General features: G+C 38.9%; 1 protein-coding gene and 1 pseudogene across 1 annotated transcript; one reads left to right on the top strand and one right to left on the bottom strand.

Moving 5' to 3' along the window:
• Positions 1–46845: 46845 nt before the first annotated feature.
• On the top strand, positions 46846–128046 carry SDHAF3 (succinate dehydrogenase complex assembly factor 3). Its single transcript, XM_007982096.3, has 2 exons — positions 46846–47099; positions 119970–128046. Exons 1-2 carry the CDS (start codon positions 46926–46928, stop codon positions 120171–120173), a joined length of 378 nt encoding a protein of 125 aa, XP_007980287.1. The 5' UTR covers positions 46846–46925; the 3' UTR covers positions 120174–128046.
• On the bottom strand, positions 76821–77589 carry LOC103226512 (small ribosomal subunit protein uS3 pseudogene; annotated as a pseudogene).
• Positions 128047–144179: the final 16133 nt, after the last annotated feature.

The following is a 144179-nucleotide window of genomic DNA, read 5'->3' as shown; positions in this document are numbered from 1 at the left end:
TACATTAAAATGGGAAAACAATGTGTCTTGAATGTATTTGCATTTGTTTTTACAAAATGGGATCTTACCAGATACATTGTTCTGAAACTTTATTCTTTGGAAAATGATCATATTTTCATTATTTGGGGATAAATTTTATTTTCAGACACAAAAATAGTCATTTAGCACTAGGTCTTTTGATGGTCAAAAACAAAAAAACAAGACTACCTAATTCTAACAGAGGTTTTACACAATATTTTTTGCACTATTCACATAAATGTATAGCATCTTGAGATGTGTAGTTTAAATGCTATTCTTTTGGATTTATTCATTTTGCTACTGCTTTTCAAGGTCTGTTTAAATTTTGGTATCACAAATAATCTGGAAAATAGAATATTTACTTCAAAGTCTCCAGTGAAGCTAGAGGAATTTTGTTTCTCAGAAGATTATGAAAGGAGGGTTGATTGGGTAACAGCTGAAATGGACATAGCCACTGCTTTATCAACTCCAAGTCTTCCTTGCTCTTCTCCATCAGAGAGTCCTATGTGAACTGGCATGAGGGATTCAGCTCTCAGTTAAAGGAATAAGAAGTTAAAGGAATATGAATTCCATCATATATATACCACAGTTTTTTAATCCACTTGTTGATTGATGGGCATTTGGGTTAGTTCCATAATTTTGCAATTGTGAATTGTGCTGCTATAAACATGTATGTGCAAGTTTCTTTTTCGTATAATGACTTATTTTCCTCTGCTTAGGTACCCAGTAGTGGGATTGCTAGATCAAACGGTAGTTCTACTTTTAGTTCTTTAAGGAATCTCCACACTGTTTTCCATAGTGGTTGTACTAGTTTACATTCCCACCAGCAGTGTAGAAGTGTCCCCTGTTCACCTCATCCATGCCAACATCCATTTATTTTTTATTTTTTTTATTATGGCCAGTGTTGCAGGAGTAAGGTGATACCACATTGTGGTTTTGATTTGCATTTCCCTGATCGTAAGTGATGTTGAGCAGTTTTTCATATGTTTGTTGGCCTTTTCTGTATATTCTTTTGAGAATTGTCTATTCATGTCCTTAGCCCACTTTTTGATGGGATTTTTTTTTTCTTGCTGACTTGTTTGAGTTAGTTGTAGATTCTGGATATTAGTCCTTTGGGAGGTGTATAGATTGTGAAGATTTTCTCCCACTCTGTGGGTTGTCTGTTTATTCTGCTGACTGTTCCTTTTGCAGTGCAAAAGCTCTTTAGTTTAATTAGGTCCCAGCTATTTATCTTTGTTTTTATTGCATTTGCTTTTGGGTTCTTGGTTAGGAAATCCTTGCCTACGCCAATGTCTGAAGGGTTTTTCCAATGTTATCTTCTAGAAATTTTATAGTTTCAGGTCTTAGGTTTAAGTCCTTAATCCATCTTGAGTTGATTTTTGTATGAGGTGAGAGATGAGGATCCAGTTTCATTCTCCTACATGTGGCTAGTCAATTATCCCAGCATCATTTGTTGAAAAGGATGTCCTTTCCCCACTTTATGTTTTTGTATGCTTTGCCAAAGATCAGTTGGCTGTAAGTATTTGGGATTATTTCTGGGCTCTCTATTCTTTTCCATTCGTCTATGTGCCTATTTTTATACAAGTAGCATGCTGATTCGGTGACTGTGGCCTTATAGTATAGTTTGAAGTTGAGTAATGTGATGCCTCCAGATTTGTTCTTTTTGCTTAGTCTTGCTTTGGTTATGCAGTCCCTTTTTTTGGTACCATATGCATTTTAGAATTGTTTTTTGTAATTCTGTGAAGAATGATGATGGTATTTCGAGGGGGATTACATTGAATTTGTAGATTGCTTTTGGCAGTACGGTCATTTTCACAACATTGATTCTACTTATTCATGAGCATGAGATGTGTTTCTATTTTTTTGTATCGTCTTTGATTTCTTTCAGCAGTGTTTTGTAGTTTTCCTTGTGGAGTTATTTCAGCTCCTTGGTTAGGTATATTCCTAAGTATTTTAATTTTTTGCAGCTATTGTAAAAGGGGTTGAGTTCTTGATTTGATTCTCTGCTTGGTCACTGTCGGTGTATAGAAGAGCTACTGATTTGCGTACATTAATCTTGTATCTGGAAACTTTACTGAATTATTTTATCAGTTCTAGGAGCTTTCTGGAGGAGTCTTTAGGGTTTTCGAGGTAAACAATCATATCATCAGCAGATAGTGACAATTTGACTTCCTCTTTATCGATTTGAATGCCCTTTATTTCTTTCCCTTGTCTGATTGCTCTGGCTAGGACTTCCAGTACTATGTTGAAGAGGAGTGATGAGAGTGGGCATCTTTGTCTTGTTCCAGTTCTTAGAGAGAATGCTTTCAACTTTTCCCCACTCAGTATTATGTATGCTTTTTCTGCATCTATTGAGATGATCATGTGATTTTTGTTTTTAATTCTGTATCATATTTATTGACTTGTGTATGTTAAACCATCCCTGCATCCCTGGTATGAACCCACTTGGATTATGGTGCATTGTATTTTTGATATGTTATTGGATTCAGTTAGCTAGTATTTTGTTAAGGATTTTAGCATCTATGTTCATCAAGGATATTGGTCTGTAGTTTCCTTTTTCTTATGCCCTTTTCTGGTTGTGGTATTAGGGTGATGCTGGCTTCACAGAATGAATTCTGGAGGATTCCTTCTTTCTCTGTCTTGTGGAATAGTGTCAAAAGGATTGGTACCAATTCTTCTTTGAATGTCTGGTAGAATTCTGCTGTGAATCTGTCTGGTCCTGGACTTCTTTTGTTGGTGGTGGTAATTTTTTTTTTTTTTTTTTTTTTTTTGAGACGGAGTCTCGCTCTGTCCCCCAGGCTGGAGTGCAGTGGCATGATCTCCACTCACTGAAAGCTCTGCCGCCTCCTGGGTTAACGCCATTCTCCTGCCTCAGCCTCTCTAGAAGCTGGGACTACAGGTGCCCGCCACCACGCCTGGCTAATGTTTTTTTTTTTTTTTGTTTTTTTTTTTTTGTATTTTTCGTAGAGACGGGGTTTCACTGTGTTTGCCAGGATGGTCTTGATCTCCTGACCTCGTGATCCGCCCACCTCAGCCTCCCAAAATGTTGGGATCACAGGTGTGAGCCACCGCGCCCAGCCAGTAATTTTTTAATTACCATTTCAATCTTGCTGCTTGTTATTGGTCTATTGAGGGTATCTAATTCTTCCTGATTTAAGCTAGGAGGTTTGTATTTTTCCAGGAATTTATCCATCTCTTCTAGGTTTTCTACTTATGTGTTTAAAGGTGCTTATAGTAGTCTTGAATGATCTTCTGTATTTCAATGGCATCAGTTGTAATATCTCGTGTTTCATTTCTTAGTGAGGTTATTTGCATTTTCTTTCTTCTTGTCTTGGTTAATCTTGCTAATGGTCTACGAATTTTATTTATTTTTTCAAAGAACCAGGTTTTTGTTTCATTTATCTTTTGTATTGCTTATTGTTTCAATTTCATTTAGCTCTGCTTTGATCTTGGTTATTTCTTTTCTTCCGCTGGGTTTGGGTTTGGTTTGTTCTTGTTTCACAAATTTCTTGAGGTGTGACCTTATAATGTCAGTTTGTGCTCTTTCAGTCTTTTTTCCGTAGGCGTTTAGGGCTATGAACTTTCCTCTTAGCTCTGTCTTTGCTATATCCCAGAGATTTTGGTAGGTTGTGCCATTATTGTTGTTCAGTTCAAATAATTTTTTAATTTACATCTTGAGGCTGGCCACAGTGGCTCATGCCTGTAATCTCAGCACTTGGGGAGACCGAGGCAGGCGGATCACGAAATCAGGAGAACAAGACCATCTTAGTTAACACAGTGAAACCCCATCTCTACTAAAAATACAAAAAATTAGCTGGGCATCGTGGCGGGCACCTGTAGTCCCAGCTACTCAGGAGGCTGAGGCAGGAGAATGGCATGAACCTGGGAGGCGGAGCTTGCAGTGAGCCGAGATCACTCTACTGCACTCCAGCCTGGGCGACAGAGTGAGGCTTTGTCTCAAAAAACACAAACAAACAAAATTCCATCTTGATTTCATTTTTGACACAATGCTCCTTCGGGAGTCGATTATTTAATTTCCATGTATTTGCATTGTTTTGAAGGTTCCTTTTGGAGTTAATTTTCAGTTTTATTCCACTATGGTCTGAGAGAGTACCTGATATAATTTCAATTTTCTTAAATTTATTGCTCAATGGCCTATCATGTGGTCTATCTTGAAGAAAGTTCCATGTGCTACTGAATAGAATGTGTATTCTGAGGTTGTTAGATGAAATGTCCTGTATATGTCTGTTAAGTCCATTTGTTCCAAGGTATAGTTTAAATCCATTGTTTCTTTGTTGACTTTCTGTCTTGATGATACCTCTAGGGCTGTCAGTGGAGTACTGAAGTCCCCCACTATTATTATGTTGCTGCCTATCACATTTCTTAGATCTATTAGTAATTGTTTTATAAATTTGGGAGCTTCAGTGTTAGGTACATATATGTTTAGGATTGTGATATTTTCCTGTTGGACAGGAATATTACTATTATATAATGTCCCTCTTTGTCTCTTTTAACTGCTGTTGCTTTAAAGTTTGTTTTGTCTGATATAAGAATAGCTACCCCTGCTCACTTTTGGTGTCTATTTGCATAAAATGCCTTTTTCCACCCCCTTACTTTAAGTTTATGTGAGTCCTTATGTGTTAGGTGAGTCTCTTGAAGGCAGCAGATGGTTGGTGAGTTCTTATCCATTCTGTGGTTCTGTCTCTTTTAAGTGGAGCATTCAGGCCATATACATTCAAAGTTTGTATTGAAATGTGAGGTACCATTGCATTCATCATGCTCTTTGTTGCCTGTGTATTTTGTTTTTGTGTGTGTGTTTCAACCTGTATTTTTTTTTAACTGTATTTTTGTTTTATAGGTCCTGTGTGATTTATACTTTAAAGAGGTTCTGTTTTGATGTGTTTCCAGGATTTGTTTCAAGATTTAGAGCTCCTTTTAGCAGTTCTTGTAGTGGTGGCTTGGTAATGGCGAATTCTCTCAGCATTTGATTGTCTGAAAAAGACTGTATCTTTCTTTCATATATGATACTTAGTTTTGTTGGATACAAAATTCTTGGCTGATAATTGTTTTGTTTCAGGAGGCTGAAGATAGGGTCCTAATCCCTTCTAGCTTTGTAGGGTTTCTGCTGAGAAATCTGCTGTTAATCTGATAGGTTTTCCTTTATAGGTTACCTGGTGTTTCTGTCTCAAAGCTCTTAAGATTCTTTCCTTTGCCTTAACTTTGGACAACCTGATGACAATGTGCCTAGGCAATGGTCTTTTTGTGATGAATTTTCCAGGTTTTTTTTTTGTGCATTTTGTATTTGGATGTACAGGTCTCTAGCAAGGCTAGGGAACTTTTCCTTGATTTTTCCCCTAAATGTGTTTTCCAATCTTTCAGAATTATCTTTTTCCTCAGGAATACCAATTATTCTTAGGTTTGATCATTTAACATAATTCCAGACTTCCTGGATGCTTTGTTCATATTTTCTTATTCTGTTTTCTTTGTCTTTGTTGGATTGGGATAATTCGAAGACCTTGTCTTCGAGCTCTGAATCTTTCTTTTACTTTTTCAATTCTATTGCTGGGACTTTCCAGAGCATTTCACATTTCTAAAAGTGTGTCCAAAGTTTCCTAAATTTTCAATTGTTTTTTCTTTAAGCTACCTACTTTCTTGAATATTTCTCCCTTCATTTCTTGTATCATTTCTTAGATTTCCTTGTATTGGGCTTCGCCTTTCTATGGTGCCTCCCTGATTAACTTAATAACTAACCTCCTAAATTCTTTTTCAGGTAAATCAGGGATTTTTTTTCTCATTTTGGATCCATTGCTGGTGAACCAGTATGATTTTTGGGGGTGTTGAAGAGCCTTGTTTTGTCATATTACCAGAGTTAGGTTTTCTGGTTCCTTCTCATTTGGGTAGGCTCTGTCAGAAGGAAGGTCTAGGGCTGAAGGCTGTTGTTCAGATTCTTTTGTCCCACAGAGTGTTCCCTTGATGTGGTACTCTCAGCCTTTTCCTATGGATGTGCCTTCCTGTAAGCCGAACTGCAGTGATTGTTGTCTCTCTTCTGGATCTAGCCACCTAGTGAGTCTAACCAGCTCCTGGCTGGTACTGAGGGTTCATTGCACAGAGTCCTGTGATGTGAACCATCTATGGGTCTCTCAGCTGTGGATACCAATGCCTGTTTCGGTGTAAGTGGCAGAGGGATGCAATGGACTCCGTGAGGGTTCTTAGCTTTGGTGGTTTAATGCTCTATTTTTTTGCTGCTTGGCCTCCTACCAGGAGGTGGCACTTTCCAGAGAGCATTAGTTGTAGTAGTATGGAGAGGGACCAGTGGTGGGTGGGTGGGGAACTAGAACTCTCAAGATTATATGCCTTTGTCTTCCACTATCAGGCTTGGTAGGGAAGGACCATCAGGTGGGGACAGGGCTAGGCATGTCTGAGCTCAGACTCTCCTTGGGCAGGTCTTGCTGAGGCTGCTGTGGGGGATGGCAGTGAGATTCCCAGGTCACTGGAGTTGTGTACCTAGGAGGATTATGGCTGCCTCTGCTGAGTCATGCAGGTTGTCAGGGAAGTGGAATAAAGCTGGCAGTCACAGGCCTCACCAAGCTCCCATGCTAACTGAAGGGCTGGTCTCACTCCTGCCCCCCGCCCCCTCCCCCAACAAATACCCCCTAGTCTGTCTCCAGGCAGTGGGCAAGACGGGCTTGAAAACTTGCCCCAGGCTACTCATCTCCCCGTTGCAAAGAAAAGGGCTTGGTTCTGTCTCCACTTGTGGAGTCTGCTCACCGGATTTGTGCCCTTCCCCCGAGTTCTGGCCAGAAGGCTTCTCAACTCATTTGAATTGTTACAAAGTTCAGCTAGAGATTTTCTTCTCCCGGTGGAGTTTCACCCCCACTCCTATGGCCACCCTCCCAATGGATCCCTGTGATGCCGGGCAGGAATGGCCTGCTTGGGGACCCAGCGAGTTCCCAGGGTTTTTCTCTTGCTTCCTCTACCCCTGTATTTCTCTTGGCTCTCTAAATTGAGTCAGCTCCAACTAAAGTCAGAAACTTCTCACACAAACAGTCCTTCAGTTTCTCCAGTGGGGGTGTGTGTTTGGGAGAGGAGGGTCTCCCTTTCCCACTTCTGCAGTTGGGGCAATCATAGTATTTGGGGTGACTTCCGGGTCCTGAAGGAGCAGTCTGCTACCTTCAGAGGGTCTGTGGGTCCTCTCAGGATTGTTGGTTTGTCCTTGCAGTCAATCTGTAGCTAAAATTCACAATGTGAGCCTCCACACACTGCTCTGTCCAGAGCTGCAATCTAGTCCTGCCTCCCGTCTGCCATGATGATATAAAGTTGTAGACATTCTTAACATCAATCAGAAATGTGTTTGAGCAGCCTCCCTTTGGACTAATAGCAAGTTTAACGGCTGCTCAAATGGTGTTGGGGTGTGTGGAGGGTCCTGGAAGAAAAAAATAGAATATTCTTAGCACCATCTTCTATTTTAAAAGACTAAAGAAAGAAGTGACCAGAATTACATGCATTACAGAGTTTCTCCTTTTTTAAAATTAAAATTTTAATTTTTAGAGACAGGTCTCATTCTGTCACCCAGGCTGCCAGTCTGTGGTGCAGTGGTGCAATCATAGCTCACTGCAGCCTCAAATTCCTGAGCTCAAGTGATCCTCCCACCTTAGACTCTCAAGTACCTAGGACTACAGGCGTGGGCCATTTGACTCAGCTAAAAGGTTTTCTCCTTTTAATTATATTATTTCATAACTTTCCTTGCTGTGAAATTAAATACTATTAAGTATTATAAATTGTATGTGTGTATGTATTTATTTATTTGATTTATTTTTTTAGACAGAGCCTCGCTCTGTTGCCCAGGCTGGAGTGCAATGGTGTGATCTCAGCTCGCTGCAACCTCTGCCTCCTGGGTTCGAGCAATTCTTCTGCCTCAGCTTCTCAAGTAGCTGGGACTACAGGCATGTGCCACCATGCCCAGCTAATTTTTGTAATTTTAGGAGAGACAGTGTTTCACGATGTTGGCCAGGCTGATCTCGAACTCCTGGCCTCAAGTTATCCACCTGCCTCAGCCTCCCAAAGTGCTGGGATTACAGGTGTGAACCATTGCACCCCACCTATTATAAATAGTACTTAAATTAAAAAGGCACAAAAGGTGTATGAAGTAGAGTTCTTTGGTTGAAAGCAGCAAACACAAATCAACTTTGGCTAACTTAAACCAAAAAGGAAATTGCTAGGATATTGTTGCCAGAACCCAAAGATTCTCCGAAAGGATGGAGAGCTTAGAATAGTTCCAGGAGAGCTTCCAGGTTGGTGAACACATCCACATGCCTGAGTGGAGCTGGGGCAGCCTACCCCACCTCCATAGGCACAGAGGCTCCAGTGCTTGGGACCCTTCTGGACCTTGCCATGTGTATCACTTCATCTGACTTTTCATGTCTATCTTTTATAATATATTTTGTAATAAACCTACAGGTGAGTTGAGTGTTTCCTTGAGTTCTGTGAGCCGTCCCGGCAAATTATTGGAACCAAAGGAGGGGGTTCATGAGAACCCTGATTTGTGGCTACTACGTGACACACAGGTGACAACCTGGGACTGGCGATTGGTGTCTGAATTAGAGGGCATTCTTGTGAGACTGAGGCCTTAACCTGTGGGATCTGACAGTATCCCCAGGTAGATAGTGTCAGAATTGAATTCAGGTAGAGGACACTTGGTATCTACTGGAGAACTGCTTGGCATATGGGGAAAATTCCCCATCCATGTTGTCACAGAATTGTTCAATAGTGTGCGAGTACAGAGACATAGTGTGTGTGTTGCCACCAAACTCTATTGCAGAAAATAACTTTTCTTTAGGGGGTAAGAAGTGCTCATTTACTCGTCACACAAACACATGTGGAGCCCCTTTTGGGTGCAAGGCCTGGCAGATGATCTTTTAAATAATGGAAGCCTCAGAGGCAGGCTTTCTTACTTTCTTCACGGCTCATACTCAGAGCCTAGAACCACGCCTGGCACAGAGTTGGTGCCCAGTAAATATTTGTTGGATGAGTAAATGAATCTTTCTCACACCCTGTTTTCTCATCAAAGACACTTTGATTCCCAGGACCCTTGACTTGTATTCATGGAGAGGAATCTGACCATGCCGTGAGGAGGGACAAGTGACATGCTGAGGAATGAGCGTGACTGCTGTGCACATACCAACTCAGCACCAAAGGGAAGACTCAAATGCCTGCACTTTGCACTGCTGTGGAAAATCTGACTGGGTTTTAAATGTAAGTAGAGAAAGGATGCTATTCTGACACTTCCTGGTGCCCTGCAATATAATTCTGACATTAACCATCTGGAGTTGGTGCCCGCAGGTTAAGGGGCATGGTCCCCAGTGAGCCTGCCCCCACTTTAGAGGCCAGCCACAAGTGGAGTTCTCAGGGCACCTGCACTTTTGACAGACTGGCTCAAGATTCAGAGAGTTCCCCTGAGGCCCTCCAACAATTCGCTCAAAAGGCTAACAGAACTTAGGAAAGTGTTGTACTTATGACTGCAGTTTTATCATAAAGAATACAAATCAAGACCAGCCAGGTGTAGGGACATGTGGGGCAAAGTTTGGGAGGGAGGCTTCCACAAGCTTTGTGCCCTTTCCCATGGACATGAGGCTTGTTTTCCTTCCGACACAAAGCCACCACCTTCTAATTATTGTATGGTTCGTCATTCTGGTGACCAGCCTCCATCCTACGTCATCGCATCTTTTAGCATAAACTAAAAGAGGCTCTTGGTGTGATCCAAGAGGCTCAAAAGTAACAAAGATACTCCTATGACTTGTGAAATCCCAAGGATTTAGTGTCTCCCAAGAAGTAGGGACAAAAGCCAGTTAGATTCTTCATTACACAATAAGTGTTCTGGTTTTAGAATACAGTCTTCTTTAAAAGCTTGGGAGATGACAGAGATTCTTTGCTTGACCAAACTTTAGTCAAGCTCCTGAACCATCTGCTAGGTGCTATTGTGTACTTCCTTATAAGATTCAGTTTTAGCAAGAACTTTGCCAAGTCAGTTTAGCAAGATCTTCCCACTCTCACTATCTGATTACCCTTAGAATCTGATTGGGTTCCTCTTTTCCATCATCCCCCCAGCAAGGTCTGATCACCTTGGCTTATCTTCAACAGGAATCCTGTTGGCATCTGTGATCCCTGCTACTCCGGAGGCTGAACCCAGGAGGCTACAGTGAGATGAGATTGCGCCACTGCACTAAAGCCTGGGTGACAGACTGAGACCCTGTCTCAAAACAAAACAAAACAAAACAAAACAAAAAGAAAGAAAAAAAAAAAAAAGAAAAGAATCTTGTTACTTTGATTTAGCCAGAATCCCCCTTACCTCTGATGTTTCCTTCTAGTAATTTTCTATCCACTGGCTCCATTCTGGTTCTTGGTTATACATTCCCATTTTCCCTTGCTATATTTAGTGTTAAGCCCAATTTCTCTGCACTACTGCAAAGTCCCATTGCAGTGGGCCCTATACCTATCTTGATAGTCCTGAATAAAGTATGTTTTACCATATTTTAATAAGTATCATTGAACAATATTTCTCTTTAACACAGATACTCAGACAACTGGGCCTTCAGGAGACAAAAATGTAAAGTCTTATTTGACAAAGATCAAAGACATAGCTAGCTTGGCATGGGGAGTATTATTTTTTGTCAGCTTTTAATGTAGTGATGAATTCATTCTAAATGTAACCAACCACACTGAAAATAAAAGTTTATTTGACTTTAATTTTTAAAGAAGAATATTTCTAGAAATACAGGTAGTGGAAACCATTACCATCAGGATGAATAAACATGAAATTTTTTTTATTACTATACTTTAAGTTCTAGGGTACATGTGCACAATGTGCAGGTGTGCTACATATGTATACACGTGACATGTTGGTGTGCTACACCCAATAACTCATCATTTACATTAGGTATATCACCTAATGCTATCACTACCCCCTCCCCCCACCCCACAACAGGCCCCAGTGTGTGATGTTCCCCTTCCTGTGTCCAAGTGTTCTCATTGTTCATTTCCCACCTATGAGTGAGAACATGCAGTGTTTGGTTTTCTGTTCTTGCAATAGTTTGCTGAGAATGATGGTTTCCAGCTTCATCCATGTCCCTACAAAGGACACAAACTCATGCTTTTTTATGGCTGCATAGTATTCCATGGTGTATATGTGGATTTTCTTAATCCAGTCTGTCATTGATGGACATTTAGGTTGGTTCCAAGTCTTTGCTATTGTGAATAGTGCCGCAATAAACATACGTGTGCATGTGTCTTTATAGTAGCATGATTTATAATCCTTTGGGTATATACCCAGTAATAGGATAGCTGGGTCAAATGGTATTTCTAGTTCTAGATCCTTGAGGAATCACCACACTGTCTTCCACAATGGTTGAACTAGTTTACAGTCCCACCAACACTGTAAAAGTTTTCCTATTTCTCCACATCCTCTCCAGCACCTGTTATTTCCTGACTTTTTAATGATTGCCATTCTAAGTGGTATGAGATGGCATCTCATTGTGGTTTTGATTGGTATTTCTCTGATGGCTAGTGATGAGCATTTTTTCATGTGTCTGTTGGTTGCATAAATGTCTTCTTTTGAGAAGTGTCTGTTCATATCCTTTGCCCACTTTTTGATGGGTGGTTTTTTTCCTGTAAATTTGTTTGAGTTCTTTGTAGGTTCTAGATATTAGCCCTTTGTCAGATGAGTAGATTGCAAAAGTGTGCTCCCATTCTGTAGGTTGCCTGTTCACTCTGATGGCAGTTTATTTTGCTGTGCAGAAGCTCTCTAATTTAATTAGATCCCATTTGTCAATTTTGGCTTTTGTTGCCATTGCTTTTGGTGTTTTAGACAAGAAGTCCTTGCCCATGCCTGTGCCTGAATGGTATTGCCTAGGTTTTCTTCTAGGGTTTTTATGGTTTTAAGTCTAACATTTAAGTCTCTAATCCATCTTGAATTAATTTTTGTATAAGGTGTAAGGAAGGGATCCAGTTTCAGCTTTCTACATATGGCTAGCCAGTTTTCCCAGCACCATTTATTAAATAAGGAATCCTTTCCCCATTGCTTGTTTTTGTCAAGTTTGTCAAAGATCAGATGGTTGCAGATGTGTGGTATTATTTCTGAGGGCTCTGTTCTGTTCCATTGGTCTACATCTCTGTTTTGGTACCAGTATCGTGCTGTTTTGGTTACTGTAGCCTTGCAGTATAGTTTGAAGTCAGGTAGCGTGATGCCTCCAGCTTTGTTCTTTTGGCTGAGGACTCTCTTGGTAATGTGGGCTCTTTTTTGGTTCCATATGAACTTTAAAGTAGTTTTTTTCCAATTCTGTGAAGAAAGTCATTGGTAGCTTAAGGGGGATGGCATTGAATCTAGTAATTACCTTGGGTACTATGGTCATTTTCATGATATTGATTCTTCCTATCCATGAGCATGGCATGTTCTTCCATTTGTTTGTGTCCTCTTTTATTTCATTGAGCAATGGTTTGTAGTTCTCCTTGAAGAGATACTTCACATCCCTTGTAAGTTGGATTCCTAGGTATTTTATTCTCTTTGAAGCAATTGTGATTGGGAGTTCACTCATGATTTGGCTCTCTGTTATTGGTGTATAAGAATGTTAGTGACTTTTGCACATTGATTTTGTATCCTGAGACTTTGCTGAAGTTGCTTATCAGCTTAAGGAGATTTTGGGCTGAGACGATGGAGTTTTCCAAATATGCAATCATGTCATCTGTAAACAGGGACAATTTGAGTTCCACTTTTCCCAAATGAAATTCTTTGTTACTTGTCCCAGATTCAGATTCCAGGAAGAGACCTTCTGATTGGACTAGCCTGGATCACATGCTCATTTGATTTACATTTTCTCAAGGATATAACCAATGAGTGAAGCATGGCTCTGGAAAGAACAGTTACTGGATGCTTAGTAGGCAAAAACAATAGATATGTGCTTCTCCAAAGCATTTTCTCTTGCAAAAGTATGAAGTGCCACATAAGTGGCATTTCTATTGTACCATGCAGAGTGATTCTTCAGCTTGAGATTTTAATTAAGATTCATGAATATGAAGCTGTGACCTTCATGGCTTTTTTTTTTTAATCTATCAGATCTTAGTTCTAGATTTTAATTAACATAGAAATGCAGAGCACCCAAAGAGGCTCTTCTGTACCAAAGAATAATGTTACATAAACGAAAAAAGTCACATGCCTACCTTGAAAACCAGAAAAAGGCAAACTGTCTTCCAGAATCACATGTTAAAAACTTTAAAAAATATACAGCATAGTTTTGTTCAAATTATGTAGAGGATTAGGAGAGGGAGCTGTAAACTTTTCATGACTTCAAGTCTCTAAAGTCAACTCTCAGCAAAAAAAAAAAAAAAAGGAGGTAGAGATATGAGTTGTGAGATGGTTGCAGCAGTCTGATTATGTGATCATGCTATTTTAAATTAAGACAATGAATTAGTGACAATTAAAATGAACATAAATAGTCAAGAAATATTTTGGAAGTGGGATTTATATGATTCCACATTGTAAATAATTTTAGAGGTAAGAACCTGTCATGATTGTAATACTACTACTAAGTATTTGCTTTTAAAATCCTCTTACCTGGTAACCACAAAATGTCCTTCTGAGTAAGAGTAACATTACTATTCCAACTCTGCAAATAAAAAAAAACCTGCACATATTTGTGATTTATATAAGGTGAAAAATCAAATCCTATCCCCTTCATGATTCTCAACTTGTTTTATATTATATAGCACATGTGGCATCTCATTTTTCTGCATTTTTCTTAACTATAGGTTTTCAAGGCATTTGCATGTACTCTGCTATCTTCAAAATCAAGAAACTTGTGTTCATTCATCTGCTTAAAATCTCCCCCTTTTAAAAATGATGTCCGTTTTGGAATAGGTGACAACTGCATATATGTTTTGAATAAGAAAATGGACAGAATATCACCGAAATCAGGACCTTTTCAAAAGACTACTTGGAAATTCTATTCCTTTTATGTCTATTTTGTCATATTTTGTTCATTCTGCTAGTAGTTAAGAACAGTGATAATTTTCATCAAAAATGTTTGCTAGGGAAGAAACCAATCATGATTTCTTTTACCACTTCTACTATACAGAGACTCTACAATTGCAAAAGACAGATGGCAGAAATCATATCTGCTCCACCGAAAACATGAGGTTTCTTAGCATTTGTTTAATTAAATACGGCTGTTTCCACAGCTTCTAAACCAATGTTTTGAAGAAATAAACTCTTTAAAAAAAGTATTCATTCCATTTTATTTGCACAGTTGATGCCAAGTTTTTAACCAACTCTCTTTCCAGAGCTAAAATAATATCCAGGAGAACTCAAAAAAATTATGTGAAAAACAGATTGACTACAGAGTATTTAGAGTTGGGATTTGGGTTCAGTTCTGGGTGCTCACTGGTTCATATTTAGCACTTGCTGGTGGCATTTACAGTTCACCTGATTTCTAGCCATTGGAATGCACACCCAGAAAATTCCAATTGCTGAGGTTATGACGTTTGTTGGAGGGATTTAGTGGATTAGACTAGAGGAAATAGGATTTTGGTTTCTGGCTCTGTTAGTGACTGTCTGTGTGACTTCAGACAAGTTACTTAGCTTCTTTGTGTATCCCCATACCCCCCACACCTTCACACCTCCCCACTCCCCACAGCAATGAAAGGGGCAGTGAAAAACAGAAGGGAAGAACATAATACCAACTTACATTTCAGGGCCAACATAAGCAACAATTGATGCTTCATGATACTTGGTCTCTTTGTGATCAAAATATAAGCAGAAAGAGTGTACTAAAAAGACCAAATCACCCAGAGGTAATCTTATGTAATCACTCCTTTTGTTTACACTTTCAGAGAAGTCTTTTATTGTATACTTCTCTGCACTGTTAAGCTTCAAGTTTTCAAATTTCATTTCAATCAACTTCTCATGGTTTACATCTCTCTGAACACTATAAGCTGAAAGTATATCTCCTAAAAGAGATACTTCTCCATTTTTTAAACAAAGGTTTTTATTGTTCTACTTCAATCCAGACAAATTTTACTCAGAGGAAAAGATAATAATGGATGATGTGTCAAGGTAAGTTTTGTTTGGACATACATTAAAGATACAACTTAATGTTTTCATAAAATACTGTATACAATAGATCTCACCCAATGCTTGCTTTTAACAGATGCCTAGTTCTAAAAGGGAACATTAGTTTTTGTATGTAGGAAGCTAAGTACTTGATAATTGATCACCTGCAAGTACATTCTGTCTTTTACAAATGGTCACTTTGTGATAAGTTGTTCCACAATTCCCTTTAGCTCAGGAGCATTTATACCCAATTGAAGGTGTGGCAATACACTGAATACCATATGCTATGATGTCTAAAGTTAGAAGACTGTAGTTTTCCTGAGTCTGTTTCAGGAATTTGTATTGGGCAGTGATGTTTGTTGCTCCCAGCTCAACTAGGGCTGACTCCATCCACCAGCATAATGGGTTGCACATACGACCAAAACCTTGAAAATGAAGGTACTACTCATCCTTTACCCATGATGACTAGTCAAGAGTGTGTGTATGTTTTCCTATCCAATCCAGTGATAGTCAGTTTGGGGAGAATTTATTTTTGCCAGCATTGCTACGCTGGTAGGATGTAAGCCCAGCACTAATGTTGTAATATCCTACTAATTTTTTAAAAGGTATATACATATATACAAAGTCTACTAAAGAGATATTAAAAATGATTAGTAAATGTTTAGTCTTACTAGTAATCAAAGAAATGCAAATTAAAACAGTAAGGTATGATTTACTTTTTGAATTGGAAAATGATTGATAATTAGGTGACAAATTTAAGTGTTGGAAAGGATGCTACATGCTATGGTTTCAATATGTCCCCCAAAAGTTCATGTGTTGGAAACTTAGTTGCCATTGTGGTAGTGTTGAGAGGAGGGCCTTTGGGAGGCTATGAGGTCATGAAGACTACTCCCTTATGAATGGATTACTGTTCTTATTGTGGGAGTGATTTAGTTATTGTGGGAGTGGCTTTGTTAGAAAAGCTAGTTGTCTCTCACACTTACTTTCTTGCCTTCTGTCTTCTGCTTTTCCACCTGTGATGACCCTCACCAGATGCCAGGCATCATGCTCTTGGACTTCCCAGTCTCCAGAACCATGAGCCTAGTAAACTTTTCTTTATTGCACCAGAAAATGGACTAAGACACTGTGAAATGCTCAAGTTTGTGGACTAGAAATTTCTGTAGCATTTTTAAGAGCAATTTGAAAATACCATTTTTAAAATCAATATCATATTATTTGCCCCAAGGAGAATATAAGCTAAGGAAGTAATTCTAAACATGGGAGTTTGAAGCACAAAACCAGAAACAACTAATATCCAGAAGTAAGAAAATACTAAGCTAATTATAGTACACACATTGGGAGAAAAATTTAAGTATTAAGTGAAGAATGCAGGTTACATAATTGTAAGCACATGGTTCCTTAATGATATATAGCTTACAAGCGATTTGTTCCATAATTTGTATAGGATTTTTCTTTACAAATATATGAAGTGAAATCATGATTGTGCATGTTTAGTATCTCTTCCCCATGCTCTAGGTATTAATGCACTCTCTCAGCCAATGACACCTAGTGGGGTGTTCAAGGAGGACTAGGGCTCTGCTATCCCAAATTGAGAGTATTGTGCAGTAGATACTGTTTATTCTTTTTATTTTTTAGTTTTTGAGATGGAGTCTCACTCTTCGGCCCAGGCTGGAGTACAGTGGCACAATGTCAGCTCACTGCAAGCTCTGCCTTCTGGGTTCAAGTGATTCTCCTGACTCAGCCTCCTGAGGAGTTGGGATTACAGGTGCATGCCATCACACCTGGTAATTTTTTGTATTTTTGGTAGAGACAGGGTTTCACCCTGTTGGCCAGGCTGGTCTTGAACTCCTGACCTCAAGCGATCCACCCGTCTCAGCTCCCCAAAGTGCTGGGATTACAGACGTGAGCCACCATGCCCAGCAATACTGTTTATTCTTTTAGGGGCTCTCTTTCTCCCATTTAGTTTATATTTAGTGAATAGTTTTTATTCAAAATGACTGACAAAAATGGTGCAAGTGATAGTGGAACAATTGTTTCCAAGAATCCGATATTAAAATTCAGGTTTTCTGGAAACTTGAGGAGTCTTCAGAGAAATGGTGAGGTGACAAATAAAAAAAAAAAAGGGTAGGAGATTAGGAATTGTTGGAAATCCTTAAACTTTTTGCAACTATATAAACATAATTTCAAATAAATGTTTTAAAGACAGAATTCCTCTTACTGTTTGTGGAGCTGACTACATAATTTGTAAAGCCTAGTGCAAAATAAAAATGGGGAGCCCTTGTCAAAAATCAGGGAGGAAAGCAGCATTAAAGGTAGGTGTATTAGTCCATTTTCACACCGCTATAAAGACATATCTGAGACTGAGTAGTTTATAAAGGAAAAAGGTTTAATTGACTCACAGTTCCACCTGGCTGGGGAGGTCTCAGGAAACTTACAGTGAGGTGGAAGGCGAAGGAGAAGCCAGGCACATCTTACCATGGTGAAGTAGGAGAGAAAGAGAGTGAGGGAGGTCCTGACAAACACTTTTAAAGCATCTAATCTCATGAGTATTCACTTAGTATCATGGGAATAGCATGAGGGAAACCGCCCCCATGATCCAATCAATCCTACCAGTCCCTCCTTCAAGACATGGGAATTACAATTCAAGATGAGATTTGGGTGGGAACACAGAGCCAAACTGTATCAGTAGGTATGAAGCTTTTTTCTTTCTTCCATGGTCTCTCTCTCAACCTTTTCTTGTTGTTTTTATTTGCTATTTAATGTCATTCTAAGTAAAGAAAAATTTAGATATTAAATGTTTATTACACATTTTCCATTTATTTTTATATTGTGTAATGCCAGTTTTAAATGCAAATGTCAGAGCACAATATAAAAGTGAATAGAAAATTTCCTGCCTCTAGTGGGCCAGAAGAGACAAATATGAACCATACTTGGGAAAGGTGGAAGGAGGAGGAAGAGAAGATTCCTCCCAGGCATGGAGCAGAGGGTACTTGTGAGGTGAGTGTGAATCCTCACAGCTGCACAAGGACATGTGTGCTTGGTATTGTCAGTTACCAGGTTCTGCTCCTGCCAGCCGTGAACCCATACCACTCAGTGGTGCTAGGGTCTATGGAAATTGAGAGTGCTGCCTCAATCCATAGGAGATGGGTGATCGCCAAGCATATTTAAACCTCAGGGCTGAAATGTGCTCAGGATCTAGGTGGAATAGGGGAGACGTTGGCCCCCCCGACCTAGATGGAGCCTCTGATGGGCTGCTCAACAGATGTGTGGGCAATGGTGCTGTCAGCCCAGGGCTCAGGGGCTGCCACCATGCTCTATCCTGAGATGCCAGAATGCAGATACCTAACTCTATCCTCTTTATGTTACCCCCATGCTCTCACCAGGAGCAGAGGATGGCAGTCATTGTGGGGAGGAGGGGGGAAACGAACTGGGATGGAGGATGACAGGGAGTGGGAGAGCAGACTCCCGAGAACCTCTCCAGGGCAGGTAGAGGGAGGCAGGACCACGTGAAGCTGACCCTCCAAGGTCCTGACACATGCTCCATTGTCCCATTGGACTTCACTCACAAAATCCGTATTCAAAGATAATGTTATTAAGAATTTCAGGACAGCAACCACAGAGCATTAAACCGCAACTGTGGGGCCCTGTGTGACTGCACTGGTTTCACTGTCCATCTACGTGAAAGAGTACTTTGGCTGCTCTTGCTGCAGTCTTCCAGTTTTAGGATATGTGTTTCTAGTCTAGGTCACATTTTTCTCTCTCTTTATATTTACAGAGTTTACAGATTATGTCACCTAGCCTAGTAGTTGTTTAAAAAACATTACCCAAATAAAACCAACTGGACACCAATTAGACCCTTAACATGGACAATGACAATATGAACATTATTTGTTATCTTATAGATGGGTTCTCTTTCCCCAGCTGGTTTGTTAAAGCCTTTGAGGGCAGAGAACCTGTTTTATGTTTCTCTTTTTTTTTTTTTTTTTCTGAGACAAGGTCTGGTTCTGTCACCTAGGCTGAAATGCAGTGGCATGATCATAGCTCACTGCAACCTCTGCCTCTAAGATGCGAGAGATTCTCTCGTCTCAGCCTCCCAAGTAGCTGGGGCTACAGGCGTGTGCCACCACACCTGGCTAAATTTTTTTTTGTGTTTTTTGTAGAGACAGGTTCTCACCATGTTGCCCAGGCTGGTCTCAAACTTCTGGGCTCAAGTGATTCTCCTGCCTTGGCCTCCCAAAGCGTTGAGATTATACATGTTAGCTACTGCGCCTGGCCTTATGTATCTCTTTTTATCCCTTCAACCCCCTTGGTGCCTAACAAGTCACATGAGTCTTTCATTCGTGTTAGTGATAACACGGTATGTTAAGTTTGCTCTAAATGAGATAGCTACCTTTTTTAGAACAATAAACGCCCAGGTAGTTTTCAATAACTATTTGTGACTTTGTTAAGAAATGGTATCGAGCCACATAATCTTAAAGTTGGAAGGGAGATGGGAGATCACGACTAGCTTTGCACAACTAGTTCAAAATCACACAATATCTTATTGACAGGTCCAGGTCTAGAAACCACGTCTCCTAATTTTCAGTTCAAATGCTCTTTATAAGACACAATACTGTTTCCGCAAAAATTGTAATTAGAAATCTATTTTGAAACCTCATAAGCTCAGGGCTAGTTGTACCATATACAATACGGAGATGATTTAAGTTATATCTGAGAAAGAAGGAACACATTTTGAAAAAGAGAGTTAGACATGATTCATTAGCAACATGAGAAGGATAATGAGAAAAAGGAATGGCTTATCCACATGATGTGAATAATACTGCTGTTTGTATTTTCCTGTTAACTCTCTATTGCCTCCATGTGGGTTATTCTTTGTGGTCTGGAAATGGAAAATGTGAATTCCAAACCAGCTTCCTCCTCTATCATTCTCCACCTGGCTAACAGCTTTCCTTCACCATCCATAATGCTAATATTAAGATTAATCTGCTGTTTCTCAAAAGATACATCAGTTAATTTCCCTAATTATTCAGTGCAATTAACACATTTTTGCTGAAAAAATGTATACTATGTTAGATGATGCAGAGTATATAAAAATAATTAAACTAACAACAAAACAGTCCCATTTTCAAAGAGTCAAAGAACAAAGAAAGGGGCAGAAGGTCTATTTGCTGTTTTCTTTAATCCAGGCCACTGCCACCTCTTATTATGACTAACCAAAAGCTGAGGTGTAATAGAAGAAAACAAACCCCCTAATGGGAAAGCAGGGGACATGATATCTAGTTATTGCTTAGCTTTTAATTAGCTGTATGACCTTGGGCAGGTCATTTAATCATATTGGATCCCCCACTTTTTTCATCTCTAAAATGAGAGGTTTGGATGGGAAGTAACTTCAAAGCTCCCTTCGAAGTCTGAAATCCCAATTTATGATTACAATATATTTATTTGAACTAAACAATCATCTAATTTATTCCAGATTATGGCAAAATTAACTTATAATTAACTGATGTTCTCCTCACTTTAATTCAGAACACTGAATAAAATTAAAATTACAAATTGGAATCAAGACAAAACAAAGTTTTTATTGCTGGTGATGTTGGCAAGAAAGTAGTTAAGGTTCAAATGACTACTATATCTTCTTTTTGTTTAACTTTTGTCTAATCCATAGTTGCTGGATGGGGAAGCCCTACTGTCTCATGTCTTTATGTTATGGTTTAAGGTACAAAGTTTGCACATGCATACAGCACTCTCACACACTCAAATCCTATTTAAGTATTGAGGAAGGTAAAAGAAGGTGTTTTGATGCAAGGCTCACAATTCATGTACTTTTTGCAGCAGATGAGAGTTTCCTCTTTCAGGCTGTGGTTAGTCTTGATGTTTTCGTGGTGCATTGGGCAGGATGGTACATATGTGCATACAACTTCACCACAGATCATGCCCCTAGCTGCTGAAAACTGTACATAGGTGGTCCCGACCCTTCGGACTCAGATTTGACAGAATGCAGTATAGAAGAACTCACATTCTTATAAGTATCCTCAAAGTTTTTTAAAAAACTTTAAAAAATTTCAGCATATCTTTGCTTTCCTTTGATTCTTTTGAGGTTTAAGGGTGGTCACTGGCAGAATTACACAAATAGAGTGTTCACAGCTCAGCAATCCTTGGATCCACATTTGGAGTTCTATGTGGGTGGCACAGGAATAAATGCCAATAAGAAGCCAGGACAGATCTGTTAACAGAAGTTAATGCCTTGGGATAGAGCCCTGAAAGCTTCCATGAAAAGACCTGAAAGACTTAAAAATTATAATAGTAGAAAAAAGTCAATCTAAAAATTTCTAGTAATTTGAATACTTTTTTTTTCAAAAAATGTATCTTTTCATTTGTCCAAAAATTATTTTTGATACTTTCAATGTTAAGAATCAAGGTAGCCTTTAGAATTGAGTTTGCTTCACATTCAATTTTTAAAAATTGAAGGGAGCCTACAGAAGCCAGAAACAAAATGTCTTTGTGTTCCTACTCTAGCAGAAAAGGGGTTGTGGAAAGGGGGGAAATGAAGAAAACATCACCCAAAATATACTCTATGAAATACAACATGTTCTTCTAAATTTACCTCTAGGAGATGTTATCAGTTATCTCGATGCAATCAAAACCAATTTCACTAAATTCAACATAACTACTCAATTACATTTCCAGATTCCTAGTTAGTGCAGTATCAATGATCTTTGCCCATCTTTCTTGTTTTTCAAAAATATTGAGCTTTCTTGGCCTTACTATTAATAAATAGCCTGCTCAAGGTTTTCAAGAAAATGTATAATAATTAAACAATTCATATTGTATATAAGTAAAAGTACCTATGTATATATTTTTAAATTTTTTCAATTTTAGGTTTTAGGGTAGAAGCTATTCCAGATCCTGCTTCTGTCTGATTGGAGGCACGATAAAATCTGAATAGACAGTAAAATAATTAAATTTTAATATCCCTCTCTTACCATTGAACATTAGAAGTGACCTAGGTCTTAACTGTCCCCGCAGTTGCTTTCTACCTGGTTGTCAGACCACCCAGGCTGAGCAGCCACAGGGCCTGATTTCTCTATCAAGGTGATATTTTCCTTCAGGAGTAGCCATACTGTATAGAATTGGCATGAAATAAGGGCCTCCGACATGGCTTTCCTGGGACATAGTTATGTGTTCTTCCCTGCCTCATTGCCAGGGTGATTATTCTCAGGGAAAAGCTATTTCCAGAGGGATTATAAGAGACTTGCTGGCTGCCAAAGGAGGGATTTTGAAAAAGTCTGTGGTGCTGGAAGAAACGATACTAACCACATATGTTCCCTGAGATCTTACAGAGAGCAAAGCTCATAAAAAGAGGCCCTTTGAAGAGAATTTTTTCTCCTGTTTCTCCTATTGAAAAGTAATGGGGACTGACCCTGTGGAGTTACAGAAGAGAGATTTAGCATGCGAAGCAGCATTCCTCTGTACAATTATGGAGAGGCTAGTGCTTTCCCCTGTAATTTAACAAGTCAGGAGGTAACAGACTCACTGGAGTCTCTATTGAGTCTGCTGGAGTTGTGCTGGACGTAAATCCAGTTAATGAACTATTATAGCATCCACTTCACACTACTACAGTGTCTTACAAGACCTTCATGAAGACGGGAAAGCATGAGGAAATCAAGTCACAGGTTACATTTACGGAACACCTGCCTTGGGAGGACTGTTCCTATGACGTCCTGTTGACCCTCACAGCCTTCTTAAGAGCCATGTAGAAAACAAGGACAGATTCTCTTTACTTTGTAGATGTAGAGTCTGAAAAAAATCAAGTGAATTGTATGAAGTCATTCTTCATAATCAAGTTGGAGCAAAGAATAAAGAGTGAGACTCTTGACTCCAAACCTATGGTCTGTAGGCTAAAATTGTGAGGCAGCAAAGCCTCTGAGCAGAAATACCTTTTCCCACATGGGCCCAGGCAAAATTGGGTAGTGGCCTCTGTACTTCTGGTGACTATTCTAATTATCTAGGTTGTGTAGCAAACTACCCCAAAACTTAGGGACTTAAAACAATAACAGGTATCTTATCATCTTTAATTATTTTTATGGGACTGCAATTCAGGAAGGGCTCAGCTTGACAGTTTTAGCTCTGGCATTTCTCATCTGATTACAGTCAGACAGTGGTTTGAGGTGGAGCAGGAGGGAAGCAAGGACAGCTGGGAGCTGGCTAGGCATCTCTCTTTATATAGCTCAGGGTCTTTCCATGTGGACTCTCTGTGGGGCTTGGTTTGGGCTTCCGCACAGCAAGGTAGCCTCAGGGTAAGAGGGCTTTTCACACTGGCGTCCTAGGGCTCCCACAGGAGTGTTTCAGCAAGCAGAGGGAAGCTGTATCTGAAGTTGGGACTTAGAGAGATGCAGCTTTGGCTTCTCTAATTGGAATGCTCCTTTGTAGAACCCACTTAGGAATCCTCCCCACCACACCTGCCTTTTAAATAGACTGTTTTTAGAGCAGTTTTAGGTTCACAACAAAAGAGCAGAAAGTACAGAGATTTCCACTATACTCCTGCCAACCCCCCACCTCTCAAATTGTTTAGCAACAACAATCAACATCTGGCACCAGAGTGGCACATTTGTTACAATCAAAGAACCTACAATGATATATCATTATCACCCAAAATCCATAGTTTATATTAGGATTCAGTATTATACATTTAATAGGTTTTGACAAATGTATAATGACATGTATTCACCATTATAGCACCATACAGAGTAGTTTCACTGCCATAAAAATCCTCTGTGCTCTATTCATCTCCCTTCCCCTAACCCCTGAAAATCACTAATGTTTTTACTGTCTCCAAAGTTTTGGCTTTTCCAGAGTGTCATATAGTTGGAATCATACAGTATATAGCCTTTGCATATTGGCTTCCTTCACTTAGTAATACACATTTAAGTTTCCTCCATGTCGTTTCATGGCTTGATAGCTCATTTCTTTCTGGTGCTGAATAATATTTCATTGTCTGAATATATCAGTTTATTTACTAATTCACCTACTGAAGGATATCTTGGTTGCTTCCAAGTTTTGGCAGTAATGAATAAAGTTGATATAAACATACCACTGAGGGTTTTTGTGTGTACATAATTTTTAACACACTTGGGAGGGAGTGCAACTGCTGAATCATGTGGTAAGAGTATGTTTAACTTCATAAGACAGTTCCAAACTGTCTTCCAAAGTGGTCATACCATTTTGAATTCTCAACAGCAATAAACGAGAGTTACGAGAGTTTCTGTTGCTCCACATCTCGCCAGTGTTTGTTATCAGTATTGTAGATTTCAGCTATTCTAACGTGTATTAATTAATATACACTCAAACTATAAAAGGAGTCTGGCTAAGAATACATAGAGGGTGGAGCTGGAGAGCTGACCAGCTCCAGATTTATAAGACACATTTTTTGCTTTGAGGTATTTCGATGTGAACACTTTGTTATTGATAGTGTTGAATATGAAATACATCAACAAACACATATTTATTAAGCACCTAACATGTGAAAAGCATTGTACTGGGAGCTCTAAGAGATGAAAGAAGAATGAGATGGTCCTTGAAAGCACAAAGTCTATTTGGATAGACTCAATCTTGAAAAGTTGAGCAATTAGATCATTAAAAAATGATTTAATGTTTACTTACCTATTATGTACTCTGCAATACAAGAGGGGCTTATGGCTCATTGAAGACCTATCTAAGCTCTGTATTAGATTGGCTGTCTAATGGCAAAGACAGCAAAATCAAGGTGCCAGTACTGAATGGTAAGAAGCTAGAGAGGGAAGACACTCTTAAGAGTGTGCAGACTACACCCCACTCAATTCAAACCATCTGCCTCTGTACACCTATTCATGGCCCAATGAGGCCTACAGAGAGAAGTACAGTGGAGTCCAAGGATGGAGACATGCTGGGGGTTGAAGTCCTCTCAGGAAGTTTCCTGAAGAAGTGAATGTCATCTATTATTGGATAATAGATAAAAGGGAGAAAAGAAAGGATGGCTTTTCGGATTAAGAGACAAAAATGGGAAAGTGGGAGGAACTTTCCAGGACTGGCTAGTTATCCCAGTTAACTGAAGTGAAAGGCTATGCAGGAAAGAAGTGGGAGGAACAAAGCCTAGGATCAGTTTATCAAAAACCTTGAATATGCAGTCAAGGAACCTTTGAAATGTGCTGCCTATTGTGGAAAGCAATCGGATGGCTTGGCTGGAGATGTTTTTAAATAACACGCTACACCTAGACATTGAAAAAGTACCACTTAGCTACATTAGAATTTAAATGTTAGATGGATGGAACTTGTTAATTAAACAGATTTCTTCTGGAACCTGGGGCATATACAAAAGTTCCATTATGAAGATCTATATTTAACTAGCTAAGCATCTTTTACAGACTTTGATCTTTGACTGTTTGATCACTTTTTGTTTATTCTGTTTGGTGAGCCTGGTCCCACACAGCTTTCTCTGGGGCTTCCTAAATACAGTACAAGTGTCTTCAGAAGGGAGAGGGAAGTGGGTCACTGCCACCTCCCCAGGCCTGTCCCTGCCTCAGAGGAATGTGGGGCCTGCTCTATCATTACCAGTTCTTGGCACAAAGCTCTGAAAAGATGGACACAAGACTTGCACATTTGTGTTTTCATGGCTGAAGGGAGTTACCATTCGGTGACACTTTTTTTCACTAAAGATAAAAACAAAGCGATAAAAAAGCATGCTTAGTCAGAATAATTTTACTCTCAGTTCCATTAAGGAAAGATAGAGAATAAGGGGTAATTTCGAAGAAGATCAGTGTACTCTATGAGATGTACAGTGGAGCCTGCATTTCTAGTATCCTTCTGTAAGTCAATGGAGAGTATTTGGTAAAATATTTGATGAAAATATGTAATGTATGTATATTCATGCATTTGCAATGCCCGAGCACAGTGCCTGGTACATAGGAGATTCTTAATAAATTGTGCTGAATGACTGAATTAAGTAATCTATGTAAAATCATTGTAGAACAAATATCAAGAAAAATCATTAACATACTTCTGCTTGTAATACAGTATTTTTCATTTGTTTTTGTTTTAAAGCACTTAGAAATTTTGGAAGGGGTGAGGAGAAGAAAAACAAATTTTTTAAAATTAAAAACCACCTCTAATTTTACTTTTCAGAAATAATCACTGTTAACATTTAGGTGTATTTCTTCCAGTGTTTTTTCTATGCATATCTTTGTTCATATATAAATTTTAATGTATTTAAACCATTTACCTAACCTGAAGAAGAGAAGCGTAAGTCAAAATATACTACATGGATTTACTAAATTTTTTTCCTTGATGTAGTCTTAGAACATAAAAGGGATATACAAATATATACCTATATCTTATATGAGTCATCATTAGCTTAATTACACATTTGGAGCCAGCTGTATCAACATACACAGGTCATATTATGCATATGCTACTTTTTGTTCTCAGTTTTAGCAACATTCAGTTATGGCTTAATTAATATTAAACTAAAAACAAAATTTAAAAAGGCAGATGAAAAACACACATAGTTTTGAAGCCATTCAGCTTTCTAATTTAAACAGCACTCAGTAGCGTGTGCCATTTGTCAACCCTGGCTTTCTTCACTAAGGCTTTAACAAAATAAGAGAGAAACCAGAGGCCTCTATATTGCCGCATGTTGGTTACTTTGCTAGCACATGGTTTCAGCCCCTGATCTAGGAGCCTCCAGTCCAGAGATCTATGCTGAAGATAGCACTTGGGCCAGCAGCATATTTTAATACATTTGCATTGTGTAATTGGACACTATCCTTGTTTTCCATAAGCCTTGGAAAGCCATCCACATACTTGGAGAAGTGAAAGCTTTCGAGTAAAGCCCCTCCTCCCACCATCAATGTGCTAGATAAAATAATGGGCTTTGCTTAAGCATGACAGGGGATTTATAAGACGGTCATCTATTGTTTGCTTGGGATGTCTTCCCCTCCAATTTCTTCTACTTTCCTATCTAGTTGTACAGGAGGTGTGATTAGGAGGGGTGAGGGGAGGCTGGTATGCGCTCTCCCAACCCTTCACCACAAACCCAGCTGCCAGAGCTGAAGCAGCCACACAGAGAGCTAAGGAAACTTAAAAAACTTAATTAAGGGGGGAAAAAAAGCAAACAAAATAGTATTAAAGTGGATTTACTTAGTGCCTTAGCCTTGCCAGGGAAACCACAGAGTCTGCATTCATATATTTCTTATATAAGACATATCTAATTAAAACAGGAGAGGGGACAACAAGCTTTCTTCCAAGTTCATTTATATATATGTTTATGTTGTGTTTAAATTCCTTGTGGGGTAATGTAATGATGATCTAACGGCATAAAAGCAATTTGATTAGGCAACTGTAGACTTTCATTAACACTTTTAGCTTTAGGTACTTAGGATTCAGTTGCCCTGTCATACCCTATATAAAAGCTATCTACCCTGGCTGGGCAGGCCCCAAACCTGAAGACCACGCTTCCAAGGTGAGACTGATTGGCCTTCACCCTTGTAGTATCCTTCTCCTACCTTAGCTCTTTAACTCAAAGAATATACTGGAGGCCAGGCGCGGTGGCTCATGTGTGTAATCCTAGCACTTTGGGAGGCCAAGGCTGGCAGATCACTTAAGGCTAGGAGTTCAAGACCAGCCTGGCCAAAGTGGTGAAACCCTGCTTCTACAAAAAATAAAAAAATTAGCCCGGTGTGTAGGCACAAGCTTGTAATGCCAGCTACTTGGAGGCTGAGGCATGAGAATCGCTTTTGGGAGGCAGAGGTTCTAGTGAGCCGAGATGGTGCCACTACACTCCAGCCTGGCGACAGAGCGAGACTCTGTCTCAAAAACAAACAAACAAACAAACAACAAGGATATACTGAAGCTTTGTTTTAGCTCCTTTGCTTAATGATTTTATTTTATTGTATTTGTTTTCTATATATTTTTTGAGATGGAGTCTTGCTCTGTCTCCCAGGCTGGAGTGCAGTGGTGCGATCTTGGCTCACTGCAATCTTTGCCTCCTGGTTTCCAGCGATTCTTCCACCTCAGCCTCCCGAGTAGCTGGGATTATAGACACGTGCCACCATGCCCTGCTAAATTTTTAAAGTATTTTTAGTAGAGACGGGATTTCACCATGTTGGCTAGGCTGATCTCGAACTCCTGACCTCAAGTGATCCACCCGCCTCGACCTCCCAAAGTGCTGGGATTACAGTTGTGAGCCATCACACCTGGCCTGTTTAATGATTTTAAATTGCACGTCAGTTTAGAGAAATTATAATTGTTTACAAGTCACCTAAAGTATCTACATTACACAAACTGTAATAAAAAGAATTGGGGGAAGCAAAATGTCACTCTGTTAGCTTATAAAACAGACTGTTTTAGGATTGTGCTTCTCAAAGTGTGGTCGATGGTTCAGCGGCATCGGCATCACCTGAGAGCTTGTTAGAGATGTAAGATCTCAGCTCCCTCACTGAACCAACTGAATCTGCATCTGCATTTAAAGGAGATACTCAGATGACTGGTGAGCACATTACAGTTTGAGAAGCACCAATTCAGGGTGAAGGCATTCTAGGAAAATCCTTCTTTTCTCAGGCCCATCTTCTTGAGACATTAGGTAGCTTCTCCAGTAGGAGTACTATGGAAAACATTCTGTGTGCTCAAGAACCCCTTAGGAATATTGGCAGCCCTTTTTGATCTGATGGGCTCATTAGGAGCCTGATAAAGAAATTAAAAATGAAGAATAGGCCGGGCGCGGTGGCTCACGCCTGTAATCCCAACACTTTGGGAGTCCAAGTCGGGCGGATCACGAGGTCAGGAGATTGAGATCATCCTGGCTAACACGGTGAAACCCCGTCTCTACTAAAAATACAAAAAATAAGCGGGGCGTGGTGGCGGGCGCCTGTAGTCCCAGTCCCAGCCACTCGGGAGGTTGAGGCAGGAGAATGGCGTGAACCCGGGAGGCGGAGCTTGCAGTGAGCCGAGATCGCGCCACTGCACTCCAGCTTGGGCGACAGAGCGAGACACCGACCCCCCCCAAAAAAAATAATAAAAAAAAATTAAAAAAAATGATAGTAGCGTATAGTAAATACATAAACCAGTAAGTCACTTATTATCATTATCAAGTATTATGCACTATACCTAACTGCATGTGCACAATGGGTTTCTTTACACGAGCATCACCACAAACAGGTGAGTAACATGTTACCCTATGATATTATGACTTGCTACTATGCCACTAGGCAATAGGAATGTTCCTAATCTTTTAGGACCACTGTTGTATATGTGGCCCATTGTTGACTCAAAGATTGTTATGCAGGGCATGATTGTATTTAAATTTGGTACCTGTGAACAAAAAATTTTCTTTAATATTTTATTCTTATATATGGCAAAATAGATTCTCTATAGACTGTTTATTCCGCTACAGTTATTGAAAAGGCTATAATTCCGCCATACATCCATAAAGGAAGAATACATCTGTGTTCTTTGTGTGTGTGTGTTTTTGTTAGTATAGATGGCATTTGACATAACTTTGAAATGTATATTTCATGACTGGATGCATATGTTGTGACATTGTTACATTTTAAAATAATCTCATCGATTAAGAACATTATTATACTATCCGAAAGGCCATTTGGAGTTCAAGTAAATAAGATAATTAAAATGAATGAAATAATTTTGCGATTTGCTCTAAGCATAATTCTAAGATCTGTGTAACATTTGCTAATATGTTTGTAAAGAAATACTGTAGCCATTAATTGTCAAAGTCTTATTTTATTGGGGAGGAACAAGTGTTTGTTTGTTTAAACACTCTTAGCTCAGCCTTGAAAATATTTAAGGGCCGGGCAAGGTGGCTCACATCTGTAATCCCAGCACTTTGGGAGGCCAAGGAGGGCAGATCACTTGAGGCCATGAGTTCAAGACCAGCCTGGTCAACATGGTGAAACCTCCTCTCTATTAAAAATACAAAAAATTAGCTGGGCATGGTGGCGCACACTTGTAATCCCAGCTACTCCAGAGCTGAGTTGGGAGGATTGCTTGAGCCCAGAGATGGAGGTTGCAGTGAGCAGAGATCACGCCATTGCACTCCAGCCTGGATGACAAAGTGAGAGACTATTAAAAAAAAAAAAAATTTAGACCGTCATATACAGTTATATCATATCATTATTTCAGTTAATTTAAGTTGTATATATCTAACAATGTCATGTTCTAAAGTGAAAATTAGGTTTAAAAAACGTATTTTTTAAAAATAGTGGATAAAGTTTCTACTGACTACCAATTTACATAATCATGATCATCATCATCACCATTGTTAACTCGAATCATCACTTTTTATGTGCTAGTCACTGACTATTCTCAATGTTTTGTTTTGTTTTTGTGATAGGGTCTCACTCCATTTGCCCAGGCTGGGGTGCAGTGCCACAATCTCAGTTCACTGCAGCCTCAATCTCTCCAGCTCAGGTGATCCTCCCACCGTAGGTTCCTGAGTAGCTGGGGTTACAGGCATGACCCACCAGGCCTGGCCAATTAAAAAATTTTTTTTGTAGAAATAGTGCCTTGCCATGTTGCCCAGGCTGGTCTCGAACTCCCAGGCTCAAGAGATCTTTCTGCCTTGACCTCCCAAAGTGCTGGGGTTACAGACATGAGCCACTATGCCTGGGCTTCTAAATGCTTTTTACATATTACACAGCTAAATTACACAGACGCTTTTTTTTTTCTTCTTCTTCTTTTTTTTTTTGACAATCTCGCTCTGTCGCCCAGGCTGGAGTGCAGTGGCGAGATCCTGGCTCACTGCAACCTCCGCCTCCTGGGTTCAAGTGATTCTCCTGCCTCAGCCTTCTGAGTAACTTGGGTTACAGGCGCCCACCACTAAGCCTGGTTAATTTTTGTGTTTTTAGTAGAGATGGGGTTTTACCATGTTGGCCAGGCTGGTCTCAAACTCCTGACCTCAGGTGATCCTTCCGTCTCTGCTTCCCAAAGTGCTGGGATTACAGGCATGAGCCACCATGCCCAGTAACTACCTAACAACATTTTCATTTTAAGAGGAAGAAACTGAAGTCCAGAGAGGTTAAACAACTAGCCCAAGGCATAGACTTCAAAAGTGGCAGAGCTGGAATCTAGCTGAATATGACTTAGTCACCCTAAATTTGTAATAATGAAGGATAGATACTGTATTCTTATGTAGACAAAACAGACTTCAAAGCAACAACAGTTTAAAAAGACAAAGAGGAACATTACATAATGATAAAAGGATTAGTCCAGCAGGAAAATATCACAATCCTAAATATATATGCACCTAACATGGGAGCTCCCAAATTTATAATACAAGTATTACTAGACATAAGAAATGAAATAGATGGCAACAAAATAATAGTGGGGAACTTCAGTACTATACTGACAGCACTAGACAGGTCATCAAGACAGAAAGTCAACAAAGAAACAATGAACTTAAACCCTAGAACAAATGGACTTAACAGATATTTACAGAACATTCTACCCAAGAACTGCGGAATATACATTCTTTTTATCAGCATATGGAACATTCTCCAAAACAGACCATATCATGGGCCACAAAACAAGTCTCAATAAATTTAAGAAAATTGAAATTATATCAAATAGCCTCTCAGACCACAGTGGAATAATACTGGAAATTAACTCCAAAAGAAATCCTCAAAACTATACAAATACAAGGAAATTAAATAATTGCTCCTGAATGATTTTTGGATCAATAATGAAATCAAGATGGAAATTTTAAAATTCTTTGAGCTGAATGATAATAGTTACACAACTTATCAAAACCTCTGGGACACAGCAAAAACAGTGCTAAGAGGAAAGTTCACAGCATTAAATCCTTACATCAAACAGCCTGAAAGAGCACAAATTGACAACCTAAGGTCACACCTCAAGGAACCACAGAAAGAAGAACCCAAACCCAGCAGAAGAAAAGAAATAACCAAGATCAGAACAGAACTAAATGAAATTGAAACAAAAATAAAATGCAAAAGATAAATGAAACAAAAAGCTGGTTCTTTGAAAAGATAAATAAAATTGATAAGCCAGTAGCGACAGTAACCAAGAAAAGAAGAGAGAAGATCCAAAGAAGCTCAATTAGAAATGAAATGTAAAATATTACAGCTGATACCACAGAAATACAAAAGATCATTCAAGGCTACTATGAACACCTTTATGCACACAAACTAGAAATTCTAAAGGAGATGGATAAATTCCTGGGAATACACAACCCTCCTAGATTAAATCCGGGACATATAGAAACTCAGAATAGACGAGTAACAATTAGTGATATTGATACAGTAATAAAAAAAATACCAATCAAAAAAAGTCCAGGACCAGTTGGATTCACAGCTAAATTCTATCAGGCATTCAAAGAAGAGTTGGTACCTATCTTACTGAAACTATTTCACAAGATAAACAGGAATTCCTCCCTAAATCATTCTATGAAGTCAGTATCACCCTAATACCAAAGCCAGAAAATGACATAAGAAAAAAAGAAAACTACAGACCAATATCCCTGATGAACACAGATGCAAAAATCCTCAACAAAAATACTAGCTAATCAAATCCAATAGCATATCAAAAAGATAATACATCATGATCAAGTGGGTTTCATAACAGGGATGCAGGGATGGTTTAACATACACATGTCAATAAATGTGATACACCACACAAACAAAAACAAAAATCACATGTTCATCTCAATAGATGCAGAAAAAGCATTTGACAAAATTTAGCATCCCTTTATGATGAAAACCCTCAGCAAAACTGGCATAGAAGAGACATACCTTAAGGTAATAAAAGTCATCTATGACAAACCCACAGCCAACATTATACTGAATGGGGAAAAGTTGAAAGCATTCCTCCTGAGAACTGGAACAAGACAAGGATGCCCACCTTTACCACTGCTATTCAACATAGTGCTGGAAGTCTTAGAGCAATCAGACAAGAGAAAGAAATAAAAAGCATCCAAATCGGTAAAAAGGAACTCAAACTGCCACTGTTCGCCAATTATATGATTGTATACCTAGAAAACCCTAAAAACTCATCCAGAAAGCTCCTAGATCTGATAAACGAATTCAGTAAAGTTTCAGGATACAAAATCAATGTACACAAATCAGTAGCACTGCTATACACCAACAATGACTAAGCTGAGAATCAAATCAAGAACTCAACCCCTTTTACAACAGGTGAAAAAAAAAAAGAAATATTTAGGAACATATCTAACCAGGGAGATGAAAGCTCTCTAAAAGGAAAACTATAAAACACTGCTGAAAGAAATCATAGATGACACAAACAAATAGAAACACATCCCATGCTCATAGATGGGTAGAATCAATATTGTGAAAATGATCATACTGCCAAAAGCAATCTACAAATTCAATGCAATTCCCATCAGAATACCATCATTCCTCACCGAACTAGAAAAAACAATCCTAAAATTCATATGGAACCCCCAAAAAAGCCTGCATAGCCTAGCCAAAGCAAGACTAAGCAAGAACAAATCTGGAGGCATCACATTACCCAACTCCAGACTATACTACAAGTTTATAGTTAGCAAAAGCGCAAGGTACTAGTATAAAAATAGGCACATAGACCAATGCAACATAACACATAACCCAGAAACAAAGTCAAATACTTATAGACAACTGACCTTTTTTTTTTTTTTTGAGACGCAGTCTCGCTCTGTCATCCAGGCTGGAGTGCAGTGGCGCGATCTTGGCTCACTGCAAGCTCCGCCTCCCAGGTTCACGCCATTTTCCTGCCTCAGCTTCCTGAGTAGCTGGGACTACAGGTGCCCGCCGCCACACCCGGCTAATTTTTTGTATTTTTAGTAGAGACCGAGTTTCACCATGTTAGCCAGGATGATCTCCATCCCTGACCTCCTGATCTGCCCACCTTGGCCTCCCAAAGTTCTGGGATTACAGGCGTGAGCCACTACGCCCGGCTGACAACTGACCTTTAACAAAGCAAACAAAAACATAAAGTGGGGAAAGGACCCTGTATTCAACAAATGATATTGGGGTAATTGGCCAGCCACATGAAGAAGAAGGAAGCTGGATCTTCATCTCTCACCTTATACAAAAATCAGCTCAAAATGGATCAAAGACTTAAATCTAAGACCTGAAACCATAAAAATTCTAGAAGATAACCTCAGAAAAACTCTTCTAGATATCGACTTAGGCAAAGACTTCATGACCAAGAACCCAAAAGCAAATGCAACAAAAAGAAATAGATGGGACCTAATTAAACTAAAAGAAATAATCAGCAGACAACCCACAGAGTGGGAGAGTATCTTTGCCAGCTATGTATCTGATGAAAGACTCATACCCAGAATCTACAAGGAATTCAAAAAAATCAGCAAGAAAGAAACAAATAACCCCATCAAAAAGTGGGCAAAGGACGTGAATGGACAATTCTCAAAAGAAGATATACAAATGGCCAACAAACATGAAAAAATGCTCAACATCACTAATGATCAGGGAAATGCGGATCGAAACTGCAATGCAAAACCACCTTACTTCTGCAAGAATGGCCATAATTTTTTTAAAAATAAAAACAAATAAAAGATTTTGGCATGGATGTAGTAAAAAGGGAGCACTTTTACACTGCTGTTGGGAATATAAACTAGTACAACCACAATGGAAAACAGTATGGAGAGTCCTTAAAGAACTAAAAGTAGAACTACCACTTGATCCAGCAATCCTACTACTGAGTATCTACCCAGAGGAACAGAAGTCATCATCCAAAAAAGACACTTGCTCGTGCATGTTTATAGCAGCACAATCTGCAATTGCAAAAACATAGAACCAGCCTAAATGCCCTTCAATCAATGAGTGGATAAACTGTGGTGTATATATATACTCACACACACACACTGTGGTTTTTTTTTAATATATATACATATATATATATAAATTGTATCAGTTTTCTCCAAAAACTTTTCCCTCTCCATGCATCTGTGACATGTTTCCTTCTCTTGATATATGTCATTGTCAAGGAATCCTTGTTTTGACACTTCTTTTGTAAATCAGTTGCTTTTTCTCCTTGCCATTGCCCACCTGCTTAGACTCTGTATCTCTCAGTTAAAGGACTGCAACAGTCTTCTAATTGCATTTCCTTTCTTTAGCTTTTTTTCTACCTCCAATTAATAGGACATAACATATATAGTATTCCATGGAATACTACTCACCCATAAAAAGGAACAAAATAATGGCATTCACAGCAACCTGGATAGAGTTGGTGATCATTACCTAAGTGAAGTAACTCAGGAATGGAAAACCAAACATCTTATGCTTTTACTTATAAGTGAGAGCTAAGGTATGAGGATACAAAGGCATAAGAATGATATAATAGACTTTGGGTACTCGAGTGGAGGGGTGGAAGGAGGGTGAGAGTTAAAAGACTGCACATTGCATACAGTGTACACTGCTCAGGTGATGGGTGCACCAAATCTCAGAAATCACCACTAAAGATCTTTTCCGTGCAGCCAAACACCATTTGTTCCCCCAAAACTATTGAAATAAACAACAACAAAACAGAATAGATACTGTAAATTCATTCTAATTTGAGGAGGACAGACAGAAGGGAGATAACGTCCCTTGTCAATTTTTTTGCATTTGTTTATATATTTACTGACTTTTGCTTTCTGTAGGTTAAATGACAATGGCATTATGAAGTTGACATATTTGTCTGAATTATTAAATTTTTCTTCAATTTTAAGAGTGCTATGTACCATGAAAGTACAGTGCTATGAAAAAGTGAGTTAGTAATAGTGTGGCTGCCAGTGTTGCCTTTGATTACAATGTGACTTTATATCCTGGGGGCACAGGTTGTACTCTGAGGACAATGGGAAAGCTTTGGAAGATGGTGGGCTGTGGAAGACACCTGAGTGAAGCCATGTTTTAAAAAGATCAATTTGAATATGTTATGTCCTATTAATTGGAGGTAGAAAAAAACTAAAGAAAGGAAATGCAATTAGGAGATTGTTGAAATCCTTTAACTGAGAGATACAGAGTCTAGGCAGGTGGGGCAATGGCAAGGAGAAAAAGCAACTGATTTACAAAAGTAGCATCAAAACAAGGATTCCTCAACAATGACATGTATCAAGAGAAGGAAAGATGTCACAGATGCGTGGAGAGAGAAAAGTCTTTGGAGAAAACAGATGAGTTTAGCTTGGAACAGAGACTCTGAAAGGATGACAGGAAACCCAACTTGGACTTATCCCGTGGTTATATAGAGAGCAAGACTCTAAATGTAGAGAGGTCAGAGGTGTGTGTATGAGGCTTGGAACGGCTTTTTGGGAAGCTTTGCTGGCGGTTTTCCAGATAAGGGTCCAGTGAGGCCTTTGTAGTAGTTAGAATGGGCTTGGCCAGACGGGGGCAGCAGAGCACCAGTAATTGCTGGGGACCGCTGGCCAGGACAAGAGCGCTGACAGGGAGTCATGTTTGGATTGAGCCTTCGGATGTGTTCACATTTGGGGGCTGGAAGAACTACAGCCAGTTAAGGAGACAGAGGGAGTGGGGTCCTGAAGGTGGGATCACCTGGGCAGCACAAATGTGTGGAAGGCAAAGATGCAAAGGCTTCTAGGAAGTCAGGAGGGGGTAGGAGTGTGAACAGAAGCAAATGACTAGTGACTTTGAAGAAAGCGATTTCAGAGGAATAGTGAGGCCAACACCAGGTTAAAAGGGATCAAATGGGCTGGGTGCGGTGGCTCAATGCCTGTAATCCCAACACTTTGGGAGGCTGAGGCGGGTGGATCACTTGAGGTCAGGAGTTCGGGACCAGCCTGGCCAATATGGTGAAACTCCGTCTTTACTAAAAATACAAAAAGTAGCCTGCAATCCCAGCTACTTGGGAGGCTGAGGCAGGAGAATCACTTGAACCTGGGGTGGCAGAAGTTGCAGTGAGCCGATATCACACAACTGCGTTCCAGCCTGGGCGACAAAGGCCAGACTCTGTCTCAAAAAAAAAAAGGAGGTGGGGGATTAAGTGAGGAATGGGTATGGAGATGGAGAAAGTGGGAATAGGAATGTATATTTTCAAGTCAGTCAGTGAAAAAAAGCAGAGTAACAGGATGATCTTTTAAAGGGGAGGCAGAATAGATGAAGAGCTTTTCTTTTAACCTGAAGTATTCTCGTGAGTGTTGATGAGCTCAATGAAATAATATCGTGAAGAAAATAACTGAAAATGCCTGTGAGAGAAAGAACAAGGGAATGGTTATGAAGACACTCTTCAGAAGAGCTGGGATATAATCAAGAGTTCTGGTGGAAGGTTTGGGTTGAAGGAGAGTAGGAAGGAAGAAGATATAGATAATGGAGATCTCATGCATCTTTATTAAGATTGCCAACATTGTATAGTCAGCCCTTCATATCCGTGCGTTCTGCATCATGGATTTAACCAACTCAGGATCGAAAATATTCAGAAAAACAATTGCATCTGTACTGACATATACAGACTTTTCTTTGTCATTATTCCCTAGACAATGTAGTACAACAACTATTTGCATAGCATTTATATTGTATTAGGTATTTTGAGTAATCTAGAGATTATTTAAGGTATACGGGAGGATGTGTATAGGTTATATGCAAATAACTATGCCATTTTATATCACAGACTTGAGCATTTGCAGATTTTGGTACCTGGGGAGTATAGGAGAAGCACTGGAACCAATTTCCCATGTATATCAAGAGATGATTGTATAAGTAAGCTGTATTCCAAATGTTCATTAGTTATCTGGAAAAGTTAAATCATTTTCCCAGAGAAACATATGGTATTGCGGATGTGGCATGTGGAAAGATTCTGGGGTGTGCTCTTCAGACCGTGACATTATAATCACCTCCCCCTACTTTATAAATGCAGATATAACTCAAAGTTATGTTTTTGCTGTTTTCACTTTGCTTTCTCCTCCTCAGAGAGAAGTTTCACTTTTATGGATTAAAATATTGTTAACTACATAACAATATTTTCCCCCATTGTTGCAAGGACTCTTTAGTACAGAAAAGGCTGAACATTTAATAATTAGTTTTTAACACAGTGCCTTAATATCTTGTGTACTTTCCCAGAACTCAAATGTCTCCAAGATGGGAATTCAGATCACTGGTTCTGAATCCTGGCTCCACATTAGAATCACCTTGCCTGGAGCTTCTAAGCAATATCAATGTCTAAGCCCACCCTTGGAGGTTTGAATTGAGGTCTCATTCAAGCAGTTGAGAATGAGGCCTAAGAACCAGTATTTTTTTAATCTGTTTCACAGGTGAATGTAATATACAGCAGATGTTGAGAGCCACTGACTTAGACCATTAAAGGAACTGCACTGACACTATTAGGTAAATTTTCAATGCATCATTTAGGGTAGGCTGTCCCATTCAAACTCAGTGTGATTAAAATAAAATGTATTTCCACAGCAGTTTTCTCTCCAGACTTTCTGTCTTCACTTGTACATCCACAAAGGAAAACATGAAGACCTCTTAGATTCAGCCTTTTTTCCATTTCCTCCTATCAGGTCAGTCCTTAAATCCAATGTCCTTCATAGAAGTCTCATGCCCATGCTCCCAGGGCTCTGCCTGCCTCTAGGTTATGAACTCCTGGCAATCTCTTGCTGTCTTCTTTGGCTCAAGTGCAGACAGCTGAGTTAATCATGTTCTTCAAGCATGTTGTCATCATGGATTCATGCAAGGCCCTTTGTTTAAATGAAGGTATTTATTCATTCAATAGACTATTTTGCACATGGCTGCCAGATTGTTTTTAAAAGACTGCTTTCATCAATTCTCTTGGCTCACATCTCCCAATAACTCCTCATTTCCTACTCTGTAAATGGTGAACTACTTTGTGTGCCTTTTAAGGTTCTGTATAATTGGTATTGAAACTCCAGGGATTCAGTCTAGGTCCTGCTGCTCACCACACAGGAAGCCAATCACTGAGAGAGTATTGCCAGGGAAGAAGGCTTTATTCAGGTGCTATAGCTGAGGAGATCAGAGATCAGTCTCAAATCCATCTCCCTGACCAACTAAAATTGAAAGTTTATATATTAGGAAAGAAAAGTAACTACGTGTGGGAAAACAGGACTTAGGGAGGGGTAAGGAAGAGGAATTGGTCAACAGGAAGCAGGTGGTCAGTTAGGCAATAATAATGGCTGAGGGATCTGGCATCTCATTGTCCAAATGCACTGATTTAGTAAGTTTCAGTTCCTTGATACTATGTGGAAGGCCTGATGTTTAGTTTCCTGAGAAAATAACTCAGATAAGAAAAATGTAACTTTCTTAAGTCTTAAGAATCTCCCAGACATTTTTTTTCTTGCCATTATCCCTTAAACAATACAGGGAATAACTAAAAAAGTCTTGGGAGGGTCAATTTCCTTGTTTATTCAAAAGAAACCATAAACATCAGTTTTATGGGACAACTGGGCCAGTTTCATAATCAACACCCATTCGACTTAGGATGTCGCTTAACTTCTCTGGCCCATTTTATCACCTGTAAAATTATACATTAATATATAAAGACATGTAATTATATAATACTATATATTATACATGTATAATTCTTTTTAGATCCAAATAAATATTCCTATTTTTTAAAGGACTATTTTCTACTCTGCCTGCAATAGGCTATTCATTATTCTAATCAGTTTGGTTTCTTCATTGTTCTAACAACACAAGCTCAGTGTTGCTTTTCATGTTGTTTTTCTCTTTTGAAAAACCCTCAGGTCTTTTCTTAACCTGTCTATACATTATCATTATTCAAGGCACAGCTTAGATTCCACTCATCTATAATGTCTTTCTAGATGAGTGCGTGAGTATATGATCACACAATTTGAAATATAATCCATTTTGTTTGTGTTGTTCTTGGTCCTTAATATCTCTTTTTAATATTTTCTAAATATTCTGTTTTTATGTTCCTTTTCTTTGTTCTAACATTTATGTAGAAGGATGCTTTAGAATTTTTGAGTGGTTGTACTTTTCTTTCATGTTAAGTTTTAATTTTTGTGGGTACATAGTAAGCATTATGATTTTCTAATGTTGTGCATTGTGGTCAGAGAATAAGATCTGTAAAATTCCTGGTTTTTAAAAAATTCATTTACATTTTTCTTTGTGATATCATCTAATTTTTGATCAGCTTTTGTCAAGATTTTTATGGAAACTCGAAAGTAATATAAATTCTTTGTTTTCAAGTTTTTAAGCCAGTAATGTAAAATATATTTTTACATGTAAAAGAGATATAACTTATTGTTCAAAACTGGGAACTACATCCATAATCTTACCAGTATTTTAGCATATTTGCTTCTAGAGTTTCTATTTTTTAAAAGTGACTAAAATCCATATGTATTATATATATTTGTATCCTGCTCTTGGTTATTAACAATAATTTGATGTGTTTTTGTCATTAAAATATCATAATTAACATCATTTTTAAAGCATATTTAATATTCTATTATATGGCTATATCATAATTTACTTAATTCCTTGGTGTTGGACATTTACATTTCATTCTTTTTTTTTTGCAACTATAAATAATATATCATTCTTCAAATGTTAAAATAATAGACTGGAAACACACCCCAACCTCCCATTCCTACTAATCTTTAGAAATGAGATAATGTATATTTTAAAAAGCGGTAACTGGATTGGAAAAGATGGGGAATTTAATATTAATAATTTAATAGTAATTGAATTCTGTTTTAAACAGTTTTTAAACAAATTATGTAAAATATCTTTTTATATGTAAAAGAGATAACGTGTTGTTCAAAATTGGGAACTACACTAGTAATCTTACGATAATAACAGTACTGTAGATTGAAACTTCAGAAACTGTGAAGATTCCCTGAGCGATGAAGAACAGATCTCATTGAAAAAGAAAGCTCAGCCCAAAAGGTGAGTACATGAGTACTGCTAGAAGCAGGTAAGAGTGATTCCCAGAATGTACCACACCTGGAAGAGATAAACACTATGAGAAGCGAGGGTCTTGGCAGCGAACAGGGTGATTAGTTAGGGTGCCACAGCAGGAGCAGCCAGGTGGCTGCCTTCAGGTGAAGGCAATAGGTATGGGAGATTGGGTCAGAGAGATGAGAATGTGCCCTTAAGTGGATGACAAGGACACACAAGAGGGTAGGAATTTCCACAAGTGTAAGACTAAGATACCCATTAAGATACTCAGACTGGCAAGGTATCCTAGTGGCACATTGTCTGTACTCCCTTACGCTTACTGAAAATTGATAGACATACAATCCTTGGTAGCCTGTCTTTCCCTTGAGAGAAGAGACACACTAATTGAGCATCTGAAATACAAAAGTAAGTACCTGGTCAGAATTGTTCATATTTGTGGAAAGCCAATACCAGGAAATACAATGAACTCAACGAATATAAGTACTTATACCTCAGAAAACAGCTAACAGAGCAAGCAGAACAGGATGAGAACAGAGGATAGTGTATCACTAACTAAGATTAGGGAAACTAAATTTGACCAATAATCTGAACCTACAATTGGAATTGACATCAATACAGGACATTGCAGAGGACAGGCAGGGAGGGAAATAAAATCATGCTAATATTCCTGTCTTATTTGGAGGAGCATATAGGAACTGATTAACCTTAGATATTGTTTGAATAATATGATATTATGGATACATGTTGAAAATGCAAGGTTGATGAGTAGAACAACAGAAATAGAATTTAAAAGTTTCCAACTGGTAGTTCAATAAAAGGCAATACAGTCGAAAAAAATCTGGAAATTGTGATTAGTAGAAAACACAAAATATGACAGCAGGGAGTAATCAAAACAGACCATGAAACACAATAATAGGCTAAATTGATCAACTGAGAGACTGCATAAAACCCAGTTATAGTAAAGAGGAGAAAAACAAAATGACATGTGATGGTTGAACATAAAAAAACACTTGAAGCAAATGCTAACAAAACAAAAGCAATTGTAACTATACTAATATCAGATAAAAAATAATTTTTTGTTTGTTTGAGATTGAGTCTCGCTCTGTCATCCAGGCTGGAGTGCAGTGGCACGATCTTGGCTCACTGCAACCTCCATCTCCCGGGTTCAAGCAATTCCCCTGCCTCACCCTCCTGAGTAGTTGGAATTACAGGTAGGTGTCACCATGCCCGGCTAATTTTTTGTATTTTTAGTAGAGATGGGGTTTCACCATGTTGGCCAGACTGGTCTGGAACTCCTGACCTTATGATCCGCCCACCTCGGACTCCCAAAGGGCTGGGATTACAGGCGTGAGCCACCATACCTGGCCAGATAAAATATAATTTATGACAAAAATACTGAAAGGAACTTGAACTATTTTATGTTATTGAAAGGTATAATAAAGTATAACAATCATATACATAAGTCTTAATGTGTCTAACAACATAGTTCCCAAAACCACAAACCAAAAACAAATACATTCATGTGGAGAAACTGACAAATCCACAGTCATACTGGGTGAATCCAAAGCTCTACTTACTGAAATGGAAAGATCGAGGAGGCAAAAAAAAAAAAAAAAGAGTAAGTATAGAAAATTTGAATAATATAATCAACTGAACCAGATAATGCAGTTTTTAGTTTATTCTTTTTGCACAGCTAAGGAAATACAGTTGACCCTTGAACAACATGAGTTTGAACTGCACGGATCCACTTACATGTGGATTAAAAAAAAATACATTGAAAAATTTTTGGAGATTTGTGACAGTTTGACAAAACTCACAAATTGCACATCCTAAAAATATTAAAAAATTAAGAAAATGTGAGGTATGTCATAAATTCATAAAATACAATGCAAATACTAGTTTACTTTTATCATTTCTTACCATAAAATATATGCAAATCTATTAGAAAAAACTAAAATTTATCAAAACTTACACATACGAACAGACAGTATATGGGGCCATTCACAGCATAGAGAAATGTAAACAAACATAAAGGTGTAGTATTAAATCATAACGGCATAAAATTAATGGTGGTTCATACTGTTATACTGTAATAATTTCATAGCCACCTCCTGTTGCTATTTTGGTGAGCTCAGGTTTGCAAGTATCTGCTTAAAACACTGTGTAATGCTAGGACCAGGTGTAGAGGCTCATGCCTGTAATCCCAGCACTTGGGGAGGCCGAGGTGGGCGGATCACGTTGTCAGGAGATCAAGACCATCCTGGATAACACGGTGAAACCCCATCTCTACTAAAAATACAAAAATTAGCTGGGTGTGGTGGCACATGCCTGTAGTCCCAGCTACTGGGGAGGCTGAGGCAGGAGAATCGCTTGAACCCGGGAGGCGAAGGTTGCAGTGAGCCGAGATCATGCCATTGGACTCCAGCCTGGGTGACAGAGGGAGTCTCCGTCTCAAAAAAACAGAAACAAAAAACAAACAAAAAAATCACTGTGTGATGCTAATAATCTCTGCGTGAACAGTTCATCTCTCCAGTAAACTGCATATCCCAGTAAAAAAGATTTGTCACAGTTCTTGCACATTTTTTATTGCATCCAGTGCAGTAGAGTAAACCTTGAATAACACCAAGGGACCCATGTGAAGTCCCACTAGCAATGCTGGAAGTACTCCCAAGAAGCAGAAAAAAGTCATGACATTAAAAGAGAAAGTTAAATCGCTTGATATATACCATAGATTGAGGTCTGCACCTCTGGTTGCCAGCCATTTCTGACATACAATTCATCTTGGAAACAGATGACATAAACTTATGGCATTAATAAATATAGTACAGTACTGTAAATGTATTTTCTCTTCCTTGTGATTTTCTTAACATTTTCTTCTCTGTAGCTTACTTTATCATAAGAACACAGTATATAATACACATATAATATGTGTTAATCAACTGTTTACAGAATTAATAAGGCTTCTGATCAACAGTGGGTGAATCCAAAGCTCTACTTACTGAAATGGAAAGATCAAGGAGGCAAAAGAGAAAGTATAGAAAATTTGAATAATATAATCAACTGAACAAGATAATGCGGTTTTTAGTTTATCCTTTTTGCACAGTAGTTATGTTTTGGGGGAGTCAGAAGTTATATGCGAATTTTTAACTGGCATCCCTAACCCTTGCATTCTTTAAGGGTCAGCTGTATATGGATTTTTTTCCATTCCCTTTTAATACAAAATTTTGCCTACTTTGTCAGATGTTTTTCTATCAACTAAGATGCTGGCTTCTGTGTTGCAGAATTCATTGATTTCTATTTTTTTAACTATTATTATTATTCTTCTTATTATTTTTGGAGACGGAGTCTTACTCTGTCGCCCGGGCTGGAGTGCAGTGGCGAGATCTTGGCTCACTGCAAGCTCTGCCTCCGGGGTTCACGCCATTCTCCTGCCTCAGCCTCTCAAGTAGCTGGGACTACAGGTGCCCGCCACCACGGCCGGCTAATTGTTTTTCTATTTTTAGTAGAGACGGGGTTTCACCGTGTTAGCCAGGATGGTCTTGATCTCATGACCTCATGATCCGCCCACCTCAGCCTCCCAAAGTGCTGGGATTACAGGTGTGAGCCACCGCGCCTGGCTATTATCATTATTTTAAAATCAGGAATGGGTGTTAAATTTGTCAAATGTTTTTCAGCTTCTGAAGCAATGGTCATTTTTTTTCCTATAGTATATCATTAATATTTTAAATTATAAAATATAACATTTTATTTGGACTTTCAGTTGATTTTCTGTTCTCAATAATCAACAATTATAAACATTTAAAAACATTCCTTTTGGTTTGATTTTTCTCTCCAGATACAAACACATTAAGTTTCTCTTTGATATTTTTTATGTAACTTGTTTCAGAAATTCAGAAAAATACTAAAGACTATTATGCTTTCTAAATTGACTTTCAGAGAATGAACTTTCCATGAATGTATTTACTTTTCTAATTCCTTGAACAGTATGTTTAAGCTTGAAATTGTGGTTTTAAGACTATCTTCTATCTTACCACTGCATTTCAATAATTAGACATATCAGATACCATATAAAAACGTTAAATAACTCCTTCCTTTTTATAGTTTTCATCGTCACACAATGATGTACCTAAAGTTGAGACTCCAAGGTGAGGTGGGAAATGAAAGACAATTTCTAGTGTTGTTTTGGGGGACTATGGGTAGTCACAATGGCTAGATCCGGTATGTACATCTCTCTAGGCCTCTAAGCATGTGAGAGCTGTTTGGGTTAAAGATGTATCTTGTCCCAGACTTTTCATTGTTCTCAATAATTTAGAACTTGAAATTTGAGTAACTATAATTTGAAAACTGAGCCACTTGTGCAACTGAATTCAACACCGTAAAAACGTTGTGTTCTTATCTCATGATGTAAGCAGTTTCCAAATCTTTTGTTATGTTTCTCCCCCTCCCCACTCCTTTCTCACTTCGGTTTGAGAGAAAAATGCTTTGGCATTATTTGCAAGCAAGACTTATTTTCAACGTTTTAGTCAAGACAAGAGTATAATACAAAGTAACAATTCAGTACACTTCATGTAGGTGCTTCTTCTTTAATTTACTTTTCCTTATTTACCAATTCTCTCCATCTCTTTTGACCTCAAAATTCTTTATCTGCTTGTCAAAAATTGTCCCTAGCCGTCTCCTTCCATTTCTAGTTGTGTGTGAGGTAGTCCACAGAAGCAGTACGCTGAATAGTGCGGTTGCCGTGTTGATCATCCCTATGGCTATAGGTGGTTATTATATTTTGTGTGCCCTGAAAGGCTTAGGCGATGTGTGACATATAGAATTTTAAGGCATTTACCCCACGTTTCTTTAAACAAAAAAATTTTAAAGCAATTATTTAAGAGTGGATACATGTTCTCTTTCACTTTACAAAACATTTTGGAGGGAATCTGAGAGAAGTCATGGTTAGAGATTAGTAAAGTTGGAAAGCACTGCAAATTACCTAACCCAGCTCATTTACATGTGAGAAAATCTGGGCACAGACCGGTTAAATCACTTGCAGAGTAACATATATAAAAAAAGAAACACATGAAGGAATAAAGGAAAGGTCTGCATGAAGTGTAGTGATCTAGATTGGTGGCCAGAAATATAACTGTGATCTTATTTACAGTTCATGACTATTTTTACCACAGGAGCAACACTGATCAGCCTGAATTGGTCAGGGAAACACGAAGTTTTGTCCTGAAAATGTAGCTCACTGTTCAGCTTGTAAAAAAATAAAGTAAAGGTTAACTGTCATTATTCTCACTGTTATTGCTTTATTCCACTTTTCAAGGGCTAACCACTTGTCTTGGCTTCTCCTTCACCCAGCATCTGCCATTTTTGAGCATTGATTATCCAATGCTTTGTGGACCCTTTCTACTCTCTTCTGGCTCAATTAATTCCTTTTTAAATTAATTCTTTGGCAGAATGTTTTCTCACATTTTCACAAGTGTTGGCTCTTGAAAGAGGTATTTATTACACATGTTCTTTGACTCCGAAGGAAACCAGAAAAAAACAAACTGGAACAAGAAATGTGGTAGGAGGAACAGAAACGAAGTTGCATGAAAAAGACAGTGGAGTGGGACTGAGAAGTGACAACTGCCCACGACTGACCTTCCTCTTTCAAGGCCTGTGTCGCCAGTACGCTGCCCAGAAGAAGCCACGACGAGGCGCAGGCGCGACTCCACGAGGGCCACGCCCCTCCTAGAGAAGGACTGACCCGTTTTTCGCCCGCATCGGAGCTTGGGTTTCCGGAAGGACCTGATTCTGGAACGGACCAAACCGGATAGAGGTCGCGCACCCTCTTTCGTCTACCTTCCGGTTCACTAATACGCAATTTCGCAGAAGGGCTGGAACGTGTTGTCCCTCTGCGCAGGCGTAGTCACCGCTTGACCCGCGGCGCTATGCCGGGGCCGCACGTTTCTCGAGTCCGGGCATTGTACAAGCGCGTCTTGCAGCTGCACCGTGTTCTGCCTCCGGACCTCAAAGCCCTGGGCGACCAGTACGTGAAAGACGAATTTAGGAGACATAAGAGCGTTGGTTCTGACGAGGCCCAGCGTTTCTTGCAGGAATGGGAGGCAAGTGACGCCCCCTTTTCTCTGCCCAAGACCTTTGGGGTCCCTCGGTGTCCCGGTTTCTCGTTCCAGTCCCCCATGCGGGGTTAAACAGAGCAGCAACCTGTTCTGTTTGAATTAAACAGCGTAATGCTGTTCGATAACACTTTCAAAGTTTCTCCCACGGGTTTCTCACCGGAGCATATCCTGTTACTTCAGCATCCCCAATTCAGTTCAACTTTTCAGCGCCTGCAGATGCCAGGTGCTGGAAGGGTGAGGGTAGGAGGTCACAAAAATGAGCAAGTCGTCGTTAAGTGCTCAAAGACCTCAGGAGCTTTTTGTTCTTTTAAGTGCCTTTGCACATAGTAAGCGCCCATTAATAAATTAATGCTTCTCTTACTAGTTTTCAAATTTAAAGGCTTATTTCCGTAATTTATGATTTCTTTAATCTCAGCTGTTTTGGTTTGGTTTAAATAATTTTCTCACTTGGCTGATATAGAAATCAGGTAACATGAAAAAGATTATAGATTACAAAAGGCAGGAGATTACAAACTGTGAAGGAGAAAAATGCTGGTGCCAGTTAAGTCAGGTGAAAGTTGTTTCCTCTGAGGTCTCAAGTCAGTGTTACATCGCCCAGCACCGTTGCGCTAAATGTTAAACAGACACATGCATTAGCAATAAGTCGTTTGACTTTTTTTTTGTTTTTTTGAGTGAAGGACAAAAGATATTCAGAGTATTTCGTGGGGCTCGGGGCCCTGCAGGACTGCCCCAAGTTTTCATTTGCAAATATAAAGAAATGAATGGAATTAGAAATTGGAATGACAGCTCAGATATTTGAAAGCATGAGTTGGAGCTGGTATGAAAGGAGAGGTGAGCGATTCTTCGGCCTAAAAAGTTGAAGGGGAGTTGACTAAAGTCTGCTTTTTTAAAAAAATCAAAAGAATGGTTAGGGTGAGCACAAAATTTGCAATGATTTCCAGAATTCTTATTTGTATAATTATTGAAGCTTTTAAGAGCGACATTTAGAACAATCGGAAAATTTAGAACTTCCTTGAAAATCATGGTCTGTTTGATGTAATTCGCTTGCCTGAAGCCAAGGAAGTTGAAGCTTTTCAGGTACAGAGCATTTTATTTTAATAAGGTAATTTGGTTTTGGAGCCTGAAGAACTGGATTCAGATTCAGTCTCTGACATTTATTAAGTGTCAATCACTTAATTTTTCTGGTCTTATTTTCTCATCTATAAAATAGTGTTTATGCATCTCAAAATTTACATATGTAAATGTATTTACAAGCACTTTTGTATTGCTAATTGTTACGAAGCTATAAGATACTGTATTAAAGTATTTTACGTCTTTTAAGGTAGGTCATTTTGTGGCCGTACAGGAAGGAGAGTAGCTCTCTGTTGGGAGGAAATAAGGTTATTTTGAGAAGTCTTAAAACGTAAACACTTGGAAGCCTTTTAGGGAAAAAGTAGGAAAGAGTAGCAACTCAGAAAAAAATTGATAATAGGTTGTAGGAGAGAAAGAGGGTATAAAAAAGAACTGCATAAATAAAAAATGCGTTAGTTGACCTAGTAGGCTTGGTAACTGGAATTGAGCTTTTTAAAACTCTTGGAATAATTTTAGACATACAGGAGAGTTAGAAAGACAGTACAGAGTTCCCTACATCCTGTTTCCCCCTATGTTAGCATCTTACATTATCAGGGTACAGTGATCAAAAGCAAGAAATTCACATTGCTACAATATACTATTAACTACAGGCTTTATTTACAGTTTGCCAGCCCTTTCACTAATGTCCTTTTTCTGTTCCAGGATCCAATGGGGATTCTACAATGCATTTAGTCATTCTTTTTCCTTAATCTCCATTCTGTGAGAGTTCCTCGTCTTCCTATCTTTCATTACCTTGATAATTTTTTGAAAAGTACTGGTCTCTTAACTTTGTGGAATGCCTCTCAATTTGAGTTTGTCTGGTGTTTTCTCATGGTTTAATTGATGTTACACATTACTGAGAATACCACAGGGGCTGAAGTGTTCTTCTCAACACTTAATGTCAGAGGTCACGTGATATTAACATGACTTCTTACTGGTGATGATAACTGTGATCACTTGGTTAAAGTAATAATCCGCCTGGTGTCTCTACTGTAAACTTACTATTTCCCTTTTGAAATTAATACATATTTGGGAGTAGGTACTCTCAGGCTTGCAGATGACTACTAATCTTAGCATTCATTGATGGATTTTGCCATTGCGTTCCAATGGTGGTTCTTTTGTTTCCCTCATTCCGTTTGAATTTATTAGTTGACATACGTCTGTAGAGAACAGTTTTCCTGTCTTCCCGGACCATTGTTGATCTACTGGAATTAATGAATTGGGGCAGCTGGGTAAAGATAAATTTAAACATAGTGATCTCTTTGGATAACGTAATTATCACAGTTGCAAGGCAGCTTAACCTAAGCCTGGGAGTTAGACGTGGTAGGTTGGATCCTACCAAGAAAGATACTTGAAGAACTGGTCTTTTTGAAAGAGTAGGGCTAGAGAAGAGCTAATGATTGGGGGGGAAAAAAACCTGGCTAGAGAAGTTTTATCACCAGAGAGTAATATATTTAAGACTTCCAAGTCTTTTTTTCCCCTACATGTTCTTCAAAACATCTAATTTATGACTGTTATACTAGATACTGCTAGATATGACATGGATTTTTATGCCTTTATTTTTCAGTTAGTGCTCATTACAAACTTGGCACCTGTTGTTTGAATATTACTTAATGGTTACGTTTACATCAAACTAAGAGTAACTATTGTGGACTTCTAACTTTATATGTTATGTACAGTCTGGTCTACACAATCCCAGTCCCTCACACACATCTAAACTTAATTGTGAACTTGAATGGATTCTGAATTTGTTTTACATCAGTGAACAATGTTGGGTAAGTTACCACTGAAGAAAAGAAAGGGATCAAGAACACTAGAGGCCCCGTATTTGGAAGAGAGTTCTCTAGTTCCTTTCATTTGTGATCCTGGAAACCTGGCAATATAGTAGTAGAGAGAATTCAGCTGGGAGAAGTTTTTGTTCAAGGACCAATTGGGGCAATGTGGAAGGAAAGTATTTTAAGTATATAAATGTAAAAGCATGTTTACAGAGTAAATAGGGAATTTATATAATTTCTCTCTATAAGAGAAAAAATAAAGTTCAGGAAGAGTTTTTGGGAATCTATTAAGGGAGAATGTACGATAACTGGTTTGTAAAATGTGCATTGTAATCTCAACTCTTAGGAGGTAACTATTAGAAGTGAAATTGAGACTCCATAGATCAGGGGTCTTACTATGGCATTTTAAAAGTTCTGACTGTGCTCATTTTTGAGGAATAGTTGATTTAAGTAAGGCTTTCTATTTTTCTCTCTGTGCCTACCACTTACTTTCTAGGAAATCAGAATAAGCATTGAAGATTAAATAGATAAAACATGTTGGTGAGAGAATATGAGACAAAGAGCATGCAAGAGTGTGCTCTCAGGAGCTACCTGAAGAGACTTCATGTGTTTAATTTTTCTTTTTCTTTCCCATTTATTTTTCTCAGTTGCCTCTTGCCTAGTTCCTGTTGTTTTTCTTAAATACTTGTTTTGTTCTGTGTCTGTTGGGGAATGTTTTTTAAGTGTTTTGTTTCTAGGAAAAGGCATAAACATTTTTCAGATAGTTTTGATCATTTGCTATTTCCAGACAATGTGCTAGGCATTTAGGACACAAAAATGAATAATAAATGTATTTTCACTTTCACAGTGTTCAAAGTTTAGTAGAAAAGGATAGACAATTGTAATATAGTATGAGTGTCTATTAAATGCTGTGGGATCAAGGAGAAATGGAGGAAGTTGAAAGCTATACAAGATGGTTAAGTCTTGAGTAGGTCAAATTTACCATGTCAAAAAGAGAACCTTCTAGAAAGAGGGAATAACATATGCAGAGGCATCGAGGTAAGAAACAGTATGACTTTTTTCCAGGAACTGCAGTGTTGTGTTTGGAATTTAGTGTTTTACAAGGAAGATGAGGAAGAAATAAAGCTAAAGAGGTGGCAGGAGACAGGATATTCTGCTAAGGGTTTTAAGTTTTTATTTTGAATCATTGAAAACTTCTTAAATGGTGGAAATGATATACATTGTATTCTAGAAAGATCATGTTGGCAGCAACATAGAGGAATAATTGAAGTAAAAACCAGATTGAAAGTAGGGAGAACTGTTAGTAGATGGATGTAGTAATCCGAGTCTCAAATAGGTATATGTCTAAACCAAGACAGAGGCCTTGAAAATGGAGGATATAGATGTATGAAAATTTTTTCTTTTTTTCTTTTAAAGTAGAGTGGAACTTGACTTGTTGACTAATACAGTATTAGTGAAGGAGAAGAAAACAGAATGGATAACTCCCGAGTTTGGAGCATGATACCAGTAACCAGAATAGTCATATAGGAGGAGCAGATTGGGAATGAGTTCAATTTGGTGTGCTTTGTGCTAAACATTCTCATGGAACAGTTAAGTGAAGATGTTCAGAGAGATGTATGTTGGTCCGATACTCAGGAGACAGATTGTGGCTGGAGATGGAGATTTGGAAGTTACTACCTGTAGTTGGTGGACCACAGATGTGGGTGGAAGTGCCCCTTTTGGTTATAGTGTTGGGGAAGTTGGTCAAAGATAAAACATTAACATTTAGGAGTTGAGAGAATGAAAGTAGTCATATAGTGCTAGAATTTTTCTTTATCTTTTTTCTTTTTTTTTTTCCCATCTGTATTTGTTCCTAGTTACTGCTACAAAGGAAGTACTTTTTTACTTTTTTAAATTTTATTTTAAGTTCTGGGATACATGTGCTGAACGTGCAGGTTTGTTACATAGGTATACATGTACGATGGTGGTTTGCTACACCTATCAACCCATCATGTAGGTTTTAAGCCATGCATGCATTTGGTATTTGTCCTAATGCTCCTACCTCCTCTTTTCCCCCACCCCCTGAAAGGCCCGGGTGTGTGATGTTCCTCTCCCTATGTCCATGTGTTCTCATTGTTCAGTTCCCACTTATGAGTAAGAACATGTGGTGTTTAGTTTTCTGTTCTTGTATTAGTTTGCTGAGGATGATGGTTTCCAGCTTCATCCATGTCCCAGCAAAGGACATAAACTCATGCTTTTTTATGGCTGCATAGTATTCCATGGTATATATGTTCCACATTTTCTCTATCCAGCCTATCATTGATGGGCATTTGGGTTGGTTCCAAGTCTTTGCTATTGTAAATAGTGCTGCAGTAAACGTACATGTGCATGTGTCTTTATAGTAGAATGATTTATAATCCTTTGAGTATATACCTGGTAGTGGAATTGCTGGGTCAAACGGTATTTCTGGTTCCAGATCCTTGAGGAATCACCACACTGTCTTCCACAATGGTTGAAGTAATTTACACTCCTACCAACAGCGTAAAAAGTGTTTATATTTCTCCACATCCTCTCCAGCATCTATTGTTTCCTGACTTTTTAATGATTGCCATTCTAATTGGCATGAGACGGTATGTCATTGTGGTTTTGATTTGCATTTCTCTAATGACCAGTGATGATGAGCTTTTTTTCATGTTTGTTGGCAGCATAAATGTCTTTTTTTTTGAGAAGTGTGTGTTCATATCCTTTGCCCACTTTTTGATGGGTTTTTTTTTTTTTCCTTGTAAATTTAAGTTCCTTTTGTAGATTCTGGATATTAGCCCTTTGTCAAATGGATATATTGCAAAAATTTTCTCCCATTCTGTAGGTTGCCTGTTCACTCTGATGATAGTTTCTTTTGCTGAGCAGAAGCTCTTTAATTTAAGTAGATCCCATTTGTCAATTTTGGTTTTTGTTGCCATTGCTTTTGGTGTTTTAATCATGAAGTCTTTGCCCATGCCTGTGTCCTGAATGGTATTGCCTAGGTTTTTTTCTAGGGTTTTTTGGTTTTAGATTTTACGTTTAAGTCTTTAATCCATCTTGAGTTGGTCTTAAGGCGTAAGGAAGGAGTCCAGTTTCTGTTTTCTGCATATGGCTAGCCAGTTTTCCCAGCACCGTTTATTAAATAGGGAATCCTTTCCACATTGCATGTTTTTGTCAGGTTTGTCAAAGATGAGATGATTGTAGATGTGTGGTGTTATTTCTGAGGCCTCTGTTTTGTTCCATTCATCTATATGTCTGTTTTGATACCAGTACCAAGCTCTTTTGGTTACTGTAGCCTTGTAGTATAGTTTGAAGTCAGGTAGCGTGATGCCTTCAGCCTTGTTATTTTTGCTTAGGATTGTTTTGGCTATGCGGGCTCTTTTTTGGTTCCATATGAAATTCAAAGTAATTTTTTTTCTAGTTATGTGAAGAAAGTCAATGGTAGCTTGATAGGAATAGCACTGAACGTATAAATTACTTTCAGCAGTATGGCCGTTTTCACAATATTGATTCTTCCCATCCATGAGCATGGAAGGTTTTTCCATTTGTTTCCTCTCTTACTTCTTTGAGCAGTGGTTTGTAGTTCTCCTTGAAGAGGTCCTTTGTGTCTCATGTAAGTTGTATTCCTAGGTATTTTATTTTCTTTGTAGCAATTGTGAATGGGAGTTCACTCCTGATTTGACTCCCTGCTTATCTATTATTGATGTATAGGAATGCTTGCAATTTTTGCACATTGATTTCATATCCTGAGACTTTGCTGAAGTTGTTTATCAGCTTAAGGAGTTTTTGGGCTGAGATGGGATTTTCTAAATATACAATCATGTCATCTGCAAATAGACAATTTGACTTCCTCTCTTCCTATTTGGATACCCTTTATTTCTTTCTCTTGTCTGATTGCTCTGGCCAGAACTTCCAATACTACATTGAATAGGAGTGGTGAGAAAGGTCATCGTTGTCTAGTACTGGTTTTCAAAGGGAATGCTTTATCATTTTGATTGTGTCTATTTGATTCTTCTCTCTTTTCTTTTTTGTTAGTCTGGTCAGCAGTCTATTTAGTTAGTCTTTTCAAAAAATCAGCTCCAATTCATTGATTTTTTTTTAAAGGGTTTTTCAGGTCTCTGTCTCCTTCAGTTCTGCTCTGATCTCAGTTATTTCTTGTCTTCTGCTAGCTTTTGAATTTGTTTGCTCTTGCTTCTCTAGTTCTTTTCATTGTGACTGTAGGGTGTTGATTTTAGGTCTTTCGCACTTTCCAATGTGGGCATTTAGTGCTATAAATTTCCCTCTAAACACTGCTTTAGCTGTGTCCCAGAGATTCCGGTACATTGTCTCCTTGTTCTCGTTGGTTTCAAAGAAACCACTTTCAGGAACCTCAGTCAATCATAGTCTTGGTCTTTTCACATAGTCCCATATTTCTTGGATTCTTTGTTCATTCCTTTTCATTCTTTTTTCTCTAATATCGTCTCCACACCTTATTTCAGTAAGTTGATCTTCAGTCTCTGATATCCTTTCTGCCTCTTTATTGATTTGGCTCTTGATACTTGTGTATGCTTCATGAAGTTTTCATGCTGTGTTTTTCATCTCCATCAGGTCATTTATATTCTTCTCTAAACTGGTTGTTTTAGTTAGCAGTTCCTGTAACCTTTTGTCAGAGTTCTTAGCTTCGTTGCATTGGGTTACAACATGCTCCTTTAGCCTAGAGGAGTTTGTTATTACCCACCTTCTGAAGCCTACTTCTGTCAGTTCATCAAAGTCATTCTCCATTCAGTTTTGTGTCCTTGCTGGAGAGGAGTTGTGATCGTTTGGAGGAGAAGAGGCATTCTGATTTTTGAAATTTTCAGCATTTTTGTGCTGGTGTTTCCTCATCTTCATGGATTTACTTTGGATAGGGTTTTGTGTGAGGGTCTTTTTTGTTGATGTTCGTGTTGCTGCCTTCTGTTTGTTTGTTTTTCTTCTAACAGGCCCCTCTTCTGCAGGTCTGCTGCAGTTTGCTGGAGGTCTACTCCAGACCCTGTTTGCCTGGGTATCACCAGCAGAGGTTGCAGAACAGCAAAGATTGCCGCCTGCTCCTTCCTCCTGAAGCTTCGTCCCAGAGGGGCACTGGCCTGATGCCAGCCAGAGCTCTCTTGTATGAGGTGTCTGTCAACCCTTGTTGGGAGGTCTCTTCCAGTCAGGAGGCATGAGGGTCAGGGACCCAGTTGAGTAGGCAGTTTGTCCCTTAGTGGAGCTCAAGCACCGTCCTGGGAAAGCCCTCCTTGTCAGCATCCACTGCTCTCTTCAGAGCTGGCAGGCAGGAATTTTTAAGTCTGCTGAAGCTATGCCCACAGGTGCTGCTTCCCCCAGGTGCTCTATCCCAGGGAGATGGGAGTTTTATATGTAAGCCCCTGACTGGGGCTGCTGCCTTTCTTTCAGAGATGCCCTGCCCAGTGAGGAAGAATCTAGAGTGGCAGTTTGGCCACAGCCGCTTTGTTGCATTATGTTGAGTTCCTCCCAGTCCTTAGTACCGTCAGGGGAAAAGAGCCTACTCAAGCCTCAGTAATGGTGGATGCCCGTCCCCCCACCAAGCTCTGTTAGCCCAGGTCAACTTCAGACTTGTGCTGGCAGCCAGAATTTCAAGCCAGTGGCCCTTAGCTTGCTGGCCTTCATGGGAGTGGTACCTACTGAGCCAGACCACTTGGTTCCCTGGCTTTAGCCCCCTTTCCAGGCGAGTGAACGGTTCTGTCTCGCCCAGGTTCCAGGCACCACTGGAGTATGGAAATAAAAAAACAAACCTGCAGCTAGCTCGGTGTCTGCCTGAATAGCCATCCAGCTTTGAGCTTGAAACCCAGGGCCTTGGTGGTGTAGGCACACCAGGGAATCTCCTAGTCTTCAGATTACAGAAACCATGGGAAAAGCATAGTATCTGGGCCAGATAGCACAGTCCCTCATGGCTTCCCTTGGCTGGGAAAGAGAGTCCCCTCACCTCTCCCCGCTCCTTGCACTTCCCGGGTGAGGCAACACCCCACCCTGCTTCTGCTTGCCCTACATGGGCTGCACCCACTGCCTAACCAGTCCCAGTGAGATGAACAGGGTACCTTAGTTGGAAATGTGGAAATCACCCGCCTTCTGTGTTGGTCTCACTTGGAGCTGCCTTCTGGAGCTGTACCTATATGGCCATCTTGCCACATCCAAGAGAATCCATTTTCTTTTTCTTCCCTTCAAGTAAAGGCAATGATCCCGGTATCACGGACTGACTGTAACTGCTCTTACTTGATTATGTTCAATTCTTTGTATTTGTGTGATAATTTAGATATCATAACATTTTCTTTCTCATTTTGTCGCATTTGTTCGACAGGAGGAAATGCTTCAGACTTCAGGTAGCCATCCCTTTGTAACTCTCATGGGATGTCTTTTTCTTATATATGATTTTGAAGTGGATCATCATTTGTATGTATGTATCACACATACAAATGTATTAAGTGGCATGTCACCTATATTTAGAGTTTTCTTAATATAATTAGGATTGGATGGATATTTGGCTAGGTTTTATAAATGTACGCTTCTCTTACCTAATTTGTGGACCTAATTTTGTTGCTTTTGAACATCTTGATTTATAGTTTTAGCTTGCAGGAGAAAAGGAATGAATTGCTTCTCTGTTTAGTGAATGGATTGTATGTTTCAGGGATATGTCTCTCAAGTATGAGTGGGTCAATTGGGTCTCAGTCAGATTGTTAATTCTGCTTTTTACTCGTTGGTGTTTTTGTGATGGTTTATTCAATGGTGATTTGTCACACATACATGTTTTCTACATCAAGTTTTTTTTCCTTTTTTTTTGAGACTGAGTCTCCCTCTGTCGCCGAGACTGGAGTGTGGTGGCACTGTGTGGGCTCACTGAAACCTCCTTCTGGGTTCAAGCAGTTCTCCTGCCTCAGCCTCCCGAGTAGCTGGGATTACAGGCATCCACCACCACACCCAACTAGTTTTTATATTTTTAGTAAAGACGAGGTTTCACGTGCTGTAACGCCCCCTTTGGGGCGCAACAATTGCTGGCATCTCCAAGTTTTCAGGCACCACTGCCTTCCCCTCATCCTGATGCTGGCACCCAAGGTGGAAACCACTGTGGTATGCCTGGTCCAGCCACAGCCTCGCACGAAGCCAGTGCCTGGAGCTGCCCACCCCACCACAGACCCACCACAGCAGCCGGCACACCTGGCTGTGCACCATGGCTAGATCCCGCACTCGCTTGCTCACATATCCCTTGCTGCTCTGTGCCTGGCTCACCCTCAGTAGACATGGGAGCCAGGCTGGCAGCGTGAGCCGAGGCAGGGGTGAGGCCTGGGCAGGGGTGCTACCTGCCAGAGAAGATTTCCGGCTGGCAACAGGACAGTGAAAAAATCCTGCATCAATATCAAACAAGTCATTTTACTTCCATAGGCCTTTCTTTCTTCATCTTTAACATGAAAGGATTTCCAAGTAAAGATGGCAGACTAGGGATATCACAAGAGCTTATTTTTTATCTCCTCTCCCTTCCAAAGCCAGACTAAACTAGTAGTAAAACAATTTTTAAAAGGAATAATCCATAATGACTAGAGAACAAGAATGGAGCCATTAGCAGCCAAGCAATTTCAACAGATTTTCTGAAGATGGAAAGCAGAAGAACAGTGTAAATAATGAAGCAAAGCAGACAGAGGAGGCCACAGTTCAGAATACAGAGAATACACCTAAAGAGATAGCCAAGCTGCCAAAACCGAGTGAACTCAAACACCAGGTTAGGTAGGAAATCAGGAGCGGAAAGCAAATACAGGCAAGATTAACCCTAAAAGTAATTTCCCAATCAACAAGCCTATCTATATGTATAGTTCTTGGTTAGTTTCTTATTGCTTTATTCATAAATGTGGACAGATAACCAAAATTCTCAAGACATTTGAAACATGAAAGAGACCAAAATAAAACAAAAAATGTCCTCAGAGGAGATACACAGAAAAGAGTACATTGCTTTTTATTATAAGCCCTTCTACACTGTTAGCCTGAAGTGCTAATTGCCTGATATTTCTATTTGAAAGATTGCTTTCAGTAGTGAGATGAGAATGGAAATTGCTAGGCTGTAACTGTTAAACTTTCTTAATAATCAGGCACATACTATTTTTTGAAAGGTTTCTTTGGGCCTTAGTTGTCTCAAGAGGGAAAATAATATTTTGCCCCTGAATTAGGGTTGGACCAAAAGTTCCTTTTTACCTCTTAAGATGTGATTATATTATGAGGTGAGTTAAACTATTGAATCAAATGGCGTGGTTGAAGTATAAAGACAAATGGAATGTTTAGGATTAATATGTGATTGGCCACATTAATATGAAAAGAACTTATTTAGCTCAATAGGAAAAAACTTAAAGCTTTACTAAAAGAAATGGGCAAAAGAGACTCTAATAGGTCATTCTGTGATTTACGTACAAAGATGTTAATTGCTGTGTTGCATATCTATAGTAAAGTGAGAATTTTAAATTACTGTAAATATCCAATGATAGAATAATGAAATTATAGCCACATGATGGATGGGTTAGTATGCAGTTATTAGAAATAGTGTTTCAGAAGAACTAATAACATGGAAAAACTGTAACATAATTACATATAAACTTTATCTTTGGATGATAAGATTAAGAATGATTGTAATTTTCTTCTGTGTACCTCAGATTTTCTTGATTCTCTGCAAATATCAGGTGTTACTTTGGTAATTATAAGAAAGTTATTAAGGATAATTTTTAAAATGCACTGGATATACTTAATATTTTTACCAGTCGTATTTCACAGAGGACTTGAGGCAGACATGCTCAGTGAGTCAGCTACTAGCACCTTATATATACATTTCCTAATTTTGCTTTTAAAATTTTGTAGGTTCAACTCAGACTTCTTCATGTTTAATAAATGCTAATGTCATATATATATATTTTGTATGATTTCTTGTTGAGTTTTCTAAATGAAATAAATGAAAATCTAAATGTGTAGATTCAAAATTTATCTAAATATTTCTTTTTTACTTAGCCATTAGAAAAAATATTTGGAATCTTTAGGACTCTAAACCGAGATCAGAAAATCATCATGATTATCTATTTGGTACCTGTCATCAGTGTCATCTATCTGGTCTAGTATTATGTCTTGTTAAGCAACATGAAGAATCTTACGTTTAATTTCTTAGAGATCATACTTAAATATTCAATGATTTTCCACTAACTTAATTTGATAAAAATTAAGTTACCATGTAGTAACTGTATTCTATTTTAATTTTTTACCTTTTTCCCCTATGTTTTGTGGAAGGTGAATGAAGGCTGTCAGTGAGGTAGGATTGAGAGGGGATATAGGTTAACTGTTGGTTTGTCTTCTGACACATCAGTCAGGGAGGGTGGAAGACAAACAGGCTCCCCTTAGCTTAGAAACCAGTAGGCTTCAGAAAGAGATTCTAGATAGGTATGTGCCACCTTGATTGTGATCATACAGGGTCTGGTAATTGATCTTGTAGTCCGGAGTTGGACTTTACCAACATAACCAGAAATGATCAGATTCTTGGCAGCAGACTCACATTACTTAAATTTATATAACATTGAAGTATAAAGAAGAAGAATGATTTATTTTTTCTGCTGCTAGGGGAGTGGGGGCTAGTGAAGAGGGCTCTCATTTCCAGGAGTTAGAATATTTGTATTTACTTCCAGGGGTAGGGGGGGATACCTTTTCAGATATGTCTCAGAATCATGTATTTTTTTAGATATTAGAAAGTGAAGAAATAGTATTTAGTGAATTTTAAGAAACATCGAGTGGGATCTAGGGTGGTACTGTAATCAAATACGTTAGTATATCTGCAGAAAAAATTTGAATATTCACAGTAAGTGGAGTAAATAAAGACTTTATGTACATTTATGTCAGGATTTGCTGCCAGATAAATTCTGAAAGAGCTTTTGTTTTTAAGAACTTCTTTGACTTCAGGGAGTTGTGGACCTCTATTAAGCTTTCTGGAAAACTGAATTAGTGTTTAGAAGGTTGCCTGGTAAACATGGAATTAAAATGACAGGGAGTAGGTAGGCATGAGAGCTTTTTTCATCAGGCCTCACTGTGTCTGCAGTAGAAAACATCCCTTTAGTGATTATTTTTGTGGGTTCTACAGCTTCATTGCCCTTTTTTCCTGAACAGTACTGAATGTATATTATAAGTTTGCCCTCAGTCCTTTATTTTTATGTTAACCACCTTCTTTCTGTTGAGGTATCATTGTTACTCTTACACATGTTAATGGATTAAACTACTTCTTGCTTGTTTTTCCTAGGCCCGAAAAATTTCAGATTCTTCTCTTTGTGTGTAAATTTAATTAGCTTAACCCCAGAGGAGGGAGAATGATATTTGCCTCACTTACAAGTTGTTGCTCTTCTTTACTCCTATGTCAGTGTAACTCAAAGCATCTCTAAAGTAAATTGTACTTTGCTTTCAGAGCTCTAAAACACTAAAATGTTTATGTTTTATTCAAAAAATTTAAAAATAGTATGATTTATTTTCCTTTAAAAGACATTTCATTGTTATAAACACACAAAAACCTAAGACCAAAACCAGAGTATTATTGTACATATCAGAGGTTAAGTAGGAACGTTTTCTGGACTTTGGTACAATGACTCTTTACTGATGAAAAGGTCTATAGTTTGTTTAAAAACTATCCCACTTAAAAACAAATCCATACACTTTTCATGCAACTGACTCCATGCCCCCTTTCCAAAGCTCAAAATGGCAGCAGATGATATAGCAAACACATACCTGCAGAAACAGCTACAGCAGCTACATGGGTGAGATGGCTGCCAGCTGCAGCCTCAGCGGGTCTGACTTCACAGCATATACCTTGAATGTGGCCCCTCCAAAAAGTAACGTGTTTATTGCCTCACACTTCCAATCATGGGCCTCAAGAGTTTGTCTATGTGATTTATTTATTTTATAAGCTATAGATATATATAACTGATAACTCTGGATTACTGGTGAATAACCAGAATGAACACCACTTGAAAAGAAAAATGCTGTGAATATCATTAAATGCTTTTATAAGGCTAAGAGAAAGATGCATAGAGTGAAAAGAACTTCTTTTGTTTTTGAGACGGAGTCTTGCTATGTTGCCCAGGCTGGAGTGCAGTGGCATGATCTCGGCTCACTGCAATCTCCACCTCCCAGGTTCATGTGATTCTCCTGCCTCAGCCCTGCAAGTAGCTGGTATTACAAGTATCTGCCACCATGCCTGGCTAATTTTTGTATTTTTAGTAGAGACAGGGTTTCACCGTGTTGGCCAGGCTGGTCTTGAATTCCTGACCTCAGATGACCCGCCTGCCTTGGCCTCTCAAAGTGCTGGGATTACAGGTGTGAGCCACCTCACCCAGCTGAGAAGACGTTCTTTAAAATGTTTGGAAATTTTTCCAAGTTTGATACAGTTTCTGGGTGCTTATAACACCCCGACTGTTTAATGTACCTAAGATTTTCAGAACACTTTTAGAAAGTGCCATGTGATCATATTCTAATTTTGTAATTAAATCTAGTAAGGTCAGAGACACATTTTCAGAGAGGTGTATTATGATGTTTTCCCTGCTCTGGAATTTACATGGAAAGAGATGCTCAGTTTTATTTCTTCTTCTTATCCTCTTGCTTAAACCTTTCTTTCTCCTGTCTGTCACCCTGTTCATCCTACTCCTCTTCCCCCACCCCCCGGAACTTTAGCTTTCTCCTTTGCACTGTCAGATTTTCCTGAAGTGGCTACATCTTTGTCATATTTCTCATTTAGCTTTACCCCCTTAATATTGTAAGGCTACTTTTTGTTATCAGTAAGGTTACTCTACATCATACCTAATTTTGGTCTTCAGTTAAGATGCCAGTGTTTGTGGATTTGTTCTTAGGATACAACTCTAAACAGAACAAGAAGCTAGCTGGCAGTGATAGTTTGTGGACATTAGGATCCTTCTTCCTGCCTCTCTTAGCTGCTCCAAAATGCTTCATTTCCAGATAATCAAATTTAGATTTCCTTTCTTAGACGTTGTCTCCGACCTGTGAGAGCACTTCTTAAAAACCTGCAACAACTAGGCCAGGTGCGGTGGCTCACACCTGTAATCTGAGCACTTTGGGAGGCGGAGGCGGGTGAATCACGAGGTCAGGAGATCAAGACCATCCTGGGTAACACATGAAACCCCGTCTCTACTAAAAATAGAAAAATTACCCAGGCGTGGTGGCGGGTGCCTGTAGTCCCAGCTACTGGGGAGGCTGAGACAGGAGAATGGCATGAACCCGGGAGGCAGAGCTTGCAGTGAGCCGAGATTGCCACTGCACTCCAGCCTGGGCGGCAGAGCGAGACTCCCTCTCAAAAACAAACAAACAAACAAACAAAAATACCTGCAACACTAATGGGGATCTCTGGATTTTTCTTTTTGTACTTATGGCCTGTACAAAGAAGGGAAAGTAATTCTTAGCCCATTGGTTTCTTGGGGTCACCTTTAGTCATATTGACTGCATTATTTGCTAGTCCCTGTATATATATGTGTGTGTGTGTGTGTGTGTGTGTATATATATATATATATATTTTTTTTTTGAGATGGAGTCTCACTCTGTGGCTCAGACTGGAGTGCAGTGGCTCAATCTTGGCTCACGGCAAGCTCCGCCTCCCGGGTTCATACCATTCTCCTGCCTCAGCCTCCCAAGTAGCTGGGACTACAGGCGCCCGCCACCCCGCCCGGCTAATTTTTTGTATTTTTAGTAGAGATGGGGTTTCACCATGTTACCCAGGATGGTCTCGATCTCCTGACCTCATGATCCGCCCGCCTTGGCCTCCCAAAGTGCTGGAATTACAGGCGTAAGCCACCTTGCCTGGCCTAGTCCCTGTGTATATTTTTAAAGAAGAATTTGGTAGATTCATGATTGTTAGGATAGATATAAATGTATTTATCAGAGGCTATCTTAAATATGCATTTCTATGCCATTTTCAGTTAATGTATTTGGTTTCACCTGCCATATTTGTCCAGCTATTGAGACAAAGACTGATAGGAGTTTCTGAAGCTTGATGCTCTTGTGACTAACTGTAATTAATACCCTTGAGTGTATTTCCGAAGAGTTGTTTATAAACTGATTTTTTTTTTAAATATAACTTTTAGGTATATTGGCAAACTTACTAATTAAAAGAGTTCTTTTGTGAATCCTTTTGAAAAGTGAATTATCAACCTGTAATTTGTTTCTTTGTGTAAACCTGTATTTGCATAAATCAAATTTGTTTTAAATAGGTTATGTCTAGAAATCTTGATGCATGTATCTGAAAAGAAAATTTATGTTTCATGTGAAGAATTCAGATTTGGTACATTCAATAAGTAAGACCTGCCATATTATTTTATTTTAGTTCCACTCTTTTTAACAAAATGCTATCAAAATATTTACAGCCTAAATTAAGGTGGTGGCAAGAGTTTGTGTAAGATTGAACTACAGTACATTTTTAAAGTGTATTTTCTTGAATAGTAACAGGTAGTGTGAAGTTTTGCAAAGTTTAAAAAGTTATTCAGTATTTTTTTCGCTTTTAAAAGCATAACTGGAATCTGACATTATTTTGCTTTAACTTAGTCTGTAGTTATAGAAATAGATGTATATTGTGCATTTAAATATAATGTTTGTTCACTTCTTACTATAGTTTAATACCCAGCAATTTATTGCTCTGCTTAATACTTGGAAGATAGTAATGATAATTCATCTTCTTAGTTTGAATGCTTGAATTAGCCATAAAAAGTGATCTAGTCCTTAATATAAAATGGTAGATTTATACTGAAAATATAAAATAGAATGTGATTCCTATTGTGTAATATTTAATTGCACCGTTTTCTTTAAATATAGGGTTTTTTGTTGTTGGTGGTGGTGGTTTGCTTTTCAGGGCTGTCTGGGAGCCTCACTACTATTTATTACATTCTTTCTTTGGGAAAGTATATACAAACTGAAGCTGAGAACATTGGGAACTTATCTACATCTCTCACATCCTCTGCATAGCCTACTAGATTTAGATTGTCAGTCAAAGGAGAACCCTTTCATGATCTAACATGGTTCTGTTAGAGCCCATGGAAATTAAATCCTTTCCCTGATAACTGAGAAGGGAGTCTGTGTAAGGTTAGGGAACTCTTGGAAATTTCCTAGGAACTAGGAGAAACACTTGTAATATAAATCAGGCCAGCTATATTTGTCCATGACTTTAACAAGTTGAGAGTCAAGGATAATGCACAGGACATTATTAAGTTCAAAACTAGAAAGGAAACAACAGGTCAGGAGCAGAGATTTCAGGATGAAGTTCAAGTCAAGGACATGGAGAAATTATTCAGAATGTAGGCCTTGAACTGTGTGAGGGTTTTCACACTATGTCGGAGAGGACTAGACAGAAGCAGCCCAACTGAGTTCAGTTGTTTACTCAATTATTCAATGTCTACTCTTTTTTAGGGATTACAGATATTAATACAGTCAGGATCTTTAAGGACTTTATGAGCCTGCCACATATCAGTATATGAGAGGGTGAGACCCATTGTGTCTTAAAGAATAATTGTTGTGAATGCTGGTCTTTTGGCAGTGTGACAGTGATTTGGAGTGTGAGTACAAGAGGGAAAGAGTATCTTTTTCTTAGCTATTGAATTTATGATTATCTATTCAATATATCTACCATGTCACTTGCCATTCTTTCATATACCCTCATTCCATTTGTTTTTTTTTTTTTTTTAAATAGATGGAGTTTTGTTTTGTTGCCCAGGCTGGAGGGCAGTGGCGCCATCTTGGCTCACCACAACCTCTGTCTCCTGGGTCCGAGCAATTCTCCTGCCTCAGCCTCCCGAGTAGCTGGGATTACAGGCAAGTGGCACCACACCCAGCTAATTTTGTGTTTTTAGTAGGTTTCACCGTGTTGGCCAGGCTAGTCTCGAACTCCTGACCTCAAGTGATCCACCTGCCTTGGCCTCCCAAAGTGCAGCATCACAGGTGTGAGCCACTGTGCCAAGCCCTACTGGCTTTTTTTTTTTTTTTTTTTTTTAAACGGAGTCTTTCTTTGTTCCCCAGGCTGGAGTGCAGTGGTGCAATCTCAGCTCACTGCAACATCCGCTTCCCAGGTTTAAGCAATTCTCCTGCCTCAGCCTCCTGAGTAGATGGGATTACAGGTGCCTGCCACCACACCCGGCTAATTTTTTATGTGTTTTTAGTAGAGATGTTGACCAGGCTGGTTTCGAACTCCTCACCTCAGGTGATCCACCTGTCTTGGCCTCCCAAAGTTCTAGGATTACAGGCATGAGCCACCACTGCCCAGCCCTCATTGGCTTTTGAAGGTCATTTTATCTTTGAGTTTATTTTAAAAATATGTATACCCATGTGAGAGATTCCATTTTAAATTTAATATGACTAACACTTTTAATAATTATCTGACACTGGTTAACATCTAGCCACTTACTCTGTGACCTTGGGTTATTCTAAGCCTTGGTTTCCTCATCAGTAAAATGGGCATAGCAGCAGTACTTACCTCTAAGGTTAAGGATTAAATAAGATAGTATATGCATAATAGTTGCCCAGTGCCTTACACATAGTAAGTGCTCAATAAATATTAGATATTTTAGCTTTAATGTTGACATGGTATTTTTTTCATGCTGCTTTGCCAGCAGGAAACCTCTGTGGCCAGCGACACCTGCATCTGATCCTCGCTTGTGCCCAGGCTCACTGCAGGAGGCGCCTACCCACTAGGCCCATTGGACCACTCCTGGCTTGCACTCTGCCCCAGATCATGTGCTTGCCACAGGATCCACACTCAGCCTGTGTCTGGACCAAGTGTTCCCCAGCCTGCCTGTGTTACGGCTCATTCAGTCCCACTGCCCTGCTGTGCCAGTGCCTCCGGGGCTGGCCCGGCCCTGCCGCTGCTTCCCAGTGCATGGGGTGGCTGCCCAGTGCCGACAGAAGGCCACAGTGTTACAGCCTTTTTCCTACCTGTGTTCGGTGGTTCCTTAGTTCTTGTCCTGTGTCCAGGAAGAATGAGGTTGCACTGACAACCAAAGGGTGAGAAGAGCAGAGAAGAGTTTTGTTGAACAACAGAACAGGTCTCAGCAGAGAGGGGACTCAAAGTGAGTGGTCCCCCACCTGAAGGTGGGTAGTACCCCACACCTGGAGATGGGCATTTCCAAAATATGGCTGAGTCTGGGGCTTTTATGGGCTCAGAATGGGGGAGTGTATGCTGATTGGTTTGTGAGTATGCAAAAAAGGCTAAAACAAAGGCACCACTCAAAGGTAGGCCTGACAGTATAAAAAAGCCAGTTAGGGAAGGGTGGGTATATGTAAAATAGGTGAAGGTAAGGATCAATCAGAGGAAAGGGCACCAGACGGAAAGAGAGGTTCTCAGTCTGGCCTGTAGATTTATCTGAGACTCATAGCTTGACTTTTAGGCTTTAAACTCTTTGGTTTGAAATTAAGGTTTCACTGTGGACCTGCCCCTATCTGCCTAGGCATTTGTCTGCCTCCTGCTGCTGTCAATGTGGGGTAGGAAGTAGGTTGACAGGAAGGAGACAAGAATTCCAGATAAGAGTGCTCTGAAAACAAATTTCGTAATTTTATTATTCTTAACTAAGTCTTTCTTCTTTCTTACCTTCTGTATGCTATTAGTTGCCAAATCCTGTTGATTCTGTTTTCCTTTACAGTATCAGAACTCTGACCTGTTATCTCCATTCCAGTGGTCAGTACCTCTGGATGTTTGCAGTTATTTCATAAATAATCTTGCCTTTAGTCTCTTTTAACTGTCACCTTATAAAGTACAACTTTGATCATTTTATTACCCTTGTCAAAACCGATCAGTGTTTTCCCATTGACCTCTCTTTAACGTGACATTCAAAACTGCAAAATCTGGCCCGAATGTATTTTTCGTACCTTTATCTAAATGTTCTTTGTCATAAATTCTGTGTTCTAGTCATTTAACTGAGCATTGCTCTCTGAAAGTGGCCTCAAGTTGTTTTGACTCTGGCTGTTCATTTGGCTGAAATGTTTTACTGTCTTTTTCTGCATGGCCAAACCCTAAAGTGTCTTTCAAAACAGCCTTCATATGGTGCTGTCAATTCTTAACTGATTAATTCTTCAAATGGAAAGAAATCTCTATGTCTTTTAATTTCTCTCAAATTGTATTTTTCTGTTTTGGTACTTTTTTTTTTTTTTTTTTTTTTTTTGAGACAGAGTCTTGCTGTGTCACCCAGGCTAGAGGGCAGTGGTGCAATCTCAGCTCACTGCCAGCTGCGCCTCCCGGGTTCACGCCATTCTCCCGCCTCAGCCTCCCGAGTAACTGAGACTACAGGCGCCTGTCACCATGCCTGGCTAAGTTTTTGTGTTTTTAGTAGAGACGTGGTTTCACCGTGTTAGCCAGGATGGTCTTGATCTCCTGCACTCGTGATCCGCCCGCCTCGGCCTCCCAAAGTGCTGGGATTAGTCTATTTTGGTACTTAATGTTATCTACATTATATTATAGTTACTTATATACACCTTTTTGCCACTAGTTGATGGTAAGTTCATTGAGGATACAAACAATGTTCTACTTTGTAAAATTACTGGGAGAGTAGTATGTTATAATAGGTGTTCAGTAAGTCTTTTTCCCGCCAAAAGAAAAATGAGTGATTATTTTTTGACAAAGACCAAATATGCTAATTACCACAGCTGGATAAAAAGTTGAACAATCAAATGTGTGAACTGTAGTCTTATTTTTTTTTTTTTATTATTTTTTTTTTTGAGAGAGAATTCTTGCACTGTTGCCTGGGCTGAAGTGCAGTGGCGCTATCTCGGTCAGTCCACCCTCTGCCTCCCAAGTTCAAGTGATTCTCCTGCCTCAGCCTCCCGAGTAGCTGGGATTATAGGCGCATATCACCACGCCTGGCTAACTTTTTGTATTTTTAGTAGAGACACTGTTTCACTATATTGGCCAGGCTGGTCTCAAGCTCCTGACCTCGTGATCCACCTACCTCGACCTCCCAAAGTGCTAGGATTACAGGCGTGAGCCACTGCGCCTGGCCCGAATTGTAGTGTTTATAAAGATTAATAATTTAAACAAAGTGTTAAATTCTGAAATTGTATTTTATAAATATATGAGAATTTAGGGCATTAGGCTTATTCCAAGCACTTAAATTCATGTCTCTATGTAGATAATACTGTCAACCCATTAGGCCTATGATCGTATGCATAGCTGGTTCAGTTTTTACTTTTTTTTTTTTTTTTCTATTTGGCTATTAATAAGCTTTTTGTCTTTATAAAACTAGTATCAAGCATCTCTAGTTTCTAATTATTCAGTACAAGTTAAAGTAGCTTAATACTCCTGTTTCTTTTCCTATTTAATGTAGTGTTTTAAGTGCCTAAAGTAGGGAAGAGAAAAGGAGAGTATTTAAGGAATTTAAGATCTTGAAGTGGAAAAGACCTAGAAGAGTCATAACTGCTGAGTCTTAGAAAGAAAATGAAATGGAGTATCTGCATGGAATTTCCTTAAGGTACAAATGAACACCACTATCTTCTCTCAGGAAGAAGGAACAACTTTTCAGGATTATTTTCTTCTAAAATTCTTTTTTTTTTTTTTTTTTTTTTGGGCAGAGTCTCCCTCTGTCGCCCAGGCTGGAGTGTAGTGGCGTGATCTTGGCTCACTGCTGCAAACTCTCCCTCCTGGGTTCAAGCGATTGTCCCACCTCAGTCTCCTGAGTAGCTGGGATTACAGGTGCACGCCACCACATCTGGCTAATTTTTGTATTTTTAGTAGAAAGGGGGTTTCACCATGTTGACCAGGCTGGTCTTGAACTCCTGACCTCAAGTGATCCACCCACCTCCGCCTCCCAAAGTGCTGGGATTACAGGCATCAGCCACTGCTCGCGGCCCCTTCTTAAATTCTTCTAAGAATATTTACTTTGTTTAAAAACTGGATTAATCTTTTCAAATATTAGAGACTGTTAGGGTAAACTAATATCCTAGTCTTATACTTTTTTTTCTTTTTCCATAAGTTATTGATATACAGGTGGTATTTGATTACATGAGTAAGTTCTTTAGTGGTGATTTGTCACATTTTGGTCCACCCATCACCCGGGCAGTATACACTGCACCATATTTGTAGTCTTTTATCCCTCACCCCCCTCCCACTCTTTCCTGCAAGTTCCCCAAAGTCCGTTGTATCATTCTTATGCCTTTGCAACCTCACAGCTTAGCTCCCACATATCAGTGAGAACATACAATATTTGGTTTTCCATTCGTGAGTTACGTCACTTGGAATGATAGTCTCCAGTCTTATCCAGGTCACTGCAAATGCTGTTAATTCATTCCTTTTTAGGGCTGAGAAGTGTTCCACTGTGTGTGCATGTGTGTGTGTGTGTGTGTATACACTATCCACTCATTGATTGATGGGCATTTGGGTTGGTTCCACGATTTTGCAATTGTGAATTGTGCTGCTATAAACATGCGTGTGCAAGTATCTTCTTCAAATAATGAAAAAGATTATCTTTTCCTCTGGGTAGGTACCCAGTAGTGGGATTGCTGGATCAAATGGTAGTTCTACTTTTAGTTCTTTAAGGAATCTCCACACTGTTTTTCATAGTGGCTGTATTGGTTTACATTCCCACTAGCAGTGTAGAAGTGTCCCCTGATCACCACATCCACGCCAACATCTATTATTTTTTTATTATTTTTTTATTATGGCCATTCCCACGGGAGCAAGACGGTATCACATTGTGGTTTTGATTTGCATTTCCTTGATCATTAGTGATGGTGAGTGTTTTTTCATATGTTCATTGGCCTTTTGTATTTCTTCTTTAGAGAATTTTCTACTTACGTTCTTTGCCCACTTTTTGATGGGATCGTTTGTTTTTTCTTACTGATTTGTTTGAGTTCATTGTGGATTCTGGTTATTAGTCCTTTGTCAGATGTACAGATTGGGAAGATTTTCTCCCACTCTGTGTGTTGTCTATTTACTCTGCTGACTGTCCTTTTCTGTCTAGTTTAATTCAGTCCCAGCTATTTATCTTTGTTCTTATTGCATTTGGTTTTGGGTTCTTGGTCATGAAATCCTTGCCGAAGCCAATGTCTAGAAAGGTTTTTCCAGTGTTATCTTCAAGAGTTTTTGTAGTTTCAGGTCTTGGGTTTAAGTCCTTGATCCATCTTGAGTTGATTTTTATATTATGTGAGAGATGAGGATCCAGTTTCATTCTCTTACATGTGGCTACCCAATTATTCTAGCACCGTTTGTTGAAAAGGTTGTCCTTTCCCCACCTTACTTTTTTGTTTGCTTTGTCAAAGATCAGTTGGCTGTAAGTATTTAGGTTTATTTCTGGGTTCCCTATTCTGTTCCGTTGGTCTGTGTGCCTATTTTTATACCAGTGTCATGCTGTTTTGGTGACTATTGTCTTATAGTTTGAAATCAGGTAGCGTGATGTCTCCAGATTTGTTCTTTTTGCTTAGTTTACTTTGGCTTTGTGGACTCTTCTTTGGTTTCATGTGGATTTTAGAATTGTTTTTTGTAATTCTGTGAAGAATGATGCTGATGTTTTGATGGGGATTGCATTGAATTTGTAGATTGCTTTTGGCAGTATGGTCATTTTCAAAATATTGATGTTACCCATCCATGTGCATGGGATGTGTTTCCATTTGTTTGTGTGATCTGTGATTTCTTTCAGCAGTGTTTTGTAGTTTTCCTTGTAGAGGTCTTTCAACTCCTTGGTTAGGTATATTCCTAAGTATTTATTTTTTTTGCAACTGTTGTAAAAGGAGTTGAGTTCTTGATTTGATTCTCTGCTTGGTTGCTATTGGTGTATTGAAGAGCTACTGATTTGTGTACATTAATCTAGTATCTGGAAACTTGGCTGAATTCCTTTGTCAGTTCTAGGAGCTTGATAAAATTAATTTTGTGTGTATATACATGTAATTTCAGAAAATTCCACATGATGGCAGAAGATACTTATGTCTGAGAAGGCGTAACCAAATGAAAACTTTACATTTAAATTTTATCTGAAGTAGTATTTGTCTTTTTACATTCTAACTAGTGCATTTCATATTTGAATTGTCTGATACAGTTTTGTTGCCACTTTAAATATTTTATATATGTTTTAACTAATTTTAAAAGGGAGTAAATATTTTTTCTACTATATACAATGTTAATCCATTTTTGAAAGCTTCATGGGTAATCACTGAATAGTGTTTAAATAATTGGTTTGGTAAAAGTCATTTTTCTTAGTAAGTTTAGGGGATATTGAAGGCATTTATTTACCAGTTATAGATGAATATATGAAACCCAACATGTGAAATTTTATTTGACTTTATTTTAGAAATTAAGGAATTGGTTCAACATACGTTCTTTTGTGTTAACTTACCTAAAATTTTGAATGACCACAAAATGGTCTCATTACCATTTTGAATCTTGCTTACTTTCCCTATCGCTGTCAAGTGTTCTCTTAAATTTTCTTTGTCTTAATTGAAGAAATTATTTCGTTCAATAACTGTTTATTAAATGCCTTCCATGTTTCAGATCCTGCTCTGTAGCCTGATGATTCGTAGTAGTTCAAAACCCCAACAGAGAGAGAATCTTTGTTTTCGGGATTTCCCAATCTTGGAAGGCAGATAGCCATCAAACACATGACTGTTTTTAAGTAAATTTTTGTGGTTCTTACTACAACAAAATATATTTATAATAAAAATTTTAAGAAAAATGCAGCTTTATAGTTTTCAGATTAATTGTGAAATTATGAATTATATCATTGTTGGACCTGGAAAAGATAATAAAAGTAGAGATTTAGAAATTTTGTGAAAACTTAAGTAGGCCTTTTTTTTTTAAAATTTATTTTATTTCCCCTACTTTCAAACACTAGATGCCAAATAATTTAGTTTAAAAAGCAAAGAGATAACATGACATTTTTTATTTTTGGCCAGTAATATTCTGGCCTTTTTAAATGTGCTGATGTTTTGTCCTGTCTATTATTAGTTCGGTTGTATAATTTGTTGTCAAAACTGGGACACTTCTGAGAGTAAAAGAAGTACTAAAATCATATACATACATTTTTGAAATGTGTATTTATTGACATAAATTATTTGTGTTGTTAGAATTATGAAAAGTTCTTTATAACTTCTCAAAATTTTTCAAAATATAAAACATTTGTATACTTCAAGGCAAAACACTTTTTATTGTGATTGTATGAATGTTACAAAAAGAACATAAAGAAAATAATTGTTCTTGAGACATATTTATGTACTTTCTATCTGTTCCTGTCTATAATACAGTGTCACTTTTTTTCTTTGAAGAATATAGATTTTGCAATTTGGTTTTAGCTAATTGTTTTTAATTGCCTGATATCTTTTTTGAAGTTACGTTTTATGATTAATCGAGAAAACTATTCTGCTATAGATACCGGGATACCAAAGAAACTCAGGGCAAATGTTGCCCAATGGAGGATATTCTCAAAACAATATTTTTTTTGCGTTTAAATTATAAATATTTAAACCCAAAGATTTTAATAGGTACCTTTTTGTTTTTTTGAGACGGAGTCTCACTCTGTCGCCCAGGCCAAAGTACAGAGGCGTGATCTGGGCTCACTGCAAACTCCACCTCCCGGGTTCACGCCATTCTCACACCTGGCTAATGTTTTATATTTTTAGCAGAAATGGGGTTTCACCGTGTTAGCCAGGATGGTCTTGATCTCGTGATCTGCCCGCCTCGGCCTCCCAAAGTGCTGGGATTACGGGCATGAGCCACCACGCCCAGCCAATAGGTACTCTTTTTGTCTCCATTTAGATTAGTTTTCTTTGACAGATATTTCTGTAAGATAAAACTTGTCAGATAAATTATCTGTATTTAGGATTATTGTAAACGTTATGCCAAATTCACATGCTTCAAAATCATAGGCCTTTTTAATTTTCTTCTATTTGGGTATGAGTATAAGTATATGCAGTTATAACTAGGAGTTCCTTCCAAAGATTGTTTTCTGAAGTTGAGATAGAGACGCAGTTATAGAATTTCAAAATTAGATCTTGTACATTATTTGTGCTCTCATAATTCATTGTTTCTTCTTTTAGTAAATTTATCTTCTAGTTATAAGCTTTGTTTTTTTTTTTTGAGACGAAGTCTTGCTCTGTCACCCAGGCTAGAGTGCAGTAGCGTGATCTTGGCTCACTGCAAGCTCCGCCTCCCAGGTTCACACCATTCTCCTGCCTCAGCCTCCCGAGTAGGTGGGACTACAGGAGCCTGCCACTGCGCCCTGCTAATTTCTTGTATTTTTAGTAGAGACCGGGTTTCACCGTGTTAGCCAGGGTGGTCTCAAACTCCTGACCCTCGTGATCCATCCAGCTCGGCCTCCCAAAGTCCTGAGATTACAGGCGTGAGCCAGCGTGCCCGGCCTAAGCTTTATTTTCAAAAATACTTTCTTAAAAGCTTAAGCTTTTTGTTTCTTTATTTGTCCAGTACTTTGATTACATAATTCCTACTGATTTGAACAAAATGCAACCAAAATCTAGGTAACTAGTTTATAAGAAATTTCAGCATCATTGTAGGATACTTAGGTTGATTTACAAGTTAGTTCTGAAAAGGCTCTAGTATTTCTAAAATCTATGTGATAGGCAGCCCAAAAGGAAAGCTTATGCTGCCATGGGGAAGTGCTTGTGCTCAATAGCAATCTTGTCACAAAAATTTTATATATTACTCTTACTGTATAAATACAGATTTTTAGCCAAGTGTCAATTTGACAGCAGATTCTGTTTTGATTATTAGAATGTCACAGTTTGGGCATGGTTATAAATTGTGTACGCACCACTAATTGCGTGTATGTTCCTCTCAAAGACTCTAATAAGAACATTGTTTCTTACCTTAGCACTCTGCTCCACCAAAATGTGTTATCACTGTAAAAAATAATCTTATCTTCAGTGGTGAACTATTTATTTATTTATTTATTTATTTATTTATTTATTTATTTATTTATTTTTATGTGTTTTGAGACAGAGTCTTGCTGTGCCTCCCAGACTGGAGTGCAGGCTCACGGCAACCTCTCTCACTCCCAGGTTCAAGCAATTCTCGTACTCAGCCTCCCAAGTAGCTGGGATTAGAGGCGCATGCCACCATGCCCAGATAATTTTTGTAGAGACGGGGTTTAACCATGTTGTCAAGCTGGTCCCAAATTCTGGACCCCAGGTGATCCACCCACCTCAGCCTCCTCAAAGTGCTGGGATTACAGATGTGAGCCACTGCTGAACTTTTTAAAAACTGAATTTACAATAACACTTATGATAACAACAGATGTTTCACCTTTAAGAATGAATTTCCAGCCGGGCACAGTGGCTTGCAACTATAATCCCAGCACTTTGGGAGGCTGAAGCCGGAGGACCACTTGAAGCCAGGAGATGGAGACCAGTCTGGGCAACAAAGCGAGAGACCTTGTCTCTACAACAATGTTTTAAAAATTAGCCAGGCATGACACCTCATGCCTGTAGGCCCAGCTGCCCAGGATGCCGAGGCTGGAGGATTGCTTGAGCCCAGGAGTTTGAGGTTGCCGCCAGCTATGATTGCCCTACTGTACTCCAGCCTGGGTGAAAGAGCATGACCCTGACTCTTAAAAAAAAAATAAATATAAACAAATAGTCACCAATAGTTTTACTTTGACTCCATGAATTTGATAAAGAATTCAGCCTGTTCCTAGATTTAATTTAACTGGTTCTTCCATTTGAAGCATCTAGTATCACTGATACAAAGCTAACAGCATTCAACGTTTTGCAAAGTAGTTCTTTTGTTAACAGTCTAACAACTATTGCTTTACTTTTTATATGTGCATAAGATAACCTAGAATGAAAATGAGTGAAATTAAGTTAGATGATTAGTGATTTGATCTAAATGAAAAAATTGTGCTTCTCAGTGTAATATGTAAATACATGTTATCTGTAGCTATACCTGTTGTCTCCATGTACAGTAATTTAAAAAGTAGATTCTGATGCACAATCAGTAGATTTGTGTCTTTTTTTTTTTTTTTTTTTTTTTTTTTTTCTGAAACAGGGTCTCACTCTGTCTCCCAGGCTACTGTGCAGTAACATGATTTTGGCTCACTGCAGCCTTGACTTCCCAGGCCAAACTAATCCTCCCACCTGCGCCTCCTGAGTAGCTGGGACTACAGGCGTGTGCCATCGCACCTGGCTATTTTTTTTCTATTTTTTTGTAGAGACAGGGGTCTCACTATGTTACCCAGGCTTTGGTCTCAAACTCCTGGGCTCAAGCGATTCTTCCACTTTGTCCACCCAAAGTGCTGGGATTACAGGTGTGAGCCAACTGTGCCTGGCTGATTGGTGTCTTTTGATTTACATTTAGTCAGTGAGATTGCAGTAGTCTCCATGTTACATGTTTATTATCAACTGGTTTTGAGAAATGAAAATTTCAGTTTTTCACTCAAGATAACACTTTTTTTTAAAAGCTTACTGGTGCCAGAAGGGTTCGTTGCAAAATAAAAAGCATTGCCAAACAATAAATAGTTGCAGATTTGTACTATATACTAAATGGCAAAACCACTGTAGTAGAAGCAAACTGTACGTGTATACCTTGGAGATATTGTGGTAAAAAGCGAATATTGCAATAAAGTGAGTCGTGTGGATTTTTTGGTTTCCCAGTGCATATAAAAGTTAGTTTACACTGTTATCTTCTAAGTGTATCATAGCATTATGTGTTAAAATGCAATATACATGCCTTAATTTAAAAATATTGCTCAAAATGCTAATGATTGTCAGCAAGTCATAATATTTTTACTGATCAAGAATCTTGCCTCAGTGTTGATGGCTGCTGAATGATGAGGGGGTTGGTTGCTGAAGTTTAGGGGTAGCTGTGGCAATTTGTTAAAATAAGAGTACAATAAAGTATGCTGCATTAATCGACACTCTCAGGAAAGATTTATCTGTAGTATGCATTGCTGTTTGATGCCTTTTTATGCACAGTAGTCATTTTTTCAAAATTGAAGTCTGTCCCGTCAAGTCCTGTTGCTGCTTTATCAATTAAGTTTATGTAATATTCTAAATCCTCTGTTGTCATTTCAACACTGTTCATGGCATCCTTGCCAGGAGTAAATTCCATTTCAAGAAATCACTTTCTTTGCTCATCCATAAGAGAGAACTCATCCATTCAGCTTTCATAATGAGATTACAGCAAGTCAGTCACATCTTCAGGTTTCATTTCTGAACTAGAGTTCTCTTACTGTTTCCACCACATCTGCAGTTACTCCACTGAATTCTCAAGCTTTTCAGTCATCCGTGAGGGTTAGAATCAACTTCTTCCAAACTCCTGTTAATGTTAATATTTTGACTTGCTCCCGTGAATCACAAAAGCTGTTAATTGCATCTAGAATGGTGAATCCTTTCCAGGAGTTATTCAATTTACTTTGTCCAGATCCATCAGAGGAATCACTGTCTATGGCAGCTATAGTCTTTCCAAATTTTTTTTTTTTTTCCTGAGACAGAGTCTCGCTCTGACACCCAGGCTGGAGTGCAGTGGCGGGATCTCGGCTCACTGCAAGCTCCACCTTCCAGGTTCAGGCCATTCTCCTGCCTCAGCCTCTGAGTAGCTGGAACTACAGGAGGCCACCACCATGCCCGGCTAATTTTTTTTTTGTATTTTTAGTGGAGATGGGGTTTCACTGTGTTAGCCATGATGGTCTTAATCTCCTGACCTCGTGATCCACCCATCTCGGCCTCCCAAAGTGCTGGGATTACAGGCGTGAGCCACCATGCCCAGCCTCAAATTGTATTTTTATTTTATTTATTTTTTTTATTTTTTGTTTTTGTACAAGATTTTATTAAAAGTCTTTACAGAGCAACATCCAGATTCCAGAATACAGCTGCCAAGGAGGCCCTGTTATGCTGTGGGGACTGACTGGGGCATGGCAGGTGGCTCTGGCTTCCCACCATTCTATTCTGAGATGGGAGTGGTGGGCAGTATCTCATCTTTGGGTTCCAGGATGCTCCCTTGGTCAGGCAGGGTCTTCTTAGGGCTAGTCTTACCAGTTGGATCCCAGGGCAGCATGATCTTCACCTTGATGCCCAGCATACCCTGCCTGAGCAACACATGGCGCACAGCAGCATCAATGTAGTAGTTAACAGGGTCTCCCCTGTGGATCATCAGGCCATGCACAAACTTCATGGATTTAGCCCTCTGTCCTCGGAGTTTCCCAGACACCACGACCTCGCAGCCTTTGGCCCCGCTCTCCATGATGAACCGCAGCACACCATAGCAGGCCCTCCGCACAGCAAGCCCTCCTAGGAGTTTGTAACGCAGAGACTCTGCCTGGGCAATGGCACACAGACCTCTAGTGGCCACCTTTTCAGCATAAAGCTCTACACTGCCCTCTGGAAAGCCAAACCTTTTCTGAACCACAGCAGTCAGTTCCGGAATCCGTGGACCCTTCTCACCAAGAACATTCTGTGTTCTGGTGGCTAAGATAATGATATCTGTCCTGGTTGGTGTAACTCACACCTCAACTCCAGAGTAGCATTCTTCAGCCAGCTCCCAAGTAAGAAACTCATTCAGTTCAGCTTTGAAGATGCCATCAGTGACAAACTTCCACTTCTTGGAAATTTGCACAGCCATCTTGCCGCTGCGCACCGCCAAAAGGAAAGCCAAAATATATTTTTAAAATGAGACTTGAAAGTCAAAATTACTTCTTGATCCATGGGGCTACATAATGGATGTTGTGTTAGTAGGCATGAAAACATTATTAATCTCCTTGTATAGCTCCATCAGAGCTCTTGGGTGACCAGGTGCATTGTCAGTGAGCAGTAATATTTTGAAAGGAATCCTTTTTTCTTTTTTTTTTTTCCGAGAAGGAGTCTCGCTCTGTCCCCTAGGCTGGAGTGCAGTGGCGCGATCTCGGCTCACTGTAAGCTCTGCCTCCTGGGTTCACACCATTCTCCTGCCTCAGCCTCCCGAGTAACTGGGACTACAGGCACCTGCCACCACACCTGGCTAATTTTTTGTATTTTTAGTAGAGACGGGATTTCACCGTGTTAGCCAGGATGGTCTCGATATCCTGACCTCGTGATCTGCCCACTGTGGCCTCCCAAAGTGGTGGGATTACAGGTGTGAGCCACCACACCCAGCCTAGGAATCTTTTTTTCTGAGCAGTAGTCTGAATAGTGGGGTTAAAATATTCAGTAGCTGTAACTACAGGCATGCACCACTGAGCCTGGCTGTCCGTTGTTTGTTTAAGACTTAATATTTTAAGATTAGTTCATGGCAAAATTAAGAGGAAAGCACAGAGATTTTCCATACACCTTCTGCCCCAACATATGCATAGCCTCTCCCATTATTAGCATCCCCCACTGGAGTAGTACATTTGTTACAATAGATGAACAAACTGTAGGGGTGACGGAAACTTTTACTGCACCCTCTGAAGTTTCTGTAGTTGAATCTGTGATAAACTGAAAGCAGACAGATTAATAGGAGAAAGGCATACAGATTTATTATGTGCATATACACAAGAGTCTCACAAAATAAAAGACTCAGGCCAGATGATTGGAATTTTTATAGTATCTGTAGCTGCAGAAAGAAATAGGGGCTTGGGACTTCTAGGGAGTGGAGGTGAGGACAGACACCTTTGGGAGGATGAGAGGAAGAAATCTAGTGAACAAAGGTTGTCTTGTTTTGTAGATTAAAATATCTTGGGAGCAGCCCTCCAAAGAATGGGTAAAGCTTCTCTGGGTGAGGTTGTTAACCTTTAGTCTCTTTTTCCTGTGGTACGGTCTTTCCACATCCATCTTTAGGCAGATTAGGGGTCCTCAGAGAAAACCAGCTTGCATCCGCTGGTTCCCTGCTGTTCCCCAGTCAGGATACCAAAGAGCCTTAATTTGGGGTATCATTTTCTGAGCCCTCACACTACATTGACACATTAAGATCACCCAGAGTTCATCATTTACATGTAGGGTTTACTCTTGTTTTCTTACTTTCTATGAGTTTAGACAAATGTGTAATGACATGTATCCATCTTTATGGTAGTATACAGTATATTTTCACTGCCCTAAAAGTTCTCTCTGCCCTGCTGGTTCATCCCCCTCACCAATCTCTCATAACCCACAACTGTGATTCCCAATGGGTTCTACTTGCCTTCTGCCAGAGGAAGCCAATTTATCAAGACAGGGGAATTTTTTATGGAGAAACTGTTTAATACACGTAGAGCCAATTAAATGGGAGACTGGAGTTTTACTATTACATCAGCCTCGCTGAAAATTTGGAAGCTAGGATTTTTAAAAGATAGTTTTGCAGGCATGGACTAGGGAATGGGGAATGCTGATTGGTTAAGTTAGGGATGAAATCATAGGGAGTTGAATCTGTCCTCTTGCATGGAGTCAGTTCCTGGGTGGGAGGTCACAAGACCAGATGTCCCAGTTTATGGGTCTGGCCAGTGGATCTGTTAGAATGCAGGGTCTGAAAAATATGTCAAACATCAGTCTTACATTTTACAGTAGTAATGTTATCCATTGGAGCAATTGAGGAGGTTAGGAAGTTTATGGCCTCTGCGTGACTTCTGAGCCATTATTTTATTTGTTTGTTTGTTTATTTATTTATTTTGAGATGAAGTCTTGCTCTGTCGCCCAGGCTGCGATGCAATGGCACAGTATCAGGTCACTGCAACCCCTGTCTCCCAGGTTCAAGCAATCCTCGTGCCTCAGCCTCCTGAGTAGCTGGGACTACAGATGTGTGCCACAATGCCCAGCAAATTTTTGTAGGCATTGTGGTTTAGTAGAGACAGGGTTTTGCCATGTTGGGCAGTCTTGAACTCCTGTCCTCAAGCGATCTGCCCACGATGGCCTCCCAAAGTGCTGGGATTACAGGCATGAACCACTGCTTCTGGCCCTGAGCCATTATTGCTAATTTTGTGGCAAATTTGTTACTTTTACAAAGGTGGTCTAGTCTCCAAGCAAGGAGACTTTTGGGGAGGGACTGTTATTGTCTTTGTTTCAAAGTTAAAGTGTAAATTCCTCCCAAAGTTAGCTAGACCTACTACACCCAGGAACGAACAAGGGCAGTTTGGGGGTTAAAGGCAAGATGGAGTTGGTTAGGTCATATCTCTTTCACTGTCATAATTTGTTATAATTTTTGCAAAGGTGGTTTCTCCACTGATCTGTGTACTCTTGCCCTAGTTTTGCCTTTTCTGGCATGTTACATGTTGGAATCATGCAGAATGTAGCCTTTTCAAATTGGCTTCTTGGTTGCTTTTATTTGGTAATATGCATTTAAGTTTCCTACAAGTCTTTTCATGGCTTGATCATTTCTTTTTAGCTCTGATTAATATTTCATTGTCTGGATGTACTACAGTTTGTCCATCTACCTACTGGAGGATATCCTGGTTGCTTCCAAGTTTTGTCAATTATGAATGAAGCTTCAGTAAACATCTGTTTGCAGGTTTTTGAGTATACATAATTTTTCAACTTCTTTGGATAAATACCAAGGAAAGCAATTGCTGGATCATATGGTAAGAGTAGGTTTAGTTTTGTAAGAAGTTGTAAAGTGTCTTCCAAAGTGGCTGTACCATTTTACATTTCCACAGCAGTGAATGAGAGTTTCTATAGCATATCCTTGCCAGCGTTTTGGTGGTTTCAGTGTTTTGGATGTTGGCTGTTTTAGTTAAGGTGTATAGTGATATCTCATTGTGTTTTAATTCTCATTTTCCTAATTGCCACGTGTGTCTGTGTGAAGAGACCACCAAAAAGGCTTTGTGTGAGCAACATGGCTGTTTATTTCACCTGGGTGCAGGCAGGCTGAGTCTGAAAAGAGAGTCAGCAAAGGGTAGTGGGATTATCATTAGTTCTTACAGGTTTTGGGATAGGTGGTGGAGTTAGGAGCAATGTTTTGTGGGCAGAGGGTGGATCTCCCAAAGTACATTCTCAAGGGTGGGGAGAATTACAAAGAACCTTCTTAAGGGTGGGGAAGATTACAAAGTACATTGATCAGTTATGGTGGGGCAGAAACAAATCACAATGGTGGATTGTCATCAATTAAGTCTATTTTCACTTCTTTTGTGAATCTTCAGTTGCTTCAGGCCATCTGGATATATACGTGCAGGTCACAGGGGATATGATGGTTTAGCTTGGGCTCAGAGGCCTGACATTCCTGTCTTCTTAATAAGAAAAGCAGGTTGGGCGTGGTGTCTCACGCCTGTAATCCCAGCACTTTGGGAGGCTGAGGCAGGCAGATCACAAGGTCAGGAGATCAAGACCATCCTGGCTAACACGATGAAACCCCATCTCTACTAAAAATACAAAAAAATTAGCCAGGCGTGGTGGCGGGTGCCTGTAGTCCCAGCTACTCGGGAGGCTGAGGCAGGAGAATGGAGTGAACCTGGGAGGCGGAGCTTGCAGTGAGCTGAAATCGCGCCACTGCACTCCAGCCTGGGTGACACAGCGAGACTCTTGTTAAAAAAAAAAAAAAAAAAAAAAAAAACAAACGAAAAAGAAAAGCAAAACAAACTAGTGGTGAAGTGTTAGAGCAGCAAAAAATTTTGGGGGTGATATGGAGAGATAATGGGCAATGTTTCTCAGGGCTGCTTCCAGTGGGATTAGGGGCAGTGTGGTAACCTACAATGGGAGAGATTCAACTGAAGAAAGATTTCGGGGTAACAGGTGATATTGTGGGGTTGTTAGAAGGAGCATTTGTCATATAGAATTATTGGTGATGGCCTGGATATGGTTTTATATGAATTGAGAAACTAAGTGAAAGACACAAGGTCTGAATAAAAGAGGGAGAAAAATAGAGATTAAAGGACTAAGAATTAGGAGTACCCAGGACATCCAATTAGAGAGTGTCCAAGGGGGTTCAACGTTATTTTTTGCTTGGATGGCGAGTTTTTGGGTTCTATCCTTGAGTTTTTTTATGTTGTCTTATACCAGGCCAGATTGATTTAGGTAAAAACAACACTCTTCATTTAAAAATATACAGAGTCCTCCTTTTTCAGCAGTGAGTAAATTGAGGTCTCAGTGGTTCTGGAGGACAACTGCAGCTAAAGAGTCAACCTGGACTTGGAGAACAGATAAAGTTTGTGATATGTCTGTAATGCTAGCAGAGAAGTCATTAGGCTGCGGAATGTTGTGACAGAGGTTGAGATGCCTGCTATTCCAGTTCCAAGTGCAATAGTGGAGGCAGAAAGTCCTAGACCCACAAGTAGAGGGATTGGTGGGATGACGCTTTTTTTGTCATGTTGGTGTCATGAGGGGGACAGGCAGTTCGTTCCCATCTGCAAACTGGATTTAGGGGGTAAGGAAGACTAGAGTACATGTGCCCATCCAGTTGGCAGGTAGGCACATGTAGGTGGAAGAAACACATAAAAAGAAGAGACCTTGTATCAGGCAGAACTGGAAATGTAAAGTGAAAAGGTGAGAGGGTGTACTGAAAGAGGAATCCTGCACCCAAAATCCTAGAGATCCAGCAAGGGCAGCAGCCATTAGAGGTTGTGATGGGGATTGATGGTGCAAGTGCATAGTGGGAGGGATTTGTCTTTCATGGTGTATGAGAAAGCGCGTAGTGTCTACAAGTAACCTTGCACTGCTATTCATGGGGCTGGGTATAAGCAAGCAAGAGGAGGGGCTAGGAGGAGATTCAGATGAGCAGGAGGAGGGTAGCCAAGGATGGAGTGAGATGCAGGGTAGGTGTCTTCCTAAACAATAGTAACTGCCAGTGTTTTTTAGTTTGTCAGTAATGATAGAGGGCTTATCAGTAACGTGAAGTTGGAATGCTCTCATCCGTTTGGTCATGTGTGTGACTGGGTTCTGGAGATAAAGAGTAAAGGAACATTTGGACAGTGGAAGGTTGCCTAAAGGTTTACCTTGTGTGAGATTCCAGTAGGCTGTTGTCGGGGGATGCATAAAGGAGCGGCAACAGGGATAGCTGTTTGTGTGGTTAGGGGTCCAAATATGGGGGGTGGGGTGGAATTGACATAAGGAGAAAGGTGCCATAAATAGATGCGGAGAAGTGTGGCAGCTTGTTGGTGTGAAATGTCTGGGGAGTTCTCACCAAATTTGTCTAGAGAGTAACAGAGGTTCCTCAGGTGGGTAAAGATGAGGGCTATTAAAGGAGGTTCTGAGGTACAGGGAGATGGGAGAGGTAGCCCAGTTGGCCTGTAGAGCGGGGATGGCTGTGTAAGAGCAGGAAGAAAGGGAAACACATAGCCAACAGTTCTTTGCTAGAGAAGGATTGGAGGCAGTGAGGAGAGAGTGGGTGAGATTGATAGTATGCTGGAGGTAACTAGGGAGCGGTAGAGAGTGGCATAAGAATGGGAATGAGATTAAGAGTGAGTATAAAAGTAAACAATAGAACTTCATCAGGGTGGAAGTATTGGAGGGTGCCCTGTCAGCAAAGATCATCTATCCACTCCAAGAGGGAGTCAAGAGTGGCAGTTAGGGGATAACCAGGAGACATCAGCTGTGATGACTTGGAGAAACAATGTAAACCAGCAATGTAAACAAGAGCAGGTCATTTATGAGTAGTTGAGAGTGGTGAATAGGAGTATGACTAGACAGAATATGGTAGGGATGACAAGTTTTTGGGGCGCAGTCCAAGTAGTGGGGGTGACTGCATAAAGCCCTGTTGCAACGAATAGGGCAAGGATGGATAGACCTAATAGAATGAAAAGATATATTAGGCTCGTAAGGGTTATTATTGTTCTTCAGAAATGCGAGTGAGTTTAAGGGAAGTAGGAGAGAGTACTTGAGACTTCCAGGAGGAAGAGGAAATATCAGGCTGGCTGTTTGATGGACACAGCTTTTTTCTGGAACAGCGAAGCCAGTGGGGAGGGTCTTGCAGGCGGCTGGCGGTTGGGGTACTATAGATGGATTAAGTAGGGTCCATTCCATCTAGGCTGTAGAGTTTAAGGGGTCAAATTCTTTTTTTTTTTTTTGAGACGGAGTCTCGCTCTGTTGCCCAGGCTGGAGTGCAGTGGCACAATCTCGGCTCACTGCAAGCTCTGCCTCCTGGTTTCACGCCATTCTCCTGCCTCAGTCTCCCGAGTAGCTGGGACTAGAGGCGCCCGCCACCACGCCCGGCTAATTTTTTTTTTGTTTTTAGTAGAGACGGGGTTTCACTGTGTCAGCCAGGATGATCTCGATCTCCTGACTGCGTGATCTGCCCGCCTCAGCCTCCCAAAGTGCTGGGATTATAGGCGTGAGCCACCGCTCCCGGCCGAGGGGTCAGATTCTTAACAAGAACTGATCGTCTAGCCAGGGTGGCTTCATATGGCTGGGCATCTGGAGTGAGCAAGAGAAGATGAGCAGCCTTGGAGGGCTGGAAGATAGTTACCTAGAGGGCTGATGTCTGGGACGAGGCTGGGGCTGAGTAAGAAAGTGCATCCATATAAAAGTTCAAATGGACTGTAACCTGTAGCATCTTGAGGACAGGCTCTAATTCTGAGAAGGGCAAGAGGTAAAAATACTGTCCAGTCCTTTTAAAGTTGGAGGCTGAGCTTGGTGAGGTGTGTCTTTAAAAGACCATTAGTCCGTTCTACCTTCCCTGAAGATTAAGGATGGTAAGGGGTATGAAGGTTTCACTGAATGCCAAGAGCCTGAGAAGCTGCTTGGGTGATTTGACTAATAAAGGCCGGTCCGTTATCGGACTATATAGAGGTGGGAAGGCCAAACCAAGGAATTATGTCTAACAAAAGAGAAGAAATGACCACAGTGGCCTTCTCAGACCCTGTGGGAAAGGCCTCTACCCATCCAATGAAAGTGTCTACCCAGGCCAAGAGGTATTTTAGTTTCCTGACTCGGGGCATCTGAGTAAAGTCAATTTGCCAGTCCTGGGCAGGGACAAATTCCCGAGCTTGATGTGTAGGGAAGGGAGGGGGCCTGAACAATCCCTGAGGAGTAGTAGAATAGCAAATGGAACACTGAGAAGTGATTTCCTTGAGGATAGATTTCCACGATGGAAAGGAAATGAGAGGTTATGAAATGACGATAGAATAGAATTGGCCTGTGAGGCTGAAAGGAGATATTTTCCTTGTCCAAGAACCATTTGCCTTGTGTGGGAAGAGATTGATAGGTGGAAGTTTCAGTGGGAGAGTAGCTGGGAGTGACCAATGATAAGGAGAAAAACTGGCCACGAGGGACAGAAGTTGGAATGCTAGCATGCAGCATAAGCGTTGCCCTGAGCGATGGGATCTGATGCCTTTTGGTGACCCTTGCAGTGTATGACTCCAGCTTCCTTTGGAAGTAAAGCAGCCTTGAGAAGAGTTTTTATTAAAGAGGCATTAATGATGGAGGACCTTGCGTAGTGAGGAAAGCTCTTTCAGCCCGTATAACAGCATGGTGATACAGGATATGGAAGGCATATTTAGAGTCAGCATAAATATTGACGTGTAATTCCTTTGCAAGAGTGAGGGCTTGAGTTAAGGCAATGAGTTTGGCTTGCTGAAAGGTAGTGGGGGGGGCAGAGCGGTAGCCTCAGTGATAGATGCGGAAGATACTATAGCACAGCCTGCCTTTGCTGGTGTATGGCGATTAGGCCTGGTGGAACTGCCATCAGTAAACCAGGTGTGATCAGGGTGAGGAACAGGAAAGAAGGAAATATGGGGAAATGGAGTGAATGCCAGGTGTATCAGAGAGATACAGTCATGGGGGTCAGGTGTGGTATCAGGAATAATGTGGGAGGACGGATTGAAGTCTGGGCCAGGAACAATGGTAACTGTGGGAGACTCAATAAAGAGTGAGTACAGCTGAAGGAGCTGGGGAGCAGAAAGCATTTGTGTCAGGTGTGAGGAAGAAAATAGATTTTGGAAGTTTTGAGAACTGTAGAGAGTGAGTTGAGCATAGTTTGTGATTTTGAAGGCCTCTAAAAGTATCAAGGCGGCGGCAGCCGCCACGTGGAGACATGATGGCCAACCTAAAACAGTAAGGTCAAGTTGTTTGGACAAAAAGGCTACAGGGCACGGTCCCGGTCTTTGTGTAAGAATTCCTACTGCATGACCCTGCACTTAGGCTGTGTGTAATGAAAAGGGTTGGGATGACTTAGGGAGACCTAGTGTGGGAGCAGTCGCTAAAGCTGTCTTCAAGGAACGGAAAGAGGAGTGGGGAAAAGATTTAGGATCTAAAGGGTCAGCTAGATTTCCTTTTGTGAGTTTATATAATGGTTTTGTTAGGATGGCAAAACCAAGTATCCAAAGGCAAAAGTATCCAACCATGCCTAGGAAGGAGAGGAGTTGTTTTGTAGAAGGGGTTGGGGTTTGAGAGATCAGTCGGACACGATTGGCAGGGAGAGCACGTGTGTTTTTATGAAGAATTATGCTGAGGTAGGTAACGGATGGAGAAGAAATTTGAGCTTTGGAGGGGGATAACCAATATCCGTTGGAGAATAAATGTTGAAGGAGCAGGAGGGTGTCTTGTTGAGAAGATTCAAAGGAGGGGCTACAAAGTAGAAGGTCATCAATATATTGAATAAGGTGAGAAGCAGAGGGGTGGAAAGAAAGTAAATCATGAGAAAGAGCTTGGCTGAAGTAATGAGGGCTGTCCCTGAAACCTTGCAGCAGTACAGCCCGGGTAAGCTCCTGGGACTCATGGGTGTCAGGGTCAGTCCAGGTAAAAGCAAAGAGACACTGGGATGAGGGGTGTAGGGGAATAGTGAAAAAAGGCATCTTTAAGATCAAGAATAGAATAGTGAGTTGTGGAGGAAGGTATTGAGGACAAAAGAGTGTACGGGTTGGGCACCACAGGGTGGATAGGCAAAACAATTTGGTTGATAAGACGCAGATCCTGAACTAACCTGTAAGACTTGTCCAGTTTTTGAACAGGTAAAATGGGAGAATTGCAACAAGAATTTATAGGTTTTAGAAGCCCATGCTGTAGCAGGCGAGTGATAATAGGCTTTAATCCCTTTAAAGCCTTTTGTGGGATGGGATACTGGCGTTGAGCAGGGTAAGGGTGATTAGGTTTTAATGGGATGGTAATGGGCATGTGATTGGTTGTCAGGGAGGGAGTGGAGGTGTCCCATACTTGTGGGTTAAGGTAGGGGGATACGAGAGGAAGACGCAAAGGAGGCTTTGGGTTGGGAAGAAGGGTAGCAATGAGATGTGGCTGTAGTCCAGCAATAATCAGGGAAGCAGATAATTTGGTTAAAATGTCTCAGCCTAATAAGGGAACTGGGCAGGAGGGGATAACTAAAAAGAGTGCATAAAAGAATATTGTCCTCATTGGCACCTGCGTGGGGTAGTTTTAACGGGTTTTGAAGCTTGGCTATCAATACCCACAACAGTTATGGGGGCAAGGGAAACAGGCCCTTGAAAAGAAGGTCATGTGGAGTGGGTAGCCCCCATATTGATTGAACAGGGGACGGACTTACCCTCTACTATAAGAGTGACCCGAATCTCAGTGTCCGTGATGGTCCAGGGGGCTTCCAAGGCGATCGGGCAGCGTCAGTCTTCAGCTGCTAAGCCGAGGAGATCTGGGAAGGAGTTGGCCAAGGAATGTTGGATTGGGGATCCAGGGGCTTTAGGAGCAGTGGCAATGTGAGTTGGATAGTCCGACCTCCAGTAGGGGCCTGCACAGATGAGGCACGGCTTAGGAGGAATCCCGGGCTGCAGGCATTCTGAGGCCCAGTGGCCAGGCTTTTGGCATTTGAAGCAAGGTCCATGACGATATTTTGAAGGAGCCCCTGGGAGCTGTGGCTTGGATGTTCTGAAGTTCTTGTAAGCTGGAGACATGGTTGTGGGTTGTCTTACAGTGGAGGGGAGACATGGTTGTGGGTTGTCTTACAGCAGAGGCAAGTAGCCATAACTCAGAAATGCGATGGTGTCTGCCTACCTCCTCTATATTATTGTACACCTTGAAGGCGAGGTTGACTAATTCCTGTTGTGGGGTTTGAGGGCCGGATTCCAATTTTTGAAGCTTTTTTTCTAATATCAGGAGCTGACTGGCTGATAAAATGCATATTACGAATAAGGCGGCCTTCTGGCCCCTCTGGGTCTAGGGCGGTAAAGTGTCTTAAAGGTTGCTGCTAAGCGGGCCATGAACTGGGCTGGGTTTTCATCTTTACCTTGGGTAGTTTAAGTTTGTCATAATTAACAGCTTTGTAAGCTGCTTTTTTAAGCCCTTCAACTAGGCAGGAAACCATGTAATCTCACCTAGCTATACCTGTGGAATCTGCCTGATAGTTCCATTGGGGATCTTCTCGGGGAACTGCTCTAATGCTTTCCTGGAGGTCTAGCTTATGAAGCCCGCGGTTATCAGTGTGAGATTGGGCTAGAGAAGAAACTCTTTCCCGTTCATCTGGGAAGAGGATAGAAGTTAGCATGACCTTTAAGTCACTCCAGGTAAAATTGTAGAACAGAGTTAGATATCGGAATTCCTGTATATATTTAGTGGGGTCTGATGAGAAAGAGCCCAACGCTGGCTGATTTGGGAAAGATCTGTTAGAGAAAAAGGCATATGTACCCTGACTATGCCTTCACCTGCAGCCACCTCTCTGTAAGAGGAAATTGTTGGGCAGGTGGGAGAGAGCTAGTCACAGAACGAAACTGTAAACCAGACCAGGTGTGGGGAGGGGAGGTAATAGAAGGGTTACAGGGTGAGGGAGCAGAGGCTGAAGAAGAGTTGGAGCCTGATACAGCTTGGCGGGGAGCAACCTGAGGAGGAGCAGTCTGGGGAGGAGGTGAGAGGTTAGATGGGTCAGTAGAAAAGGAAGACTCACAAGACTCAGCGACACTTGGGGTTGGGACCGAAGGGACAGGCAGGAGGGAAAGAAGGAGGATGTGGGATGAGTCACCTTGGGAACAGATATTAGTGAGGGAATGAAGTGTGAAAAATGCCTGGACATAAGTCACCTCAGACCATTTGCCCATTTTCAACAAAAATTATCTAGGTCTCTTAGGATGGAGAAATCAAAAGTTCCATTTTCTGGCCATTTAGAACCATTGTGGAGTTTGTATTGGGGCCAAGCAGTGTTGCAGAAGAAAATCAGATGCTTAGATTTTAGGTCAGGCGAGAGTTGAGGTTTTAAGTTCTTGAGAACACAGGCTAAGGGAGAAGAAGGAGGAATGGAGGGTGGAAGGTTGCTCATAGTAAAGGAAGCAAGTTTAAAGAAAAGGGTAGAGACACGGAGAAGGGGGTGGGGAGCAGCCAAAGCAGGTGTCCCCACAATTGACTTGCCACCAAGGGAATGTGAGTGAATGACCAAGGCAGGCACCCTGTGGTGATCAGGCACTAGTGGAATGTGGGTGAATAATCAGGCAGGCATCCCTGCAGTGATTAAACACCGAGGAGGGAAGACTGTCTTCCCGAGTTCGTGACCGGCGCCGGAGTTTTGGGTCCACAGATAAACTGTGTCTCCTTTGTCTCTACTAGAGAGGAAAAAGAACAGGAATTGGAAGGACAGGGACATTGACAGGTAGCGAGAGAGGCTGGAGAAGAGAGTGAAAAGACCGCTTACACGATTTGAAATTGGTGCGATGTTCCTTGGGCTGGTGGGTCTGAGAACCTGAGGTCGTAGGTGGATCTCTTCACGGAATGAGGGTGAGGACAGCAGACTTGTCTCCCGAAGGAGTCCCTCTGACCCGGGTGTTCGGCACCAATTGTCACGCAAGTCCGTGTGAAGAGACCACCAAACAGGCTTTGTGTGAGCAACAAGGCTGTTTATTGCACCTGGGTGCTGCCGGACTGAGTCCGAAAAGAGTCAGCAAAGGGTGGTGGGATTATCATTAGTTCTTATAGGTTTTGGGATAGGGGGTGGAGTTAGGAACAAAGTTTTGCAGGCAGGGCGTGGATCTCACAAAGTACATTCTCAAGGGTGGGGAGAATTACAAAGAACCTTCCTAAGGGTGGGAGAGATTACAAAGTACATTGATGAGTTAAGGTGGGGCAGAAAAATCACAATGGTGGATTGTCATCAGTTAAGGCTATTTTCACTTCTTTTGTGAATCTTCAGTTGCTTCAGGCCATCCGGATGTATACATGCAGGTCACAGGGGATATGATGGCTTAGCTTGGGTAAAGAGGCCTGACACTAAAGACTACAGTTGATGATGAACATCTTGTGCTTATTTTTCACCTTTATATTGTCTTTGGTGAAATGTCTGCTCATTTTGCCCATTTTCCAATTGGATTTTTTCTTTTTCCTATTTTGAGAATTTTTGATACATTCTAAATACTAGCCCTTTGTCAGTTATGTGGTTTGCAAATATTTTCTCCTAGTCTGTAGCTTTTTTTTGTTTTTTTGTTTTTTTTTTTTTTTTCTATCCTTTTAAGTCTTTTTCAGAGCAGAAGTTTTAAATTTTGATGAAACCCAATTTATCATTTTTTCCTTTTTGGGGTTATTCTTTTGGTGTCAAGTGTAAGAACTCTTTACCTACTTCTAGGTCCTGAAGATTTGCTCCTGTTTTGTTTTTTGTTTTGTTTTTATTTTTGATAATTTTATGTTTTACATTTAAGCCCATGATCTATTTTGAATTAACTTTTCCATATGATTCGAAGTTTTAGGTCAAGGTTTATTTATTTAGTTAGTTTTGCTTAGGGATATCCAGTTGCTTCAGCATAATTTGTTAAAAGACTATTTCTCCTGCATTTAATTACTTGGGTACCTTAGTAAAAAATCAGTTAGGCATATTTGTCAGCCTAGTGTTTTCTTTCTATTTCCATGTCTATTAGCTGTCATACTGTCTTGTTTCCTGTGGCAATACATTAATCCTTAACATCAGAGTTACTCTTTTCACTTAATTCATCTATTTCAGAATTGTTTTGGCTATATTAGAACCTTTATTTTCCACTGTATATTTTATAATAAGCTTGTCTTTATCTACAAAAAACATATCTGGGATTTTGATTGGAATTGAATTAAACTATAGAGGTCAGTTTGGGGAGCATTAATATATTTTCTGTGCTGAATTGCTTCAGTTTTAAAATTTAAATTTAAATTAAAATGAAATCAAATCAAGAATTGAGTTCCTCGTTCAGTCTCAGTAATCATGTTTCAAGTGCTCAGTAGTCATCTTGATTTGTGGCTTCTCTATTGGACAGTGTAGCTCCGGACTCCTGTGCCTGCTGGTCCTTGTTTCTTGAACACCTTCCTTTGATATAGCTTGGCCAACTTCTTATCCTTTTAGATTCAGCTTAGATGGCACATTTTCCTGGAAACCTTTTCTGCCCCATGCCTCATTTCTCAGCCCAAGTGCTCCTATTGAACTCTGTTCATTTCTATTTGTGGCAGTTATTATGCACTTGCTGCTCTTCATTATATTGTGTGGTGATTAACTGCCTTATTACTTGTGTGTTTTTCCACTAAATTATAAGCTGCTTTAAATCAGAAATTGTGAAATCATCTTTATATCCCTAGCACTTGATATTTAGTGTATATACAATAAGTAACTGGGGATATATGGACACAGTAGTATCACATCTAGTTATTTATATGGTGACTACTTATTTTCTAGAATTGTAGTCTCTAAACTTTTGGAGCATATATTAATCATGTGTATATACATTGTAAATTCTGAACTGTCTTATCATTAGCTGATGTCTGAAGCATGATACATTACCTAGTGGGGAGTATTCATTAATAACAGTAGATGTCAATTTGCATTCCAAGTAGTCTTCTTGATATTTTTGAAAGTTTTAGGTTGTTTTTAGACTTAATTATATTGCCACTTTTTAAAAAAGTATGGTACATTTGTCATAACTAATGAACTAATATTGACACATTATTACTAATCAAAGTCCATTCTTGTTCACATTTAGTCTTTTATTTACATTAACTTAGGTCATTAGCCTAATGACCTTTTTCTGTTCCCAGATTCCACCCAGGAGACCACATTCTATTTAGTTGTTATGTCACCTTAGCCCTCTAGGCAGTGACAGTTTCTCAGTCTTTCCCTGACCTTGTCTTTTGATGACCTTGACAGTTTTGAAGGTACACATAATATTTTGTAGAATGTCCCTCAATTGGGATTTGTCTAATGTCTTTCTCATGAAAAAATTGGGGTTATGAGTTGTTGAGAGGAAAACCATAGAGGTAAAGTGCCATTCCCACCATATCAGGTGTACATTATTGCCATTGTTTTTACCTCATTAATGTGGCTGATGAGCTTGCACTAATAGTTGGAAAAGTATTCTCCACTGTTTTCTTCTTTTGCTTGTGCTTGCATTATTAATATTGTCTTAGAACATTTCTTATGGGCATCTTTTGAAGTTATCTGTGCATTTTAGGAGTCAGTTTAATTAAACTAGATAATATAAATTTAAATCCATTTAACTGACATATCAAACTGTAGCACATATAAATACCATACATCAAAAGCAAATACAGGGGTATAGGTGGAGTTTTCTTCAGTGCAGGGGAGTAGGAGAACTTCTGTTCTTCCCTCATATTATTTATTGCATGTATTCTACATGACCTAGACGGTATGTTACACAGTCATAAGGATGTTAAAGATAATCTATACATATTAATAAAAAGAAATTCCTCTTTTTAAATTTTTTTTATATATACATATATTTTGGAGTGAATTTTTTTAAAATTATACTTTAAGTTCTGGAGTACATGCGCACAACATGCAGGTTTGTTACATAGGTATACATGTGCCATGTTGATTTGTTGCACCCATCAACTCATCATTTACATTAGGTATTTCTCTTAATGCCATCCCTCCCCCAGCCCCCCACCCGCCGACAGGCCCCTCCCTGTGTCCATGTGTTCTCGTTATTCCCCTCCCACTTTTAAGTGAGAACATTCCGTGTTTGGTTTTCTAACCAGAAATTTTAAATAGGAATTCTATTATTTTTCCCCTTACCCTAGTGGATTGCCTTGCTGTGTGTAATCTCTATCCCTGGGATACTGACAATTGACTCTGGACACTAATTGTCTAGTAGAGAACTAACAGAATTTCAAAAGTCATCATTTTACTAGCTTCCTAAGTTGATTGTTTTTACATTCTCTAGACTTTTTCAAGTTAGACTTCTGTATGTGGTATCCTTGCTATGATAGTTCCCTTCTATTTCCTGACAAACAAGATGGGTTGTATATTGGGGTTCTGACCTTGTAGTTAGTCAGAACCCTGGGAATCCTTATAGAAATACAATCATTGCTAGGTTACTTGTCTTAAAATTTTCTTTTGGGGCTAGGTTAATTGAGAGAGCACTTTTAGCAGGCTAACAGTTTTATTTCCACGAATATAGAATATAAAAGCTTTTACCCATGAACCTTTTTTGTTGTTGTTTAATGTTTCCATTTCTTCTGATCCTATAAACATCTTAGTTTCCCCATGTTTTTTGTTTGTTTGTTTGTTTGTTGAGACAAAGTCTCACTCTGTTGCCCAGGCTGGAGCGCAGTGGCGCAATCTTGGCTCACTGCAATCTCTGTCTCCCGGGTTCAAGCGATTCTCAATTCTCGTGCCCCAGCCTCCTGAGTAGCTAGGATTACAGGCACCTGCCACCACGTCTGGCTAATTTTTGTATTTTTAATAGAGATGGGGTTTCACCATGTTGGCCAGGCTAGTCTCAGACTGACCTCAGGTGATCTACCTGCCTCAGCCTCTCAAAGTGCTGGGATTACAGATGTGAGCCACTGCACCCAGCGAGTTTCCCCATGTTTTTGAGTAATTTTTGAAATGGAAATACGCATGACCAATGTCATTGGAAAAAATGATTAAAAAATAATATAGACCATGATCACTGTAAGAAACCCAGTGTATAGAATATGATCTTAAACTGTGATAAAATAGGACTAATAGGAGATTTTTAACTTTAGCAGACTTCTTAGGAATAAACTATTTCATTCTGTAATTAATTTAAAATACGTCAACTTATAAAAATATGATTCGTGCAGCTTTAAAATTGTTACAGTGTAAGGCTCAAAGTAAATTATTGAAAAATATATACACATATGTAAACAACCTGCTTTTTTTGTTTTTTCTGTTTACTGTTGTTAGCAATTCAATGATATAAGGAAAGTATACTTGCTGAGCTCCTAATTGAACAGAACATAGTATAAAGTTACGCATTTTTCTTTAAGTTGTCTATTATTTTCCAGCAAAATGGCATACACGTCTTTTAGATTTCTTCAAGTCTGTATTATTCAAGTAATTAGTGGCAGCTTCTATAACAAATAATTCCAAAGTCTTAGTGGCTTAATATGATAAAAATGTGTGTCTTGTTCTTAAAACATAGTTTGTAGATGTTCCTGTTGAGGCAGTTCTCCTGGGGGGAATCTCCTCTAAGCAGTGATGCTAGAATCCAAACTTCCTTAACATTTTAGACATGTAGCCGTGTGTATGACTTTTTAGATTTCCAGAAATATGTGGGTGCTTTTCAAAGCCCTTATTTGCCAGAGCATCTTACTCACCAGCTTTCCTCCCAGATCTTTTGGTTAGTCTGTTGTTTTCCCCCAATATCCCTTGCCCCAGGCAGCACTGACTAATGTATTTGCCTTACATATTTTTGTTGAAGTTTCCCAAATAGCCCCCTCAGCCCTGGGAGAGTTCTGAGTCAAGCAGGAGAAAGGCAGTCCCTTTGAGCTGTTCCTCCAGGAAATCACCAAATAAGTAATAACAAACAACCCCAATTTTTTTTTTCTTTTTATTAAAGAATAAGGCCTAGTCAATTCCCTCTGGTACTGAGTGTGTCTACCAGGAGTATGGGCTGATGTCTTCAAGGCCACTGCCAGGCCCTTTGAGCTGTTCCTCCAGGAAATCATCAAATAAGTCATAACAATCCCATTTTTTAAAATTTTTATGAAGGAATAAGGCCTAGTCAGTTCCCTCTGGCACTGAGTATGTCTACCAGGAGTATGGGCTGATGTCTTCAAGGGCACTGCTCATCTGGGGAACATGGAAGTAGATAAGAGTGAGTTAAAAAGCCACAAAACTATCCTACTGAGATTTAGTTCTTTTCTTGGCTAAACATTTACCTGGTTGCTGTAAGCTTTCCATTAGTTTCTGGAGTTTTGAGAAAGTTGAATCTAACAATTTTTGCCAGTTTATTTGTTGCTTTTTGGAAGGTTAGACCGCTGGTGTTCTCTACTCTGTCATATTTGCTGCCATCTGATTTCTGTGATTTTTGTCTGAGGATGGTAGTATCCCGATGACATTAGGAAAGGAAAGATAATGACAAGGATTTGTTAAGAATAGACCAATGGAAAAGTGTCCAAATGGAGATGCGCTGTAGGCAGTTGTAAATATGTGACTGTGGTGAAAGGCAGAGGTGGTCAGACTTGAGATTAGGTTTTGAATTTGGCAATGCTGAAGCTCTGGAACATAGAGTATTTGTGGAAGGAATAACAAATGGCTGCTGAAGTCTGAGCTTTGGAGAATAGTCAGTGTAGGTGCAATAAGACTTCTCTTTTTCTTTCTTTTTTAAGTAGGAAAATTATTTTTGGAAATTAGTATAAACAAACATTAATTTCTGCTTGTTTCAGTTTCTTTGTCATCTCTTTTAAAAAAAAGGACAGATGGTCCCCCACTTAACGATGGTTGGACTTAAGATATTATTACTTTTACAGGGGTGTAAAAGTGAAACACATTTAGTAGAAACTGTGCTTTGCATTGTGATGCTTTCCTAGGCTAGTGATACACAGTGCGATAGCCTCTTGTGATGCTGGGCAGTGGCTGGGTCCCAGTCAACCACTCAGTCACAGTATTCTACTGTACCACACAGTACTCTACAACACAGTATACTGTGTTGCCGGTGTTATTTTGCCTGTCTGTAGGCTAATGTGAGTGTTTTGAGTATGTTTAAGGTAGGATAGGCTAAGCTATGATCTTGGGTAGGTGAAGTGTATTAAATTATTTTCCACTAATGGTATTTTTACCTTACAATGGATTTGTCAGGACACTACCCCATCATAAGTCAGCGAGCATCTATAGTCTATGGGACTTGACTTCACAATTAGCTGCTGTTTGGTTGGGATTACATGAAGAATGATTATAACAGTAAGTTTCTCTGCTAGCTTCTTATTTACTTATTTATTTAATTATACTTTAAGTTCTGGGGTACATGTGCAGAATGTGCAGTTTTGTTACATAGGTATACACGTGCCATGGTGGTTTACTGTACCCATCAGCCCGTCATCTACATTAGGTATTTCTCCTAATGCTATCCCTCCCCTAAACCCCCACCCCGCAACAGGTCCCAGTGTGTGATGTTCCCCTCCCTGTGTCCGTGTGTTTTCCTTGTTCAGTTCCCACTTATGAGTGAGAATATGCGGTGTTTGGTTTTCTGTTCTTGTGATAGTTTGCTGAGAATGACAGTTTCCAGCTTCATCCATGCCCCTGCAAAGGACATAAACTTACCCTTTTTTATGGCTGCATAGTATTCCATGGTATGTATGTGCCACATTTTCTTTATCCAGTGTATCATCGATAGACATTTGGGTTGGTTCCAAGTCTTTGCTATTGTGAATAGTGCTGCAGTAAACATACATGTGCATGTGCCCTTATAGTAGCATGATTTATAATCCTTCGGGTATATATCCAGTAATGGGATTGCTGAGTCAAATGGTATTTCTAGTTCTAGATCCTTGAGGAGTTGCCACACTGTCTTCCAGAATGGTTGAACTAATTTACACTCCCACCAACAGTGTAAAACTGTTCCTATTTCTCCACATCCTCTCCAGCATCTGTTGTTTCCTGACTTTTTAATGATTGTCATTCTAACTGGCATGAGATGGTGTCTCATTGTGGTTTTGATTTGCATTTCTCTAATGACCAGTGATGATGAGCATTTTTTCATAGTCTGTTGGCTGCGTCAATGTCTTCTTTTGAGAAGTATGTGTTCATATCCTTTGCCCACTTTTTGATGGGGTTGTTTTTTTCTTGTAAATGTGTTTAAGTTCTTTGTAGATTCTGGATATTAGCCCTTTGTCAGATGGATAGATTGCAAAAGTTTTCTCCTATTCTGTAGGTTGCCTGTTCACTCTGATGGTGGTATCTTTTGCTGTCCTGAAGCTCTTTAGTTTAATTAGATCCCATTTGTCAATCCTGGCTTTTGTTGCCATTGCTTTTGGTGTTTTAAACATGAAGTCCTTGCTTATGCCTATGTCCTGAATGGTATTGCCCAGGTTTTCTTCTAGGATTCTTTATGGTTTTAGGTCTTAGTTTAAGTCTTTAATCCATCTTGAATTGATTTTTGTATAAGGTGTAAGGAAAGGGTACAGTTTCACTTTTCTGTATATGGCTAGCCAGTTTTTCCAACACCATTTATTAAATAGGGAATCTTTTCCCCATTGCTTGTTTGTGTCAAGTTTGTCAAAGATCAGATGGTTGTAGATGTGTAGTGTTATTTCTGAGGCCTCTGTTCTGTTCCATTGGTCTATATATCTGTATTGGTACCAGTACCATGCTGTTTTGGTTGCTGTAGCCTTGTAGTATAGTTTGAAGTGAGGTAGTTTGATGTCTCCAGCTTTGTTCTTTTTGCTTAAGATGGTCTTTGCTATACCGGCTCTTTTTTGGTTCCATATGAAGCTTAAAGTAGTTTTTTCGAATTATGTGAAGAAAGTCAGTGGTAGCTTGATGGGGATAGCATTGAATCTATAAATTACTTTGGGCAGTATGGCCATTTTCATGGTATTGATTCTTCCTATCTATGAGCATGGAATGCTTTTCCATTTGTTTGCGTCCTCTCTTATTTCCTTGAGCAGTGGTTGGTAGTTCTCCTTAAAGAGGTCCTTCACGTCCCTTGTAAGTTGGATTCCTAGGTATTTTATTCTCTTTGTAGCAGTTGTGAATGGGAGTTCATTCATGATTTGACTCTCTGTTTGTTATTGGTGTATAGGAATGCTTATGATTTTTGCACACTGGTTCTGTGTCATGAGACTTTGCTGAAGTTGCTTATCAGCTTAAGGAGATTTTGGGCTGAGATGATGGGGTTTTCTCAATGTGCAATCATCTCATCTGCAAACAGGGACAATTTTACTTTCTCTTTTCCTATTTGAATACCCTTTATTTCTTCCTCTTGCCTGATTGCCCTGGCCAGAACTTCCAATACTGTGTTGAACGGGAGTGGTGAGAGAGGGCATCCTTGTCTTGTGCCGGTTTTCAAAGGAATGCTTCCAGCTTTTGCCCATTCAGTATGATATTGGCTGTGGGTTTGTCATAAATAGCTCTTATTATTTTGAGATACATTCCATCGATACCTAGTTTATTGAGAGTTTTTAGCATGAAGAGGTGTTGAATTTTGTTGAAGGCCTTTTTTGCATCTATTGAGATAATCATGTGGTTTTTGTCATTGTTTCTGTTTATGTGATGGATTCCATTTATTGATTTGCATATGTTGAACCAGCCCTGCATTCCAGGTATAAAGCCGACTTGATCTTGGTGAATAAGCTTTTTGATGTGCTGCTGGATTCGGTTTCCCAGTATTTTATTGAGGTGTTTTGCATCAATGTTCGTCAGGGATATTGGCCTAAAATTTTCTTTTTGTGTTGTGTCTCTGCCAGGTTTTGGTGTCAGGATGATGCTGGCCTCATAAAATGAGTTAGGGAGGATTCCCACTTCTTCTGTTGTTTGGAATAGTTTCAGAAGCATTGGTACCAGCTCGTTTTTGTACCTCTGGTAGAATTCGGCTGTGAACCCCTCTGGTCCTGGGCATTTTTTGGTTGGCAGGCTGTTAATAACTGCCTCAATTTCAGAACTTGTTATTGGTCTATTCAGGAATTTGACTGCTTCCTGGTTTAGACTTGGGAGGGTGGATGTGTCCAGGAATGTATCCATTTCTTCTAGATTTTCTAGTTTGTGTAGCGGTGTTTATAGTATTCACTGATGGTAGTTGGTATTTCTGTGGTATTAGTGGTGATATCCCATTTATCATTTTTTTCTTTTGCACCCATTTGACTCTTTTATCCTTTCTTCTTTAGTAGTCTGGCTAGTGGTCTGTTTTGTTGATCTTTTCCAAAAACCAGCTCCTAGCTTCATTGATTTTTTTGAAGGGTTTTTTGTGTCTCTATCTCCTTCAGTTCTGCTTTGATCTTAGTTATTTCTTGTCTTCTGCTAGCTTTCGAATTTGTTTGCTGTTGCTTCCCTAGTTCTTTTAATTTCGATAATAGGGTGTCAATTTTAGATCTTTCCTGCTTTCTTTTCTGGGCATTTAATGCCATAAATTTCCCTCTACACACTGCTTTAAATGTGCTCCAGTGATTCTGGGACATTGTGTCTTCATTCTCATTGGTTTCAAAGAACATATTTATTTCTGCCTTCATTTTGTTATTTACCCAGTAGTCATTCCAGGAGCAAGTTGTTTAGTTTCCGTGTAGTTGTGCAGTTTTGAGCGAGTTTCTTAATCCTGAGTTCTAATTTGATTGCACTGTGGTCTGAGAGACTGTTATGATTTCCATTCTTTTGCATTTACTGAGGAGTGTTTTACTTCCAATTATGTGGTCAATTTTAGAATAATTGCGATGAGGTGCTCTGAAAAATGTATATTCTGTTGATTTGGGGGTGGAGAGTTCTGTAGATGTTTATTAGATCCTCTTGGTGCAGAGCTGAGTTCAAGTCCTGAATATCCTTGTTAATTTTCTGTTCATTGATCTGTCCAATATTGACAGTGGGGAGTTAAGGTCTCCCACTATTATTGTGTGGGAGTCTCAGTCTCTTTGTAGGTCTCTGAGAACTTGCTTTATGAATTTGGGTGCTCCTGTATTGAGTGCATTTATATTTAAGATAGTTAGCTCTTCTTGCTGCATTGATCCCTTTACCATTATGTAATGCCCTTCTTCGTCTCTTTTGACCTTTGTTGGTTTAAAGTCTTTTTTTTTTTTTTTTTTAATTTTTAGTGCAGTGCAATCTCGGCTCACTGCAGCCTCAGCCTTCTGGTTTCAAGCGATTCTCCTGCCTCAGCCTCCCGAGTAGCTGGGATTACAGGCGCCTGCTACCATGCCCAGCTAATTTTCGTGTTTTTAGTAGAGACAGGGTTTCACCATATTGGCCATGCTAGTCTCAAACTCCTGACCTCGTGATCCGCCTGCCTCGGCCTCCCAATGTGCTAGGATAACAGGCGTGAGCCATAGCATCTGGCCTAAAGTCTGTTTTATAAGAGATTAAGATTGCAATTCCTGCTTTTTTTTTTTGCTTTCCATTTCCTTGGTAAATATTCCTCAATCCCTTTATTTTAAGCTTATGTGTGTCTTTGCATGTGAGATGGATTTCCTGAATACAACACACTGATGAGTCTTGACTCTTTGTCCAATTTGCCAGTCTGTGTCTTTTAACTGGGCCATTTAGCCCATTAACATTTGAGGCTAATATATTTATGTGTTAATTTGATCCCGTCATTATTACGCTAGCTGGTTATTTTGCCCGTTAGTTGATGCAGTTTCTTCATAGTGTTGATGTTCTTTACAATTTGGTATGTTTTTTCAGTGGCTGGTACCAATTGTTCCTTTCCATGTTTAGTGCTTCCTTCGGGAGCTCTTGTAAAGCAGGCCTGGTGGTGACAAAATCTCTCAGCATTTGGTTGTCTGTAAGGATTTTATTTCTCCTCTGCTTACAAAGCTTAGTTTGGCTGTATATGAAATTCAGGGTTGAAAATTCTTTTTTTTTGAGACACAGTCTTGTTCTGTTGCTAGGCTGGAATGCAGTGGCATGATCTCAGGTCACTGCAACCTTCGCCTCCCGAGTTCAAGTGATTGCCCTGCCTCAGCCTCTCAAGTAGCTGGGATTATAGTCACGTGCCACCATGCCGGGCCGTTTTTTTTTTTTTTTTTTAATTAGTGGAGACGAGGTTTCACCATGTTGGCCAAGATGGTCTCAATCTCCTCACCCGCCTCAGCCTCTCAAAGTGCTGGGATTACAGGCATAAGCCACTGTGCAAGGCAAGGCCTCTTTTTTTTTTTTCTGTTTTTTTGGAGACAGAGTCTTGCTCTGTCAGCCAGGCTGGAGTGCGGTGGCACCATCTCGGCTCACTGCAACCTCCACCTCCCAAGTTCAAGGAATTCTCCTGCCTCAGCCTTCCAAGTAGGTGAGATTACAAGCAAGCGTCACCACACCCAGCTGATTTTTTTGTATTTTTAGTGGAGACGGGGTTTGACCGTGTTAGCCAGGATGATCTCGGTCTCCTGACCTCGTGATCCGCCTGCCTTAGCCTCCCAAAGTGCTGGGATTACAGGCGTGAGCCACCGCGCCGGGCCAGCCTCTTTTCTTTAAGAATATTGAATATTGTCCCCTACTCTCTTCTGGCTTATAGGGTTTCTGCAGAGAGATTTGCTCTTCGTCTCATAGGCTTCCTTTTGTGGGTAACCTTACCTTTGTCTCTGACTGCCCTGAACATTTTTTCCTTCATTTCAACCTTGGTGAATCTGACAATTTTGTGTCTTGGGGTTGTTCTTCTTGACGAATATCTTTGTGGTGTTCTCTGTATTTCCTGAATTTGAATGTTGACCTGTCTTGCTAGGTTGGTGAAGTTCTCCTGAATAATATCGTGAAGAGTGTTTTCCAATTTGGGTTCCATTCTCGCCTTCACTTTCAAGTACACTAAACGTAGGTTTGGTATTTTCACATAGTCCTGTATGTATTGGAGGCTTCGTTTGTTCCTTTTTATTCTTTGTTTTCTAATCTTGTCTTACTTTATTTCATTAAGTTGATCTTCAATCTCTGATATCCCTTCTTCCGCTTGATCAATTCAGCTATTGATACCTGTGTATGCTTCATGAAGTTCTCATGCTGTTTTTCAATTCCATCAGGCCATTTATTTTCTTCTCTAAACTGGTTATTCTAGTTAGCAATTCATCCAACCTTTTTTCAAGGTTCTTAGCTTCCTTACATTGGGTTAGAACATGCTCCTTTAGCTCAGAGGAGTTTGTTATTATGCACCTCTGAAGCCTATTTCTGATTCATCAAACTCATTCTCTGCCCAGTTTTGTTCCCTTGCTGGCGAGGAGTTGCGATTCTTTGGAGGAAAAGAGGCTCTCTGGTTTTTGCAATTTTCAGCCTTTTTGCTCTGGTTTCTCCCCATCTTCCCGGGCTATTGTAAATCTGATTTTAAAAGTTTTGATTTAAAATATATTTGATTTTAAAAAACAATTTAAAAATGATTCTTAGAAGCTTTGTTTTGATTTATTAGTGTTTATGGACATGTGCCACAGAAAGCCTTCTGTGGTTTTATTTGATTGTAAGAATTAAGAGAGCATGAGTCAAAGCGGTCAAAAGTGAGTGGTATTGTAAGTACACCCATCTTTTTAGTATTAAGATAGATGTCTTTGTTTTACCTTGCGGGTAAGAAAGAGAGTGATTCTTACTTGTTGAAAAGGACTCAGGGACATCCCTTCCATGCTATTTCTTTTCATTAACCACTTAAAACATTTCAGATTTATTATTAAACATCTAGAAATTCATGGCATTGGAGAGCAGAATAGTGTTTATGATAATTGCCCCCTTTCCCCAGGTATTTATGGTATTTCTTTTACACAGACTGTATCTTCTGCATGGGCTGTGTACTTTCATAGGTGTTTGTGTGGAAATTGAGAGGATGTAGGCTTTGTGGAAGAAGTCAGAAAAAGAAGAATGTTAAACCATTATAGCAGTAGTTCTCAAATTTTAAGTTTGAGAAAAATCTGGAGAGCTTCTTATAACACAGATTCCTGGCCCCCCAATCCTATTGTCTCATTCAGTAGATCTCAAGACGAAATCTGAGAATGTACATTTCTTGCAAATTCCAGGTAATGATGATACTGACTGACTTCTCTCTCAGAAATTTAAACAGCGGATATAAGGTGGAACCAAGAAAACCAGAAGAAAGACTTCACTTCAGGAGGCGAAGGCAGGTTAGAAATGTATGAAACAGGGAATAGGACCCTGGCAAAATGGGGCCTAGTTCAGGAATTCCTATCCTACCTCCCAAAAAATATAATCATAAAGCATTCTAATTTTTTTTAAGTTTTATGTTTACATAGTCTCAAAAATCAGGTCGTATCAAAGCATTAAAAGCATCATTGCCTTGTCTCATCCCTTCTCATTTTTGTGTGTGTGCTTCCCAGAGGCAGTCATTTTATAAAACTAAGTCTTAAATCCCATGTTCAGATATTCAGGTGGGTACATCAGATACAGGAAGTATTTGGGCATGGTGGCATGTTAGCTGCTTGTGATTGGTTAAAGCTTGACTGTGATTGGTTGAAACTGGCTATTTGTTACAAAATTAGCTTGCAGTTTGTTACTTAGGACAGCCTCAGGCTAATGGCCTCCTGCTTGTTTAACAGACTGTATGGTGGCAAGGTAATTATTATCTCTGAACTAAAGGTGTATTGGTTCATAGTTCTTAAAGGTGTATTGGTTCTTTTTTTTTAGGTATAATAGTTCTTTTTTTTTTTTTTTTGGAGATGGAGTTTCACTCTTTTTGGCCAAGCTGGAGTGCTGTGGCGCAATGTCAGCTCACCACAACCTCCACCTCCCGGATTTAAGCGATTCTCCTGCCTCTGCCTCCTGAGTAGCTGAGATTATAGGTGTGCACCACCACGCCCGGCTAATTTTGTATTTTTAGTAGAGACGGGGGTTTCTCCATGTTGATCAGGCTGGTCTCGAACTCCTGACCCCAGGTGAACCATCCCTCTCGGCCTCCCAAAGTGCTGGGATTACAGGCGTGAGCCACTGCGCCTGGCCGGTTCATAGTTCTTTTACATAGCTATGACATTCATGCCCCAAGTCATCTTGAGGAGTTGTGTGAACCGCGCACACATCACACACACACAGTGAATAACTAGCGATAGAGATTTGAAGTGAAACTGATCTACCAATGTGGGGATGGAGGGATGATAGACTAACGTAATTTCTCATAATTTGCGACATAATGAAGCAATATATTATTATACAAACAAAATTACATAGTGAACTGAAACTATAGGAAAGATGGCTAGATAAACCTATTAGGGAACATAGTTTGAAATGATGTGTCATGGCTGTGATGAAACTGTAATGGAAAACAGTAGCTTGGAGTTCTTTGAATATAACTCGCTCTTTGAAAGATTAAACCCCCAACACTTTGGGAGGCCAGGGCGGGCAGATCATGAAGTCAGGAGATCGAGACCATCCTGGTTAACATGGTGAAACCCCATCTCTACTAAAATAATACAAAAAAAATTAGCCAGGCCTGGTGGCGGGCGCCTCTAGTCCCAGCTACTCGGGAGGCTGAGGAAGGGGAATGGTGTGAACCCGGGAGGCAGAGCTTGCAGTGAGCCGAGATCACGCCACTGCATTCCAGCCTGGGAAACAGAGCAAGACTCCCCCCCACAAAAAAAAAAATTAAACCATAGCTGGTTGAAAAGCAAAGAGACAGTGTCGCCATGAGAATCATCTTCCAAAAACAACAGTTTTTGTTAACAGTTTTGTTAGATTTATCATCTTTTGAGAAAGTGTACACATATATGATAGCTGCATTTTATTCTTTCAATAAAAATAAAAGTTAAAAAGTTGACGTAATTTTAATGGTGCAGTTTTTACGTATGTACAGGGAAAGGAATAGAAGAAGGTATAGACAGCCTCAGAACTCCTTTTAGGTTAAATTTTTTAAGAGACCAGATTACACTTGTGTTTATACTGACAAATTTATTGACTTCAGATCAATTAGGGTATCTCAAAGGATTTTCCTTTTTTTTTTTTTTTGGCTTGTTTTCATTTTGATTACCAGTTAGCATTCCCTTAGCATGTTTTTTAGAGGTATTTACTTGAAAACATTTGACTTTCAAATGTGGAATTAATGGGACTTTGCTGCCTTTTTAATAATACTTTTTTTGGGATTGAAAAATGAGTAGGTGAGATTTTGTAAAATGGTATAAAGGAGAAATAAACACCTCCAAATAATCATGTTTATACTAATGCTCACTGAGTATCCTCATTTTCTTGGGATAAACCCAGGTCTGAATTCTGATATTTAAATTTGCAAGCTCATCCATTCAAACTTGTTGAAGTTGTATGTGTTTTTGTGAAATTGAAGAGGTTAGTATGCAGACTCCAAGGCTAAATTGGCAGTTTGCCTTGTAAAACAAAAATTGTCAGATGAATTGTGAATACAGGTTTTAGCTGGTCAGCACAGTTTACACATTTTATTCTCTTCCTTTTTTCTTTAATAAGTAGATATCAATGCCTGGTATTGTTAGACAGTGAAGGCATGTGGGTGTCTTGGCATGATCCTATGTCTTTAGGACTTTGCTGTCAGTATCAACAGTAAGAACTCTGCTATAAAAAACTGCATAGAGTGCCAAGGGAGCATAGAGGCAAAGCTGGGGCAAGGGTACAGGTGTCCTCAAGAAAATGACATTTGAACTGAGTCTTGAAATCTTATTCCATGAAGTAAATAAGGAGATTCCAAATAGAGGGAGTATATGGCTGCTGATGCATGGATGGGTATAGAATATTTGGCAATGTAAACCAGAAACTATCTGAGACAAGTCTCAACCAATCAATTTAGCAGTTTTTTGTCAAAGTTAAGAACATGCTCGTGAAACAAGCCTCAGGAGGTCCCGACATCATATGCCCTAGATGGTTGGGCAACAGCTTGGCCTTATACATTTTAGGGGACATAAGACATCCGTAAATGCATGTAAGATGTACACTGGTTCAGTCTGGAAAACTGGGAGAACTCAAATTGGGGAGGGTGGGAGTTCCACGTCTTAGGGGGATTCAAAGATTTTCTGATGGGCAGTTGGTTGAAAGAGTTGAAATGAATAAAAGGGAGTGTCTGGGTTAAGATAAGAGGTTGTGGAGAGGAAGGGTTCTTGTTATGCAGATGAAGTCTCCTGATAGCAGCTTTTGGAGAGAATAGATTGTAAGACAGAGTCTGTTCTGTTAGTTTTAAGGTTTCTGTTTTAATGTTAATGTTGGTCAGTTGTGCCTGAATTCCAAAGGGAAGAAGGTATGATGAGGCATGTCTGACCACCCTTTCCCATCAGGGCCTGAACTAATATTTCAGGTTTACTTTAGAATGCCCTTGGCCAAGAGAAGGGGCCAATTAGTTGGCAGGGAGCTTAGAATTTTATTTTGGGTTTACAGGAATTATAGGTAGTTTGTAATGATACTGGTGAAATAAGGAGCCAGATGAAGGACCTTATAGAATAGTAGAAATAATAATCGCCGTCTAAAAGTTATTCATTCAGCATAGAACAATGCATAATGGATTTTATGACTAAACTTAAAATGGATTTTATGTACTTTTTCCACTATAGTGTCTTGCTCAGGGCATCAAAATACTGATTTGACTGATCTAGGCACTTTCTTTCTTGACAATGCTTGATAAAATTTTATAACTTTCAGTGATTTTTTTTCTTTTCATGCCAAGGCAGTTAAAGAGGAGTTAGAGTGGATTTATGTGTAACCACCTGATACGGTTTGGATTTGTGTCCCCACCCAAATCTCATATCGAATTGGAGGAGGGGCCTGGTGGGAGGTGACTGGATTATAGGGGCAGATTTCCCCCTTGCTGTTGTCATGATAGTGAGTTCTCACAAGATCTGATGGTTTAAAAGTGTGTAGCACTTCACCCCTTGGCTTGCTCTCTTCACCTGCCGCTATGTGAAAAAGGTGCTTGCTTTTCGTTCATCTTCTGCTATGATTGTACATTTCCTGTAGCCTCCCAGTCATGTTTCCTGTTAAGGCTACCAAACTGTGAGTCAATTAAACCTCTTTTCTCCGAAAATTACCCAGTCTCAGGTAGTTTTTTTAATAGAAGTGTGAGAACAGACTAATACACTACCCAGTGTCACCAGGCCTGCTGCCTAGACAGAGCCAATTTATCAAGACAGGGGAATTGCAATAAAGAGTAATTTACACATAGTCAGCTGTACAAGAGATGAGTTTATTATTATTCAAATCAATCTCTCCAAGCATTTGGGATCAGGGTTTTTAAGAAAAATTTATTGGGTTGGGAACAGTGAGTCTGGAGTGCCGATTGATTGGGTCAGAGATAAAATCATACAGAGTTGAAGCTATCCTCTTGCACTGGTTTGGGGGCCCACAGATCAGATGAGCCAGTTTATCTATCTGGGTGGTGCCAGCTGATTCAAGTGCAGGGTCTGCAAAACAAGCACTGATCTTGATAGAGGCAGGAGGCAGACAAATGCCGAGGTAGATAAGGAAGGGTCCCTAGAGAATCTTTGATCCACCCACAAGTGTTTACATTGGACTTTTTTGTGCAGATAAGGGAATATACCTGCACAGGGTCTTCCCTGGGCATGCCCACAGTGAACTAGAGGCCCACATGCACTGGGGGCAATGGGGTGGAGCTACCAGGAATTCGTGCTTTATGCAGGGGAGGAGCGTGGTCTCTTCAGCTCATGTGTGAGAGCCCTGGTATTCAGTCTGTGAGGTGGGAGCTTGCTGGTGGGACCCCCTCTTTTTACCTAATGAATTCTGCCCTCGTCACCCTTCAGCGTGTTCACCTGCCTAATTTTTCCTGGTCATGATACAAGAACCTGGATTTAGCTGAACTAGGCCTAGAGCAAAAAATCCTGCGTCAATCTTAAATTTCACAGTAGTGATATTATCCTCAGGAGCAATTTGGGGAAGGTCAGAATCTGTAGCCTCCAGCTGCATGAGTCTTAAATCATAATCTTTTGGCTGATTTGTTAGTCCTACAACAACAGTCTAGTCCCCAGGCAAGAAGGGTGTTTGTTTTGGGAAAGATCTGTTATCTTTGTTTCAAACTGTAAACTAAATTCTCCCCAAGTTAATTCAATCCTGTGCCCAGGAAAGAATAAGGACAGCTTGGATGTGAGAAGCAAGGTGGAGTTGGTTAGGTCAGATCTCTTTCACTGTCCCAGTTATAATTTTGCAATGATGGTTTCAGTCCCTTCCTTTGGGTTTTATAACACCTTAATCTTAAGATGTGGGCCAATGAAGATGGAAAAAGTGTGACAACTGCTCTAACTTCTTCCTGCTAACTGGGGGTGTGATTGGGATAGGGGTTGACTCAAAGGTGAGAGGTTTCATACACTTGGCTTTTATGTTTTCTTCATGCCTTTTACATTTTTTATGATGTTATTTTGTTAACTATTTTTGTTCCCTCTTCTTTAGCCTATAAATAAATATCCTGTTCATTTCTTATATACTTATATTCTCCTTTAGTGAGTGAGCTGTCTTATTTGTTTGATATTTTAGTTTGATTACAGATGTGTAGATTCTGGGTAACGTGAAATGTGATTGTGATAATGCTACACTCTTTCATTTGGTTAATTAGAATAACAATGCAGAAGATAACTTGTAAGACATTAGAATATATTTAAATTTTCTGTTAAAATTTGCCTTTCAGGGCTGGGCGCAGTGGTTCACGCCTGTAATCCCAGCACTTTGGGAGGCTGAGGCAGAAGGATCACATGAGGTCAGGAGTTCAAGACCAGCCTGGCCAACATGGTGAAACCCTGCCTCTACTAAAAATACAAAAATTAGCTGGGCATGGTGGTGGGTGCCTATAATCCCAGGTACTTGGGAGAATGAGGCGGGAGGATTGCTTGAACCTAGTGAGCTGGGATCACGGCACTGCACTCCAGCCTGGGCAACAAGAGCGAAACTGTCTCAAAAAAAAAAAAAAAAAGGTATTAATATCATGATTGTCTGCTTTGGATCAGTATTACTCCAAATTGAACTGTGAAAGTACTGTCAATTTAATATATAACATTAAAAATACTTGATTTGATGTAACTCACTTGATGTTAGATTCCCTTGGAGATATAAGAATTATGCAGATTGCTATACATTTTTTTGATGCCAGCTATAATATAAATAATTTGTTATAAAACATACTGATTTTATTTTCTCAATAAATTGGGAATTTTCTAAACAGATTACATCAAAATAGAATTTGAATGCATCATGTCCTTTAGTTTATATAATTGTTTTTTTAAAAAAAATATAGAATTAACCTGCATCACAGATGAGCAGGTAGTTAAAAATCTATTGCTAAATGCAGTTTTTCTGTAGAGTGAAAAGAAAAAGCCTGATTATAAAAAATGTAAAAAAAAAAAAAATTACAGTTTTGAACTCTTTATGTTTTTAATGTCTAGGAGTGAACTTTTTTGTTCTATTCTTAACTATTAAAATTTAGTTGTTTTTGATGACTGATAGTAAGATATTTGGAAGAATTTTTTCAAAAGCTTTTTTTGAGTTTTGTATATTAGCTTTATAAGCTGTTTTTTGTTCCCCATCAATTTTTAAATCAGTAGTGTATATACATTCTTATCTAACTGGATCGTCGTCACCCTTAGGTGTTATATTTAAGCTTATTTTCTTGCTACTTTCCTAGAACCCATCCTCACCTCCATTGAGGTATAAGTAAGGTAAAGAGTTGGCTAGTTCCCTTTTTTTTTTTTTTTTTTTTTGAATGTAACAGCTTTACTGTGGCGTCATTGATGCACAGTGAACCACACATGTGTACACATGTGTACACTTGGGTGAGTTTTGAAATATGTATACACCCATGAAACTGTCACCACAGTCAAGGTAACAAAAATCTATTACTCCAGAAAGTTTCCTTGTGCCTCACTGTATTCTAATATTACTAAAGAATAAATTAAAGGTTATATATAAAACATAAAATGTACAAATAGTCCATTCACCTAAATGATCAGGAGAATGTATTTTTAAAATTAGTTTCATGAATACATCTTTAGATGAAGTAAAATAAGTTATGTAATTTTACCTTAAGTACAATGCTATTATTGTTTCTGGGAACTTTTGGATGAATTTCATAAACAAGAATGTGCTTATTTTCTGTGCTGACTTCTCATTTCTGACATTATGACATTTGATTTGTAAGTGTCCAGTATCACGGACATACAGAGTTTATAGTAGACAAATGTAAAGAATATTTCTGAACTAGGTTTTCTGTAACATTTCCTTACTGCTTCCTTAGGCAAAAACTTTCTATGTTCTTGCTTTTTTTTTTTTTTTTTCTTTGCTGTGCTGTGTCACAACTAACACCTTTTTGGCTTATCTCTGGGAGTCAGAGGTGAATCTTGAGTTTGGTTTACAGAGGAACCTGGGGAATTTGACTTCACAGAGGCTAAGCTTCATGGCCCCCTGAGAAATTCACTTGTTAGTGACACTAGTGTTACTTTCTATTCTGTGCACTCTGTGAATCAAAGTGTTATATATTACGAGTGTTTGTGGGCTAAGAAATAGCATGTATAATCTATCATCTTTGACTCGAAAATCATAAAACCTCATCAGAATGAGCCCAAGAAACCAAATTTATTGTCATTGCCAACATAGGTTCTTTTTTTTTTTCTTTCTTTCTATAATATATTGTGTATTAATGACTTGGGCAGATGTGCTTCAAATCCCCAAAGTGTCTTTGAATTTAGCTATTGTAATTCAGGTAACTTTCAGGCTTCTTGTGGAGAGGGGTGTTTTGGTTTTTGCTCCTCTAGGAGGCATGATATTTTTAATAAGTTCTCTAGGGAAAGCTTGACCAAATGCTCCTAACTTAGGTTTGTTGGTTCAGTGTTGCTACATAGAATCTTACAATAATTGAATGAATTTTGGGGGAAAGTTACCTTTTTCTTTCCTAGATAATAGTTGGATTTCTCTTTGGTTGTTTACATTGAAGAATACAAATAATTGTTCAAAACTATAAAAAATTACTGTCATTTTAGCTGTCCAGGAAGTTGTGAGAACAGTAGCACAATTTATGCCTATTTTAAAAGGAATTTATAATTCTTGTAATTCAAAAGAAAGGCATCAGACTAATTCTGATTGTGACAGCATTTTTATGATTTAACCTAAAATCTTTTTTTATGCTATTAAGGAAATTCGTTGTATATAAAGTATTTAACAAGTCAAGTTTTTAATGGGACAGATGTTATATAGTTTGGTATTTTCTTGAACTCTATACAGTCGATGTGTATCTTAAAAATGCTATTTTCATAAAATGTTTTAAACCATTTGGTTTTAGTATTAAAGGAGGCCTATGATACATGCTTTCCTAAATAAGAATAGCCTTTTGTGAGGCAACTAATTGTCTTTATTTACAGAACTTGACAGTTTCGATTTTCATATATCATTATAACTTTTGGGCCATTTAGTTTGAATTTTGTTTTAAAAAACACAGATAAGCAAATACTAGATACGTGATTAAAGCTTTGTGTTCAAAGTACATTAATTACAGTCTGCAAAATCGCTTTGATCTCTGCTGGTAAGGACAAATGAAACACTGGAGCTGTCATTTCCTTATCCCCCAATTTTTCCTATAGCTATTCTTTAATTTCTTTCCCTTTCATTTAGTTAGTTAAATAATATTTATTATAAAATATCAAAAGGTGTTCAGAACAAAATTTGAAAAACTATTCAGAAGTTTCTGGTCATCCTTTCAGCCTCTGTTTAAATTTGTACATGTTTTGAAGCATATACAAATAGTATCTATACATATTTTGCAAGTTGATTATTTTATGTGGGATGCTTTTCGTGTCAGTACATGTTTGACCTTGTTCTTTTTAACTATCGCATGCTTTTTTGTAGTCTAGATGAACTATATCGTTAATGTGAGCAATCCTTATACCTCTTTCTATATGCATGTATTTTTTCAGGGATGAATGGGTCCAGTAGCTTTTCTGCCTTCATAGTCCTGTTACTCAGAGTCCTCAACTCTCCGAAATCCATTGTTTTCTTGGTTCTTGTCTTTCTGTGACTCTATCACCATTCCATATTCAAATCCCATTCTCTTCCAACACTGTTCATTGTTGGAATCTTAAACTGTGGCCCAGATTTGTTTGTTGAACCAGTCTCAATTTTTGTATGTCAGTTATATAAGGAATTTCATGCCACTTTGGTTCTAGCCTGTGGGGAAATTATTTACATTATAAATAAAAATATTAATGGTACACAAAGTGAATTATTAAATAAAGGTTCACCAGCTATGTGCTAAAGTGACAGTTCTGAAATCCCATTGTTTTGGTGAGGAAATTGCTGTGAATCTATTTAAAAATGATTTTGCTATGTCTTGGATTTTAAAAATGTATATTGTAAAAAATTATTATAATAAGATATTTAAGAAATATCTTTAGAAACAGAAGAAAAACTACTGGTAAATCAAGGCTTTATCCAAGAACTTTAAGTGGTCCCCTTTTGGGGATTAGTTTTATGGAAGACAATTTTTCTGCAGGTTGTGGGGGATGGTTTTGGAATGAAATGGCTCCACCTCAGATCATCAAGCATTATATTCTCATGAGGTGCACATAACCTAGATCCTTTGCATAAGCAGTTCACAGTAGGCTTCATGCTTCTGTAAGAATCTAATGCCACTGCTGACCTGACACGAGGCAGAGCTCAGGTGATCATGCTTGCCTGCTTCCTAACAGGCTGTGGACTGCACCAGTACCTGGGAAGCTTTGTTGGAAAGAAATATCAAACCCATAGTTGAAAGTGAGAAGTTACTGAAATAGTTTTAGTTGAATGTTTTTAATTTTAAGTTATATATGAATGTGTGTATGCATGTGTATATATGCATTTTTTAAATTAGAGAAATCTCAACCATATACAAATGTGGAGAAAATATAATGAACCACTTTGTACCTGTCACTTGACTTCAACAGTTATCAACTCATGGCCAATCAGGTTTCATCTGTACCTCCACTTACTTCTCTTTCTCCCAGATTATTTTTAAATCACAAACATAAAATTTGTCTTCAGTATTTTAATGTAGACTCTTTAAAGTCATGACCATACTATTATGTCACCTCCAAAATTAGAAATAATTTTTTTTTTTTTTTTTTGAGATGGAGTCTCGCTCTGTCACCTTGCTGCAAGCTCCGCGTCCTGGGTTCACGCCATTCTCCTGCCTCAGCCTCCCAAGTAGCTGGGAGGACTACAGGCGCCTGCCACCACACCAGGCTAATTTTTTGTGTTTTTAGTAGAGACGGGGTTTCACCATGTTAGCCAGGATGATCTCGATCTCCTCCTGACCTCGTGATCCGCCTGCCTGAGCCTCCCAAAGTGCTGGGATTACAGGTGTGAGCCACCGTGCCTGGCCGAAATAATTCTTAATACCAAACATCCAGTCAGTTTTTAAAGTTTCCTGATTCTTTTTGTTAGCAGCATTTTTTTTTTTTTTAGATGGGGTCTTGCTCTTTTGCCAGGCTGGAGTGCAGTGGCACAATCTCGGCTCACTGCAACCTCCAACTCCTGGTTTCAAGCAATTCTCCTGCCTCAGCCCTCTGAGTAGCTGGGATTATAGGCACATGCCACCACACCGGCTAAGTTTTGTATTTTTAGTAGAGACAGGGTTTCACCATGTTGGCCAGGCTGAACTCCTGACTTCAAGTGATCCACCCAACTCAGCCTCCCAAAATGCTGGGATTACAGTCATGAGCCACTGTGAGCATTTTTGTTCAAATAAGAAATAAATAAATGTATTATAATTAGTTGATACACCAGTTAAATCTAAAATTTTTTTTTTTTTTTTAAGCTGAGTTAATTTTAGACTTACTGAAGACAGTTGCAAAGAGAGTACAGGTTCCCTATACCTTTCTGCAGCTACTTCCCCTGTTAATAGCCTGTGTAACCATAGTACTGTTATAAAAACTAAGAAGCTAACATGGATGCAATATTATTAACTAAACTACAGAGTATATTCAGTTTCATCAGCTTTTATAGGAATTTTTTCTTTCTGTTCCAGGGCCTAATGCAAGATCCTGCATCACATTTAGTCATCAGAGCTCCTTAGTTTCCTCTAATCTGTAATAGTTCCTTCCTTTTTCCTTGTCATTGATGGCCTTAAAACTTTTGAAGGGTACTGATCAGTTATTTTATAGAGTGTCCCTTAATTGAGGTTTATCTGATGTTTTCTTATGATTAGATTGAGGTTGTGCATTATTGGGAAGAATACCACTGAGGTGATACATCCTCTCAGTGCCTAATTATCGGGAGGTACATGAGGGCAGTGTGACTTATTACTCGTGATGTTTACCTTGATCATTTCATTGAGGTGGTATCTTTCAGCTTTCATCACTGTAAAGTTGCTATTTTTCCTTTATTACTTCTGAGACTGGGGTTGTTATGTAGTTTTTCATAGTCTGAATCATGCTGATTGCATTCCCATGGTGATGTTTAACACTTAGGTCTCTTGTGTTTCCTGTAAATTGATAACAGATGTAGAGGCTTATTAGGTGTATGTTTTGTTTTTGGTTTTTTGGTTTTTTGGTTTTTTTTTTTTTTTTTTTGGTAATATGTACTTCTATCAGGAGGCACATAATATCTGGTTGTTTCTCTTTTTATGTTATTTATGTTTTTTAAGGGATGAATGGGTCCAGTAGCTTTTCTGCCTTCATAGTCCTGTTACTCAGAAATGGTTACTTGAAATGGTTTATTTAGTTTGATTCTAAATGCTGTTAAGAAGCAATCTAATATAGTTCATTTCTATTCTTTAAAAACATCTGTATAATAGATAAATGATTTTTAAAATTTAATTATAATTTGTTTTCTTAATGTTATTAAACTGAAAAGTTTTTTTATATTTTAATTTTAGGTTTGGGGGTACATGTGAAGATTTGTTGCATAGGTAAACTTGTGTCACGGGGGTTTGTTGTACAGATTGGTTCATCACCCAGTCATTAAGCCCAGTATCCAATAGTTATCTTTTCTGTTCCTTCTCCCACTCTTATGCAGGTGTCTGTTGTTCCCTTCTTTGTGTTCATGAGTTCTCATCATTTAGCTCCCACTTAGAAGTGAGAATGTGTGATGTTTGGTTTACTAAAAACTAAGCAGTCCTCTTGCCTCGGCCTCCCAAAGCTCTGGGATTACAGGTGTGAGCCAGTGTGCTCGGCCATACTAGTAATTTAATAGTATCAATTTGATTCAGACTATAAACAAGTTTAATATACAGGTAGAGAATTAGAGTACAGTGAAGGCACAGCTGAGCCTCAAAATATTGATTGTTCTATCCCTGACAAACTGGTACTATAGCTTCTCTGCCTTTTTAAAAACTAGTGGGAAACAGTTTAGCATGAAGGTTAGTTTTTTTCTACTAGGAGACTTTAAGACTGTTTCTGTAGTTCACTGCTGTATTAATTTCCGGTGTCTGCTATAATGAACTACCACAGTCTGACTTAAAACAATGGTAGCATATTCTGGAGAGGCCTAATTAAAGAGTGAGAGGCTCTAGGGAAGAAATCCACATCTTTTAGCTTCTGGTGGATCCAGGATTCCCTTGAATTATGGCCATATCACTCCAAACTGATTTTTTCTTCATATCAAGTTCTCCTCTGTATGCCTAATTTATCATCCCCTCTAAGAATACTTTTCGGGACCATCAGTATAATCTCATCTCAGAATCCTTAATCACACTTGCAAAAGGTAATACAGTTCCAAAGATTAGGACTTGACATCTTTTGAGGACACCATTCAGCCCACTGCACCTGCTCTCACCACACTCAAAGTGTTTCTCTTCGATGGCTTTGTGCTACTTAAAGCAGCTGCTTAACTTATCCTGAGGAAGCACTGCACATTCTCTTTGGTTCAAGAGAGCAATCATAGGAATCTTCTAACTTTCAGGATGGCTTTATTCCTAGAAGCCAGCATGTTAACAGTTTGAAACCAAAGGATGCTGCTAATGTGTAGTGTGGTATTTTTCTGTTCTGAGTCTCTTCCCTCCAGGTAGATATGCTTGGCAGGGTGACCTAGTCATAAATTCACGTTTTATTGCTGCTTCTTACCTATGTCTGGACCACCTCCAAATTATGGTCCTGAAGTTATTTTTATTTTGGCCATTCTTCTGTCTTGCCAGGAAAGGAATACTGTTGCAAGTACATGGAGTCAAAGACTAGTAGGTAAATGGGTAGTGTACAAGGGGACAGTGGGATTTTTTTCTGTTTCCTTTTCATGACAGTCTTTCTAGAACCCAAGATGTTCATTCATTGATCATTTCTCACACATGAAATGTATTTCTACTTTCCATAAGAAACATTATTCCCATAATTATTATAAATTATACCCTAAGTGAAATGTTCTCTGAAATTATATACAAAGTTATAAAAATTTTCAAAAATGGTAAAGTTATGTACTCACCACTCAGATTTAACAAATATTAATATTTTGAGATATTTAGATCACTTTTTGAAAGTAATATTAAAAGGTACAGCTAAAATTGCATTCCCCCTTTTTACTCCTCAGAGGTAATCAAGATCCTGATGTTGGTTGTTTCCATGCTTGTTTTTATGTTTTGTACATTTGCGTATATTTGTAAATGATATATATGTTTTTTAACTTTTAAAAAAATTTTTGCTTTATTTTTCAACAATTTAATTATCATATGCTTAGGTATAGTATTTTGTATTCTCCTTGGAACTTGCTAAGCTTCTTGAATTTATGTTTCCTTAAAATACTCATTAAAATTCATAAAAATTTATAAAAATAAGATACCCGGCTGGGCACAGTGGCTCATGCCTGTAATCCCAGCACTTTGGGAGGCCGAGGCAGGTGGATCATGAGGTCAGGAGATCGAGACCATCCTAGCTAACACGGTGAAACCCCGTCTGTACTAAAAATACAAAAAAAATTAGCCGGGCGTGATGGCGGGCGCCTGTATTCCCAGCTACTTGGGGGGCTGAGGCAGGAGAATGGCCTGAACCCAGGAGGCGGAGCTTGCAGTGAGCGGAGATCGCACCTCTGCGCTCCAACCTGGGTAACAGAGCAAGACTCCATCTCAAAAAAAAAAAAAAAAAAAAAAAAAAGATACCCATTAAAATTTATTTTTCTTCTAAGGTAGTTACCTCTTTTCTTGGATTCCACTTAAACTTATGATAAATCTTTTGGCATTGTTTAAAACTGAATAATTTCTGTTGCTGTATTTTCAAGTTCATGAATCTTCCCTTCATCTCCAGTCTACTATTAAGTGACACTTAAAAAATTCCAGTTATTGTATTTTTGAGTTCTCGAATTTATTTGGTTCTTACTTATAATTCCTCATTCTCTGCTGAGATTTATCTGCCCATTTATGATTACCATATTGTCTTTTACATACATTTATAGTACCTGCTTTAAAATCTGTTTCTGCTAATTCTAATGTCTGAATAATCTCAGGCACTGGTCTGCATTGATTGCCCTTTGTCTTGACTGTTTGTAATAATTTTGAATTTTTTTCCTGGACACTGTAAATGATATATTATAGAGACATTATTCTAGATTTTTCCTCACCCAAACGGAAACTTGGTGGCCATTAAATAACACCCTCTCCTACCTCCTCCCAGCCCTTAGTATTCTCCATTCTTTCTATGAATTTGCCTATTGTAGATATTTCATGTAAGTGGAGTCATACAATGTCTTTTTATGTTTGGCTTCTTAGCATAATGTTTTCAAGGTTTACCCATGTTGTATGGATCAAAACTTCATTCTAAGAGTGATAAATATTCTACTGTATGTCTATGCCACATTTTGTTTATCTACTTGCTGGTGGACATCTAGGTTATTTTCTGAATGTCATCTATTTGTGAATATTGCTGCTGTGAACATGGGTATACAAGTATGTGTTTGAGTTCCTGCTCTCAGTTATTTTGGTATATACCTATGAGTGCATTTGCTGGATCATACGGTAATTCTGTGTTTAACTTTCTGAGGAACTGCCAATCTTTTCTGCAGTGACTATGCCATTTTATATTCTCATTATCAATGTATGAGGATTCCAGTTTATTCATAGCCTTGCCAACAACTGTTATTTTTCTGGGGTTTAAAAAATTATTATAGTAGACATCTTGGTGTGAAGTGGCATCTCATTGTGGTTTTGATTTACACTTCTCTAATGACGAATGATTTTGAGCATCTTTTCATGTACTTGGCCATCTATATCTTCTTTGGAGAAATGTCTATTCATATGCTTTACCCATTTTTACATTGGGCTATTTGTCTTTTAGTTGTGGTTCTTTATATATTCTAGATAATAAACCCTTTTCAGATATGATTTGCAATTTTTTTCTCATTCTGTAGTTTGTCTTTTCACTCAAGTGGCCTTTGATGCACAGAAGTATTTAATTTTGATACTATCCAATTTATCTATTGTTATTGTTGCTTGGGCTTTTGGTGTCATATCTAAGAACCTATTGCCAAGTCAAAGGTCATAAAGATTTACCTATATGTTTTCTTCTAGGATTCTCATGATTTTAACTCTTGTGGTTAGGTCTTTGATTCACTTTGAGTTAATTTTTGTGTATGGTAGAAGATGGGGGTCCAACTTAACTCTTTTGCATGTGGAAATTTAGTTTTCCCAGCACCAGTTGTTGACCAGACTATTCTTTCCTCCATTGAATGGATTTGCCATCTTTGTCAAAAACCAGTTGGCTATACATGTAAGGATTTAATTCTGGACTCTCCGTTCTATTGGTGTTACATATGTGTTCTAATGCCAGTACCACACTGTTTTGTTTAATGTAGCTTTCTAGTTAAGTTTTGAAATTGGGAGTTGTGAGTCCTCTAATTTTGTTCTTGTTCAATATTGTTTTTGCTATTTAGAGTTCCTTACTTTATCAACTTTTCCATTTTTGCAAATGAATACTTTCTTAAAGCCTGCTTTTTAGATTTTATTTTTTGGAGATTCATCCATGTTGATACATAGACTTATAGCTTATTTGTTGTGACTTTATTAATCATCTTAGTCAATTTCAGTGTATTTGACTTTTCTCCTATTGAAGTACAATTGTTTCCATTTTTTTATTTTGTTTTGTTTTGCTTTTAACAATGAACATTCTTGTGCATGATACTTGTTCACGTGTTTGGAGACATTTTAGATATCAAGACTGGAAGGGGGCGTTACTGCCATCTGGTGGTCAGAGACAAGAGATGCTACTGAACATCCTACTATGCAGACTCCCACCCATCCCCATCCCTACCCCCCAACACACACACAAAATAGTGCCAAGGTTGAAAAATCCTGCTTGCTCTGAAGCATATAGAAGTGGAATTGATAAAACTTGAGGTGTTTTTGTCTTAATAAGTGGATTTCTGTAAATCATGGAAAAATATTTTCTCCATAGGTTTGGAATGTTTGGAATTAAAGTTGCTCTATGCTGCCGTTCCAGCAATTACAAGCAATTTAGATATCTCAAGCCAGATTAAGTAGCAGCATTATCCAGAGTTAGCCAGTTCATTCACTTTAACTTCTTGAACTAAAATACACTGGTACTTTATCTAATTAAAAGATTAATTTTAGAGTGAGTCTGTTTCAAAACAGTGGCACTTGTGCAGATGGGGATAGTTGGAATATTAGGCTGAATGTACTTAGTTTTTCTTGACACAGATGGTTGTTAAATATTGAAGGCTTAAAGGTTTAAGAAGTTTCTAGTATGTTTTGAATTAAAGTGGTAATTGAAGACATAGGAATGAATTTAGACTCACTTGAAGATGTATTACATGTCACAGTAGAATACTGTGCTGACATAAATAGGATGAAAGCATGTCCTTTGCAGCAGCATAGATGCCATAATCCTAAGCAAATTGACACAGGAACAGAAAAATAAAATTTTAAGTGGGAGCTAAACATTGAGCACACATGGATGTAAATAGGGAACAATTGACAGCATGGACTACTGGAGGGAGGTATGGGTTGAAAAACTACCTGTTGGGTACTGGACTTACTCTCTGGGTGACAGGATCTGTACCCAAAACTTCAGCATCATGCAGTTATTCCCATGTAAGAAACCTGCACATGTACCCCTTGTATCTAGGGGGTACATGTGCAGGTTTAAAATAAAAGTTGGGGGGAAAAAGACCCATGGTTCCTGTTTGAGAATCTACTGAAAGCTGTGGCCCCAGAAATCATGTCCATACTTGTGTAAATACAATTTTGCATATGGTTTGAGGTTTATGCATGCTCCTGAAGCCCATCCGTGGACTCACCACTCTTTACTTATGTCCAGGTTAAATATTTTGCTAAAAGTTGATTAAAACGTTTAAAGTGCTAAAAATAGATATATATGAAATTATCAATGAATTGTATCTTCACAACTGTATTTATATTTTCCTAACCAAATGCTCCTACATTTAGTGATGAGGAAAAATAGGTGACTAAGAATTAGACTTCAGGTCCTCTAATGTTAAATATTATTTAAACTTTACATCTATAACATTCATTCCTTATCTTTTTAGGTGTATGCAACAGTGTTATCACAACAAGCTAACGAAAACAGACAAAATTCAACTGGAAAAGCATGTTTTGGCACCTTCCTCCCAGAAGAAAAACTTAATGACTTTCGTGATGAACAGATTGGACAGTTGCAGGAGCTGATGCAAGAAGCCACAAAACCCAATAGGCAATTTAGTATTTCTGAGTCTACAAAACCAAAATTTTAGTTCATACAACAAAGCTTAACAAGACGTGCAAAAATTTAGAACCCTTACTTTAACTGTCATTGGTTTTTGAAATGTATTATTTAAGCTTTGAAAATGCCTGTTGTTAATGAAATATTATTCTCTTATTTTGGATATTATGAATGCAACAATAGATGAATCAAGATCACTAGTGACAATTGAAAAAATTATTGGAATAATAGCACTTGCTGTATGAAATTCGATTTTGGAACTAAACAGGAAATAATGGATCTAAAATGGACAAATTTCTAGAATTTTGCTAAAAACATTTTAAAATGCTATTCTCATCCAACCATTTTAGCCTTCGGTCTTTTCTTTAGCTTCATCAAGTAAGTATGTTGTGATAATGATAGATATAGAATTCCAGCAAGGTTACTTTTTTAAATACATTGTCATTTTGAACATTTCTCATCACTTCTACTTTAATAATACCTACATGATTTTTCTTCTGAATGTCTCTTCTCCCTGCATCACTGTTCATTCACAATGAAAGGTTAGGGAGAAGCTTTAAAATTCACTGTTTTACTATCATTTGTATAATAGACTATACAAAGTCTAATACATTTCCTCCAGTGTTTGTTTGTTAATAACAACCCCTGAAATAATGTGTAGCTGAGACTCTGATTTATCAGCTAATAGTTGAGGACATTACAAATCAACTTAACTATAAGAAACTTCCGTAAGATCTTACATTTAAAAATGGTAACCCCATTTACAACATGAAATGTGTATTTTAAAAAATATTATGCTAAATGACTTATATCTTTAGTTATTGAAACCTGATTCCCAGTGTGATACTGTTAGGTGGTAGAGTCCTTATGAATGGGATTGTTGGCCTATAAAACAAAGCTCCAGAGAGATCTCTTGCCCCTTCTACCATATGAGGATACAGTGAGAAGATGTTAAAGCAAACATTGCCCCTCATCAGACACTGAATCTGCTGGTGCCCTGATCTTGTACTTTGCGGTCTCCAAAACATGAGAAACAGATTTCTATCTATAAGCCACCCAGTTTATGGTAATTTGTTATAGCAGCCCAAGGAGACTAAGACCGTTATGGAGGCTTACTCCAAGATTCTGAAATGGTCATTTTTTTAGATGCACTTGCAATTTATGTCATCTCTTTAGAAACTGATACTTGTTTTCTCTGGTTTGGTGTCTCATGTGTTCTTTGTATATAGCTGCTTTTTTTTGAGTCAGTCTGATCTGTTGGTCTTTCTCATTGAGAAAGATAATCAATTATTCTACTGTCTGTGTTATAACAGGCTTCAGGGATAAGACAAAGCTCCTGCCCTCAAGAAGGTTAAAATCTAGTTGTGCATTCAGGAGCTCTCTTTCATAATGAACAAATACATCTGCAAACTCTTTACAGCATTATCCTTTTCATCTTGCCTAATATAAACCTAATAATTATGAAGACACTGCTTCACTGTAGTCTTGTAAAGTGGGCCACAACTCCCACTTTACAAGAGACCCATCCTATTGTCCCTTTCAACCCATCACTCTGCCACACTCGCTTAAGAACTCTTCCCTCTGTGGCTTTCTTTTAGGGTGTACTTCCCTTCTGTTCATTGGCACTTGACTTACCTCAAATCTTGCCATTATTTTGGTGACTTAGTATTTATGTCGTTTACTTATCCAGTAGACTGAGAGTTATCTGGCATTGTTCACTTTCACTCATTCAACCACTCACTCATGCCATGGCTACACTTAAACCTTCACTCTGTTCAGAACTGTTCTGCATCTGAAATTACGAATTTAAATATCCTGTGCTTTTGCCACTGTCTGTTAACAATATAATCAGTTTCTTACTCCCACCACACAATTCATTCCACAGATACTTATTAAAAGCCTGCATTTTCCAGATGTCATTCTAGGGACTAGGGATACAGCACTTATCAAAGACAAAAAGTCTACTACCACCATGGAACTCAAGATTCTAAAGGAGAGAAATAAAATATGTAGGGTGATAAGTACTATTGAGAAAAATAAAAGCAAGGATAGGGAATAGGGCTATGGTTCCCAAATTATAAACTGAGATTCCCTGGGCATCACAGAGAACTCAGGGGTACTGCAGGATATTTTAACTTTGAGGAAATCACAGCCACGTTTGTGTTTGCTGGACACCACACACATTACTATGCAAGGTTTTTCACTTTTACAGTTATGTTGCCATTCTTTTTAATGGCAGATCTTTGTGAAGCTGGGCTTTTAGTGGTTACCGTGATAAAAATGCAAATATCACAGAAGATGAGTAACAGAAAATGTAGGTAGTGTCGGTCAGTATGATCACAGTGTAAGTTGCATAGTGTCCAACAGGTGCTAAATTGTTATGGCATAAATAAGTTGTTTGGACTACTTAATAAACAAAACTAAGTTTTGTTTGCTGTTTTGCCTAGATGCACTGTGCAAATACTGGGACACCAAGTTCGAAAACTAAAAGTTTGGGAAATAGGGAGTGTCTTTAACAGTAAACTGATACATAAACTTATCAGTCTTTTGACTACTTGGTGCCTTCAGTGTCATTCTACTAGTGCTTTTATTTCCATTACAGACTGCCTGGTTTCTGTGATCCTTTGCTTCAGCCAGCCACTGAGTAGTACCTTCCATGTCTCCTTTTTCTTTTACTTCATCTGCTGCTCTAGCCAGGGTTAACCACTCACTTGCCAAAATCAATGGGATATTAATCACTGTAAGATTGATATGTTGAAGATTTGATAGTGTTACCCTCTTCTGCTTTTAAATCATTTCTGCTTTTTATACTGCCTAATTCTCCTTTAGATTATAAATTTTCTCCCTGCCCCCACTTTAAAAATATGATGTTCTCAGGGATTTCATCATCAGGACTCTCATGTTACATATCTGTTGCTTCAAATATTAGCTGTACTCTTAAATCACTAACACCAACCTAAATCTCATTTTTAAATTTTTAATTTTTGTGGGTACATAGATGTATATATTTATGGGGTACATGAGATAATTTTAATACAGGCATGCAAGGTGTAATAATCACCTCATGGAAAAGGGGCTATCCATCCCCTCATTTATCTTTTGTGTTACAAACAATCCAGTTATACTTAGTTACTTTAAAATGTACAATCACAGCCTATAGTCACCTTGTGCTATGAAATACAAAGTATTGTTCATTCCTTATTTCACTTAACATACTTCCAGTTCTATTCCTGTTGTTGCAAATGACAGGATCTCATTCTTTTTTATATCTAAATAGTAGTTTATTGTATACCACATTTTCTTTATCCATTCATCTGTTGATGGACACTTAGGCTGATTCCATAACTTTGCTATTGTGACTTGCTGCGGGAAGTCGGGGATCCCGAATGGAGGGACTGACTGAAGCCATAGCTGAAGAACATAAATTGTGAAGATTTCATGAACATCTATCCTTTCCCCAATCAATACTCTCGTGATTTCCTATGCCTGTCTTTAATCTCTTAATCCCATCATCTTCGTAAGCTGAGAATGAATGTCACCTCAGGATCCTGTGATGATTGCGTTAACTGCACAAGTTGTTTGTAGAGCATGTGTATTTGAACAATATGAAATCTGAGCACCTTAAGAACAGGATAACAGTGATTTTCAGGGAACAAGGGAGATTAAAGTCTGACTGTCTGTGGGCCGGGCAGAACAGAGCCATATTTCTCTTATTACCAAAAAATGGGTAAGATAAACATATCACTGAATTCTTTCCCCAGTAAGGAATATTAACAGCCCTGGGAAAAGAATGCATTCCCACAGGAGGTCTCTGAATGGCTGCTTTGGGGGTGTCTGCCTTATGCAGATGTAAATAGGGATGAAACACACCCTAGTCTCCTGCAGCACCTCCAGGCTTGCTATTGATTAGGAAATTCCAGCCTGGCAAATTCTAGTCAGACCAGTTCTCTGCTCTTGAACCTTGTTTATCAGTGACAATGTGTGCACAGCTGGAAGTTCTTTAGTGATTCTAGTTTCGCCCTGACCTTATGATCTTTTGTTGCCCTTAAAGCATGTGGTCTCTGTGACCCACACCCTATTCGTGTGCTCCCCTCCCCTTTGAAAATTGCTAATAAAAACTTGCTGGTTTTACAACTCAGGGAGCATCATGGAACCTGCTGACATGTGATGTCTCCCCCGGACACCCAACTTTAAAATTTCTCCCTTTTGTACTCTTTCCCTTTATTTCTCAGACCAGGTGACACTTACGGAAATAGAAAAGAACCTATGTGAATTATTGGGGGCGAATTTTCCCCAACACTGAAGAGTGCTGCAACTTGAGCATGCAGATGTCTCTGTAGTATACTTCTCAGGCCTCTGAGCCCAAGCCAAGCCATTGCATCCCCTGTGACTTGCACATATATATGCCCAGATGTCCTGAAGTAACTGAAGAATCACAAAAGAAGTGAAAATACCCTGCCCTGCCTTAACTGATGACATTCCACCACAAAAGAAGTAAAAATGGCTAGTCCTTGCCTTAACTGATGACAACATTCCACCACAAAAAGTGCAAATGGCTGGTCCTGGCCTTAAGTGATGACATTATCCTGTGAAATTCCTTTTCCTGGCTCTTCCTGGCTCAAAAACTCCCCCACTGAGCACCTGGCGACCCCCCACTCCTGCCCACCAGAGAACAAATGCCCTTTGACAGTAATTTTCATTTATCTACCCAAATCCTATAAAATGGCCCCACCCTTATCTCCCTTCGCTGACTCTCTTTTCGGACTCAGCCTGCCTGCACCCAGGTGATTAAAAAGCTTTATTGCTCACACAAAGCCTGCTTGGTGGGCTCTTCACACGGATGCACATGACAATATTGACTTCTCTTATTTTTGGTCTGTATCCATCAGTGGGATTGCTAGATCATACATTAGCTCTATATTTTTAGTTTTTTGAAGAACCTCCAAACTGTTCTCCATAGTGGTTGTACTAATTTACATTCCCACCTAAACTGCACAAGGGTTCCCTTTTCTCCACATTCTCATCAGCATTTGTTATTGCCTGTCTTTTGGATAAAACCCATTTTAACTGGGGTGACATGATACCTCATTGTAGTTTTGATTTGCAGTTCACTGATGATCATTGATTTTGAGCACTTTTTTATATGCCTGTTTGCCATTTAAATGCCTTCTTTAGAGAAATGTGTACCAGATCTTTTGCCCATTTTTAAATCTGATTAGATTGTTTCCTATAGAGTTGTTTGAACTCCTTGTATATTCTGGTTATGACTCCCTTGTCATAGTTTGCAGATATTTTCTCCCATCCTCTGGGTTGTCTCTTCACTTTGTTGATTATTTCCTTTGCTGTGCAGGCGGCTTTTTAATGTACTATAATCCCATTTTTCCATTTTTGCTTTGGTTGCCTGTGCTTGTGAGGTATTACTCACATTTCTGTCCAGACTAGTGCCCTGGATATTTTCTTCAGTGTTTTCTTATAGTTGTTCTATAATTTGAGTTACTGGATTTAAGTCTTTAATCCATTTTGATTTTATTTTTGTATATGGTGAGAAACGGGTCAAGTTTCATTCTTCTGCATATAAATATCCAGTTTTCCTCACTATCATTTGTTGAAAAGAGTTTCTTTTCTCCAATATATGTTCCTGGCACCTTTGTCAACAATAAGTTTACTGTAGATATGTCCTGGCATCTTTGTCAACTAGAAGTTCACTGTAGATGTGTGGGTTTTTTGTTTTGTTTTGTTTTTGTTTTTTGTTTTTTTAACAGAGTCTTGCTCTGTCACCCAGGCTGGAATGCAGTGGCATGATCTCGGCTCACTGCAGTCTCCCCCTCCCAGGTTCAAGTAATTCTTGTACTTCGGCCTCCTGAGTAGCTGGGAACTACAGGCATGTGCTAGCATGCCTGGCTAGTTTTACATTTTTGGTAGAGATGACGTTTTACCATGTTGATCAGGCTGGTCTCAAACTCCTGACCTCGAGTGATCCGCCTGCCTCGGCCTCCCAAAATGCTGGCGTTGTAGGCATGAGCCACTTTGCCCGGCCAGTAGATGTGTGGATTTATTACTAGATTCTCTTTTTCTTTCCATTGTTCTATGTGTCTGTTTTTATGCCAATACCATGCTGTTTTTGTTACTATAGCTCTGTAGTAGAATGTGAAGTCAGGTAATGTGATTTCTCCAGTTTTCTTCTTTATGCTCACGATAATTTTTGCTATTCTGGGTCTTTTGTGGTTCTACATAAATTTTAGAATTTTTCCTATTTCTGTGAAGAATGTCATTGTTAGGGATTGCATCAAATCTGTTAATATGGACATTTTAATGATATTGAGTCTTCCGATCCATGAACATGGAATATCTCCATAGTTTGTGTCCTCTTCAGTTTTTTTCATGGTTTTATAGTTTTCATTGTAGAGATCATTTACTTCTTGGTTAAAGGGTTAATTCCTAGATATTTAATTTTATTTGTAAATATTGTAAATGGGATTTAAAAAATTTTTCAGATTGTTCACTTTTGGCATATAGAGATGTTACTAATTTTTATATGTTGATTTTGTATCTTGCAATTTCACTGATTTTATCAGTTCTTGTGGTTTTTGATGGAGCCTGTTAATCTCATTTCTGAACTTCAGATCTGTGTTTGAAATGGACATTTCCAACTCATGTTTAAAATCAAATATACTTCTCTTCCCTTTTCAGTGAATAATAACATATACATAGAGTACCAGTTCAGATTTTTGTAATTTTGCTTCGACTTCACCATTTCCCTAGAGGCCTCTTCCTCATTATTCAGCAATTCTGACAACACTATATGGTGGATCACAAAATGCTCATAGTTCTCTACCACTCCTTGAACCCATGCCCTTTGCAAGGTAACTTTGCAGTGCCTCCTATTAATCTGTTTTCCAGTTATTCAAATCTGTAGGCTTTGTGACTTGATTTGCTCAAAAGAATGAGGTAGCAATATTATGCAGACTTAGGTTCTAGGCCCTCAGAGCTTTGCATGCTTCTGCCGGCACTATTGGACATCTGTCCATCTGCCATGTGAGCAAACTAGGGCTGGCCTACCAGAGGATTGGATCAGATGTGGAGCAAAGGTGAGTCATCGTAGACCAGCCAGCTCTCAGCCAACCACATTTATATGAGTGAGCTCAGCCATGACAGCTAATCCCAGTCCAAATTGCCAATTACAAGCCAAATTAATGGCAGTTCTTTTAAATCAGTACGTTATGGGATGGCTTATTATATAGTTAGAACTGATACACTCTACTGCTTTATTGTCTGAAAATCTCTCATTCCCCCTTTTCCGACTATTAGTCTGCTACTTCAGACTTAGAATTTTTTTCTGTAGCAATCTATATGTGGCTTTCTTGTCTCCAGCGTGTTTTTTAGTATGTTATTTGCAGCCAGTCACCTTAGTGATAGGCATATCCTATCGTATTTTCCTGCTTAACATTTGGAGTGGAGGAGGGTGTTTGGATTGTACTTAATGGTAGTGATACATGGCACAATTGGCTTCTTACCATTGGTCTTGGTGGTTGGGAGGATTCTGATACAGCTTATTGAAAATAAATTGGAAATATGTATTAAGAACTTTAAGAACAATGGTACTTTTGGAACCTGTAAATCTTATTTCTAAGATTCTATACTAAAGAAAAGATACGCAGGAATGTGCACAAAGTTTTTCACATAATCATGTTATTAAAATGATTTTGAGTGAATTTGGGAATAGCAGAACTCCCCCAAATACTTAAAAGGTTAAGTGAGTTGTGATGATATATATAACGAAGTAGTTTAAATGTAGTTTTATGAAGAATTTCTAATGACATGGAAAATTTCCTGACATTGATAAGTGAGAAAATGATGCTATGAAATACATGGGATTTTAAATAAAATGTTATATTTTCTTTTCAGTAATGTGGCAGACAATGCTAACCTGAGCAGTTCTCCTGCTGAAAATGAAAACTTTTAGGTAGAGTAGAAAAAGTATTTTTGAGAAGCTTCTAGGAGCTGGCAATATCCTAAGAGATTAATTATAAGGCCAATATTGGTAAGTGAAACTGGTAAAGCCTCTTTTACCCTAACATGAATTTCTACTTTGGTTTTGATGGTCCTTTGGGACACAATGGGCAGAAGACAAAGCACAGAACCCACATAAGAGTCATAAGAAACACTTTTTCCAGAAAGACAGGACCCTAAGGACTATACCCTCAGTGTTAGAGTGAGCCAGAAGAAAACCTCCTCCAGTACTTGTGCAGAATTGCAGGATATCCTGGATTCAAGTCATCTGTGTGCTAAAACAAAACTTAAGCTATAAATTTAATATATGGCCCCAGAATGAATACCTGACAAATGTAAACAAGTTTTTGAGGACACTCAGGTCACAAATAATTTCAAGGAAAGTGAATCCTCAAGTTTCAGTAAACAAGCAGACTCCACATGGAAAGGTAGCACCATGACTAAGAGGCAGCAGAGACAGACCACCAGAAAACTCAGATATTGGAATTAATACATGTATAATATAAAACATGTTCATGTGTTTAAACTTAAAAGTTATTTGGAAATATCTGCAAGAAGCAAGGCATTATAAAAAGTAACCTAGCATATATGAAAACCAAGTAGAACTTGTAGAAGTAGAAAATAGAATAACTGAAATTAAAAAATAAACCCTAATGGACAAGTTTAAAAGACTAGATGGATTTGAAATGATGAGAATTAGTGACTGTTATATAGAACCAAAAGAAATTACTCAGAATTCAGCATAAAAAGCAAACTTGAGAATATGAGAGGTGGTTAAAACACAAGAGTCTAATGTATATCTAATAGTTTCAGATAGATACTGCAGCAGAACCAATATTTGAAGCTATAATTCCTGAGACTTTTTCAAATCAATGAAACACATTAGTCTACAGATTTATCCTAAGCAGGATAGATATAAAATCCTGACTCTTAGACATACTGTACTGAAGCAGCAGAATGCCAAAAGCTTGTAAAAGCAGCCAAAACAAAAGTCACAAAGGAACCTCAGCTAGTACAGGAAAGTCCCTGGATAGGTTTGGTGACCCAGCTGTTCTCCACTTTCTCACTTGTTGTTTTTGTAAAAATGTGCCAGGAATACAACATCCTAAGATAGTAAAGAATTGTCCAGAACAGCCCATGCTCTGTTCTTGTCCCTCCTGGAACAGGGTGTCCTTCACCACTTTAATCCAGCAGACCATGTCACCTCCTAGGGGGTATGGCTTTCAAAACCCAGGGGCCCTTAGCAACAGTGCAAGTGGGGTATGCACAGATGAGTCCAAATCTGCCCTAGGTAGCTTTCCTCAGCCTTTGGAGACTTACTTGTCATGAATCCTGGGCTACTATTGTTCCTTACTGCTTAGCTATAATTAATAAGACGACTTCATGAAACGTGTGTATGAATGTCCTGTCTCACCAGACTCTTGGAAGTAGTAGAGATTACAGTGCAAGATGCAGTGGGCTAAAGTGGTAAGCAGTGGACAGTGAATCTTCCTCACAACTAAATCTTAAGCTGACTTCTCAAGAACAATAATGGAAATCAGAAACCAGTTGAATGATTATCTCTAATGTGTTGAGAGAAATAAATTCCATTTAAAAATTCTGTACCTAGCAAGTGTATTTCAGGAATGATGGTAGAAAAAAGATAGTGTCAGACAACAAAATATGAGCAAGGTTGCCACCTGCAGATTCTCACTAAAGGAAATTATAAAGGATGTGCTTTGAAAAGGCTTTCGATAAAATTAAACACCTCATCATGTTAAAAACTCTCAATAAAGTAGGTATTGAAGGAACATACCTCAAAATTTTAAGAGCCGTCTATGACAAGCCTACAGCCAACATCATACTGAATGGGCAAAAGCATATCCTCTCTCTCACTACTCCTGTTCAACGTAGTATTGGAGTCCTGGCCAGAGCAACCAGGCAAGAGAAAGAAAGGGCATCTAGATAGGAAGGAGGAAGTCTGTTTCTGTTTGTAGACGACGTGATTCTGTATCTAGAAAACACCATAATCTCAGCCCAAAAGCTTCTTAAGCTGAAGCAACTTCAGCAAAATCTCAGGACACATAACATGCAAAAGTCAGTAGCATTCCTATACACCAACTACAGTCAAGTCAAGAGTGAAATCAGGAATGCAATCCTATTGACAGTTGCTACAAAAAGAATAAAATACCTAGGAATACAGTTAACCATTGAGGTGAAAGATCTCTACATGGAGAACTGCAAAACACTGCTGAGAGAAATCAGAGATGATACAAACAAATGGAAAAACATTCCATGCTCATGGATAGGAAGAATCAATTTTATTAAAATGACCTTGTAGCAGCCCAAAGCAATTTATAGATTCAATGCTACTCGTACTACATTACCAATGACATCCTCAAAGAACTAGGAAAAACTACTTTAAAGTTCACACGGAACCAAAAAAGAGCCCAAATAGCGAAGGCACTCCTTTGCAAAAAGAACAAAGCTGGAGGCATTAACACTACCCGACTTCAAACTACACTACAGGGCTACAGTAACCAAAATGTGTAATACTAGTGCAAAAACAAACACATAAACCAGTGGAACAGAATAGAGAGCCTGGAAATTAAACTAAACAGGTACAACCATCTGATCTTTCACGAAGGTGACAGAAACAAGCAATGGAGAAAGGACTTCCTATAAATAAATGGTGCTGGGATAACTGGCTAGCCATATGCGGAAGATTGAAACTGGATTCCTTCCTTATACCATATACAAAAAACTCAAGATGGATTAAAGACTTAAATGGAAAGCCCAAAACTATAAAAGCCCTAGAAAGCAACCTAGGCAATATTCAGGACATAGGCACGGACAAAGATTTCATGACGAAGATGCCAAAAACAGTTGCAACAAAAGCAAAAATTTACAAATGGGATTTAATTCCAACTAAGAGCTGCACAAACAGGGAGCCTTCAGAATGGGAGAAAGTATTTGCAAACTGTGTATTTGACAAAGTTCTAATATCCACCATCTGGAAGGAATTTAAATCTACAAGAAAAATACAACGCCATTAAGATGTGGGCAAAAGACAGGAGCAGACACTCTTCCAAAGAAGATATACTTGTGGCCAACAAGCATGTAAGAAAAGCTTAATATCATGGATCATTAGAGAAATGCAAATCAAAACCACAGTGAGAAACCATCTCACACCAGTAAGAAGGGCTACTATTAAAAAGTCAAAAACTAACATGCTGGTGAGATTATGGAGAAAAAGGAATGCTTATACACTGTTGGTGGAAGTGTAAAAAGAAAATCTGGTACATATACACGGTGGAATACTATTCAGCCATAAAAGACTGAGATCATGCCCTTTGCAGGAATGCTGATGGAGCTGGAGGTCATTATCCTTAGCAAACTAATACAGAAACAGAAAACCATATGCTACATACTCTCATTTATAAGTGGGAGCTAAGTGATAAGAACATATGGATACATCGAGGGGAACAACAGACATTGAGGCCTGTTGGAGGGTGGGGAGTGGGAGGAGGGAGAGGATCAGGAAAAACAACTAATGGGTACTAGGCCTAATACCTGACAAAATAATCTGTATGACAAACCCCTATGACATGAGTTTACCTATGTAACCAGCACATATACCTCTGAACTTAAAATAAGTTTCTTTTTAGTAAAAAAGGATGTGCTTTGTGTAATGAGAAGAACTAAAAGACCAATTAGATTGTAAAAATGGATGACTCTGAAGGAGCTTTTATTGAATAATGATGTTTCATGGGGTTAAAAATGAGAGATTTAAAAACATACAAGAATAATACGTAAATTGGTATGGTAATGATTGAAGGAAGTGCTCTAAGTTTAGACGGTGTGAGAAGTGAATAAAATGTACTGATTAACTTAATTGTAAATACAGATGTGATTTCTAGTGTAACCACTACAAATGACTGTTAAATAGAAATGAATGTATAACTTTCAAGCTAGTAGAGTGGAAAAATGAAATAGGAAAAATTATAAAATAAGAAATAGAAAAAACATATAAGGAACAGAGTAAGTAGAAAAAGATATTAACAGATGTAATAAGTATAGATGTAATTTCTAGTGTAACCACTACAAATGATTGTTACATAGAAATGAATATATAACTTCAAAACTACTTAGTAGAGTGGAAATAGAAAAAATATTATAAAATAAGAGGAAGAAACATAGAAGGAACAGAATAAGTAGAAAAAAATACATTATTAATAGACATAACCGAAATATGTCAGTAATTACATTAAATGTAAATGGACCGAGTTATCCAGTTAAAGGCAGATTGTTAACTGATTTAAAAATGAAACCAATTGTATACTGTTATAAAAGACAACACCTAAACCATAAAATACAAACAATTGGAAAGTAAGGTGATGGGTAAAGTTACACCAACCAAAAGGAAGCTGATGTAGATATATTAGTATTGGAAAAAAATTGCTATGGAAAGAGTCATATAATGAAACTTTCAGTCCACTAGGAGGCAATTCAAAATTGACATTACCAGCCAGGTGCAGCTCACGCCTGTAATCCCAACACTTTGGGAAGCCGAGTTGGGTGGATTGCTTGAGGTCAGGAGTTTGAGACAAGCCTGACCAACATGGTGAAACCCCGTCTCTGCTAAAAATACAAAAATTAGTTGGGTGTGGTGGTACATGCCTGTAATCCCAGCTACTTGGGATGCTGACTGAAGCAGGAGAGTTGCTTGAACCCAGGAGGCGGAGGTTGCAGTGAGCTGAGATCGTGCCACTGCACTCCAGCCTGGGTGACAGAGCAAGACTTGTCTCAAATAAATAAATAAATAGTTTGTCATTACCTGGTAAGTAAATGATTAAGCAGCCCCATATTTGAGGATGTTAACACAATTCAAGGTAACCCATACTACAAGGCTACAGTAACCAAAACAGCATGGTACTGGTACCAACGCAGATACATAGACCAATGGAACAGAACAGAGGCCTCAGAAATAACACCACACATCTACAACCATCTGATCTTTGACAAAAACCAGCAATGGGGAAAGGATTCCCTATTTAATAAATGGTGTTGAGAAAACTGGCTAGCCATATGCAGAAAACTGAAACTAGACCCCTTCCTTACACCTTATACAAAAATTAACTCAAGATGGATTAAAGACTTAAATGTAAGACCTAAAACCATAAAAACCCTAGAAGAAATCCTAGGCAATACCATTCATGACATAGGCATGGGTGTCGTGACTAAAACACCAAAAACAATGGCAAGAAAAGCCAAAATTGACAATTGGGATCTAATTAAACTAAAAATTTCTTTTGCTGTGCTGAAGCTCATCATCAATGTGAACAGACAACCTACAGAATGGGGAAAAATTTTTGTAATCTATCCATCTGAAAAGGGCTAATATCCAGAACCTACAAAGAACTTAAACAAATTTATGAGAAAAAAAAAAAAAAAACATCAAAAAAATGGGCAAAGGATATGAACACACACTTCTCAAAAGATGACATTTATGTGGACAACATATGAACGCTTACATCACTGGTCATTAGGGAAATGCAAATCAAAACCACAATGAGATACCATCTCACTCCAGTTAGAATGGAGATCATTAAAAAGTCAGGAAACAACAGATGCTGGAGAGGATGTGGAGAAATAGGAATACTGTTACACTGTTGGTGGGAGTATAAGCTAGTTCAACCATTGTGGAAGACAGTGGCAATTGCTCAAGGATCTAGAACCAGAAATACCATTTGACCCAGCAATCCCATTACTAGGTATATACCCAAAGGATTATAAATCATTCTACTATAAAGACACATGAACACGTATGTTTACTGTGGCACTGTTCACAATAGCAAAGACTTGGAAACAACCCAGATGCCCATCAATGATACACTGGATAAATAAAATGTGGCACATATATACCATGGAATACTATGCAGCAATAAAATAGGATGATTTTATGGCCTTTGCAGGGACATGGATGAAGCTGGAAACCATCATTCTCACCAAACTAACACAAGAACAGAAAACCAAACACTGCATGTTCTCATAAGTGGGAGTTGAACAATGAGAACACATGGACACAGGGAGGGGAATATCACACACCGGGGCCATGTCGGATGGTGTGAGGCTATGGGAGGGATAGCATTAGGAGAAATACCTAATGTAGATCACAGGTTGATGGGGCAGCACACCACCATGGCACGGGTATACCTATATAACAAACCACGTTCTGCACATGTACCCCAGAACTTAAAGTATAATTTAAAAAAAAAATAATTGGAATTTACTAAAAAAATGTTTCTGGAGGAAATTGTGAACTTTCTACTTAAAGACACTAAAGAACTCTTAAAGGAAGTGGCACTCCACAGTCAAGGATTAGAATATTTAATATTGTAAATACTTTGTTTCCAAATGGTCTGTAGTTTCAATGCAGTCTTCATCTAATTTCTAAATGTTTTTATTTTTAATTGGCAAACTTATTTTAAAATTGATACGGAATTGTAAAAGGCCAAGGATAACCAAGTTGCCCTTAAGAACAATATAATCAGACTTACCCTACCAGATGTCAAAATATAGCTTTAGTTATTAAGATAGTATAGCCTTTTATTATAGGGTGCCTTGACTTATGGCAATGATGTACTGCAGTATAATGGAGAAATGATTACTTTTCAATAAACTGTTGTGGAAAGTGGTATTTTTCTACGGAAAAAAAAAAAAACACTTTGGTGTCTCAAATTGGTTATAGGTTTCTTAAAAATCAAAATATGAGGCCGGGCGCGGTGGCTCAAGCCTGTAATCCCAGCACTTTGGGAGGCCGAGACGGGTGGATCACGAGGTCAGGAGATCGAGACCATCCTGGCTAACACGGTGAAACCCCGTCTCTACTAAAAAATACAAAAAAAAAAAAAAAAAAAAACTAGCCGGGCGAGGTGGCGGGCGCCTGTAGTCCCAGCTACTTGGGAGGCTGAGGCAGGAGAAAGGCGTGAACCTGGGAGGCGGAGCTTGCAGTGAGCTGAGATCCGGCCACTGCACTCCAGCCTGGGTGGCAGAGTGAGACTCTGTCTCAAAAAAAAAAAAAAATCAAAATATGAAAGGCAGTATTACAACACTGCAAGAAAATAATACAGAGAATATCTTCAAAGTATTGGAGGAGAGAACTTTTAAAATAAGACAAGTTCTAAAGAACAAAATGAATACATCTGATTAACATACAGCTTATTATTAAATGTAGGAAAGAATGCAGACACAAGCCTCAGTATAAAAAGATCATTGCTACACATATTAATGACCAACAGAACATCTGAAGAACTCCTATAAATCAATGAAAAAGGGGTATATTCCAATAGAATAAGGGCAAAAATATTGAACAGTAAATTCACAAATAAAAGAAATTTACATGGTTAACAGAAAAAAATCCTTGGCTTCTGCCAAGCGCAGTGGCTCACGTCTGTAATCCCAGCACTTTGAGAGGCCAAGGTGGGTGGATCACGAGGTCAGGAGATGGAGACCATCTTGACAAACATGGTGAAACTCCATCTCTACTAAAAATACAAAAATAACTAGCCCGGCGAGGTGGCGGGCGCCTGTAGTCCCAGCTACTCGGGAGGCGGAGGCAGGAGAATGGCATGAACCCAGGGGGCAGAGCTTGCAGTGAGCTGAGATCAGGCCACTGCACTCCAGCCTGGGCCACAGAGCGAGACCCCGTCTCAAAAAAAAAATAAATAAATAAAAAAAAAAAAAAATCCTTGGCCTCATTTGTAATAGGGAAATTTAAATATAAATTACAATGAGATTACATTATACAACTTCCAGGTTTAATAAAATAAAGTCTGACAATAACAAGTGTTGAAAAAGATAAGGAAATATTAAAAACTCTTATCCTGCTCTTGGGAGTGTAGATTAGTATAGTGTCTTTGGAATACATTTTGATATTCTCTAGTAAATTTGAAGATTATTATGCATAATACTATTGCATTTTCATGTTACTGCATTAATGGTATTGCACTGTAGTATTATGGTTGAGTACAGACACTTCTGCCAAATACATGGATTTGAATCCCATTTTCCTAGCTTTTTGACCTTGAACATGTGACTTGATTCATAAAAGTAAGGTTTGTCTCCCCACCCCAAAACCAATTTTTGCTTTCATAGTGTTCTGAGCATTAAACGAGTTAGTCTGTGTGAAATGTTCAGAACAGTACCTGGAATGTAATAAACACTGCAAAGCATTTATTATTGTTACTGCTGTTACTGTTATTACTTTGCAACCCACAAAACCAGTTCTAGACAATTTTGTGCATGTGTGAATTAGGATACTATACAAGAATGTTCATATAAGAATTATTTTAGCAGCTTCAGTTTTCTAAGGTTTTTATGGTTTTAGGTCTTATGTTTAAGTCTTTAATCCATCTTGAGTTAATTTTTGTATGCATTATAAGGAAGGGGTCCAGTTTCAGTTTTCTGCTTAGGGCTAGCCAGTTTTCCCAACACCGTTTATTAAATAGGGAATCCTTTTCCCATTGCTTTTGTGAAGCCAGAAACAATGCTAATGTCCCTCAATAGTAGAATGGAAAAAAGTCATGATATAGTCATATAGCAGCAAACCTGAATGAACTATTATTTTCATATACACTGATTGAAGAAACAAGTCAAATAAATATGGTGTGAATGCATTAGTACAAAATTGAAAAACAGGCAAAACAAAACAATATTGTGAGGGATGCAAGTATTCATAGTAAAATGTTAAAGAAAAGCAAGCAAATTACAATCACAAAAATTAAATAGTGGTTAACTCCACTAACAAGGTTGTGATTGGAAATGGGCACATGGGGTCTTCTCGGATCCTGGGGGGCTATGTTTCATATTTTAAGTTGTATTATGTTTATGTGAGTGTTCATAATTATTCTTCAAATTGTATGTGTACGTCATTGACTTCCATTTTTAAGCTAGTAAAAACTTCTGGAATGGGAAAGATAATTGTTCAAAGTGTGCGCATATGAAAGAGAAAGTGTAATCTCTAAATGGACAGTCCAAAGACATTTGGAAACAGTTGAAGAGTGGACATGATATGGAACCCCATCCTTCTCCCAAGGCATATTGAGCCTTATAAATGAGAGTGTTTCACCATTGAGTACAATGGTGGATTTTTTAAAAATACAAATTACTGGGTGCCCGCCGTGAAGAAACTGTGTAGGATAGAGCCTGGGCATTTGTAGTTTTAAAAAAAGCTCTCTAGGAAATTCTAATGAGTTTCTGGGCTTGACTTTCAGTGCTATATTAAAAACAAACTAAACCAACAACATACCTTGAGTAAAACTAAAAAAATAGTAAAATAATTATTTCAATTAAGGATCAACCGCAGGTTCTTTCATTTAGTGATTAGCTCCCTTTCAATGTAATCCAACTCCCCCCAATTTTGAATTATTTATAACACTTCAAGAATTTGGTTAATATGTAATGTAGGAATATATCTGCTTAAGAGGGAAAATTGACCTAATGGTTACTTTTGTGTTTGTATTTGTTGCTTTCATTTTTTATAAAGCTCCTTATTTTCTAGCTCTTGGTATTTTATGTTGATGTGTTTCAAAAAATGGGTTTTACAATGAGTAATACTTGAGGGTTGTTTGCATTTTCCTTTTGGTAAGATACCTGATAGAGGAAAGACTACAGGACCTTTGTTATATTAATTTAATTCCTATAAAATTATGGAATTTCAAGAGGCTGATAAATGTATCTAGTTTAACCACATTTTTTACCCTTTTATTTTCAGACCTTATTTGATCAAGGAATGCATTTTGACTCTGGAGATTAATGAATTTGAAAGATAAATTCACTTATTCCACCTAGTTGAGTATTTTAGACATCTTTAAGTCTGACTTACAGAAACTTGCAGAAATGCTGGGGTCAGTTGGCAGTTATGGGCTTTAGGAAATGTATTATTTTTGTACAAATTGTAAGATTAGCTTATAATGTTTTAGCAAAGAAACAATAGAGTTCAATGCTAGATACCTGAAATAGTACACCCTTTTCAGGATTTCAAAATGTATCAGTGCAAAAGCTGAAAGGAGCTGAATGTTGAATAATTGTTGCTAAGCAACATTAAAAGAATAACTATCTGCATAGTAATGGCATATCTAATGAATGCTGCCACTCACATTAGATGACTGAAAGGAGAACAAAGCACCAGGGTACAAGAATAGTAAAATTTTACATTTGAAATGTATATCATAATGAACTTGTAAGACAAGCTTACTCAATAGCAATTTTATTTTAAAATATTACTAAACAAAAAGATTATGGTAAAAACATTTGAATGAATGGGAGTTGGAATAGATAATATTTTAAACCAACTAATCTCAAGTAGGGAGAAAGGCAACATTGTAACAATTCAATAAAATAGTACAGTGAATATCTTCAAAATATTGGATTTGTTCTCAAAGCTTACCTTTATGAAACATGTGAGGGTACCTTTGTGTCTTCTAGACCTAAAGACACATCTCACATTGTTTAACTCTGTTGCCACAATCTGTCTTTTTTTAAAAGGATAATTTGTATTATTTTATTTTTATGTACAGAATACTCAACAGTGTACACTTAACCATTTGGTGGCAAGTTCTTTAGCCTTTGGCTTTTCCAGCTTGGCAGTGCGAGCCAGACTTGGGACTCAGGATGTTGCCTCCCCAGTGATAGGGAATCTCATTATATCTGTCGTCGTAATTGGTCCTGATAGCTTCCAACAGTTTAGCCAGAGCTCCTTTGTTGTCCAAGTTAAGCTGTGTGAAGGCTACAGTGGTGCAGGTCTTCCTGTGGACTAGATGCCCCAGTCTTACCTTTCCCTTGATAATGCAGTAAGGGGCCCCCATATTATGACACAGGGCAGGCAGGAAGACACCAGCTCATGGGATCCGTGTCCTTTGCAGTCTTCTTGTTCTCCACCAAGGTGGTGATGGTGTTAATTCCTGCTTAAAGGACAGGTGATCTCTTAGTGGAGATTTACCCTTTGCCAGCAGCTTCGGCTTCTTCTCTGGTCAGTGTGCCAGCTTAAGAAGCTGAGTAGCTGTTTGGCGGTCCAAGGCCTGGGTGAACTGGTTAATTGCTGGAGGCGCTTTCAGCCACTTATAGAGGATGGCTCTCTGGTGCTGCAATCTGATACAATGGGGCCATTTCATAAAGTAGGTGAGCTCCCTTTTGGGCTGGATGTCCTGTCCAGTGCCAAAATTCTTAATTCTTTTCTCAAACAGGGGATTCACCACTTTCTTGGCCACCTGCTTCTTCCCATTGCCCTTTCTTTTTGGCATCTTGGGTGGTGGGAGGAGAGAGCCCAATCTCAGTCTTTCTATAGAGAATGCAAGTTCCATAAGGCAGAAATTTTGTTTTGTTCTCTGATGTTTGACCAATAGTTATAAAGTGCCAGCCACACTGTAGGGACTCAATAAACATTAGTTGAATAAGATAATATCTAAAAATAGTATAGCAGTCAGTGTTCATTCTGGAAACAAACAATCAATTTGAATATGGAAAGTTTAATATAAAAAGTATTAAGTAGGGTAGCAACTGTAAAGCTATTATAAAGCTGTAAAGAGAACTCAAAGGAATACCCTAGGGATAAGGCAGAGTGCCCACAGAAGAACAAACTTGGAAAGAGAGGCCCTTCCCAAGGTTAGAACTCAGAGCCTAGTAAATAGCAGAGGCATTTGCTGTGTTGCCCAGGCTTCAGCTAGTGTATACCTGCTAAGCAAGCAGGAAACTACCCTCTGGCAGGTGTGATGGTGATGGCAGACAGGAAGGCTTACAGAGGAATTGGGAGTTTGTGGATTCTGCTCATTTATAAGGCCGTGTACAGACGGATATGCAGTGTGGATATCTGGGCATCTTAAGAAACAACCTTATGCAATGCAGACAGGTTGAGGATGGTAACAGGCACACAGAGGGTATGAGGCCTAAGGAAATGTGTGGTTTAGAGTGCACAGTGTGTGTGTGTGTCTAGAGTTACATAATAAGCAACTCAGGTACGGATGGGCAGAGCTGATAACCAGGTAGGCACAAAGAGGGAGTCAGGGCATCTGTAGTTTACTTGTGAGCAGGGTGCCCCATAGCATGAAATGTTCATTGATCATGTCCTGAGTGCCAGGTGAGGTGATCACCAGTCCAGGCCAGGCTACAAGCTTGGCAAGAGACTTTACATCCTGGACATGCACATAGGCAGAGTATGCCAGTGTCCCAACATACATGCTGCTGGCATCTGTGCAGTAGGAGCAAAGGAGAAGCAAAAATGGCAGCACACTAGATAAATCCCTGCTTTTGCAATGATCCTCCAGCACTCTCCACAGATGAAGCTAGATATTTTCTCACTACAAAGGAAAAATACTTAAATCTCCATCATCACAGAGCTGCTAAGGCAGAATCACTTTGGAGTAGAGAGACAATAAACTGACATCAAGCATAGGTAGTTAACATAGAATGTATGCCAGATACTTAGATTTACATTGATTATTAGATTACATATAGTATACAGCATTCATCTATTATATAGATCATGTTACAAAAATTATTTAAACCTCAACTTCCCTATGATTTGCTATTTGTTTTATAGATGAATAATCTGAAGCTTAGAGGAATGAAATAACTTGCTAGATGTCAAATAGCTGATAAGAGCAAGAAGTGGGATTACAACCTTTTTAGTTTTCCTAGTACCTATGCCTTTAACCACTATACCATTACACTTCCTCCCAGAGGGAAATGTAATTGAATTTTTAAAGGTGACCTGTTGGGTCAGCACTTACTGGTCATGTCCCCATCAAGTGACCCTTTAGACACTTGCTTTTCAGCAGTCTTACCCACTCAAAGGTTCTCATGTTGCTCGTAGGGTGCTAAGCATTCCTTTAGGTACCTCTGCATCAGTTCCTCACAGACAAGCACCCCATACTGGTCATCGAATAGTGATGCCAATAGGGTAGTCCCACTAGAGTCCCCTGTGCAGGGAGACAGTGCAGGCGTGACAGTCAACACTAGATGATAGTAACTCTTCCAAATAGAGGCTGCGAGGCAAATTTCCTGAAATCATGTAAATGGGCCCTAACTCTGGACACAGTTAATAGTACCTTTCAAATTCAGGAATGGAAAGAAACACCTGCTTACTCAAAGTACCACACCAAACATCCTCACAGTTTGTTCTTAGGATTTTGGTCTTAGATCTCTTCTTACTCCATTCCCTCCCTGGGTACTCTATCAACTCCTTTGGCTCTCTGAACCATGTATTTGATGATATCCAGATCTCTTCCCAGGCTACATCTCTCTCAGGAGCTCCATACCTCTGAATCCAAGCATTCCTTAGATATCTACCCCTAGCTATCCTAAGATCCAAGACGACAGTTCAAAACTCCATTCATTCAATTGCCCTAAACCTGGTCACCCTGTCTGGGCTTCTTTTTATGAACAATCACCCAGCTGTCATTACCCAAAACTGAGTGTCATCTTTGATGTGTTTCTCTTCCTTACCTCTGCGTGAAATACATTCCTTTTTTTCCCTCCCCACCTTTATCCAACCTATCACCAAGTCTTGTTTATTCTATTTAATAACTCTCACATTCACTCAGTTTTTTCTATCCACACTTTCACTCTAGTTCAACCCATTATCTCATCTGGATTTCTACAATATCTTCCCAACTTCCTCTAGTATTGGCCTCTCCAATCTGTTCTCTAGAGTGCCATGAGGGTAATTTTTCTCAAATTCAAATCTGATTATGTCATTTCCTTGCTTTAAAAACCCTTTAATGCTATCTTGTTCAAGGTAAGTCCAAACTCCTCAATGTGTATTGTTAGATGCTTTACAATCTAGCCTGTGTTTACCTCTTGAATCACTTAGAGTTGCTAAAAGAAACAACCATAGACAAATTAAACAGTTTAATAGAACTAAGAAAGACTGGCAAATCAGGCAGCCCCCAAACCAAAATAGGTTCAGAGAGACTTCAACACAGCTCTCTGGTAGAAGATGATTTATGAACAGGAAAAGGAAAGTGACATACAGAAAAAGGAAGTTGAGGTACAGAAACAGCTAGATTGATTACATCTTTGTGTTTGCTTTATTTGAACATGGTTTGAACAGCTGGCTGCTTTCAATTGGCCAAAACTACTTGACTGAAACAAGATTAGGTTATAATTTGTTTACAGCTCTGGTTTACAGTATTTCTCTGTATAGAGAAACCTTTAAGGTGAACTTAAAATAAGTGAGAAGGCAGTTTTAGGCTAAACTTGGGTCCAGTCAGAAGACCGAAACTACTCTCAGAGACAGAAACTACACCAGTCATTTTCATTGAATTTAACATGCAAAGTTGTTTATTACTTATTAAGAACTGGTAAAGCAAAAGAGAACAATAAGATGTCATAGAGGTGGCAATTGCAGGAAGAAGCTATCAATTCTAGGGCTGAGGGAATAATGGGAAGAGGTTAAAATTATTAAACTTTAAAAGAAGTGTGCCCCAAGCAGCTGAAACTCAGGCCTCTGAGGAGAGGGGCAGTGGACAGCTGGTGTCTCTTAGGTGGAGTATGATGCAGCTAGTTTTGCAGATGTTAGAAAGTGTAAATTTGCTTCAACTGCTGCTACTAGAATGGGCTGCAGCTTCTAGAGTGAAAGAGGCTGAAGGACACTGGTAGGAATAGGAATAAGAAGCAAACAGGAAGTAACGAGGCTTTTCCTTCTCTCCAATCCAGTAGTTTTCCTCTAGTATCCCCTTTTGGCAGAGCCTAAGGAAACCATCTGGCAAAGCAGAAATGTAGTTTGTAGAGTCCTAACACCAGCATCACAAAGCTGAGTTAGAAGAGTAGGTTTGAAGCTAAAGGACAATAACTCAGAAACTGGCAAAATCCATCCCTTTAGCTACTCAGCATGCTCACATCCTTATATGTGTATTTGTCTTACAAACAAGAACAACTGTATGTTTTCACTTAGAAATGCAACTATCCTTTGTACAATGAAGATGTCCTCATCCTTTTCTCAAAACGAGTAGCCTAAAGTCACAACAATAAAAGCATCCACATGTCCATAAATGATTTATCTCTGGTCTATGATAACTTCTCCCCAAATTCAGTGACAGTTCCATGTAAATATTTGGTCACCTAAAGACCAAATTGTAAACTTACCTGCCAACAAAATTTGTGAAAATTAATAAGGGGAAGCATATGAAAGAAAAATTTGTATTTACATGTACAGAGATGAACACCCACTTATGCAATAAACAGAAAATACATTATTTAGTCATTACTTCTATAACTAGTCCCAAGGTAATAGTTTATAACTTTCTTCTTTCACTACAAATCCTGTCTTTTTTGTTCTCTGCCATAACTTCACCAGATCAAAGTTGTCTTTACTGTTCTTTTTAACCTGGTGAGAGGTCTCAAACCCTCATTCTGAAGGACCTGAATCTTCAGTGGACCTGCCCTTTTGAGGTAGAAAAATTTCTGGGTTCCAAACATAGTCCTCCTGGCTCCAGTTTAGGCAGCAACCCTATTTCTTCTTAGTAATCAGAGTCAATCATCCCAGTTTATTAACTGCATCTTTGCCTGCATGAAGAACCCCAAATGGCCAGGTGGTAGCCCTAACTTCTAATTCAATAGAACCATCATTGTGTCCCCCGGTAGAAACATTTTTCCCTTGGAACCATGTCTTCTAAATTGGCAAAGGTCAAAGCAAAAATTCTGCAAGTATATTACTAATAGTGAAGGGAATGATACTCAGTTCTGTATGTTAATTTCTGGGTCCATCATCCTGACTTTGGGAGAGACAGCACCAAATATTGGTCACTAATTCGAACTATAAACTTCATCCTGTAAAATAGAACCCCATACTTTCAGGGCATTGTCTCCAAACTGGCATCATAACTGAATCTTCACTAGGTTATTCTAGCATTCTACTAGATCAACTGCTTCTAGGTAATTGGTGCTGGGAGATTAACGAACTCCATGGGCATGAGCCCATCGTGCACTTCTTTTGCTCTGAAATGAGTTCCCCGGTTACCAGCAACATTTGTATTATCACATAATGATG

This window comes from Chlorocebus sabaeus, chromosome 21 (genome assembly GCF_047675955.1).
Source record: "Chlorocebus sabaeus isolate Y175 chromosome 21, mChlSab1.0.hap1, whole genome shotgun sequence".
NCBI classification, from domain to species: domain Eukaryota; kingdom Metazoa; phylum Chordata; class Mammalia; order Primates; family Cercopithecidae; genus Chlorocebus; species Chlorocebus sabaeus.
The sequence above is the reverse complement of the archived record's forward strand: the minus strand, read 5'-3'. Positions and strand labels throughout refer to the sequence as shown.

Excerpts from the sequence above, each read along its gene's own strand:
- SDHAF3 (XM_007982096.3), top strand. The coding sequence starts at position 46,926 with ATGCCGGGGCCGCACGTTTCTCGAGTCCGGGCATTGTACAAGCGCGTC. Across the intron at positions 47,100-119,969 it reads GTTTCTTGCAGGAATGGGAG|GTGTATGCAACAGTGTTATC; the intron begins GCAAGTGACGCC and ends TTATCTTTTTAG.